This window comes from Mytilus galloprovincialis, chromosome 4 (genome assembly GCF_965363235.1).
Source record: "Mytilus galloprovincialis chromosome 4, xbMytGall1.hap1.1, whole genome shotgun sequence".
Lineage (NCBI taxonomy): Eukaryota > Metazoa > Mollusca > Bivalvia > Mytilida > Mytilidae > Mytilus > Mytilus galloprovincialis.
Window position 1 is genome coordinate 14,799,299 of NC_134841.1, and position 101,408 is coordinate 14,900,706.

General features: G+C 32.7%; 2 protein-coding genes and 1 long non-coding RNA gene across 5 annotated transcripts; 1 reads left to right on the forward strand and 2 right to left on the reverse strand.

Annotated features, from left to right (window-relative positions):
* Positions 1–10,716: 10,716 nt before the first annotated feature.
* On the reverse strand, positions 10,717–42,644 carry LOC143071428 (sacsin-like). The gene is made up of 9 exons (XM_076245693.1): positions 42,496–42,644; positions 37,468–37,599; positions 35,747–35,863; positions 35,004–35,151; positions 32,657–33,811; positions 30,147–30,560; positions 15,535–26,681; positions 14,091–14,374; positions 10,717–13,158 (listed from the first exon to the last, which is right to left on the reverse strand). Exons 2-8 carry the CDS (start codon positions 37,597–37,599, stop codon positions 14,099–14,101), a joined length of 13,389 nt encoding a protein of 4,462 aa, XP_076101808.1. The 5' UTR covers positions 42,496–42,644; the 3' UTR covers positions 10,717–13,158; positions 14,091–14,098.
* Positions 42,645–43,750: 1,106 nt separating this feature from the next.
* On the forward strand, positions 43,751–90,646 carry LOC143071436 (double-stranded RNA-specific adenosine deaminase-like). Of its 3 annotated transcripts, XR_012976903.1 has the most exons (18): positions 43,751–43,890; positions 47,205–47,286; positions 48,660–48,726; positions 50,411–50,508; positions 55,754–55,875; positions 56,308–56,452; positions 60,659–60,765; positions 61,154–61,298; positions 63,620–63,750; positions 66,975–67,113; positions 67,907–68,084; positions 68,574–68,667; positions 86,273–86,434; positions 87,120–87,211; positions 87,538–87,693; positions 88,201–88,447; positions 88,828–89,787; positions 90,505–90,646. XR_012976903.1 is itself a non-coding variant. In XM_076245702.1 (17 exons), the coding sequence occupies exons 2-17, from the start codon at positions 47,275–47,277 to the stop codon at positions 89,075–89,077; spliced, it is 2,145 nt and encodes a 714-aa protein (XP_076101817.1). In that variant the 5' UTR covers positions 43,751–43,890; positions 47,205–47,274; the 3' UTR covers positions 89,078–90,646. The 3 variants fall into 3 exon arrangements, 2 of the variants coding, with proteins under 2 accessions (XP_076101817.1, XP_076101818.1); XM_076245702.1 differs by having other exon boundaries at positions 88,828–90,646; XM_076245703.1 differs by lacking the exons at positions 87,120–87,211; positions 88,201–88,447; positions 88,828–89,787; positions 90,505–90,646 and having other exon boundaries at positions 87,538–87,622.
* LOC143071435 (uncharacterized) lies at positions 71,396–75,276 on the reverse strand. Its single transcript, XR_012976902.1, has 3 exons — positions 75,089–75,276; positions 73,033–73,243; positions 71,396–71,823 (listed from the first exon to the last, which is right to left on the reverse strand). It is a non-coding gene; the product is annotated as an uncharacterized LOC143071435 (long non-coding RNA).
* Positions 90,647–101,408: the final 10,762 nt, after the last annotated feature.

Here is a 101,408-nt window from a genome sequence, read left to right on the forward strand (position 1 = left end):
TGTATACAATAAAACAAACTTTATGTGTGCATTGTGGTTGAACTTATGCATTGGATCATTTATTCTTTCCATAATTACAAAGTTTTTTTATCAAATTAGACCAGTAATCTTGATTATAACCTATAAACAAAGACACACATTAAATACACATCCAGATATGTAGCAAAGCAATTGAAAAAGGTCAAAAACTTAAGCAGCGTGTCTAAGTGTTGTGTGTACTTCAATTTATAATAATTATACGGACGGAACTTTAACATGTTTAAAAACGCAACACTTTTTTTGTGAGTTTCAATTTGAAATGTGCAATACAAATGCCTCACTGTGACTTTAAGATGATAGATAGAAAAATCAATTAAGGCGTGCTCTTCCTTTGCTATGTGTGTTCTTTGCTGTGCTGTATACGGATTTTGTATCATGGATAGATATGCCACAAATTCTGTCTTTTCTTAAGTTCTTGAATATATAAAAATTAGACCGTTGGTTTTCCCGTTTGAATGGTTTTACACTAGTAATTTTGGGGCTCTTTATAGCTTGTTGTTCGGTGCGAGCCAAGGCTCCGTGTTGAAGGCCGTACATTGACCTATAATGGTTTACTTTTTTAAATTGTTATTTGGATGGAGCTCATTGGCACTCACATCACATCTTCCTATATATATAAATTCATTGAAGGAAGCGAATGACTGTTATATTTTTATATTTTATAATGGGTTCTCAACTGCAAATTTTAATTCTGATATGCCATAGCAGAATTATTTGACAAATTAAAATTTTTTAAGGCCAAATGAAAATGTTGTATTCTACAACATTTTTCAATATTTAGACAAAATGTTACTGCCATGTTCCATTAACAATAACAAGTTTGTTTCTCTATGCAAAACAATATTGCACATTTTCGGACAATTTTAACAGGATGAGTACAGAATTCAGGTTAACATGGCTATACCTTGTATGACCACCTCTGGCTTTTATGAGCGCCTGACACCTCCGTCGCATTGAATGAATAAGACGTCGAATAAAGTCTTGAGGGATGTTGTTCCCTAAAAATAGCTGTTCGGAGCTTGGCGAGCGTTTCCGGTGGATTTTCGGCTATTTCTGACACGAAAAAAAGAAGTTCATTTGATGATAAATCTGGAGACATTCCTGGCCATGGCAGCACACAAATATGGTTATTCTCCAAAAAGGTCATCAAAATATGTGCCACGTGACAACGGGTGTTTTCTGATGAATAACATGGTTAAAACGATGTCTTCGGAGAAACAACGGAGCCAGAATTTCGTCCCTATACCTTGTTACATATAGGTTACCAACGATGATTGTGAGCTCTGTGCGTTCCTGATAGGTTATTCAGCCATATACCATAATTCCGCCAAACCGATCTCTTCCTGTATGCACGCATCAGAAAATCGTTCATTGCGCCCCTGGCTCTGTCGTCGCTAAATTTCAAGTTGAATTTAGATTCATCGGTAAAATGAACCTGTCTCCATTCCATCGAATCCGTACCCGAGTCCATTGAAGTCGCGCCATTCTGTGACGCTGCGTAAGAATAGATGCATTAAACGGCTCTTAGACAAACTTGACGCAATTGGCCACGAACTGATTGAGCAAATATTCTGTTGATATGTCTTCCGTGGGTTTGTCGTGCAGTTTGTGACGCGTTTACAAATCTATTCAGGAGATGAATGATGTGGATGTGCCTGTCGACGTAACGTCGTTTCACTTAGCCTGCCAATACGGGAAGCGATCATTTGTCGTACCAGTATCTCAGTCCCACTAGACCACGATCGCACCACGCTCACCGCGATCTAAAATAAATTTAGATCGTGGTGAGGTCGCGGTATGAGCGGCATGAAAATGTAAATTTTCGTTGCTTTCACGATGCTACTACGTCCTCTCTACGCTTCTACAAAGATCCCGCTACGATTATACCACGTTCTCACTGCGCTTATTCTGCACCCTCACTACGCTTATCAAGATCTTTCTACGCTCTTTACGTTCTCACTACGACCATACCACGAGTTATCCGATTGCAACACGATCTTACTGCGATTATTACACGTTCTTACCACGATAATACTACGTTCATAGCGCGATCTAACTACGTTCTCAGCAATAACGTCAACATCGTGTTCCATATCAATACAGTTCAATTCCTTCTATTTCTGATTAAATCGTAGATTTCTCGGAAAAAAACAGTCATGCCACCAAAATCTACCAGAACACGTGGGCATGGTGGTAGGAGTTGATGTAGAGGCAGAGGGAGCAAAGTAACGAATCCTGAGTAAGCAGAGATGTCGGACCGACCAATCCAACCTAAATTACAACCTATTGCTGGTCCATGAAGCTCAATGACGATATTTTAGTGAACGATAGCAGAGATGACATAGATGTATCAATATATATAGGAAGATGTGGTATGAGTGCCAATGAGACAACTCTCCATCCAAGTAACAATTTATAAAAGTAAACCATTATAGGCCAAGGTACGGCCTTCAACACGGAGCCTTGGCTCACATCAATCAGCACGTTATAAAGGACCCAAAATATTACTAGTGTTAAACCATTTAAACGGGAAAACCAACGGTCTAATCTATATAAAAACGAGAAGCATGGTTGAGCCGTTAGAGCAAATGGATAATTACATTCAAACAAAAACAAAATCTAGGGAGCTTTTCTTATATATTTTATGTGAAAATGACAATGAGAATGATGGTCGTAGTGTGAACGTAGTTAGGTAGTAAGAAGAGCGTGATGAGGAAGGCAAGGGCGTGCTAGAATCGTACTATGGTCGTGAACAGCGTGGTAAAGTCGTAGTGGAAGCGTAGTTGGGTTGCGGTGAGAACGTGATGGTCGTAGTAAGGTCGTGATAACGTCGCTGTACGATTCTAGCACGTCCTTGCCGTCCTCATCACGCTCTTCTCACGACCTTACTACGTTCACACTACGACCATCATTATTATTGTCATTTTCACATAAAATATATAAAAAAAACTCCCTAGATTTTGTTTGTCTGAATGTATTTATCCATTTGCTCTAACGGCTCAACCATGCTTCTCGTTTTTATATAGATTAGACCGTTGGTTTTTCCCGTTTAAATGGTTTAACATTTAGTATTTTTTGGGGCCCTTTATAGCGTGCTGTTCGGTGTGAGCCAAGGCTTCGTATTGAAGGCCGTACCTTGGCCTATAATGGTTAACTTTTATTGATTTTTACGTTGATGGAGAGTTGTCTCATTGGCACTCATACCACATCTTTCTATATATATTGACACATATGTGTCATCTCTGCTATCGTTCACTAAAATATCGTCATTTGAGCTTTATGGACCAGCAATAGGTTGTAATTTAGGTTTGATTGGTCGTTCTGACATCTCTAGATGACAAGTATTATACTACTTATGTGTATAGTATCAGTTTAATTGAAGTCTCTGGAGCTGGTATGTCAGTTAACTGCTAGTAGTCTGTTGTTATTTATGTATTATTGTCATTTTGTTGTCATTTTGTTTATTTTCTTTAGTCATATCTTCTGACATCAGACTTGGACTTCTCTTTAACTGAATTTTAATGTGCGTATTGTTATGCGTTTACTTTTCTTCATTGGCTAGAGGTATAGGGGAGGGTTGTGATCTCACAAACATGTTTAACCCCACTATTTTTGCACATGTCCCAAGTCAGGAGCCTCTGGCCTTTGTTAGTCTTGTACTATTTTTAATTTTAGTTTCTTGTGTACTATTTGGAGTTTATTATGGCGTTCATACTTTGCTCCCTCTGCCTCTACATCAACCCCTACCACCACGCCCACGTGTTCTAGTAGATTTTGGTGGCATGCCTGTATTGTTTCCGAGACATTTCCGTTTTAATCAGAAATAGAAGGAATGGAACTATATTGATATGAAACACGATATTGACGGTATTGCTGAGAACGTAGTAAGATCGCGGTATGAACGTAGTATAATCGTGGTAAGAACGTGCTATAATCGCAGTAAGATCGTGTTGCAATCGGATAACTCGTGGTATGGTCGTGGTGAGAACGTGAAGAGCGTAGAAAGATCTTTATAAGCGTAGTGAGGTCGCAGAATAAGCGCGGTGAGAACGTGGTTTAATCGTAGCGGGATCGTTGTAGAAGCGTAATTAGGACGTAGTAGCATCGTGAAAGCAACGAAAATTAACATTTTCATGCCGCTCATACCGCGACTTCACCATGATCTAAATTTATTTTAGATCGCGGTGAGGGTGGTGCGATCGTGGTCTAGTGGGACTGGGGCTTAAGACGATACTTTAGTCTTGCAATAGTCATTCTAGAGACATTAAAATGATTTGCAACCTGCACTTGGGTCATTCCTGCTGCCAACATCCCAATAGCTCGTTCTCTCTCATTTTGACGTAGACGGGGCATTGATTTACGTGTATTTTTTTCAATATTTTAATGCGTACTTTTGTTAACAATCGAGTTCGATACAATTAATGACCAAAAGGACAACTCCATTCCATCTCTTTACAGGTATTTTTTGTTTGAAATCATAAAATGACCTCACGTCATTTCCAATATTTTTACAAATGAGTAAATTTGATAGATAAATCATTCAGGTTACTAGTTTAAATCTTGAAAATATTTGAAATTAATATATGTGATTTTTTTTCATCTTAAAAACCAATGTAACTTTTCTTTTTTTGCCAAGGATATATATACTATACTTGGCAAAGCCATTTTTCAGTATCATAATTTATGCTCGTGTTACTTATTCGTTGTTTTCTATGAATAGCAGATGCTGCATAACGGATTGGTTCTAAATGGTATTGGACACTCTCTTGATTATATTAATAACTTTTGTAGTTGAGAATAGATATAGGAAGATGCGGTATGAGTGCCAATAAGACAACTCTCCATCCAAGTAACAATTTATAAAAGTAAACAATTATAGGTCAAGGTACGGCCGTCAACACAGATCATTGGCTCACATCGAACAGCAAGCTATAAAGGGACCCCAAAATTACTAGTGTAAAACCATTCAAACGAGAAAACCAACGGTCTATTCTATTTTGTAGTTGTGAGATTGTTTTGTACACTTTTTATTTCTGTTTATACAATATTTCAAAAAAATGTCTGAGGAGTAGGTTCAGTAAGACCCCTTTTTGGCCCAAAAATTTAGCAGTTTTACAAAATTGTTAAAATGTAAACTTTGAGTTATTTATTGGAAAGAAAATGCTTCTGCTACATAAATATGGGCTGTTTTTTACAATACAATGCTCATATATCGGGTACTAGCATCATAAAGTCATGCTAAATTACTGAAATCTTCACAATTTTAGCAAGTTGCCAACCAATTAGTTTGGGATGCTGGCATTCTAAAATATGGTGATTCTGGCATCCCATCATATTGCGGTGCTGGCATTCAAATAGTGCTTTGGGATTACGGCATCCTTACCATTCAGAAACACCTTCATTTCAAATATATAATGTACTCTAGATTCTACTGACGAGAGGACAGGTAACACCAGGCCACCGAAAGCTGAATGTTTAGTTCTAGCAGCAGAGTCGTAAAGAGCGCTGGTCACGATACAGGCAGTGTTGGCTCGATAACCCAATAGCATGATTTCGAATCCCGGCGCGGGGAAACAAAAATTTGCTTCCGTAAATTTGCAGATTTAAAGTGGCACTCGTTGTCAAATTCATATTCACCGATTTGACTCAAATTTTCATGTTAGATTTATAACAATGTAAAACATTTATGCAAATTATACGAAAGTCTAAAAATAATAAACAATTTCAGGGCAAGGGCTCGATAATACATGTATGTAGCTTCATTTCGTATGTATTTTATTCTAGACCTATAAGGTATCGAGATGACCCCGAAAACAAACGCCGGTCACATAACACGATATCAAAATATGAAACATACATTATAGATATATGGACCTCGTACAATTGTTTTTTTCTGTGTCTGTTTGATCTAAATTTTAAGGTTTACAAAAAAAGTTAATTTTCAATGTTTATACTTCAATTTCTCTTGCAAAATGCACATGCGAATTGACGTGGTGTTGTTGTTCCGGGTTGACTTGGTCATTTGTCTCGTCTGTCTGTTCCGAACTTGTAAGTACTGAGAGGAATTTCTGACATAAAATGTCTAGCAACAACATGATGATGTTGACTTAGACATGTATTACCCAGATTGAAACTACACTTTTTTTGTCGCCTATTTTTGTTACGCTTGATTTGAAACTCATGCATGATTTTTTCCTGTTTTTTTCTTCTTCGTAAAAAAATTATATTAAAAAATTTTGCTATCTATGCAATGGAAATCTTAATAAGCAACAAGAATGATGCAGCCATGAACATCAGGGCCGTAACTAGGGTTCTAATTCATGGGAGGCAAGGGTTTGGGGCCGCCGCCGATTTTTTTCCCTCACTTAAATGGCTAAAAATAACCTGTTTTCCTTCGATTTCCTTACTTTAGGACTCATCAGTATTGCTTGAACCTAGAAGCAGTTTTTATGCAAAAACAAACTGAGTTTGCTGTTCGGGTGAGCCAAGGCTCCGTCTTGAAGGCCGTACTTTGAACTATAATTATAAACATTAAATATATTGTGACAGCTGATTTTTTTTCTCTCAAAATAATAAAATGGCTAACAAAAATTAACCGTTTTCCTTCGATTTCCTTACTTTAAGACTCATCAGTAATGCTTGAACCTGGAAGCAATTTGTTTTGCAAACAATTATTATCTGTATTTAAAGATAATTTTGTTAGAAATCAAACCAATAAGTAAAAAAAAAACATATTAAGCAAGATAATATAGAACGCAAGATTTTTTTTTATCGAGGACCTTGAATTTAAATATTGTTGAAAGCTGAACAGACATGAATAGAACTACAACGAATGGGAGTGTTTAACGACTAAGGCATTGACCATAATGTTCTCGTACGATCGGGAGACGTACTGTCTGATTAGACACGTTAAAAACTGATTCAGTTGGTAACGAAGTTCCGATATCATAAAAGATTCACAATACAAAGGGAACTTCCTCTGCTTAATTGAGCCCCTAAATAAATGTGATTAGTTAAGTTTTATTTAAAATTGTCGAAATGCGTTCTCGTACGACATAGGTAAAAAAAAACTAATGAATAATAACAGATGGATGGCCACTCGAAAAAAAAAACTACAACAAATACCGAAATGGTTCACTTTCGATCAAAAATCCGGGGAATGACAGATATATCACGTATCATGATAACACTGTTGAAACTGTAAACGTGTGTTGTTTATAATAAAAATTCAAGTTCTTAGTTTACATATTGTCAATATTTTATTTTATTACTTAAAAAAAAAAAAAAAAAATTGGTGTAGAAAATTTAGGGGAGGCAGTTGCCTCGCCTGCCTCATAGGTAGTTACGGCCCTGAACATATCTGGTGTTAAGCAGGTATTGAAGTGCTCTCGTTGGAAAGTTTAGTAGGCATAATTTAAATAGCAACAATATGAAAATGTTTATTGATTTAAAAAAAAAATCAACAAAATATGTGTTGCGTTTTTAAAGCCGGTCAGTACATTGGTATTGCATTGCATTCTATAATCTGCGTTTGTATTTAAAGGTCATGTTACTCCTATACGCAATTTAAGGTAACACATTTACAACATTGACGTAATACATTAATCATTTAACATTATCTCGTAATCAAATACTTCGAACAAAAAAGCAATTTATTATATAAGTTAGACCACAGGTACAATGTATGAATATGTAAAATGCACTAAGTGTACCTTGTATTCAGTTTATGTCACATGTTTATTTGTTTTACGAAGGAAAGTATCGATCGCATATAATGAATGCTTCACACAAAATTTAGAGTCATATGAAACGAGTGACTGGTAAAAAATAATGTTTATCCATTTTTGAACCAATGCATGTATATAATTATCATAAACTTAATCTCTTGTGCACGATTTTATCGTTTCAGCGTAAAAAAATATTTTTTTCTCGGACTGTTATGATGTGAAAATATAGAAGCTAATTCATTGTCGTGTTTTGAAGCCGTAGTTTACAGATTGTCAACTTATGTAAACAATTATCAACAAAGAAGCATGGGACTTGAGCACGTGTATAACATGTACAGTGAGCTAATATAAGGCCATTAGTTTTCTCGTTTGAATTGTTTTACATTGTCATATCCCCAGGTCATATCGGGGCCTTTTATAGCTGGCTATGCTATATGGGCTTTGCTCATTGTTGAAGGCCGTACGGTGACCTATAGTTGTTAATGTCTGTGTCATTTTGGTCTCTTGTGGACAGTTGTCTCATTGGCAATCATACCACATCTTCTTTTTTATAATAGTTTATTTTAATGATAGATACATGCGTATTGCGATCACCGGATTTTTACAATAAAGGTCACGATGAGTTCACTACATACGGAAAACATGTCGGCGAATTGTTTACTGAAGGCAAATAATTAAAAAAATGTAATTTCTTCTAAGTTTTATAATAAAAACTAGCCATTTAGTTATAAAAGACATATGCATATTTTTTTTTAATTTGAAGTTTCATATGACTTTAAAAAAGATATAAAAACAATATCAAAGATACCAGGCTTAATATTGTAAACCAAACAAAGATAATAGGGGTTGACTGACCCATCCACGTTCGCCTCCTTACACTTTCGCCCCTACACGTTCGCACCCAAAGTCCATTTTTGCACCCTACACGTTCGCGCCCAATTCTACCGAGTTGTAGGAAGTGTATTGCTATAAATATTTATCATTATTTCTTAATAGTGTGAGATTTTGACAAGGTTTTTTTTGTATCACGGTAAGTTTATTGCTAAAAAAAAATCATTGTTTTTAATTTAAGTGTGATTCTGACAATATTAAAAGTATTTTATTCATATGTTGGATAATTCTTAATCATGTTTTGGTTAGTGCATTGAAATAAATGATTTTTTCCCCATTGTTTTCAGTCAATTAAGTGCAAATCTGCATGACAACATTTTGAATAAATGATAAGCAAAGTAAGGGAGCTACCATTTGATTTTTATGGGGGGGCTAGGATGAAAAATTTTGTCCTGCTTTTTTTTTAGTTTTAATCTCTGTCCTGCCTTTTTATTTTTTACTCTTTTCGGTCCTGCCTTTTTTTTTTACTAGTTTATCCTGACTTTTTTTACACAAATTGACATCCTGTCTTTTTTTTTTACCAAGTTGCTCATCCTGCCTTTTTTTTACTCAAAACTCCTGTCCTGCCTATTTTTTTCAAATTTCATCCTAGCCCCCCATAAAAATCAAATGGTAGCTCCCTAAGTGTATTGCTATAAATATTTTTTTTTTTATGTGTTGGATAAATCTTAATCATGTTTAGTTATTAGTAAAGGTTTAGTGTATTACAAAAATGTACTCTCTATATATTTTTCTTCTTGGTTTCTAAATAAAGGGAGATTATGAAAACATTTTTATGTGTTTATAAAATCTTAATCATGTTTTGGTTAATGTATTGCTATAAATATTTCTTTGTCATTGTTTCAAAAGGAATTGGGATACTTACAGAGTTTTGTTATGTGTTGAAAATAGTTCACAAAGTTATCATCGCAACCAATACAAATTGGGCGCGAACGTGTAGGGTGCGAACAGACTTCGGGGTGAACATGTAGGGTGCGATAATATATTGGGCGCGAACGGACCTGATACCGTCTTACCACATAGCCGTACGTAGCTGCTATCAATATCTAGCACTACGTAACAGCTACGATATTGAACGCGACCCAGTTTGCATGCCCTTTAATTGGCAATGTAAGTGAGCTAAATATTAATCAACATAATGGTCATTTGAGGGCAATAAATCCAACGTCTTGTAAAATAACAGTTCCGGTCCTATTCAGTTGCGGATCTAGGATTTTGATTGTGATTGATTTGTTTTTACGCCACTTTCAACACTATTGTTCTATTTGTTGGCGGTCAGTTTTTATTGGTGGATAAATCTGGAGTAACCTGAGAGAAACCCCGACTTTTGGTGGAGGAATCTGGCGTAACCCGAGAGAAACCCCGACTTTTGGTGGAGGAATCTGGAGTAACCTGAGAGAAACCCCGACTTTTGGTAGGACAACTGACATTACTAGTCAAATTAGATTGGAGTCGAATGCACATGCCACGTGCGCGATTCGAATTCCCATCAGTGTTGTCAGGCTAGTGATACAGAAGTTCGACTACTTAAACCACTCGGAAAACGAGGCCTCCTCTAGGATTTTGAAATGGGAGAAGGAGCAGCTATGGCGACGTTCGGAGTACATTGACCATATATATGTACCACTACAGTATTACATTATTGACCAAAATAGAAAAAAAACACAGGCAAAATTGTCACTAATAAGCCCGAGGATTGGACAAGGGTGTATCAACACAACAAAAGACTGAAATGTATCTTGTTTGTCTGTTTGTCTTTTTCATTTTTAGCCATGGCGTTGTCAGTTTATTTTCGATTTATGAGTTTGAATGTCCCTCTGGTATCTTTCGTCCCTCTTTTTACAGACTAGATAATTATGCTTAATAGTTTTTCTTTTGAATATGAAAGAAATTGTTTTCAACTGTGCGTTTATATAACAACATTCGACAGGTCAATAAATTAGGCATCTCTAGTTTGAATCTATTATATAATATTCAATATTAAACAAGTAGTAATCCAAGCCTGCTAAAAATAAAGATTGTCATAATTTTGTCAGTTTTGGATAAAGTCAAAAATACCTTTTTATGAAAGATTTTTTAATACAAAAAAACATATTTCAACCGCAATCAACTACAAAATGTTACATAACATACAAGAATAACGTGCTTCAGGCTTTCTTATATTATAAATAAAAATACTATAGTTTAAATTTTCGATTGCAGAGCTTGACACATGATTGTAAATACACCTGTCTTATCTTTTAGCACATACGTTGACCTTAAAAAAACATTGGGTTACTCTTCTTTTGTGGTGCATCCAACATTAAATTATACAATACACTCTGTACATGTGTTTATTTATGATCTCAATCTGTGCACCCACTTGATAACCTAAACACATATTCAATGTGATTTCAGTAAGAAGTTATCATAACATAAACACATACGTAATGAGATTTAGGTAAGAAGTTATAATAACATAAACACATATGCAATGAGATTTAGGTGAGAAGTTATAATAACATAAACACATATGCAATGAGATTTAGGTAAGAAGTTATAACATAAACACATATGTAATGAGATTTAGGTAAGTAACAATAATAACCTAAACACATATGTCATGTGATGTCAACACATATTTAATGAGACTTAAGTCAGTAATTATAATAACCTAAACACATATATCATGTGATGTCAACACATATTTAATGAGACTTAAGTCAGTAATTATAATAACATAAACACATATGTCATGTGATGTCAACACATATTTAATGAGACTTAAATCAGTAATTATAATAACCTTAACACATATGTCATGTGATGTCAACACATATTTAATGAGACTTAAGTCAGTAATTATAATAACATAAACACCTGTCATGTGATGTCAACACATATTTAATGAGACTTAAGTCAGTAATTATAATAACCTAAACACATATGTCATGTGATGTCAACACATATTTATTGAGACTTAAGTCAGTAATTATAATAACCTAAACACATATGTCATGTGATCTCTGCACTAAGTAACTATAATAACCTAAACACATATTATCAGATTATTACATGGCATTTTTCATATCGCATGCATGTATTATCAGCCCTAGGTTCAATATCAGCCCAAGAGCCGCATGGCTCGAGGGTTGATATTGACCGAGGGCTGATAATACATGCGATATGAAAAATGACATGTTATGATCTTTTTATCATATGCTTCAACAATGGAGAAAAATAACAGATACATAATTTATATTGATCCTTTTACGTGGTTACCAAATAGAAGTTCAAAGAGTGAAAAGTTCACGGACGTCGGACCCCAAATTAAGTACATTCGATATGAAATCTTTCTATCATATGCCTCAACAGAGAAGAAAAACATTTGAATATGGACGAATCTACAAAAAAAAAATAATTCAACAATATACATAATGAACACTGGTTGGAAAAGTAAACTGTTTTTAAAGTAACTTTCTAAATTATGTTTGAAACTTTTAAAAAATGCATTTATTTAATAATTTGTTTGGTTTTTTTTTTTGCTTTTTTTGTGTGTATTATTTTACACAATATACATTCCAGTATCCAAATAATTGTTTTGTACACTACTTTGTAAGGTTTTTCACTGAAAACGTAGCATTGAGGTGTATTTTCCGGAATTTGCCGAGTATCACCGGAATGCCATGCGATAACGTTACGGAAAGGCATGTGATAACAGTCGAAGCATGTGATAAACTTTTCATATCAGCCCGCTAAGCACCAATTTGGAAAATATGAAATTTACGTTAATTTAATGCTATTATCATACAGTAAAAATCATGTGTTATTTAGTCTAGTAAGTATATGATAATTAATGTTATCTCAGTAAGTAATTATAATAACATAAACACATATCTAATGCAATCTCAAATACATAATATTTTACAATGTCTATACTAGTTTTGGAAAATTAAACCTTTGAAAATGAATTGTGATGTCATAGAACTTTTCTTACAAATCTTCAATTGCTGGTATAAAAAAACTTACTACCTCCATGCAATATGTTTAATGTACTTCTATTATTCATTATGATAATTAAATCAAGAAAACATTATTTATCTATCATACGTTTATGGAGTAATTCAAGATTAACATATGACAAAAACTTTACTATACAATTTTCTATATCAGATAAATCTAATGTCTTTTCAATGAACGATTTATTTCCTTAATTTCCTATTTATTTAGAAAGTAGATATCTATTATAACATATTCAACTGAAATATAATTTACACACTACAACTATTTATTAATACGATAACACTATGTTGTTAATCTTAAGACCAAATACATATAGTCAATCCATTTCTATCATAGCTACCATCTATAAGTGTACTTCTTCTCTTGTGCTAATTATTTAAACGAATCAAATAACCAAACATGAATAGAATGTCATAAGTTTAAAGTGTATCAGTATGTTTCTACAATGTCTAATAAATACATTTGTTTTCTGTTTTCATCTGTGAAAACCATTTAAAACCTGCAAAATAAACTGTAATAGTTAAGATAATTTAAATGTTAAACAAAATACAGCATTTATAAATATATCTTAAAGTTAAAATATAAAAAAAAAAGTTCCGAGTATTTACGGAAAGATAATCTGATGTTCAGTTATATTAACATACACCTTAAATAATATATCAGCACCTACAGCTGACATAGATTTTTTAGTGTCATTATAGAAGCCTGTTCATGTGCATGTTTTTTTCTAATAAGTCAGTTTTCAGTGAATTAACTCTTCTACTGTCTTGTAACTATAATGCATAAATTAAACATCAAAGCAAAATACCAATTAATGGTCTATACCTATTTACATACAAAGATACGCAAGTTTTAATACAAAGTTTTTAAGACTTTCAAAAACAAGGTCCACATTGCGATAAACAGCATAAGTTGCTATCTGAATTCCATATGAAAATAGGAAGTGTGTTTTTTTTACCGGTCAGTTCAACATTTACCATTAGTTTGATAGAGGGACATAATTCGTGCTCATACATTACATGAAAAAGAGGTGCGAAAGATACCAGAAGGGCATACAACCTGTATCTAATAATAAAAAGGATTTTGTTCCAGTTAACGTACCGTACAAATACGATTGTACTTCCTCAGCAATAATTGCACTACTGCTACTGATATCGCCCGAGGACTGTTTGGGTTCTACCACGTACATATGCATGAACAATAGTTACGATAGCAGTATATGCTTAGGATTAAATATGCAAACAGTCATGACATATGTAAAATGTACAAAACATATTACCAACAATTTTTTTTAATGAAGCAATTATGTATCTAAACTACCCCGGCATAAATGTTTAGAGTTGCAAATGTCTAACTTCCAGTAAGTCTCAGATCACCATAAACAGCTATACAGTGTACTAGTATTATTAAAAGATTTCAAAATCATTTTACCTTTAAAGTTATAATAAATCTGCAGCAAACTCAAGAATTTCCTTGGTAATATCTCGAGTGGATTCTGCAGTCTCCTTAGTATAAACGTCTGCAGGTATTTTCGGAATATTCATGCGCTCTGGGTACATTGTTCTATCACGTGGTCCAACCAATACCATAAATTGTTTCACCTTAGTCTGAAGTTCCATATTAAGGCCAAACAAAAGTTTATTCAAATCGTGTGTACTAGGAACGTTGTTGCAATCCTTCGTGTAGTGCATAGCTTTCAATACCTTTTCAACACACTATAAACAAAGATAGAATATAATAAGTAATAATGACCTTTATTGGCGTTATTTAGAAAAGGGCAAACTGTTACCGGAATTATTCTCTCCCACACATCTTTGTATTAAAATGTGACAAGTTTCAAATTCATATATGTATAAAAAAAAAAAAAGAAGATATGGTACGATTGTCAATGAGACAAAACTCTCCCCACAAGATGACCAAAATGACACAGAAATTAACAACTATAGGTCACCGTATGGCCTTCAACAATGAGCAAAGCCCATACCGCATAGTCAGCTATAAAAGGCCCCAAAATGACAATGTAAAACAATTCAAACGAGAAAACTAACGGTCTTATTCATATAAAAAAAAAAAATAAACGAAAAAAAAATATGTTACATATAAACAAACTGCAACCACCTGACTTGGAACAGGCACATACCTACATAATGTGGCGGGGTTAAACATGTTAGCTGGATCCCAACCCTCCCCCTAAACTAGGACAGTGGTATAACAGTACGACATAAGAACAAACTATAAAAATCTGTAGAAAAAGTTGTTACACAAGTGCTGTTTAATGATGATTATCAAAGAGAGATGAAAGATACCAGAGAATTGATGGAGTTTAAGATTTAAGGCTTTACCACTAGAGAAATCAGGTGAACTTTGAAACTAAAACAAAATGTAGATCTTACAACAATATACTCAGCCGCCATAATCGCCCAGCATTAATTTTGATACTTTATCATTTATAATTAGTATTATAGAAAAATGTTTCTTTTTTTTGCTTGCCGTTTTTGAAATATTTTATACAACATGTTTTACATCTAAAAAGTACGCATGTTTGCTTCGCTGATTTTGTATTGATATTGAAATTTTGGCTCACTATTTAATGAGAAATACAGTAGCTTTGTTTTGTAATTTGTTGCAGAGTTTGTTATTTAGTTACGGGAATTCGTCTGAGGGACGATATTTTATTTTGTTTTTCAATACTCATCAACTTTAAACTTGTTTGGCTTTCTAACTATTTTGATCTGAGCGTCACTAACGTCAATACCTTTACTAGAATTTTTAAAGACTACAGTAAATTAGAGGGGAATATAATACTGATAAACCATTAAGGATGAAACTTCACTCTTAAAATTTGAAACTTCTTTAGGAAACGTTTTGTAAATACCTGATAGCACATAATGCAAATCCAATTAAAGTGTTGTCCTGATAATGCGTGTGGGAAAAATTGGTCAGCAGCTGTATAATCCATTTTGGCTTGTCGCATCCACTGTCTAGCTTCAGCTACCGATGGAACCTTTTCATCTCTTGTTTGATGTCTTGTTCCTCTTGACCTATTCCCTTGACTGCTTCTGTAGTAACTATCTTCCCATGTATCATATTCCCATCGTCCAAAATCTGACCAAAACGTCGAGTGACTTCCTGCATACCTGCCAGAATTGTCATCTGAATAATGTCTAAAATTCGAATAGAATTTTGATCTGCTTCTGTCATTTGAATGATAACTCTTGAAATTTTCGTAGAAGTTAGATCTGGAGCTTGACGAATCTGAAGTTTTGTCACTGTCAATATCTTCTCCTCTTTCCAGTTGCAAAACAATCTTCCGTAAATATTTGAATACTTCTGTTGCTATTTTTTCGTTACCATGGTTTTTATCAGGATGCCATTTTTTGTACAATCTTTTGATCACCTTTCGTCTTTCATCTTCGGGTAGTGTCCAAGCTGCCTTAACTTGCTCTTTAATCTCCTTTAAAATATCGTCAAGAGGTCGCTCATCTTTTTCTGTACCGGAAATCCCTACAAACTCTTCAAGTTCTTTTGACTCACTGGGTTCTTGTCCGTTAAATTGGTTACCATCTGCGTTTTTACGATTAAACTTGAATAAGTCGTAAGCTTTCCTTTGTTCTATGTTGCCATTTCCAACATCAACCTCGTACATGCTAAGAGTGTTTCCTAGAATAGTAGTTGACGTATCACTTGCTATTTTTTTGACAATTATGGCGTAAATGTAAACTGCAGGAACAAATTTTCGATTGGTTACAGTTTCCTCGCTTATTAAGAGAGCTACATATTCTCCTATAGTGAAATTTGTAAAGCTACTGTCAAGAAAACAATGTCGATTTTGATTGACAACTGTACCAGCCGGAGGAAACAAATGTTCATGTGCATTACGAGCAAATTTGTATTCTAGTATACCAGCTTCGTCCAATGCTTTTGATATGCTACTTGGTTTGTCAATCCGTGTTAAGATCTTCATCAAAAGACCACCGGTGTCCTCGAAGCGATCGTCAGTGCATTTCTTTAAGGCTAGCCCTACTGAATCATAGTTGTCGACCAACCATTGTTGTAGACTCTTTTCTTTGAAAGCACAATACAGAACATGCTCATTATTTGTTTCATCACTCTTCATCTTGTAAAAACATGACTTTTCGCTATGTCCAACTGTTTTGCCATTGAACACTAATCTTAGTAAAATGGATTCTACCTGTACTATTCTTAAACATCTAATACCCTTAACTAGCTGTTCGACCTGATCCTGATTAATATTTATCTGATTTGCTCGAGGATGTTGCTTGCAGCAATGAACGTATATTCTAACAACACCTTCTGTAAACTGATGAGACGTAAAGAAATCTTTTAACCCATTTCCTCGCCCATCTTGTACTCTTACTAGATTGTCGGCAGTAAGTTCTTTAGATATCGTATCAGATAAAATGTTAGGTTGCATCTTTTCAGGTAACTTTTTAAGTCTTTCTGATATACTTCCTTGAATAAAAATGTCAAGTTGACTAAATTCCATAACATATGGCATTCCGATATCGGATCCAATTTTTTCTTCGAAGTCCTTGTTGTCAGAGAGAACAAGAGTTTTTGCATTTTGCAGTGTTTCTTGGCGAGTTAACAAGAACAGAGTATCCATCTTCTTCAACGTTTCTGTATCAGAATTGCTGACATCCAAAAGATGTTTCAGTAGCTGTTGAGAAGCCATTCGTACTATCTTTAGCTCGTTAATGTTTAGAGGTGCGTCTCCAACTTCCGAATGTAAATACTCGAGTACTCTTACGTAGTTACAGACGGACGTACTAGTTGACATACCAAGTAGCTGAAATAATTTGAAAAATTCTCCATATTCATCTGGAACTCGCATAAGAAATGGTCTGATTTCAGTCTCATTTTTTTGATCGAATGATTTTACAGTCCTATCACATGTGACAAACATCTTTGAATCTGGTATAAAAACCACTGGTGTTTTGCTGAGATTTGTCAAGCAATCAGAATGTTTTTTCATTTTACCTTTGAGCCATTCGTAAATTTTCTTCATCATGTCTTTGATGCAAACGACATTTGAATCCTCAATAAGATTTAAATCTGCCATTGCATGTAATGCATTACAAATGTTTTGTACGTGTTGTATTACACTATCAATTGGTGGCTCATTGTGAATACCTAGCTGGCTCTGTATTTCCTTTTGTTTTTTGTCTAGTTTTTGTCTGTCTCGACATAGGTCGGCTTCTTGTGGAAGAATGGAACACGTAGTCCATCCCAGATATGCTACGGGCTGAGGTACAGAATCACGGTAGCATATTAGCCACATATTTTTCTGTTTGTATATTTTGTTTTGCCAATCGTCAGCTTTATATGGAAGTAAAAATCTTATTGTGCTTATATCCCGTAACACACCTTCAGTTTCTACGTTTTTACGAGACATTATATGACCAACGAGCATCTTCGACTTATTCCGAACCTCTTCAGTGATTCCATTTTCAGCTAAACGTTCAACTATGTGTGCAAAATCTATGACCATTTTAGGGGTAACTTTGAATTGAATATCAGCAATCTTCAGGAATTCATTCCATTGTTTGTCTGAGAACGGTGCAACTGGGAACTGATCAGGGTTACACATTAATTTCATTACAGTATTAAAGGGGCACTTAAAATGCGACGCTTTGAATATCTTTCCGTCTGTAGCTGGTACAAATGCCGTTTCTTTCAAAATTGAAATTAGTTTGCATTGCTTTGTGTTGAAGATTTGCCCAACAGGAACAGTCAAAAGTTTGTCACGTATAAATACAAGATGATTTAAATGGTATTTCTGTGGCAAACATCCAAACTTTGGTAATAAAAAGTTAGAATACACATCTATAGCCTCGTATTTCTCTGTTGTGAATCCCAGCCTTATATAAAGACTTTTCAAATGTTGTGTGGACTTCAGTAATATTGTTTCAGTTTTTGAGGCCCAATCCTTCAATCCATCAGTCACAATGTCTTTAGATACATACTGATCCAGTATAAGCACATTGGAAGCTGTATTCAAGCTAACTTTCTGACCACTTATTGTGACATGAAGCGGCAATTCTTTTATTTTACTCAGCAAATCGTCTTCATTTGCGTCTTTTAGAATCTCGTCTAAGTTTTGAGAAATAAATTCTAGTATCACCAAACTATCCTTAGACCTTATGGTTTTATCTTTAAGGTCATTTCTGTATTCATGAAGGTAGCATACTAGACTTCGAGCATTTTCAGTCGATACTACTAGTTTGGAGAGTATGCTGTCCTGTTTTTTGATAACATTTTCATCAAGACATGGTAATGCAAGACGTTCAAGAGCAATTTCTATTGGTCCTTTGTAAGATTGTAAATCTAAAACATATCTAGCTCTGCCAATAGGAAATAGAACATTAGTTTTACTACCCTCCATTGAAGAACAATCTGATTGTCTACAAGGAACTAAACACCAGGACAGAAGTGGATTTAATAATTTTGCATATTCTTCTGGATTTGACGGACCAGTGATGTACAATTGAGCAGTTTCAGAATCAATATAAGTCCAGACATTTTCCAACCAGTTCTTATTTGGAGTGTTATCATTTTCAGAATTCCACGAAACTGCAAGGTTGTGTGTTTTGTATTTTCTCGCTGATATAGTATTTGGTAAAACTGAAGCAAATGCGAGTAAATCAAATTTTGCCAGACCATTCAAAGGTAGTGTAAAAAGATCATAAAGATCATCGTGGAGGAATCGGTGGCTTGATTCAGGAACAATACTGCTATAACGCGACCAAAATATAGGTCTTTCACACTTGAACGTTCTTATAAATCCATCACCAGTCACGCAGAGTGGTAAGTCCTCCATTTCATCGTTGAATGTGTCACTGTGTTGACAATACTTTATGCACTGTTCCACATTTACTATGTTCTGGAAAACAGTTTCATTAACCATTTTGTCTACTGCCTTCAGCTGACAAGAACCATTCTCTGTTGAGTTGTATGACTTCAGGAAGGAAATAACAAAAGTAGGTGATAATGCTTGAAATTTGATTTCGGCTTCCTTTAAACCACGTAATACGTGTTTCGGAAAACTGAGTAGTTTGATTCCCAACCTTTTGAATACCTGTACTAAATCACATTGATTAGTTGATGATTTTTCCTGAGATTTCAAGATTTTCAACCGATCTGATATTCCGCTGCTCATATTGCCAGCTGTTTTGAATGATTCCTGGTCTTCAAAATAATTATACACACAGGGGAATGCCGCTTTGTCGCATGCCAGCGGAACAAATTGCACAAAGGCCTCATCTTTGCCATCCGATGTCATAAAGGAAAACAGAGGAATTTCTTGCATATAGACCCAGCGGTAAAATCTGCAAACAAGCAAACGGAAATATTCATTCTTTGCTTCTTCGTAATTTGGCAGATAGCTATGGAATAATGTAAGCTTCATGTCTAACAACTTTTTTCTATACGATCTTTCTGTGTGGATATCCAGAATATCTCTCATTTTCCGCAAAGCTAATGCGTAAGACGGAGCTATTATGTCATTTATCAAATGCTTATTCCATGCTGAACGGTACCCGTCTTCCTCATCTGTCCACAAATTTCGTCTAGCCTCGTGTTCTAATGCGAAATGCCCGTTCACGTGAATTGGAAGACCTGTTTCCAGTGGTAGTGGCAAAAAGCAGAAAATTCGTCCACGAGTCATACTATTCTTCTTGGAATGTTCTTGTATTGGCACAGCTACGCCCCCTCGTGGAAGTAAACCAAGATTTCCGTTTTGGTACGCATTCTGTATACTCTGTGGACATGGTGTGTTCAGTAAAAATCCCAATCGTCTAAATATCAGCCATTTACTCTTCACCCCGGAACTATCATCTATGTCAGCAATGTAATTTATTTCGTCTTGCATAAGGCAATCAAACGTATGGTTTTTACGAAGTAATCTTGAATTTTGTTCAATCTTTTTATAAAATTGTAGGCGATCGTCTTCATCCAGTTTAGAAAGATTCATTTTGACTGAATACATCTCTACTATCTCGCCGTCAGAGATTTCAGAAAATTTAATTGTCTTAACGTTATTGACAAATAGGAGCATGGTCGACATTTCATTCTTAAAATTCTGTAAAATTTCATATGCAAACTCTTTGGTAATTTCATGCTTTGATATTTGAGAACTTTCAGTGAATTTCGATGATCTAAGTGGTAATCTAAAAATAGTACCCTGAGCTTTCCGTTTTCCTTTCTTTTTCTGAGTCATCAGTAAAGTATCATGATAACAATTAAAGACATTCGGATGGTCTTCTCTCAAAGTCGTTGTGTTGATAAATTTTCTTCCAGGATTTCTGCTTGTAGCTTTAGAAATATACTGACAATGTGGATCAAGCACACACAGTATTTCTCCTGTTTCAACTTCTTTTCCGCGTGTAAGAAAAGACGGTACATCAGTAAGATGGTAAACTGCATTGAATCCAACCCCATATTGTCCAGTCTTTGTTGGATCTTCTACTTTACTTCCTATTCCTAGATTTTGAATCCCCTTTAGATCCGCCTCTGAAAAATAACTATCGTTGTAAACAAGTATGGCTGGTCCTTGTAAGGGTTCCCACTTCTCATCAAACAAATCGTCAGTAGGATAACTATTATAATCAAGTACAATGTGAACTTCTGATGCTTTAGCATCGTCTGCATTTTGAAGCAATTCTTTCAGCACTCCGGCATCGCATGGATATCCTGTCAAAATTCTCTTGATTCTGGTTATTAATTCCTCATGTTGACCAAAGTCTTGTGAAAAAAGATCCTTTGAACATTCTTCTACTTTGAATTGACGCTTTGTACTGATTCCTAGAGCTAACGATATTTCATGTGATATACTGGCATGTGTAAAATGCATATTTGCAGTTGAACGGACATTACCATCAATACAAACTCTATGTATGGGATGCAGAACTCCTGTTGTATCAGGAATGTAAAGATCCTTTACTGTACTTGCTTCCAACTTTTCTATCTGCATTGCCTCCACTAGTACCTTAAGTAGCCGTACATACAATTTTACATGAGCGTCAGTCATTTCTGTCTCACCAAAACGACTCTTGTAGGACCTAAGTTCTGACAACACTCGTTCAGAGGAACATCTTTCCTCTATTTGCAGACATTCAATCAGTCCATGCATTGACTTTAGTTTTTGTGAATTCAATGTATAGAAATGAGGACTACAATCTTCTGTACTATGAACTACTGCTTGGCTTGGTTTAACAAACATATCATTCAAAAGTAATATACTTTCATCTTTGTAACGTTCTGCAATTTCTGGTAAGCGTTTGCTACTGTCATTCTGGTGTTTTAAGAACTGCTCATTAATGAACTTGTAAATTGCAAACACTGTACTGTTTAAGAGTTCCAAACTACCAGACATATTATCATCACAAGAAGCACTTTGACTTATCGCTAACAAATTTTCCATTGCAAGAATTGGTGATACGTTTCGTCGGACACCTAACTTGATAAAATTTTGGCGATCAATATCTGTAGAAAAACAATTCTCATCTAAAACTGGTTGAATTGAACACACGAGTTCCCTAATCGTTTGCATATACAGTAATTGTGGTTTTTCAAATCGCAGTTCAAACTTGTCGTTGTGATTTTCAGTGTTACATATGTACTTAACTCCTTTCAAATCTTGTTCCCTTGAAACTTTGTCACCTCCCCATGACAAAAGCCAGTCATTTGATTTGATCTTAATTGGTAGGAACTGTATTGACTGAAGTTTCCTAAATAAGTCTGACTTCTTTTGGATTGAAGGTAGTTCTCTATTCAAATATTGAACAAATTGTATGCATCGATCTAATCCACAATGTGAACATATGGCAGCAAGTGACTGTATTGAAACTGCTCTGTCAATAAGTAGTTCGTCAGAAAGTGTTGCTGTTGCCATACCCAACTTATTCAACGTCTTTAGTCGGCTATCCTTGCAGAACATATTCTCACCATCAATAACAAATCTCTCATCTTCATCTTTGAAAAGCCCTTTTAGCTCTCCTTTTCTGTCTATAAGTTCTGACGGACGTCTAAACAATCTGTTTGGGGCTGTAGGAATACATCTGTGTTCTTTTAACATATCACTCATTTTACCAGAGGCATTGTCTAGTGCATGCAATATGAGCATATCTTTTGTGTGTTCATTCCAAACATCATCCTTCAAATGTGGGAATACTAGGTTTGAAAAAAAATCTATTCTATGCATTACTCTTTTCGCCACCACTTGTGCACATTCTGCAGCCTTAAAACAATCCTGAATTTCCTTTGGTAATTTCATCATTTTAGTGTTGCCATCATCTAGTAGCTTTACACAGACACTAAAAGCTTCTTCTCCAAACTCAGTTTTCATAATTTCATTATCTAGAAATTTACATGGACCAATGTGAGTTATGGTGCTATTTCTTCGAAATACTTTCGTTGGTTTTCTTGTATCTGACACTCTCCGATAAAATGACGTCTGCAGGTCTCCAATGCTGGTATCTTGTCCATACTGCCCCGGCCATTGTTTGTAATATGGTTCATTTTGATCGATGTTATAGTGAGGCAGGTTTTCCAGAAGTAAAATGTACGCATTACATACAGCATCATTCATTAAAGCCTCATTCCAATCGTTGTCAAAAGAATCTTTGTCATCAACAGCTTTATAGACAATATTCCTACGATCTGAAGTAACGGCAAAAGACCCATTAATATGAACTGGATAGTTGGTTTCAACTGGAAGAGGAAGGAAACAAAAAATATGACCTTTTCTGTAGAACCCATCTGGTAGGTACTTTAGATTCAGCGTCTTAAATGTCCCGTTTTCCAATTTTTTAAGCGGACACGCTATACATGCCAATGGTATGACTCCCTTTTTAGATGATTTCAACGCCATATCTTTACTTTTGTCAGTGCCACTAGCCCATGTTGCAAACCACGGTGTTGTGGAAGAACTTGCCTCTATTTTGAAATCTGATAACTTGGCATGTGTTGTAATTGATATTTGAAATAATATACTTTTTTGGACTACTGGTATTTCCGTTGCATTTTCTTTCTTTTTATTTACAAGACATTCTGCCAAAGATTTTAGTATTGAAAATGTACTTTCTGAAGACACTTTGCTGATTGGTCTTTCAATTGACGGCTCTATATGCCTACGTACAGTGTACAAAAGGGTAGCCTTTGTTGGATCTTTTTCTGTCCTGGGTAGATGATAGAATTCAACTTTAGAAACGTTTTGTGTAAACAACAAAAGATTTCCTCCTGATTCCATCAATATTTTCATCAAGCTGATCATTTGCCTATGATCGTATGGTACGTCACTTATTTCACTGACACCTGATTGTTTTCTAGTTCTTAGAGGCAAGCGAAATAGAGTTCCATCAAATAAAATTTCATCTTGCTCCACATTTAAATTACAACCGAATACTCCATTGTATGGCTCAAACTGAGAATATTTTCTTTCTAAAATGTTTTTGTTCCGTCTGAAGTCAATTTTCAATCCTGGTTGCCTTTTACGCCTCAATGCATCTCCAAGATACTCATAGTGAGGATCAAATATTACCATTTGATTTCCTGTTACGAAACTTGGAACATCTGTTAAGTTGTAAACAGAGCAAAATCCGAGTCCAAATTTTCCGATCTTTGTGGTATCTGCTTCTTTTGTTGCACCATTGAGTTTTGTTATATTTTTCAAATCGTCAGTGGAAAACCTAGCATTATTATAAGCCCAAAGTGATGGTCCCTGGCAATCAAACATATTTCTGTCCAGTAATTTTCGACCATATTTTTCTCCATCACGTTCATCATACAAGAAACGCACCTCTGTTGCCCCAGCATCATCAGCGTTTTGGATTATTTCTTTTGGAACTGACAGACCATCTCTATAAGCATCAAGTAGAGTTTTGATTCTCCGAGTCAGAGGTTCACTTTGTCCCCATTCTTCCAATTGTTCTGTATCTTCAAGCAATGTGTCGGCTACAGACGGAACACCGAATTTTTCAATAGCTTCACGGGGTACCATATGGTGCACAAAATCTCTTTCATCTCCATATATGTCATCATCATCCTCACAATAACTACATTCTTTTACAGGTTTCAATATAACTTTGCGCTCATCGCGTTGTTGAATTGGAAGCAAAACAGATTCAATATCAGCTTCATTTGCATCTTTCAAGATATTTAAAATGCTAACAACAAGTTGAAGATCTGTCTTTGCCTTTTGTACTGTTTCTCTACCTCTTTTATATTTATCTCTGATCATTGTTTGTACCCGCATTAATAATCTTATATTTTGATCTTCTATACAATTCATTTTTCTAAAGAACTTTAATAAAACTTGATCGTGGAACTCAGTAGGCAATGGGAACATATACGGATGCAGGTAAATATCGTTCGGACCAGTCTGCAAATAAACTTTATCTGATGATTCAAATCCATTTCCTGTCCAAATCCATTTCTGAGAAGTTAATTGTTGAAACGCATTCTTTGGCTCAGACCGAGAAGATAGAAACTTGTAGATGTCGTTTATAACGGGGAGAAGTTCTGGTTTATTTCTGTCTTCGTAACTTTTTGTAATAACAAGTAACTGATCGATCACATCAGTACAATTCGGTTCTTTGTTCCAACCAAATCTGTCTACTAAATTGTCAGTAGTACTAGGGATCAAAATAGGTTTAACACTTCCTACCAATCTAGTATAGTTACTGTTAATCATATCACAAGGTCGATAAAACAAAGTTGATGACGTCTCAGATAACCACGGCAGTGATACTGGGAAATTATCTTTTCTTGGACTTGGTGCAATAAATTGAATGTTTGAAAGTTGTTGAGACAATTGTATGCCATCCACATTGCTATTGAGTAGCCCACTTGCTTTATGTAAAAGTTGTAACAATTTGCCCGATCGTTGTTTCTCGTCTGAACATTTTGAATTTTCTTGTATGTGTTTTGCACAAGAAAGGATGTCCTCTGCTGTAATACAATGCCATGATTTTAAACCAAGTTTTCGAAGCAGTTGCAGACTAATCGGTAAGTTCTTTGTATCTGGTAATCTTTTATCGTCTAGTATTACCAGGCTTATAATTTCATCCTCCGGATCAAACAGTTGTGATGCTTTTTTCTTCTGACCAACTTTGTTGTTTACAAATTCTAAGTGTTTGGCTATACCCAGCATCTCTTCCTTTTTATGAAAGAGTGACAGATTGTTTAGGACATATTCGACCATTGTGTTCCTGTCATTTGAATCATATTCTTTTTCCAGATTCTTCAGAATTTCAATGATAACATCTTCTTTGTCAATGATTTCAGCTTGCAATAGCTTTGCAAGATTTCTATATAAAAGATCAGAACAGTCTAGCGTTTCTCTGAAGTACCGTACTGGTAGATCATCGGATTCAGCAATCGTCTTTACTTGATTTATCGACACAAATCGACATGAATTCTTCTCTTTAAATAGATTCAGATCAGACAGAAGGCTGATCAAACTATCGCTCATTTTCGAATAGTTCGAAATATATATTACAAACTGCGATCTTTCAGTTTCTGTTACAGAGGAATTGAATTTGTTTACAAACTGTCCGGTATTTTCACATTTCTGGACATTTGCTAAGGTTTTGAAAACATTTTCTACGGTTGGTAGATATACAAAGTTACGAATGTTTTTATGATCCTCAATTTCATCAGGAATTTCATCAAGGATAACAATATCAAAATACCTCAAACAATTACACACGTCAGACGGGATATCACATGATCCATTTGACTTCAAAAGAAAGATGGTAGATATTTTGTATAACTCATGTGTTCTAGTGTCAGGAATCAAATGCATATGACTAAAATGACTCAAATCATATTGCTGAATGTAAGACCATACTTTCTTAATCCAGACCATTCCTACTGGGTCTGTCTGTCGCCACTGATAAGATCTGTTAGATGTCGCTCCTATGTACTTTGCTATGGATTCCTGAAGTAAGCTGGCTATATCGGTCGGAGAGCGATCCTGGAGACTAACTAATTGGTAAAGACCTGAAAAATTAAAAGAACATAATCAGTATAACAGACTCAAGACAAGCTTATGCTAGAATGGGTAAGGTCTAAATTAAAAACGATGATGTTTTAATACTTTTCCTTAAAGTACTTTATGTTGTGTGTACGCCAACTACATTTTGTTCAAGCTACAAGTTGTGTAAAATAGTCAAATTATGTCATGGGAATAGTATTTTTGTTTAAAAAGACAGAAAACTAAATGATAAAGTTAAAAACAAAAAATATGAGAAGATAGCCTTCCAAACGTGTTTACATGAAATAAAAAGAAAAAGTAGGGGTCTCCTTCTGGTTTTCTAGCTGCATATTTAAACAAAACAGGTACACTCACTGTTTATTCGTATAAAACAAAAAGTTCGGGGTAATCTCTCCTGATCTAATTAAGTTTATTTACTTTTTCATATTCATGATAATATTTTATTTTCCTGTTAAACACAATACACTAATCTTAGATAAAATCATATTTTTTTCCATCCAAAAAAAGTTAATTTTGCATCAAATGTGTTAATTTCATTAAAGATAATATCCAATTATTTTCAGCTATTATATACACATAAATATAGACCACAAATAATATTCCTTAATCTATTTCAATGTAGAAAATTTTTAATCTGTGTCATTACAGTTAAAATTAATATTTAACGTAAACGATAGCTTTTACAAAGACGATACTTCATTTGAAGAGTGTTGTAATCTAAATGAGTTTAGAAATAATTGATGCAAGCTATATTTTATTGTAGTTTTAACGTGGTGGATAACCATTATATTCGTGATTATTTTTGGCCGAGCGAAAGTCCTAATCAGAATCGAAATATTTGATGCAAGCAATACTTTATTTTAGTTTTAAAATGGGTAGGCAAAATATTTGATGCAAGCAATACTTTAAATATTTCGATTCTGATTAGGACAATTAAAGTAATTTCTATGTCCGATGTGTATAAATGCTGACCGTTTATGTAGACTCTTCAATTAACCTCCTTTTTTTGTATGTAAACAAGCAAACGACTGCCAATGTGATTTTTCAGAGCGGAGAGTTTTGAACAGCCAGCATAACCGGTTGTCGTATCATGTGAATTTCGAATTGCAACACCGTTTACAGTCATAATAAATGAATAAGTTACAACATGTGCCTCATATAGGAACTTGGAAGTGAAATAATCAAATATATTAAATGCATGCCAATTTGATATAATTCATTATTCTGCAGTAGTCAATATACGCATATGCATACACATTTTATTGGATTTAGAACATGGGTTTATCCACAAAGCGAATGAAACACGTCATATTAGAATTCATCTTTAATCTGTCATAAAGTCTAATGCAAAGACAATCCCATCAATGTATAACATTATTTGAATTGATTTATTAAGTTTTTTTCTGTTTATGGCAGTGACTGATAAACAATCATCAATTAGTGTATTAACAGCTTTACATTGTCTGTATCGCGCACCTGGCATGTTTGCATAAAACTAAGGTAGCAAAGCACAGTTAGAAGTGTATCTTCCCATTTTGGTCGAGAGGAAATTTTCACATATAATGATAAATATTGTGCAATAAAAAGTATCTTCTGATGATTGAAGAATAATATAACCTTCAAAATGTGTTTGGTTTTTGTATGTTTGATATATTATTTCGTGTTTGTCCGGCCGTATCCACATATCAATATCCGATATAGGTCCAAAAATTATTCTTATGTTTACAATCACTTTTTCACACAAACTTTGAAAACACTTTATGACAAAATGTGGCGAAAGGCATTTGAATTCTACTTCATCACTTGGTAAATACATGTACTATTAAATCGTTTTAGAAATGGCAGTACGCAAAGGCATTAAAGTTCTATTTAGGTCCATCTATTAAAAAATAGCATGAAATCGGCATGTTTTTTGCAATATCTCTTTAGAAGATTGGATACACCACATCGATATTATGTTTCCATAAAATAGGAGTAAATTGCTTTCTACAGTTACTATTTACTATACTCAGTAATTTTTCTGCATAAATCACAAAAATGGGTCGAAATGAGGTAGGTGGGCTGATGATTTCAGTCATGTTAAATTTGTGTAATTATTGATCTGCTGATAGTTTTAGTTAGATATAAATTAAACAATAGAGGAAACGCACCACTAAAAAATTTCTTTCTAAACTTTCTAAAGTTTAATTCTTTCTAAACTTTCCTTAAATATAGTCCAAAATGTGGGTTGAACTTGTCACTCAATGTCAAATTACTTTCTAATATTTAGGAGTTAAATGACGGTATCGGCCATGTAGCCTCCGTATAGAAATTGTACTGGAGACTAGTTCTTCTCTCTATCTTCTATATGTTTTAACATCAAAACAGAAAAATATGGATAAAAATCATCCTTTAAGAACAATAACTCTTATAACGAGTGATCGTTTAGTCTTAGTCATATTTAACAGTAGACATTTTTAAAGTATATGAACTGTCAATTTTTTTACGATCATAACGTGTAATAGACACAACAAAACTTGTATAAAGTAAATTCACAAAAATACTGAACTCCGTTAGTTTTAATATATTGCTTGGCATATTATATAGACACCAGGAATGAGTTCAATATCGTAGCTGCTATCAATATCTATGTAACAACTAGTCTATATTTTTTTCCGAATTTTGGATCCCCAATGCTCTTCAACTTGTACTTGTTTGGTTTTCTAAATTTTGATATGAGCGTCACTGATGAGTCTTATATATGTAGACGAAACGGTTACGCGCGTCTGGCGTACTAAATTATATTCCTGGTACCTTTGATAACTATAGCTACACGTTCAATAGTCAAATTCTACGTAGCACTACGTAGCTGCTACGATATTGAACGCAGCCCAGTTAATATTTACAACGGCATGTTGACTTCTACGGGTTTTTTTTTTCTTACTCATTAATGGATTAAGCATGTTTCAGTGTCTCGATAATATCATTTTGAAAGATAAACTGGCATACTTTTTCCGACTGAAAAGGAAGTGCTATTCGGTATAAAAACACTAGAGACTCTAAAGAGCATGTGATGTTCACCGACATCTTCGACAATGGTCACTTTTTTTTAAATCATCAGCTTACAATTTCGATCATATCGACTGATTTGTAGATCTGATCTTGCTGATCTTTTTTTTCCTTTTTAAAAGTTTTCTTTTTACTATTAAAGTTTTCAAGACGATAACCATCTTTTTTTAAATTACTATTAAAGGGCAATAACTCTAATAGCTAATCTACTGTAGATGCTGGCCACTATGGTTTATTTGTGGTTTTTGTCTAGCTGACCTTCGTGCTTTTAAAAGTTTCTATCGATCTATTACAGTTTTCAAAATAATAGGCAACAATGGGGAATGGCGACGACGACAAACGTCGGATGTCAAGTGGTGAGAAAAGCTCACTTGGCCTTTAGGTCAAGTGAGCTAAAAAGTAGAAAACAAAAAAACTCTTACCTTGCTTAGCCATTGTCCAAAATTTGTTGTAAATTTCTTCTTTCAGTCCAACTTTTACAAACTTCTCTTCTTGACCAGGAAACAGTAATACCTCTTCTTTACATACAAATACACTGTTCGTTTGATTCTTCTTAGTGAAGTCACAGAAAGTGTCGTTGTTCAAAGGTAACAGTTTTAATCCTTTTAATCTTGAATAATCGCCATCAGAAATCAAATAGTCTAAAAGGTTAATTTTCTCCTTGGTTGAAATGCTTTCGTATGAGGAATCTGATTTCATGCAGCTGCTTACGAATTCTCTTGACAATGTTTGTACTTTTTGAGTCCTCTCTGTCAGAACAGCAACAATATGACCAGGAGCATCAACTAAAGCTATGCTGTACTTCTGCATTAAATTGTATATTGTCTGTTTAACTTCTGAAATGTAAAATATAAACTTGGTCAATTGGATTTCTTTGACATTTACATGGATATTTTTCGATTTCTGCATTTAACATACTACATTCATTTTCGGTTTTAATGATCAGGGTATAAGCATGCTCGGCTGTGATGCATAAATTCGTGACTTCAATTACCTATCTATATAATCGCAATCGGCGTTTAGGAGTACTGGAGAACAAACAATATTATACACTGGTCGATCCAAAAACCGTGTTTGTATCGGATAAGTAACATATTTCCTGAGATTCAGTTTGTTACCGTGTAATAACACGTTAGAATGAATGGAATGTAGAGTTACTTGTTTCCCTTATTATGAACAAACAACAGGCTCCTTAGTTCTATTTCTGTCATGCTGGTTAGCAAGCAGGGTCTTCGGGCATTTCTTTTAAACAAAATACCCTCATGATGATTTTGGCCAAATTTGATTACATTTGCCTCATTTGTTTTTGAGGAGAAGACTTTTGTAAAAGATAACAAATATTTACGAAAAATGGTTAAACATTGACTTTTAAGGGCAATAACTCCTTATGCGGTCAATTGACTATTTTGTTCATGTTGACTTATTTGAAGATCTTACTTTGCTGCACATTATTGCTGTTTATAGTTTATCTCTTTCTATAATAATATTCAAGATAATAACCAAAACCGCAAAATTTCATTAACATTTCCAATTCAGGGGCAGCAACCCAACAACGGGTTGTCTGATTCGTCTGAAATTTTCAGAACAGATAGAGCGTACATGTAACCTGTTGAACATTTTCATCTACTGTCAAATTTGCACTTAATGCGTAAGTTTCAGAGATTTAACAAAACAAGAATGTGTCCATAGTACACGGATGCACCCCAATCGCATTATCATTTTCTATGTTCAGTGCACTGTGAAATTGGGGTCAGAACTCTAATTTGGCATTATAATTAGAAAGAGAATATTATAAGGATCATGTGTACTATGTTTCAAGTTGATTGGACTTCAACCTCATTAAAAACTACCTTGACCGAAAACTTTATCATGAAGCGGAACAGACAGACGGACAACGAACGAACGAATGAACGGACGGACGAACGAACAGACGCACAGACCAGAAAACATACTGTCAATTAATGGGCCATAAAAACTGCATTTTACCCCTATGGTATACTTTTAGCCATGTCGGCGATGTTGGTTGGCTGGCAGGGTCATCGGACAAATTTCTTAAACTGGATATCTTAATGATGATTGTGACTAAATTTGGTTAAAATTGTCTAAGTAGTTTCAGAGGAGAAGATTTTTGTAAGATTACAAAAGTTTACAATTTACTATAAAAGACAATAACTTCTTAAGGGGTCAATTGACCATTTTAGTCATGTCAACTTATTTGTAGATCTTACTTTGCTAAACATTATCGTTGTTTACAGTTTATATATATCTATAATAATATTCAAGGTAAAAACCAAAATCTGCAAAATTTCCTTAAAATTACAAATTCAGGAGCAGCAACCAACAAACGATTGTACGATTTGTCTGAAATTTTTAGGGCAGATAGATCTTCACATGATAAGCAATTTAACAACATGTCAGATTTGCTCTAAATGCTTTGGTTTCAGAGATATAAGCCAAAATCTGTTGTCAACCCCTATGTTAAATTTTTAGCCATGGCGGCCATCTTGGTTAATCGGACACATTTTTTTAAACTAGATACCCAAGAATGATTGCGGCCAAGTTTGGTTAAATTTGGCACAGTAGTTCCAGAGGAGAAGATTTTTGTAAAAGTTAACGGACCACGACGACGGACTACGGACGCCAAGTGATTAGAAAAGCTCACTTGTCTCTTTGGGCCAGGTGAGCTTAAAAAGTGTTACGGGGAGGATAAACTAATGCACAGATCAGAAAAGAAATGGTATCTACAATTCTATGCAATGCACATCAAAACAAAAAAGAAACATTCGTTCCCTTTTCGAAAATGCTTGGTTCGCCAATAGAAAAACATTATAAATAAGCATTAACAATATAAATGAAAATGTCGCAAATTAAAGATAAAAAATCGAACATTTTAAATACACGATATTTAGGATATCATTATGGAAAAACTTACCATCTGAAACCTCGCCCTCAAAAATTTGAAATACAGCTTCATCTGGACATATCCATTTCCCTCCACAGCTATTAGAGTATAAAAACGGTGTCTTCAGAAGTTCCTCGAAGAAAGGGTCAACTATAAGATCCCAGTGACTAGTAATATTTCTATGATCGGGTACTGATTTGTACATAAGTTGCAGTTGATCCGCGGCATTTCCATTTTTTTTGCAAGTTTGAATGAGGCCTTGAATAACTGCGTGATAAACATCTGCTAAGACTTCAACAACTAGACGTTTGTTCCATCTGATTGATTTATCTATGTGAGCTTTATTACGTGTCTGGTCAGCAGTGGGCCATTTTACGTGTCGTCTATTTTGACTCAAAGCAAAATATCCGTTCACGTGAACAGGATATCCGGTCAAACTTTCATCTTCCAGTGGCAATGGCATCAAACAGAAAACATGTCCTTTAAAATCCTGATCTTTGTCCATCGGAACAGCTATGCTGACATATGGACTGTATGACAATGATTCATCTTTTGAAAGATCAGCCAGTTCTTTCGACACATTTCCTCCTTTCAGGCAATGTAGGACAAACCAACTTTGTTCCGTCATATCGCCTAATTCAGCTTTGGTTCCTATCGTTACATTAAAAGTCGTCATCATTGTCTCATCTGCAATATTTAGACCTACCGATTTCATATGACTGTGAAATTCTAACCTTCTTTCGCGAACTTGATTGAGACAGTTATCTGTAATTCCAACAGTAAAGAAGGGTTCATCAGATGTATAAAATCCATCTTCATCTTTGAAGCATAGTTCTATCTTCTCAAGACATTTCAGGAATAATAGTTCCACGGATGCCTCTGCTTGAAAAGCATTGAAGAGATCTAAAATCTTCTCTTTATCATACACATTATCTGACAAGTTGGTTTTCTGCTCCCTAAGAGGAAAACGGAATAGTGTGCCATCAAAATCCCCAGAATCTAGTGTTCCTTGGGAGAATCCAAACAACCCATCTAAGGCATTTAAACAGTAAGAAACGTCCAAGAGCTTCATGTATTTACATGTATGTAGCTTGTTCAATTTCATATTGATGCAGACTCGGGTAGAATTTTTCTGATGAGGGTCAAGAACTAGCAATGTGTTGCCACTTATAATCATAGGATAATCTGTAAAATATAAATGAAAAAGTGGTATAAAATACAGACGACCTCCGTAAATCAGTTTAGGAATATACCGAGAGCGGATTAAGATTTATTTATTGAAAATGTTTTTTTTTTTTTTTAAAGTATCGATAATATAGTCAGCAGTTGCATAATCAATGATATTAACACATACAGACATAAAGAAGACACAAAACTTAAGAAACACAAAAAAATACTAGTACCAGGAAACAAACTGAGATTACCTTTACACATTTGACCAAATTTAATGAAAATGTAATCTTTCAGTCAGTTTAATTGAAGTCTGGAGCTGGCATGTCAGTTAACTGCTAGTAGTCTGTTGTTATTTATGTATTATTGTCATTTTGTTTATTTTCTTTGGTTACATCTTCTGACATCAGACTCGGACTTCTCTTGAACTGAATTTTAATGTGCGTATTGTTATGCGTTTACTTTTCTACATTGGCTAGAGGTATAGGGGGAGGGTTGAGATCTCACAAACATGTTTAACCCCGCCGCATTTTTGCGCCTGTCCCAAGTCAGGAGCCTCTGGCCTTTGTTAGTCTTGTATTATTTTAATTTTTAAATTAGTTTCTTGTGTACAATTTGGAAATTAGTATGGCGTTCATTATCACTGGACTAGTATATATTTGTTTAGGGGCCAGCTGAGGGACGCCTCCGGGTGCGGGAATTTCTCGCTAAATTGAAGACCTGTTGGTGACCCTCTGCTGTTGTTTTTTATTTGGTCGGGTTGTTGTCTCTTTGACACATTCCCCATTTCCATTCTCAATTTTATGTATGTAAATTTTCTACAAACACATTAAGGATTTATTTATAACATACTAAACCGTATCTCCAAATTATAAAATGTCTAAAATATACAATTTACAATGCATGGGCTCGATAATATGTATCAATGTTTCTTGTGTACTTCCGTCTAGACGCAATCAAATTAACCATTGAGGTTACCTCGAACACTGCCGACGGTTATATAACCCGAGATCAGCATAAATATAGATATATAAATATATATGTAGAGAGCGAACTAGTGCAATTGGATTTCTCAATTAATATTATAGGTTAAAAATATATATTAACCATCGCTTTTACCAGTATCAGAATAAGTTTTTGTGGATCGAATCAGTCAATCAAATGGTTTACCTTTGTTTAATTTTCAATGTTAACATTCTTTTCCTACCTGTTATATGGAAGACCGACTTAAATCCTAGTCCAAAACGTCCAATTTTTACAGGATCAAATTCTTTAACACTGCTGTTAATCATCTGTATTCCTTCCCAGTCCTCTTTTGTAAAGTTAGCATTGTTATATACACACAATGCTGGACCCTGAAAATAGTCACAAATATTTAAACCGCTTTCTTCTTATATAGAGAAACCACAAGAGGGACTAGGAAATAGAATTATGATAACTCTTTGACTTCTTCCGACCGTCAGTAAAATCCTTGCCAAATTAACGACGAAAAAGGTTGTTGAAAGGCTAGATTTCTATCCCTATCCAACTTACCCTCATATAATTCCCAGCCCTTCATCCTGGTCAATCCCTATCAAAGGTCATACCAATCTATTAGTAAGAGAATTCTTGATCTCACGTTGATAATGATATATAAACAAGAAGTTTTAATTAAGCCTGATGTTATATGTTCATATAAAACACATTCATCGTAGAATTAAAAAGTTTCTGCAGTTCGTTCCTGTCATAATAAACTATCAAAGTCGTAACAAACATACCAAATTAGCTGTATTTGACATTCTTTTCCATATTAACACTCTGACAGGACCCAATTTTTGTTAAGTTAAAGATATATATATATAATGCGATATTTAAAAATAAAGAGTCATAAAATATCATCAACCAATGTGTCATTCACATATGTAGGCAGATCATTATCCACATTAATTGTGGAGATGCTGTATAACAAACCTTGAAGTATTTCTTGAACCTTTTCCCTTTAGTTCCATCTTCAGTGTTTACAATTCTCTCATCAAACAGGATTTTCATCTGAGATGCCTCAGCATCTTCTGCATTCTGTATGATTTCCTAAAACATTTCAAAGAAGTTCGCTGTTCAGTTTCAAAATAAATAGATTTTCATAACACTAGTATATATTGACAAGGGATTAATTGAGGAATCAAAAAAGCAAAAAAAAAATATAGGGGTCATTGTGCTTGTTTTCGAGATATTAGCCATTGGAAATTTGGCGGAACATCTTCTTTCTTGATTTATAGCTTTATCATTGACCAGTTACAGTTCTCAAAATCTATTAAAAAATAAATAAGATTTTATAAGACTCATACAAATGGCTTATAGTTATACAAGTAAAAGATTCATAAAAAGAAAAATGGGGGTCCATGGGCACAATTTTTTAAGGCATTCAAATGAATAAAACCAGAGGATTTCGATCATGTTACAAAAAGTCCAACACATGACAAGCAAACATCCTTAAGTATTGATTTCAAGAAACTGTCAACAGTTTTCATTGGTCTATTATAGTTTACTTTTACAAATTGTGACTTTGATGGAGAGTTGTCTCATTGGCACTCATACCACATCTTTTTATAACTATTCATTCTTTTATTTCAAGTCAGCTTAGATACATCTGGCCTTCTCTTCTCTATTTTACGAATGCACATTTTTTTTTCTATCTTCAGTTCGTACATTTATATGCAATAAAGCAGATTTTGAGTTGACAGTTGTGACAGACGGATATAGATATTGTAAATGAACAGCTGCGCGGCATGAGCGCATAATACGTTCTTCGTCTTGTGTGCGAAGTATATGCAATTATCATAAATCGTTTCTGAAATACGGTGCACCATGTGAAAAAAAAAACTTTTTTTTACAAAAAACTCAATAACTCTAAAATAAACTCTAGAATCATCACTAAAAAATAAACAGATCTTTTAAATTATTTAGATTAATATAAATAAGAAGTGTGTAAAATTAAGCAATACTCATTAATGGATTTTAAGAAATGGTGCAAAATGTGAAAACGCTCCCTCTTTTTTACAAAAAAATCAATAACAGTTACTCCAAAATAAATTTTCAAATCATCACCAAAACGTATACAGATCTTTAGATTAATATAACTAAAAAGTGTGCAAAGTTTTAAGCAATAATCATAAATCGTTTATGAGATAGGGTGTGATATGTGAAAGCTATCCCCTTTTTTTACAAAAAAATCTCAATAACTCTAAAATAAAATTTTGAATCATCACCAAAAAGTATACAGATCTTTTGATTAATATAATTAAGAAGTGTGTCAAGTTTAAAGCAATAATCAGAAATCGTTTTTGACATACAGCACGACATGTGAAAAATACCCCCCTCCCCCAAACCCTGTTTTAGTTATAAAGTCCAGTAACACAAAAAGTTTTAAATCCTATTTTCACCAAAAAGTATACAGATCGTTTGACTATCATAAGAAACAACTATGTTAAATTTGTAAAAGCGGTTCTCAAGTTACGGTGCGACATGTGGACGCTGGACAGACAGACGAACAGACGGACGCCGGACATTGTATACCAAGTCAAAATTTTGACGGCGTATAAAAACAAGACAACATTTTAAACATTCTGGACTGGAAAAAAAACCAACTTAGCAGATCCAACATAAAAAGGAACAGTACCTAAAGTTTTACATACCTTAAGAATCTGACCATCGTCTGGATACTCATCTAATATTTTCTTTAGTTGATTGATCAGCGGTGGTTGTTTTATAGAATTGTACTGGGGACCATCTTCGGAAGAGTCTTCACTCTCTTCACTTGACGCCATCTGAAAATAAGACGTAATGTATAATAGCCATTACAAGGTAAGGTACTGGGCTAATACAAAATAAGACGTAATGTATAATAGCCATGACACGGTAAGGTACTGGGCTAATACAAAATAAGACGTAATGTATAATAGCCATGACACGGTAAGGTACTGGGCTAATACAAAATAAGACGTAATGTATAATAGCCATGACACGGTAAGGTATTGGGCTAATACAAATGCGTGTGACCATCCACAAGAAATCAGGGCCGTAAATTGCCTTCCCTATAAGGGGAACGTTCGCCGAGCGGAGCGAGGCGAAAATTTTGTGGACCTTTTTATGCAGAAAATGCAATGTACTTCCCCAGAATTCACCTCTTGTTAAATTTATGTAATATTTCAATAAATAAGCGCCTGGAATATATTGAAAATATTTATTATCCGAAGTTAGATAACGTGTGCGGTTAAAGTAAGATTTTTTTATCCTTTGTCCTACTTTATGACTCTTCAAAAGATATTATTACTAAGTTTTAGGGAACCAATTTGCGCACTTAAAATGAAATGCCACTGAAGTTGGATATTTTTTTATGGTTTATCAGGTTTTTTGGCTGTCCAAATGGAGCTATTTTACTTCATTTCAGAGACACAATTTTCAAACCTTAAAATGAAAATGCATACTTAACAAAACTTTAATTATCAAATTCAAATTATTATAGCGTCACACAGTTTGTTTACACTGAAAGTTTTATTCGGTTAGGCTTTGTCATTCAAATGCTGAAAGGATTTTTCTGTGCCTGGTCGAATCCCATCTCTTTAGCACTTATATGCATTCAATATTGCAACATTGTGACTTCTATGTAGATACGGTATGTGTTGCATAGAGAGACTACACAATCTGCTTTCCGTCATTGTTCTTTGTTTTAATCGCATGACATTGCGTTTGAATGCTTGCTCTATCGAATATTTTTACCCAACCTCCTTAATAGGCGTAAGAGTAACAACCAGTACTATTGAAATAAAGCATGATTTAAAAGTCATAAGAAACGAGTGACTGGTGAAAAATAATTTTCATCCAATTCTTGAACCAATGCATGTATATAACATAAACTTAGTCCTCTGTGCACGATTTTATATTTTTTTACTCAAATATATCGTATAATCGTCAATTTTTTTATATCTGTCTGTTATGATTTAACAAATATCATAATGGCTACTCATTAAATGCCGCGTTGTGAAGCCGAAGTTTACCGATTTATAGTAAATAATCAACAAAAAGCATGGGTATTTAGCACGTGTTTAACATATACAATCAGGTAATTGTTTATTTTAATGACAGACTCATGCGTATTTCTATCACCAGATTTTTACGAGGAGGGTCACGCTTTGGTCACTATGCATACGGAAAATATGTCGGCGAATTGCTTCCTGGCAGCAAGCAATTAAAAATAAGTAAACTTCTTCTAAATGTGGACAAATTAAAGAATTTTCCTCAGAAAAAAGTTTATATACATAAGTTGTATATTAATGAAAACTATCCATTTAGTTTTAAAAAACATATGCATATTTTTTTTTAATTTGAGGTTTCATATACTTTAACCATTTGTTTGGGTTTTTTTCAGTGTTTTTTTCTTCATTTTTTCTCTCTTTTTTTCGGTTTGCAATAGGAGGCAACTGCCTACATGCCCCTACGTAATTTACGGCCCTGCAACTTGCGGACATCCGATGTTCAGTACTTCAGTAATTGGATTACTTTTGTGATTGTTTGTCAAACAGTGAGGCTATTTGTTAAGATTCTATCTTATTACAAACTGATCAACCTCTGAGAAATATTATATACATGTTTAGGTCAATATTAAAGTAATGGCGTCAAATTCCGTCAATAGAAAATGCCGAAATTGTTTATTGTAGACACATACACGAAGTTCTGTTGTGCATCTTGATTTTTCTGCGATTAATAAATCTTACAGAAGTGAAGCAGTGGCGGATCCAGGAATTTATATAAGTGGGGGCCCACTGACTGCCTAAGAGGGGGCCCGCTCCAGTCACGCTTCAGTGATTCACTATATAAGCAACCAAATTTTTTCCCAAAAAGGGGGGCCCGGGCCCCCTGCCCCTACTAAATCCGATTCTGTGAAGAATGATCTATACTTTACTCATAATTACAACTTAAGCCTTTATCTATTAAAATTAGACACACATGATAGATTTATATTTCAAAACTAAGATGCTCGATCTTAAAATTGGTAATCTGGGAGATGGTTTAAAATACAGACAAAGAAAGAATGTTATGTTTGTAAAAACTGTTTGGGCTACGAACTTCCTTATTTATTTCTTCAAAGCAAAAGCGAAATTAAAATCAAAAATCTTCGAGCTAGATACATATATATATTTACCATATTGTGATCAAATAATCATTGGGAATAATAAAATGAAGTGGTTTTAATCTTGTGCATTATAATAATGATTGTAAAAAAAAATCTGCTTTTTTGTAATAATTCATTATTGATTTGTGATTATCTGATACAATAATACAACTATACACCTACTTTCAAGTTAATAAATGTTCAATTTCCAAAACACGTCCATGTTTTTTAAAGCTTGTAATAAAGCTTGTAATTATCTAAAGGGTCTACTCGATTATTTCAGTTGTTATCGTTTTGTTTGTTTACATGTCCGTCATCTGATTATTGTATATATTTATATGATTGCCGACTTTTTCGTCTACAAATCATAACGAATTTAGTTGTTGGGGAATAGAGTGTATGTCTGAGTACCGACAAAACTGTAATTTTAAAAGTTTTAAAGCCTGGCAGAACCTAGATAAATGAATGTTTCATCCAATTTATGTTCTGGTAAAATGAACAAACACCTGAATTTTCTTTGATACGGTCCACTCATTTACACTATTTAAATCACCTTTCAATTTCAACAACAACAAAAATAAAATAAAACGGATTGATTTGAATCATAGTTGGGGGGCAAGGGGTTTAGCTGTTATGCTGTTATGGTGCATTTTAATTCTTTGTTATCTGTTATTCTGAAAATATATTTGCTGTTAGCTGTTATTGTCTTATTCTTTGTTAGCTGTTATTGGGCTTTTAGTTTTTTTGTTATCTGTTATTGCGATAATGTGTTTGCTGTTAACTGTTATCGAAAATTGGAATGTTAGCATCAGTTTTTGACAGCCACGAACGAACATATGAAATTAGAACAATTCTTAATATGACAATAAGGAAAACATATGGCCAAGAATATCTGACAAGGATCTCAATTAAGGACTAGGTCCTTACATCCAGTTAACCTTTTATATTATATGTTACATAGACCCAGCTCTTTTCATAGCAGAACCAAATACATTGTACAATGAAAGATCCCACCATGTACTGGGTTCCGAAGCTGCACATAACTCATTACACACAAAGATTTATTTCGTCTTCAAGCCATCGTTCCACTACTAAATTATGTATTCTACTTATTAGTAGACTTGGTGCAATAAAAAACCTGATAAAAATTGTTCAAATAAGGCAATTGAAAACAGTGGAATAAGTTACTTTTGGAGTGTCAAAACTGGCTTGAGGTACTTGATAAATTGCATGCTTATAATTGGGGCTTTTGATTTTTCTACCCTATATACAACTTTGTCTCATAGTCTTATTCAGAAAAAATCACACACCTCATTAAATGGGCATTTAAAAAAGTCAGAATGCAAATATATATATTCAAACTCTTTTAGGTCATTTTTTTAGTAGCAACAAACACAAGAACTATGTCAATTGGACCTACTTTGATACCATAACTGTCCTTAACTTTTTTATTAGATATCTTTTTTGTCTCTTTGACATATTCCTCATTTTCATTCTCAATTTTATTACCATTATTATTCACTATTTAAATTACAAGCATGTGTGAGTTTCTATAACTGTACAAAAAAAAATGCTGAAAAAAGTATACTATAACAAATTAACAGCTACGCCATGAGCTCATGATAAGCCCGTCACCTTTTTGAAATATTCAATAACTTCTCAATGTCATATCAGATATTTATAAAAATCAGTCAATATATATCATGTATATAAACAATATACCAACGTTTCATGAGAACTGCTGAAAACATTTTTGAGTTATTGTCCGAAAACTGGAAAATACCATCTTTTTTAATGAATCAACCCATTAACTGAATAACATAAAATCGAAAAAAAAAAATAAAAATCGAAAGGTTGCTTACAACAACAGATATAAACAATTCAGCAAAGTTTCATGAGAACTGCTGAACACGTTTTTGTGTTAATGTCCGAAAACTAGAAAATCCCCCCTTTTTAATTAATAAAACCCTTAAACTCGGAAACGTAAAATCTAAAATTTATAAAAAATTGAAAGGGAGCTCATGTCAATAGATATAAACAATTCACCAAAATTCCATGCAAATTTGTGATAGGATTTTTGAGATATTATCAGAAAACTGAAAAAAAAACACCATTTTTATTGAATAAAACCCCATTACTCAGAAACTTAAAATCTAAAATTTATAAAAACCGATAGGGAGCTCACGTCAATATATTAAACAATTCCCCAAAGTTTTATGTAAATTGGTTAAAGAGTGTTTGAGTTAATGTCCGACATGTTGACGACAGACGGACAAGAATATACCAAATACATATCTAGATACATAATTCTAAAAACCATGTTCATAGAAAATGGAATTCATTACAAAGGATTATACCCGTAATAAGAAATACTGGATTTCTCAAGTCGACTCTACTTATTTTAATATTTCATTTACTGTTATCTGTTTTTGTCCATTTAAATTCCTTGTCATCTGTTATAAGCCAAATCAATTTGCTGTTTTTGCTGTTATTGGAACCCCCCTTGCCCCCCCTTCATAGTTATATATATGTATAAACAGATATTACTTACCGAGTTTTTTCAAGTAACGGTTGTTAATAAAGCAACTCGTCCAACTTTTCCATTATCTTAATAATTCTATAACCTCCTTTGTTGTTGTTGTTGTCTAGACACTTTTAGCATACACGTAGGCCTTCTGTTTACATTGCGGAAGTTTAATTAGTTTAGATTTTCAGAAAACTAAAAGTGAAACTAGAATATAGATAGTAGGTTATTTATTACCTGTTACTTGAAAAGACTAATGACCAAAAGAAATTAAACGAGGCGAACAGATCTATATATATAATAATTATAATATTGTCAAGCAAAAATCTATAAATGCATTAAATGTCGCACTCTACATATTTTGAAATACATAATTTGCATACATAATAGGTCTTTATCATATTCAATCAATAACATACACTTATTATCAGACCTGTTTGAAGGAGTTTATCATATTGTAAACACCGAGGGTCAGCATGATTTGTACACATGTGTAGGCCACGCCAATTCATTTCCGAGGCTTAGAACGGAGTACAATTAAACTAAGGAATTATGTGTGCCTTAAAAATTCTCTAATTTGAAAATCATACGCCTCGATTAAAGACAGACCCTCCCTCCCTTTCCCAAACACACACCCTACTCAGAAAGAAAAAGAGAAAACATAATTTATAGGTGAAACTAACAGCCATCTATTTATGAATATGGTCTTCTATTTCTAATGATCGAGCACCCCCAACTTTTATTAATGTGGCTGCATTACCCGCATTAGTCCTATGACTTTCATTTGTTTACGTTTTGAATATAGTCTGTACCTGTGGTTTATAATGTACTCGATGTAAATAGAAAGATGCAGAGATCTAGCTTCTTTGATATTAACAGTTTATATCATGATTGGTATAATTTAGAAATTCCGATGACGCTCCTTAAAAATTCTTTTCCAAATCTAAAAAATATATGTTAATATACTAATTAATTTCTATACGTTATAAATAGATCTTTTTTTCATATTATATGCTCTATCTTATAAGAGAGAATTAATCATTCATGAGTAAGTAAGAAAGTAAATAATTTATTGACATGGACCAAACATGGAACACAAATTGTAAAAAAACCAACTGCAGTACTATAGAAAAAATATGACGAATCTTCAAACGTTTAACGTTTATAATGTTTTGCTATTAAAATTATAGGCCTTCAAGTTAATCGGTAAAAGTTAAACATGTGTTTTGCTTTCAATTGAAAACATGTAAAGATATTTTACAGGTATTATATAACACACAAGTGCGTATACACGATCAAAGTTCATTAATTTTTATTAATGTTACTTTCGTTTTCATAAAAATGAAAGTTATATAATCATAGATTTGTTCACAAGCTTCTACATTATATATGGCGAATTACGTATTGAACATAGAGTATAAAGTAAGTTTCTTTTTTCATTTCTACATTTACTGTCTTCTTAAAGAAAAATATTTTTACAAGACCCAGACGACGAATTTGTTCCTTTCACTTTTATTTGTTTGTGGTAATTAGTGAAGTTAGATATAAGTTTTTTTCTATGCAATTGGTTATTTCAGGCTTTATGGTTACTTTCTAAAATTCAATGTCCGATGCACTACTTCCCTGATTCTAAGTTTTAGAGGAAAATTTGAGGTATTTTTATATTCTCATTTCTTCTGTATTGAATACATTGCTTTTTGCTCTGCTACCATTGGAGGGCATTGATTCTGTGATGAAATACAAAAGTTAAAGGAGTTGGGGTGCATATATCAAAGAGACAGAAATCAAACGACAAGGAAGTCAGTTTAGACCATACTCGCATTGTTACAGTATCAATCAATAGATACGCTATGAACTGAATGATATATATATGTATTTTGTACTGTATTTTATCGATAGGAAATAATATATCATATCATCGATAATCAATTATCTCCTATATTTATGACTAATGAGATTAAATCCCAAATATTTTCTTTTCATAAGAAATACTGTAACAGTTTAAATCTCCAAACTACGGAAGCGTATTAGGGACAAATTAAAAATAAAATTGGCAGTGAACTTTTTTTTCAAAGTCGAAATTTTGACATTTCAAATCTTGATATTTCGACTTTAAACTAAAAATTTCGACTTTTTCTAAACTCGAAATTTAGACTTCTTTTAAACTCAAAATTTCATTTTTTTAAACTCAGAATATTTATACGTTTGCGTTTATTACATTCTGCAGTCATTTATATCAGCAAGCGGAGAGCCATCATATACATCATATTAAACTTGATAAGCATATTTTAATAAACTAAACCATTTTCAAGAGGTTATTTTAGATAGAAAATCTTGTTTTTTTGCCGAAGATTAAATAAAATATGTTTTACGTTCAAATACATATTTTAAGTCTGGACTTCAGATATGTGTATGAAGACAACCCCGTTATTCCGACACACCTATATTACGACATACTTTTATTCAACAGTCTAATATGTTATGATATAACTTTATTTTTTACGATAATCATTATATCCGGAATATCATGGCATTTGTTTTCTTCCAAACAATCTGGCTTGACATAAAATTGAGAATGTAAATGTGGAATGTGTCAAAGAGAGAACAACCCGGCCATAGAACAGACAACAGCAGAAGGTCACCAACAGGTCTTCAATGCAGCGAGAAATTCCCGCACACGGAGGCATCCTTCAGCTGGCCCATAAACAAATATATATACTAGTTCAGTGATAATGAACGCCATACTAAACTCCAAATTGTACACAAGAAACTAAGATTGAAAATAAAACAAGACTAACAAAGGCCAGAGACTCCTGATTTGGGACAGACGCAAAAATGCGGCGGGGTTAAACATGTTTATGCGATCTCACCCCCCCCCCCCCCCATTATACCTCTAGCCAATGTAGAAAAGTAAACGCATAACAATACGCACATTAAAATTCAGTTCAAGAGAAGTCTGAGTCTGGTGTCAGAAGATGCAACCCTGCAAAGAAAATAAACAAAATGACAATACATAGATAACAACAGACTACTAGCAGTTAACTGACATGTCAGCTCCAGACTTCAATTAAACTGATTGAAAGATTATGTTTTCATCATATGCATATCAGGCACAATCCTTCCCGTTAGGGGTTTAGTATCATACCATCATCACATATATGAGAATAACATAACCCGTGTCATGCCAACAACTGGTTTTTAAATAAATGTGTTTAATTCCGATGCAAAGACCTTATAAGTGAATCAATATTAATGCCAAAATATGCAATCTCTAATGACCTGACAACAGTATCGTAACTATTTCCTAATAAATCTATGTAAAGATAATGATAGCTTTTGAGGTGAATACTGACATTTTTGTGCTTTATAAAGAATATTTCCATAAAAAATTGAATGTGAAATACCTAAACGTATAAGAATAATAAAATTGAGAATGGAAATGGGGAATGTGTCAAAGAGACAATAACCCGACCATAGAAAAAAACAACAGCAGTTAAGAAGTCTGCATGTTGAGCTTTATTTACGAATGATATCCTTATACCGATGATAAAATTTAGTAAATGTTTTGACTAGTTTTTGATATCGAAAACTCTGGTGTAATAATTTTTCAGTAATTGTACATAAATTCTCTCGTTAAAATCTAAAACATTGTTACATACACGGGCGAATCGTACAAGTTGAGATATTTAAACACCTTAAGATGGTGACAAGGGAACGTCACAATCTAAAAATGGATAATAAACGATAGGAAATGAAAGATCATCTCTTTTATCATATATTTTAGTATTCAACTTTCCGTTAATGATATAGATATCAAGATCGAGGAAAGGGCAGTGATCATTGTTAGTATTTAATACCTTTATTTAATGTAAGTTCAACAGGACAAATTTCTTTAGTATACATACTGAAGTCGTCATTATTGAGAGCCAAAATATCATCAAAATATCTATCTATTATTAAATTTGTGTATCAGATGTTGTTTCGATGGGTCTTTCCTGATTTTTGTCATAAATTGTAACTCATAGCAATACAAAAAAGGTCCGCAATAAGTGGTGCACAGTTAGTCCCCATTGGAATTCCGATAACCTGATGATATACGGAATTTGTAAGCAAAACCTGTTCTATTTCAGCTACCAGTTCGAATATATCAAGTTAACAAGTATTTGAGTATTGAACATTTGCATTTACATTTTGCCATGTATTGTTTTGGGGTTTTGAACATCATGTTTAAATTATTTATTCCCTTTTGCAATCATAATTATTGTTTTCAATATGCTAATTGAAGAAAAATAAACCATAGATAGCCTGAGCAATTTTCAAGACTTCGCCTCAGTTGACAATGTTTTCTCGGGGCAACAATCTGCTCTATCACCCTCTCAGCTATGTGTTGCAGGCTGTATAATGTTTTTATTCTCTATTCTATATGACTGTTTTCATTGGTTTATAGCCGGGAGAAATAAAGGAAATCATAAATCTGAGGCATCAAATTATTATATTTACGATCTATATCAGACGTTATCTATAAAATGAAATAAATAAAGTGAACTCTGAAATCATCGCATTGTTTTTTGCTACCTAAATTATATGCACCTAGCGCAATAAATTATGACTTGAAACTATAAACTTAAAAACAGTTTTTAGGTAATTTTTCTAGCCAGGCATAATATATTTTATAAATTACCATTTGATAGTCGTATATTTCAAATAATATTGTATCTAAAATTTGTTTATTTCAGCCTATATTAATGTACATGCAGTAAACGCATATTTTATAAAGATCCTTTCTATCCAACGTGAACGTTGAAAATGGCTTTTTCGGTAAGTATAAACTGTTGGAACAAATTAATCGAACACATTCGCTTAAGTTTTATTTTTGACTTGTTAACAACCCTACTTGTATTTGTAGTATTTGTATTTTTATCCATCTGATGAGTTTAGCGGAATTTCAACTGATTTTTATAGTTCGTTCTTATGTTATACTGTTACACCACTGTCCAACGGTTAGGGGGTTGGGATCCCGCTACTATGTTTAACCCCGCCACATTCTGTATGTATGTGCCTGTCCTAAGTCAGGAGCCTGTTATTCAGTGGTTGTCGTATGTTTATGTGTTATTTATTTGTTTTTCGTTCATTTTTTGTACATAAATTCGGCCGTTAGTTTTCTCGTTTGAATTGTTTTACATTATCATTTAGTTTTTGTTTATAGCTGACTATGCGGTATGGGCTTTGCTCCTTGTTGAAGGCGGTATGGTGACCTATAGTTGTTAATTTGTGTCATTTGGTCTCTAGTGGAGGATTGTCTCATTGGCAATTACCACATCTTCTTTTTTATATCTACAACACACATTGGATATTTTATTCGACTCTTCTGGCAAAATTTCGCATAACCGGCTTTTTCTTCTAAATTTTCTGCCAATAATAAAAAAAAAACGTTGGTGTGTTTTGAAGCTGGTACGGTTGCAAGTTTTAAAGAAAAATAAAGCTCTACTGCTACATGTATATGTCATTATCTCCCCTAGTTATATATCACAGTGTTGACAACAATGATAGGGTTAATCTTTATCATTTTGTCCAAACATTTACTAAATGACCTTATGTTTACTTTTTAAATTGTTATTTGTATGGAGAGTTGTCTCATTGGCACTCACACCACATCTTCCTATATCTATTATGAACTCAATAATGAAAAAAAAAAAATAATAAACAGGTAATACAAATTTTAACATGATAGTAAAATTACTGTTTAAAATTAGTCAATTATTTCATAATAATGATTCAATTAGTAATTTCTATTATCATTAAGTCTGATTATGTATACATAACTTATAGAGAGTGTTAAATTTCTATTAATGAATAAAAACAACCTTTCAGAAAAAAAACCTCGTTTACTGCTTCAGTAATCAACACTGATAAAGTATTCTAGAAAAGAAATAGTATATTCAATCGAAGAACTAAACTTCCGTTTTCAAGAAATCTAGTGTTGCCGACTTTCGTCAGGATTTCTGGAAATGTTAGTAAACCATTTTTTGATTTAGAACTTATCAAAGGGGATTTAGGTCGTGACTTTTCACAATTAACCAATGAAAATCCTGTGATATAAAGGTATGATGATAAGGTTTAAATATAATTAAAAAAAAATCTTACCTCATATTCGCTGAATTTTTTATATATATATTTGATATTTTTTTCAGTCACCTTTATACCAACGGCCACTTCTGAGCCGACAACACAGAGTTGCTATACTTTACCCAAAGCTTGGTGAGTTTCATCTAAATTAAATATGTTCCAATGGCAAAATACGACAGCATAATTCGTTTATTCATTGTCGTAAATATAGTTGCTTTTTGAAAATTGACGACTTCTTTTGGTATAGATTAAAGGCGAGTCGATATCATTTCAAGATGTACACGTCTGAGGAGCCAAAAATTTCTAGAATTAAAATTTTTTTCCTGATTTTTGGGTTTATAAGAGTGTAACAAAATAATTGGTGAAGAAAAAATCATATGGTGGTTCACTTCTTTTTTCGCTACGGTCCTTTGCAAATTCCCAATTTTGATGATTTTCCCATTTTTCATCGATTTTTACCTATTTTGGGGCTACTTTACATCAAATGGTTTTATCAGCAACGTCTCAGACCCGTCCGAAAATAACGCAGATCAATTTAAAAAAATATCTTTTTTATGGAAAATTGCATTTTAAGCACTCTCAAATGCACCATTCTTTCCAGATTTTATCAATTTTAAATCAAAGGTTTTATATTTGCAATATCTCAAACAAGATTGAAATTCAGTCCAAAAAAATTATTTAATTTGATAAGACCTATATGCACCTCGTAAATAATGAAAAATTGCATTGGCGGTAAGCGCTCTTCAGCCAACTGCATTTTTATATTTGTAAAATAATCCACAAAAGTACATATTTATGGATTGCCTCTAAAAAAAAAAAAAAAAAACAAATACATGCAACTTGGGAGGAAACTCTGTTCTGTCATGGTTTTTGTATCAGCGGGTTACTGTCTTAGTGACGTGTTCCCTACACAAATCTTTTTATTACAAATGTGTGATAATCATGTATTAAGTTCGTAATGGAGAGTGATAAGCTTATTTTGGATATCTCCTTGACCGTTGAACTATTAAAATGACCTTTCATTTCATTTGATTTGTCATATTGTGATCTATTGTCGATCCTCGACCTTTACACTTCAGACGACTTTTCATTATTACTTCGAGGACGCATGTAGGGTCTGTCGTATTTCATTTGCACCAATCTCAAAAAATATAACAACTTTCATTTGAGCCATTGAACAGAAACTTGTTGTAATTACATTTGTAAAAAAAATTATAAATAATTTAAATGTGGTAAACATGTTATCGTTTTTCAAAACTTGCAAATAGAAGTTAAATTACATCTACATGGATTAATATACTGGTAGAAATCATTGATCAAAACACCTTTGCATGGGCAAAGGTATTCTTGAACCCAACTCAAACGAATGATAAGTTATTTTGAACTTATTTCCTAATGTGCTCATCGGTATCAAAATTGGCGAAAATGTCGTACCAATTAGCGCAAACAGAATCTACGCCCTGTACAAGTCTTTTTCTGGTGTTAAATGAAAACGTTTTAATACCGTTTAATGAGAAAATGACTAAAGTTGACACTTTCGTTTGATGGTTATATAATTCAGCAGGGTGTGTTTTAATTCGACACTGCATAAGAAGGTTAATTCGTGTCTTTTGCATGGGATCCTCTTGAATTACAATCCCCAAACTTAACTATTAAGACCATCAATTGTCTCTATCATAAACAATTATATAAGTACAATGTATAAGTTTCCGTCTGACGTAAAAGTTTAGACTGGCCTTTAATATACTTTATGACATGTTTCTAGGTTGTGAATACATAATGTAATTTTTAGAAAATCTATTTTATAAAAATTCAGGACAGAAGAGAAAATCAAATACATTAGTAACATCTGAGTTCAAGGAAAACAAAAGAGTCAGGTTTAATGCAAGTCAGCAGTTTTGCATTAACAATCACGTAGGTGGTATATTATAGTAAATTTAATATTTTCTTTCTACCAGGTGACAATTATTTGTTTCGCTTCTCTTCTCTTCCCCTTTTTATCGTCGCGATGACCATGGCGGCATTCCGATGTATTGCTGTTACTTAGATTTTCATTACATAACTTTCGTGTTGGGTTTGTAAAATAACATTCCTTATCGTTTGTTGTAAATAAATCTCTTCAATGATTACTGATAAAAAAAAATGTTTTTGTGTAGATTATTACTAAATAATATGAAAATGTTTTGTCGTTAGATATATATATATATATATATATATATATACAAGTAAAAAATCATTGACAATATATGTGCACACGTACCGAAAAATTGTGTTAACGCATGCGGAAGAATATCTCAAGAACATTTTGCTGCAATTCCCCATGCAGAGTCCCTGGTCCGTAAGGACCGAAAACTCTGCATGGAATATTGGTTTAGCGGGAAAATATGAAAGGCTACTCAAATCCAATCTGTTAGAAAAATCGATTTTTTTACAGAAGAGTGTCCACCATGCACTTTCACTGCACTATTATTAGAATAGAAGAATAGAATGATATACACATGGATGAACATTATGTATACATGTAACTGTTATATTAATATAATATAGAACAAACCAGCGTATATATTATACTGATTTGTATCGATCACTACAATATAATAGTTATTACGATGAGGTTGAATTTCCTGTCATTTATTCATCATCCACGCACTAACTTGTCCCAGAAAAAATATATATATCTCTGTACATTAACCTTAGTTTAAGGTATAGAAATGTGCTTTTTTCTGAGACAATTGCTATTGACTATCCACAAGAATTTGCGGCCATCCGATGTTCAGTACTTCAATACTTTGATTAACATTTAGATATATAACATATAATTAACTGTGATGTCACTTCAGATGTAAGAAGGCAGTTATAAAACAAACATGACATTTCTCAATACCTTCTCATTCATACAATGATCATCATTTGAAATAAATATTTTTCATTTTGAGTAAAAGTAGTTTAACTTCCTTTTAGTGAGATTTTGTACATTACTATTGTAAAGTTAGAAAATAATTTATTTAACAAGGAAAAAATAATTCATTTTATGGGAAACATCGTTTGTCCTCTTTTAACGACAAATATTACCGGACGACAAGCTAAGTAAGTGTTGAGTTTCTTTATGTTTATATTCCAATTATTTTTTAATCGACCGCGAGGACAGTTTACGAACGGCTATGACTGAAAGGGCACCGAGAATTTAAAATTTGGAAGGTAAAAAACATTTCAAGCGGACTGGGATGAAAAGACTGGAAGCCTTTATTAAGCAGGTCACTTAAAACAATGTATGGTTATAATCATAATAATGTGTACATCGTTGAAAGATATATACCTAGTAGATGTACTTTAGTCTAGCTTACCGTGATTTGGAACTAATTAAGGGGACTATTGGTACATTTGTAATTTTACAAGTCGTTCTTATTAAAATTACTATGTTTTTATAATTTTAATTACTGGTCAGTAACATTCTTTGGTAAACTTAATAGCTTGACAAGTTGCTAATATAATAAAAAAAAGAAGATGCTGAATGATTGCCAATGAGACAACTCTCCACAAGAGACCAAAATGACACAGAAATTGACAGTCACCGTACTCCCTTCAACAATGAACAAAGCCCATATCGCAAAGTCAGCTATAAAAGGCCCCGAAATGACAATGAAAATACAAACGAGAAAACTAACGGCCTTATTTATGTACAAAAAAATGAACGAAAAACAAATATCACGTTAACACAAAAACAAAGTTTACGACAACCACTGAATTACAGGCTCCTGACTTGAGGCACATACATACAGAATGTGGCGGGGTTAAACATGTTAGCCGGATCCCAACCCTCCCCCTATCCTGGGACATTGGTGTAACAGTACAACATATGAACGGATCCCAACCCTCCCCCTATCCTGGGACATTGGTGTAACAGTACAACATATGAACGGATCCAACCACTCCCCCTATCCTGGGACATTGGTGTAACAGTACAACATATGAACGAACTATATGTTAGTTTACTTAGTAAGGTACATAGAATGGTAAGAAATGCCAAGGACAGGAAATGTACTTTTTGACAAAAAAAATTCTACTAGATAAAACTAATTCTTGGATTGATGATAAATATTTATTATAAAGAATATATAATTTGTGGTGCAGACTTATCAGTTGTTGGAAAATCTGAAAACTCCACGGATATTTCAACCAGTGGCGGTTCCATAACGTTTCATAACGGTGCCCAGCTGACTGACCTAAAGGTGGGGGCCGCTCCAGTCATGCTTCAGTGATTACCATTGATATAATCAACCAATTTTTTCCTACGAAAGGGGGCCCGGGCCTAACATCCCCCTTTCCCCCTGGATCCGCCTATGTCAACTCCCAGATGGTAATTTAAGCTAAAAGATATTTCAACAATCTAAACGTATTTTTAAACGTAAAAGAAAATTGTTTTTGTTCTGGTGACATAAATAGTTTATAGCTAAATGGGGAACGTACTAAATGGTTTTCTATAGGGACACCTGAAGCCTCACATCTGTGTTTACTTAAGGGTCAGTCTGTTTTCGTTAATATTTATGATTTCACTACTTTTAAAACAAAATTGAAAACGAAATAATCGTTTATCTGACCAGACAGTATACTTCCGGTTCAAAAATAAACTCAAAGTCTTTAAAAAAACATTTTTCAAATCAAATGTTTTACCATAACGTATATTTGTCATTCGCGTCGGCGAATGACTATATAAAGATAGACAAGACTTTACTTTGAAAATATAATCTTTAAAACGTTTAAAGTGACGAATTTCTGTTTAGACGCTTGATTTTGTCTCCTGTCAGGGACGTTGAAGTGTTGGTGATAAAAACAAAAATGTTAATATGATGACAAATTGGCACAAGATAAGGAAGTGGAAACAAACTTTTGTATAAACAAGTATAATTGATAAATATAAATTATATTTTATGTGAAAAAGTATCTCATTAGTTACATTTTATTTCGAAGTTGCATGTGTTGACATTGATGTAAATATACACTTTATGTTGAGTTATGATCTATTAATAAAAGAAAAGACGGTGAAGTGTTGATGATAAAGAATACTTTATACAAAAACGGTAATATGATGACAATTTGGCATACGATATGGAAATGTAAAAAAACTTTTATATAAACAAGTTATAATTGATAAATATAAATTATATTTTATGTGAAATACTGAATCATTAGTTACGTTTTATTTCGAAGTAGCATGTGTTGACAATGATGTAAATATACACTTTACGTTGTCTCATGACCTACTAATGAAAGAAAATATGGGTATTCTGTTTCTGAGCTTCTAAAAACAAATTTGTTTTAAAATGTAAAAAATGCGTTGAATTTACGACATATTTTTATGAATAAGAATCTTTTTATCTAATCAACCTGTTTTCGCTATGAAAAGATTGTTTTTGCCAAGATTGTTCTTTCACTTTCGTGCAATTTATTTTGATTTTGAGATGGTCCCTATAAAGCTTTAATCATACCTGGGGTTTACATTTGCACAATCACGGTTGTTTTCGCCTTTTAATATTGCATTGTGGGATCGCGCACAGCTATCAATTTACCTGTTTACCGACATTAGCGTTTTAAATCGAGTGGTGTCCTTGACATCAGGTTACATGTCAAACCAACTGAAACGTATCAGTACCTCCCAATTACAAGTGCACATCCTAAACATACTTTTAGAAGTATTATTACAGGTGAAACAATTCGTCACATAAGAAACAATAGCAACGAAACTGATCTCAACAAACATCTTCTGACTTTGAAGAATAAACTTATAGATAGAGGCTATGATAAGTTGGAAACGGCAAAAAACATTAAAGATGTGAAATACAAGATTAAACGATGCAGTACTCTGTCAGATAATTTTAGACAAAGGGAAATTCCACTTACACTAGTAACTAAATATAACCCTACAGTTATAAATCTTAACAGAGCTATTAAGAAACATTGGCAAATTTTGCAAAGAGATGAATATTGTAAAACAATATTCAAACAGATGCCTATCATTGCGTATAAACGCAGTAAAAATTTAAAAGAGCACCTAGCAAAAACTAGACTTTTAAATAGGGAGACTTTTGAGAACGGACCCTTGCTAAAATAAAACTTAGCTAAAAAAATCCCGAAACATCGTTAATTAATTATATATCGATATTTCTAGTAAAAAAAAGGCAATTAGTCATTACGACTCTATAAAAACGGTGTCAAGTCTTGAGGTTTAAAAATGTATGTTGGTGATGGGAATCTTTGCATTTGTGGAAAGTTTACCCAAATGTTTGTTAATTTGATTTAAAGGTCATAGGTCAAGGTGATATGAAGGTATCAATGGTGTTTGACACACCATCTCAATTTAATACACCTACCAAATATGATAAGTCAATGTCAAAGGATAGATTTATACTCTGGACAAAGTTGTATGAGAAGAAGAAAAACTACTAAAACAGTATGACTCCCTTCATCTGAAGGGAAGACATTATAACAATGCAAAACATTGAGAAATGACAAAAAATAATAGAACAAAAATTACAAAACAATGCAATAACCATTGAAGGTCCAACATTTACTCTCAGAAAAACAAATATAACATTGGGTGGGCTGGAAGGGTAAACATGTGAAGATGACAACTTAAAAACTTTTTTAAAAAACATTTCCAAAACACATATTTTTAAAATAATTATCATTCGTTTATTCACAAAATGCCAATCGAATGACCTCAGCTTTTTTAAAAAGCTAATCTTGTTTATATATGTTAGCAACTGAACAATGATGACATTTGATAACCAAAATGCAATATTTTCCCGTGAATAATCATCAACCACAAAATATATTATGTAACCGACGTGTAAGATCCCTTTAATCAACAGTTATATCCAAAATAAGTTGTAATAATAAATATAGTAATATACTGAACAACGAGGAAAATTATAGTAATATACTGAACAACGAGGAAAATGAGAACCGAAGTCTAAAATCAAAATAAACAAGGAAATTCAAATATATATGTTTTAATATTTGTATTACTCCTCGGGGCACTTTAAAAATCACGTATTGTGTAAATGAATATTTATTTTTGAGGTAAGATGTAAATAGTGATGTATTGAAGATGTAAGTTTTACTGTTTATTTATATAAGATAATATGAATTTGATTGACAGAATATAACATCAAGGGACGACGTCATGAATGCCAAATGTACTCTTAATGAATGGAAACAACGAAAAGGGAAAGTAATAGAGTATACTATCGCACAGGAAAGTGGCCCGGATCATGAAAAGTGGTGAGTAACATTTGTATATGACAATTCATATTCATTATTTAATATATTTTCTTTACAATTCGAAATACTCGATATATATTGAAGTAATGTTTTTAATTTAGCTACGTTGCATCTAAATAAGGTTGAAAGTATTGATTGTGTTTAAGTTTTTTTTTCGTCATACCTTCTTCAATTTGATTGCTACCATCGCAGGGGCGGATCCGGGGTGTTCGGGGGATTGGAACTCCCATTTTTTTTATTTTTTTTATAGACGATCAATGCATTTAAATTTGGACATATGATTGGAACTTCTCCCCTTTATCCTAGGTTTGGAACCTCCTTTTCAAGAATTCTGGATCGACCCCTGCATTTAGACTTTATCGTTTTCTCTTGTTTCTTCAGAATAGTTTTCTAAATAATTGTTGCTTTAATCATTCCGGATCTAATTTTCAGTTTTAAGGTAAATGTATGTATTGATGGTGCACTGTGTGGGACTGGTATTGGGTCCAGAAAGAAGGAAGCACAGCAACGAGCAGCTATTTCTGCGGTTCAACAACTCGGGATTAATACAGATTTTATTGCTTTTACCAGAAACGGAGTAATTATTCTATGTTTCATTATATTGTATTTATAGTTGTTGTTTTTTTTTATTACGAATGTTTTCTAGGTATGTGTTTATGAGGCAAGTTTCAATTTGCGTAAATCTTTGCTGTCTCATTAAAGCATATAACAATTACATAATTGTGTTCATAATAAAAGGGATCATGTATGTCAAAGAAATGAATTAATTGTCAAATGTCTCAGTTTGAACAAGAGTACATAAATCAAATAATTAGTATGGTAGCCTTTTAGAGTTTTACAGAATGTATAGTTGTGTATACTTCACTTCACCTATTCCGTTTACATGTATTTTGTGTAGAAAGCTGAGGAATTCAAAAACATAAGTAGCCGTTTGTATCATTTTACAATGTTAGAACATCCCTGATCCATCCTGTCCATCTATTTAAAATACATTAGATTAAAAAAAACCGGTTGTGGCGTACAATCGCCCATCTGCTGGTTTCATTGTTGCATAAAATATTTGATCATTCTAATAAATCATATCATTTGTCAGAAAAAACAGAGTTTTGACCAGTGTGAGCTATTGAAATCTCTTTGTATCCGTCTTATGTCGTCCCTATTCGTCCGTTAACTTTATACACATTGTTCGCCCATGAAACTACTAGGCCAGTGGAACCAAACTTGTACTGAATCAGCAGTCTGGTATATTATCAAAAGAATATTGAATGAGTGCGCTCGAAACAAATATGGCCAAAAATAAAATATAAGGATAAATGCATTTCTGTATTGTCAAGTTTCTTGGAAACCGCTACAGAAAATCTCCACGTGGTCGAAATGTTCAGGATATCAAGATCTACCTGCCGTTTTAATATGACAAAAAATGATAAAGTCATTGCCTTTAAATATCATTTAAAATCTATAAAATATTCTGTTTGAAAGAGAAATTATACTAAACATTAACATCTGCAATACAAGATATACAAGTAGGTCAATAGAGCCGATTCTGTTAGCTTATTCTTATAGAAGAAATTACCCTTGAATGACGAACTTGGTCCGTGTAACACTTATCAATTCAAAGTTTTAAAAAGTTTACAAATTTTAGATTTTTGGAATTTTGATCAAAGTTTTAAAATATCAAAATTTCAAATTGGGTAAAAGTTTTGAAATTTTGAAATTTTCACCAAATAATTAATTTATTAAAATTCTAAAAATCGTTTTTAAATTTGATAGTTTAGAAATTTGATCAAACTTTAAAAATGCAAAACCTAACGTGCAATTTTGATTATTTCACTTTTTGAAATTTTGATTTTTGAATTTTTGATTAAGATATCAAAAATAGAAAAGGGGCGAAAAGAGGGATACCTGTAAACACGGCTCTGACTATAACCATTCTTAGTAAGGAATAAATAGCACGAAATACATATCAAATCATTTTTAATTACAAAATAACTGAATAATTAAAAGAAGAGGGTGGTAAAGGGTTATTTTCGTGCAATGTGTTTTGCCATTTTTATTTCACGTGCTGCCGTGAAAAACGTTCGTTATTCACCGTGTTTCGTGAAATCAGTTAAAAGATTAACGTGCAAGACGTCTTACTTGTTCGTTCATCGTGAAATGACATTGTTATTTCGCGTTCTTCCGTGCAGATACCCCCCTTTTACGCCCACCAAGGAAGAAGTCTTTTTTTTTATAAAACATATTAGACATCATATGGGATAACAGTATCCTGAAATTTTAAGGTTGTGGATCTGTTTAAAAAAAAAATTAAACCGATTTAAACCAGCATCAAATAAGTTGATATAAGTTTAGCGTTTCAGATAAATAATATAGAGCTGTTTGGTGTCTCCAGTGCCCAACATTTAGAAGTAACAGTGAAAACTGACCAACTAGCAGTAGGCCAAATAGTATTATTCGCCTTTTTGACGTTCCTGGTGAAGTTAGATCCGGACAAATCGCTTCGGTCGCATGCAACTAAAAACGTTTTGGTTTCTTTTTTATCGATTGCATGACGATAATATATTGCCTCTTATGATTGATTTCAGTTCCAAGTAATGATACGGAAGGAATACTTAATTAATGGTGTCGCAATGAACGTTGTGCTAGACGTGCCCACAGTTGGCCCCTAGACAAAAAGTGTACTGGTTTAGTGATGGTTCATTGATGGTTCATTGATGGTTCAGTGATAATGGACGTCATAGTAAACTCCGAATTATACACAAGAAACTGAAATTTAAAAAACATACAAGACTAACAAACGCCAGAGGCTCCTGACTTGGGACACGCGCAAAAAGGCGGCGGGGTTAAATATATTTTTTTTTAGATCACAACACTCCCCGTATAACTCTAGCCAATGTAGAATAAACAAATACACAGCAATACGCACATTACGCCAAGTCCTATGTCAGAATAGGAAACAAAAGAAACTAATCATTAAAGATTGCATATTTTGGCGTTAATATTGAGTCACTGATAAGGTCTTTGCATCGGAACTAAACACATTTATTCTAAAAACAGTTGTTGGCATGACACGGGTTATGTTCTTCTCATATATGTTATGATGGTATGATACTAAACCCCTAACAGGAAGGATTGTGCCTGATGTTCATATGATGAAATCATAATCTTTCAGTCAGTTTAATTGAAGTCTGGAGCTGGCATGTCAGTTAACTGTTAGTAGTCTGTTGTTATTTATGTATTATTGTCATTTTGTTTATTTTCTTTGGTTACATCTTCTGACATCAGACTCGGACTTCTCTTGAACTGAATTTTAATGTGCGTATTGTTATGCGTTTACTTTTCTACATTGGTTAGAGGTATAGGGGGAGGGTTGAGATCTCACAAACATGTTTAACCCCGCCGCATTTTTGCGCCTGTCCCAAGTCAGGAGCCTCTGGCCTTTGTTAGTCTTGTATTATTATAATTTTAGTTTCTTGTGTACAATTTGGAAATTAGTATGGCGTTCATTATCACTGGACTAGTATATATTTGTTTAGGGGCCAGCTGAGGGACGCCTCCGGGTGCGGGAATTTCTCGCTACATTGAAGACCTGTTGGTGACCCTCTGCTGTTGTTTTTTATTTGGTCGGGTTGTTGTCTCTGTGACACATTTCTCATTTCCATTCTCAATTTTAATCAAAATGACAATGATAATAAATTAACAAAGGACTACTATATATTAAGCTAGCAGTTACTGACATATGCCAGCTCCAGACCTCAATTAAACTAATTGAAAGATTATGTCTTCATCATATGAATAACAAGCACAATCCCTCCCTGTTGTATTTATTGCTAATTTTTTCCTGAACATTCACTAAATATTTGTCACTGGCAAGCAAAAATCTATAATTTAAAATAGGTTGTTTACATACAAATTACAAAGAAATTCAACTCCCTCGGGCGAAGTAGCCCTTCAAGATGGATTTTGATATGTTTAACTTCACTTTGGCCAAACACCTCTTCAATTGTTTCGATTCTTATATATACTTGACTTTCAAATATTCAGTTCCGTAGGTGAATGCTTTACTTAAAATTCAGCGTTTTACATTGTACTTGTTTTTCGAGTTCAACATTGGTGTATCGCCAAAAATGGTAAAAAAAAACATCATGCAGCTGACAGCGTGGCACTCACTCTCTTTTCGCGTCCCATTCTGACTGGACGTACCTGTTTCTTTTACTTTGCTCAAAATTGATTGTCGTACTATAACTTAAAAATGCACAAATAACAAATACGGAACAATGATATACCTTAATGCAAAAAAAATCCCTTTTCCTTTTATTTGCTATTTATAAACAGTGGTTGATTTAGGGCCCCTAACGGATCTACGTTTATCATATGGATAAATGCATATACTTTTTACAAGAATTATAGTCCAAACGTTGTATAAGGAAGCAACAATGTAGCTTCAAAAGTGGAGATGTGGTTGTTTTGTCGAAGTGAAAATAAAATCGCTAAGCGCTAACAATTTTATTTCGTTTTTCATCGCTATTAATCAAACTATTTGGTTTAAAACTTAACACTATAAGGCATGGGGAAGTTCTGGATTCTGGTCCTCTGCTTGAAGAGAATATTTTTTTCTCCATCAAATACTTAGGGGATCAGAATATTTTTATGTACCATTATTGAAGTCGACTTGGTGACTAGTTTGATATTGATAATATCCATGATCTACATTTAGAATTAACGAACCAGGTGCATTCTCTAATTTTATAACATTTGATAATTCTATCATTACTTACCTATTTAGATTGAAGCTGATCCGAAATCACAGTTAAATGAGAAATTACAGGAGCGCCATATCAGGAATAGCAAATACATTGAAATATCAAGGACAGGTCCTGCTCATGAACCAACGTTAGTATATTGATTTTGCTAAAATAGTATTCTTTTCGCCATTTTCATTTGAACATGATTTTTCTGTATTTTACATAAATAGTGATACTTTACAAGTATTTTATCGTACCATTTACTTTCTAGTTTTCAAAATTACAAATTACACCTTAGGCATAATTATTAGTATCTAATTGATCATATTGTCCGCAGCTTATATATAATACGTTCGATGCTTTAAATAAATTTGGATGACCAAACTGTAATACAGCAGCTTGATGATAATTTAACTACAAAAAACACGGTTCGTTTGTTTAGTTCTGCTTCAATGAAATTATTTTGTTTATAATAGTTTTTGTCGCTTATGGCTATTGAAATTAATTCAAACTTCTTTTTTACAATGTACCTGCAGATTTACAGTACAGCTCTTTATAACCGATACACCGTGCGCAATAGGAACGGGCAATAGCATACAGAATGCAGAACGATCCGCGGCACGACAAATATTGGAACAAATTGATGAAGGAAGACTTAGTTTTTCTGATATTTCAGATCAGGTTTGTTATGTACAAGTAAATGACAAGCTATGAAAAGATAAAGAAAACAATCGTTAAATCTACTGAACTTTTAGTTGTAGCCTTTAACGAGTTGTTCTTTTTTATTTGTATATAATTGTTTCAAGCTTTCGTAGTGCCTGTTTAATTCATTCACAACGGCTTTATAGTGTTTCACTTATTATATACAATCGTTTGTAGTTGTCCCTTGCTCCTTTTGTGGTGTTTTTTGTGTTTTTGTGTTGCTGACTTTTGTTTTGCTGACTACTTCTTGTATTCATAAAACAAAAGAAAGAAATTGGCATGTTTTTCTAGTTATGAGTAGTGATATCAACATTGTTCATGTGTTACAATTTAACTACTGGATTCCGTTGTTATATTGTCCTATTTTGAAAGCATGAAAAATTGTTTATTCCTAATATCATGAATCGAATAAAAAAGAGATGAACGATACCTTAGGAACATACAACCCCATAAGTCGAAAATAAACACCATGGCTAAAAACGAAAAGATCAACAGACAAACTTGTGGAGAGTTTTCTCATTGGCAATCAAACCACATCTTCTTTTTAGCTCACCACCTGGCCCGAAGGGCCAAGTGAGCTTTTCTCATCACTTGGCGTCCGGTGTCCGTCGTCGTGATCTATTACAAAAATCTTCTCCTCTGAAACTACTGGGCCAAATTAAACCAAACTTGGCCACAATCATCATTGGGATATCTTGTTTAAAAAATGTGTCCGGTGACCCGGCCAACAAACCAAGATGGCTGCCATGGCTAAAAATAGAACATAGGGGTAAAATGCAGTTTTTGGCTTATATCTCAAAAACCAAAGCATTTAGAGCAAATCTGACATGTGGTAAAATTGTTTATAAGGTCAAGATCTATCTGCCTTGAAATTTTCAGATGAATCGGACAACCCGTTGTTAGGTTGCTGCCCCTGAACTGGTAATTTTAAGGATTTTTTTTTTTTGTTTTTGGTTATTATCTTGAATATTATTATAGATAGAGATAAACTGTAAACAGCAATAATGTTCAGAAAAGTAAGATTTACAAATAAGTCAACATGACCAAAATGGTCAGTTGACCCCTTAAGGAGTTATTGCCCTTTATAGTCAATTTTAAACCATTTTTCGTAAATCTTAGTAATCTTTACAAAAATCTTTTCCTCTGAAACTACTGGGCCAAATTAAACCAAACTTGGCCACAATCATCATTGGGGTATATAATTTTAAAAATGTGTCCGGTGACCCGGCCAACCAACCAAGATGGCCACCATGGCTAAAAATAGAACATAAGGGAAAAATGCAGTTTTTGGCTTATATCTCAAAAACCAAAGCATTTAGAGCAAATCTGACAATGGGTAAAATTGTTTATCAGGTCCATCTGCCCTGAAATTTTGAGATGAATCGGACAACCCGTTGTTAGGTTGCTGCCCATGAATTGGTAATTTTAAGGAAATTTTGCCGTTTTTGGTTATTATCTTGAATATTATTATAGATAGAGATAAACTGTAAACAGCAATAATGTACAGCAAAGTAAGACCTAAAAATAAGTCAACATGACCAGAATGGTTCATTGACCCCCGAAGGAGTTATTGCCCTTTATAGTAAATTTTTAACAATTTTCATAAAATTTGTAATTTTTACTAACATTTTCCACTGTAACTACTGGGCCAAGTTCATTATAGATAGAGATAATTTTAAGCAGCAAGAATGTTCAGTAAAGTAAGATCTACAAACACATCACCATCACCAAAACACAATTTTGCCATGAATCGATCATCTGTGTCCTTTGTTTAATATTCACATAGACCAAGGTGAGCGACACAGGCTCTTTAGAGCCTCTAGTTTATAAACAACAGCACACAAACAATTCGTTGGTCGAAGATAAAACGGAAACGGCATGGCATGCTCCGGAAGAGTCTGCCACTATTTATTCACCAATGACACACACATGTAGTATTTAAAAGCATATCAAAATAATTTAAGAGAAATATCCGGTAAATATGCATTTTACAGTAGCTTGATGGTTAACGTCTCTGTCTAACTTCACCAATTCATAAAATGCACAGGGTGCTTATGGATTCGTTAACCTTTAAACATGATATGAAATGAAAGTTTGAAAGAAAATACAGGTTAACAGGACAAATAACAACATTTAAACATACTATAGTATACAAACAACACGCAAACTAAAGCTTTTATATCTAAGACATGACCGATGAATGTTTTTAAAGTCCTTTTTGTCTTTATGATTGCACATGTTAAAAGCGAGAATAGCAGGAAAAATAAAGTAAGCAAAGACATTTTCACATTCTTTTTTAGGATAGCAACGATGAGAACTGTCATGCCATTCCAAAAGATGCAAAGTGTATACTCAATGATTGGGTCCAGTCGAGACGGAAATCTATCTCTTATGAACAGGCTGACAAATATGGCCCGGACCATGATTTAAGGTATCATAACGCAATTCCATTCATTTTCGCTCCTTTAAATATTAATATTAACACGGTTAGACCCGCTGCATTTGTTTGCATCTGTTGTAAGTTAGGAACCTGAATGTCAGTGGTTGTCGTTTGTTGAAGTGTTTCTCATTTCTTGTTTTTATACGCCCGTCGTCTTTTAGACGGGACGTATTATGGTATACCGTTGTCCGTCCGTCCGTCCGTCCGTCGTCCACACTTCAGACAAAAACACTTTCACCAATTTCCATGAAACTTTGGTGAATTGTTTATATCTATTGACGTAAGCTCCCTTTCGTTTTTTTTAATTTCAGATTTTAAGTTTTGGATTTATGGAGTCTTTATTCATAAAAAAGGGGGGATTTTCAACACTTCGGACAATAACTCTAAAAGGCTTTCACCAATGTCCATGAAACTTTGGTGAATTGTTTATATTTATTGATGTAAGCTCCCTTTAAATTTTTATAAATTTCAGATTTTAAGTTTTGGATTTATGGGGCTTTATTCATAAAAAAAGGGGGATTTTCAACACTTCGGACAATAACTCAAAAAGGCTTTCACCAATGTCCATGAAACTTTGGTGAATTGTTTATATCTATTGATGTAAGCTCCCTTTCAATTTTTATAAATTTGAGATTTTAAGTTTTGGATTTATGGGGCTTTATTCATAAAAAAAATAGGGGTATTTTCAACACTTCGGACAATAACTCAAAAAGGCTTTCACCAATGTTCATGAAACTTTGGTGAATTGTTTATATCTATTGATGTAAGCTCCCTTTCAATTTTTATAAATTTGAGATTTTACATTTCCCTGTTATGAATTTTTATGCTTAAAAAGGGGGGGATTTTCCAATTTTGGGACAATAACTAACACTTTCACAAAATTTTATGCAACTTTGATAATTTGTTTATATCTATTGACATAAGGAGCTCTCTTTCCATTTTCATAAATTTTAGATTTTACGTTTTCTTAAGTAATGAATTTTTATACTTAAAAAAGGGGGATTTTATGAAACTTTGGTGAATATATTAATGTAACATCCCTTTTGATTTGTATATATATTTCTAGTTGATCATATAAATTCATTTAAAGCATAAAAGACAAGTAAAAGAGCAACGGGCGTATCATGTGCTAAAGCGCAGCCCTTTATTATATATACTAGAAGACACCCGCAAAATTGCGGGCATTCAGAGCGTAGTTTAAAGTATGTAAAGTGTTGTTGGAAGAATTTTGGTAAAATATTGAATGACTGGAGAATTTCAGCAAAAGTATCATAAGTCATAGGTTACTGGGGACAGGAAAATGTTGTTTTTTTTTATCCCTCCTCCTTTATTTCCCAAATTCCCAGTTTTTGGTTTTCTATCAATTTCAATATGAACATAATACATGTAGTATGTAATGAACATTTAAGTAAGGAGCCTGTAATTCAGTGGTTGTCGTTTGTTTATGTGTTACATATTTGTTTTTCGTTCATTTTTTGTACATAAATAAGGCCGCTAGTTTTCTGGTTTGAATTGTTTTACATTGTCAGTTCGGGGCCTTTTAAAGCTGAGTATGCGGTATGGGCTTTGCTCGTTGTTGAAGGTCGTACGGTGACCTATAGTTGTTAATTTCTGTGTCATTTTGGTCTCTTGTGGAGAGTTGTCTCAACATGGCAATCATACCACATCTTCTTTTTTTTGTAATCAATGAATTGTGTAAAAGATTTAATGACTGGAGAATTTCAGAAAAGGTATCAAAATTCACATGAATAATTTTAGCGCTTATCTGTATCTTAATAACATTCATTACTTTATAAATAGAGTGTATTTACTTTCAATTCTAAGTTTACTAATCGATCCATGGTGGTCATTGAGATAGTATACAGACCCTCTTTATTTAATAAACTCTGTGACCGCCGTGGATAGTAAACTTGAAAATGATAGCAGATAGAATTCTAAAAATACACTTTAATCTTAGTTTATGTATGTTCAAAGTATACAGAAAAACGCAAACCGGAAGTCTAATCAGACTTAAAATTTCGTCCAATGACGGGACAATATCCAGATGCCTTTTTTCTCGTTTTTCTCCCAAAATAGCTCAATCTGAATAATCATATGAATGGATGACAAATGCGACAATGCACTGTACCTATAGGACACAGACTCGTGTTGATTAATTTTAGATTATGGAAAGAAGAGAAGCGACACACAAAATGAGGTCTTCTCGTTTAATAGTATAGAATATATATTATACCGTTGGTTTTCCTATTTGCATGGTTTTACACTTGTCATTTTTAAGGACCTTTATAGCTTGCTGTTTGGTGTGAGCCAAGGCTCCGTGTTGAAAGCCGAAGTTTGACCTATAATGGCTTACTTTCGGACTGAGAGTTGACATTTTAAAAACCTATGACAATATAGAACATCATACAGGCAGATTTGATATTTAACCCTGATCAAAATCTGTCATTACAATTAAATGGCAGTCGAAAACGCAGACAAAAAAATAATGAGCACGAAATAAAAGTAATTATTTTTAAAAAAGGCAATCAGGTACTGTATAATTTCCTACATTTGGATTTCGTTTAATGCAAACATACTGACATTACTAGTAAGTTTTTAACATCTTATTTATTGGATCTGCTTTACCATCTATAGCATACGTAAAGATAGACATTGATATTAGAAACGCGGAAAGTGTGTAGTAAAGTTGGTACCGTTAGTACTATTATAATACAGAATAAACCTTAGAAAAAGTAAAATCATAAAAACCCAAACCGAGTATGTAACTGATATTAAAAGTCTGTCAACAGAATGAGACCGACTGCGTTGCAGTGCTTCAATACTGGTAGTAGTAGTAACACCTTCTTGTATGTATACAGTCAGGGCGGATCCAGCCATTTTTAAAAGAGGGTGTCTAACCCAGGATAAAGGGGGATCCGACTATATGTCCCTATTCAAATATTTAAATGCATTATTCGTCCAAACAAAATGAGGGGGGTTCAACCCTGGACCCCCCTCCCCCGCCACTGTCATCAAACGAATAAAAAAAAAAATACAATTCCAGAGTAATACTACATACTATTTCTTATGTCTAATCCACCAAAGAAACTATGTTTGATCTCTGACAGTACTGGTAAGTTGAGAGACTGTGAGAATGGTACTTAAAATAATGACCTGAAGGGAATCTTTGAAAAAATGTTTGTACACATTAATTTACTGATAACAAATATTTTCAGATTTGAAGTTGACCTGTACATTGGTGGTGAAATGGTATCATCAGGATTTGGGACTAGTCTACAAAGGGCAGAACTGGACGCTGCAAACAAAGCTGTACAACAGATATCAGAAGAATGTGGGGATTGTTATCCTAGAATGGTTAGTAAAATTTACCATCTACTTGATGGTTTGATCTTAAAATCATTGATGGCCGGATTCAAGAGAGCGTCACTATTTTTGCATACTTTCCTGCCTGGGGGATAATCAACTACTAAACCCACCGTCAATTTTGTATTTATCAGTCGTTAATTCAAATAAAGTTATAACCAGGTCTCGCTATATAACACATTTATTCATACACTATAAATAAGGGGCTAGTTGCTCAATCAACATCATTGTGTCATGGTGGATAGTTTTCTTTTTAGCAATCACATCAAATTTCCTTGTCATATTTTATTTAACATAACAAACTACTAGTATTTGCTAGGGTATAACGTAGACTTGTCATAGTCTACTACCTTTGTGTTTCCTCTATGCCTGGTATAACAGTCTAACACGAAACTAAAAGAAAACTACCGAATTTAATAATTGTACATGTCATTACTCCACGACTAAAATGCAATATCAAATATTTTTTGAAGTGTCTTAAACATGTTCAAACATATCGACGCGGAATAATATATTTTTTCTTGCACTTAAATATAAGTGCTGGCACCTCTATCTTAATTTCATTCGGCGATATCATAAAATTGCACAAAAGACATATATACGGTGACATGTGAGTGTCTATTTTACCATATTCATATAAAACATCATATCTTCATAAGTGTTATGAGCTAGACAACAATACTACTATTAAAGGTAAAATTTTAACGAGTTATAAAAACTCATTATTCTTCTTTGACATAATCCTTTTTCACATTTTTATTTTATGTAACTTTTTTTTTTGTAGAATTTCCCCAGATATGTACGCTTGCCACCTTATGATGAACTAGCGATGATCACTCGTAAAACATTTGAATCAGTAACACACAACGTCATCGTTAGTATCGATAAAGAGTCGGTAGTAGCATCGGTTATTATGGAGAATTGTCTGACTGGTCAGAAAACTGTCCTTAGTCTTGGGTCTGGTAAGACTATACATTCTAGAATAAAACAAGAAATTAAAAAAATTCTGAGGCCGCAAATGGCCCACGATTTTTATTGATCGTTTTTCTATGTAAAGTTGTATGAAGAATTGAAATGATACAGTACACACCATCATGAAAACTAATCACACATATTTTTTATCATATCTCTCCCAGTTTGAGTATTAAAAAAAGTACATTGAATTTCATCATATACAATGTACAAGGATTTACTATACAAATCCTTGCAATAGAGATATTATCAAAACGTATTCTAGGTATAAAAACTCAGAACTGATAAATAGACTTACTAGCGCAACAATTTAAGAGAGGCGAAAGATACTCAAATGCCAGCACATTCAAACTTTTAGTCGAAAATAAACCGAACACGACATGGCTAAAAAGAGTATAAGACTGTTCTTATTTCCGAAGAGTTTTTAAGTATTACATATTATTTTTTTTATATATTTCTATTTTATACTATTTTTATAGGTAATGTTTTTGTGGATGAGGAATCTTTGGGATATAACGGAGAAACTGTTATTGACTCTCATGCTGAAATTATTGCTAAAAGAGGATTTCAAAGGTATTTTCCATACAGATTTTTTAAAAGTTGCAAATAATTTTTTTCTCATTCAGGTATAAATTATTCATCATTAAAAAAGTTATCCAAATGTGTTGAATATCACATATAGGAGAATTAAACCCTCTATAACGATTTATTTGTAATGGAATTTTAGACAAAGAACATTTTTGTTAATACCTCCATTATTGATAATGCAACATAAAAAAAAATGAAAATCAATGCAATATAAAAAATCTTTCAAAGAACCTTAAACATGTAAAACATACTCCAAATTATTGTATCAACATTTGTTCTTTCACTCAAATACCGGCTTCTGCACTTTTAAATTTATTTAATTCTGTGATGTTTTATTTTCTAAAAGAAAAGATGTAGAGTGAGAGGATTTATCTTTAGATAAAATACAAATTGATCATTGTCAAATGTACAAGTCTTATAGTCAGTTGTAGTATTTTTTAGAGAAATGTACGTATATGGCTTAATTATTAACACTGGACACTTTAAATTTGCAAAACACTCATTTGCAAATCCGCCGCCGCCTCAAATAAGAGCTACAATGTCATGAATATAACCAAAATGTGCGGAATAACATGGGATTCAATAATTTCATTGGTTTTCTACTGTTACTATTATATTTATTTTTCTATTTGATTTATAAAAACATGGGATTTTCAATATCCCATGGGACAGGGCAAAATCCCATGGGATTTACCATTATCCCATGGGATTTTGGTTAAATCCCATGGGATTTTTTTTGGTCCCATGGGATAATTGTAGTCCCATGGGATATTTGTTGTCCCATGGGACAAAAAAATCCCATGGGATTATTATTATCCCATGGGATTTTTAATATCCCATGGGACAAAATAAAATCCTATGGGATTCAAATTATAAATATATAGATATAAATATACAGTAATGTGTATGTTACAATGTATTCTATTTGGTAGTAAATTGTTATAAGATGAATCTTTTTAATTGAATATCTTTTTTCTTTGGAAATGTTAATTCAACATATTGTTCTATAACTGTTCAAAACTAAACTTTTAAACAACAAAGTAGATAATGTAAATATCAATATATGTTTATTTATGAATTATAGAATACTTTCTTGAAACACTATTATTTACCATTTGAAATCAATGAAAAACTCTAATATAAGGCTGAACATACTAGTACTGTAAATTCAGAAATTATTGCGTGCATTTATTATTGGATTTTTGTCATTTAAGACTAAGGCCACACCAATTTAATTTCTTGTTCTACGGATTTTTGGACTTCAAAATTTGGGGCGAGCGAGCGATTTGAAAATTTAAATAAAAAAATATTTAATTTGCAAATTTTTGAGGCGAAGCTTGAAAAGTAGAGGCGAGCGATTATAATTTTTTTTTGTAAACATAAAATAGTAGGTTTTGACAATATTAAAGCTTGATTTATCACTTGTACTTTGACATTTCTTTAATTTCTGAAGTAATTTTTCCCTGTTCACCAAGAAATAATTAAATCTGGTCTATGTATGACATGTATGTGTGACTGACAATGAGACAACTCTCCATCCAAGTCATAATCAGTTTGGGGAGAACCCCTTAATGTTATAAATATCCCTTTTACATGTTTTATGAGGGATCAATATTAGTTATAATATATTTGTTTGTACAAAAGGGCTCATATTTTCTCAAAGAACTATATATCTATCTGGTATTAAATGGTCAAAACATGTCCAAGAATTTTGTAATATTCCTGGACTTTAACCATGTTAACACATTTACTTTAACAGTTTAATATTATTCAAAATAAGTGGACCACTCTTTTAGAAAAAGTTGTTTAAAATATGATGTAACTCTCCTCTTTTTGGGTACAAAATTCTAAGTTTTCAAAGGTTTTGTATAGAAGAACTATACAAATCCTTGGTATTTCTATTTTCTTTTCTACATCAGTAAAATGACCCCTTGTCCATGTTGTCTGAGGGAGGGTTGTTCTCAACCTGATATAAATAACAAACACAGGTCAAAGTACGGCCTTTTACACAGGGCTTTGATACAGACCAAACAGCAGGCTATAAAGTCTTAGGACCCAAAATTATTAGCGTACACAATTCGAACAGGAAAACCAACGATCTAATTTATATATCATGTACATCCAAACGGGAAAAATTATACCAATGAACAACATTACCAAACGATAACTGCTGAACGACAGGCCCCTCAATCAATCAGGACAGGTGCATAAACATGCAGAGGCTATGGATAGTTTTGTTTCGCCGGCATACAATATAATTGCAGTTGAAGGCAAATCCTTCAGAAGTTCTTTGTACTTTATTCTAACAACATGTTTTGATAGGGAATATAAGTAAGGGGGAAAGTAACCAATTTTTTGTTCTTTACTCCGGTATTTCCGCTGATATAGATTTATATCGGAGATACAAATCCTTGATCGGAGCACTCCCGCTTTGGATAAGTAGGTTTCATGCTGAAACAAATATTCTCACAGATATTTACAAAGTGTGCTGGGGTGCTTTTATGTTTAAAATCGTTATATACAGGTTAGACTGTGATTTTAAAAACAAATGTTGATATCTTTTTATAATGTTTACAAAAAAAACGGTGCGGGAAATGGACATGATTACATTTCCGGATGCGGGAAGCGGGAATATAAAAAAAATAAAAAAAATCTGTTTTGAAAAAAATAGGTGCGGGCGGGTCCGTCGAACAAGGAATCAAATTGGTGTGGCCTAATATGAGATTTTAATTTTTTACGATTTTGAGATCAGTTTAATTCATATAAAATATTTCTAAATGGGAGTTTAAATTATTGCGTTTACATCTGTGTTGCAATTTTTGCAAATATAAACCCTCACAACAATTCTTGAATTTACAGTAGCTATTTAAGTAAATCTATTTTTTTCACAATATCCCTCCACACAAAACATTAATAGTTTCTTATCATCCAGCATTGTGTGATCTTATAGTCCACTTTTTGGTCATTCAGCGCACAGAACATTGACATTATTGTGGTTTCAATATCTTTGGTATTTAAAAGAACTTCAAATCATTGACTGAGTGATGAAAATAATAGCTGATCCAACTTTTGTCTTTGAATTTATTCTGGTCTTGTTTCTATGTTTTCTCCATTTATTCTAGATGATGAATTTCAATCCTTCTGAAAAAGAACCAATAAAATCTGAAGTATTATATAAAAATTTTTGCATACATGTAGCAATAATATGATTTTTAATAAAAATAGCTATGCGGTATGGATTTTACTGATTGTTAAAGGTTGTCCAATGTCATCAGTTTCTAACCTCTTACATCCTTTGGTCTCTGATGGAGAGTTGTCAAATTAGCAATATACCACATCTTCCTATTCTAATACTACCGGTATATAATAATCAATTAATTTATTCTTCTTTATAACGTTTGGGTATTTTCCCAAGTTATTTATATCATATATAAAGATCAATGTTAAAACTTTAGGCAATTATAATAACATATTCCATTATTCACTAGAATTTCAATATATTATACAAAATGCAGACAACAGAAACAATATATCTTTAAGCTTTTGAAGTTCTGACAGAGTTCAATTTGTATTTTATTTCAATGTAAAAATACCTTGAAATCTTCGGACATATTGGAAATTATCATGATTATAACATTGATACAAAAAAATATATTGTTTCATACTTATTTTTTGTGTTGTTGGCTTGCTGTCTCATTTTACAGTTATACATACATCAATAATCTTCTTCTTTATTAAAAGTAAATATGGGATATTTTTATTTTTATAATCTGAAAACATTATATTTCTATCGAATAACTTATTACCAAGTTCACAAACACCAACGTGTTTGTCAGATACTTATTTTAAGACATGTATAAATGTTTCAGACCATATAAGTATTTGGACCGTACGTTTATGGTCCGAAACATATAAGTATACTCTTACAGTCCGACCATATGCATACAATCAGACCATTTGAGTATACCCGGTACTTGTACTGTCCAATACCAGAGCTCAACCAAACATGTATTTTTATTTTCTACTGCAATTAAACTTTTTGTATTAATCTATTAAAGATTTCAGTTATGTTGATCTGTAATGTATATTTGTTTCTAATAAACTTGACCAACTTCTTAAAATTGGGCAGACTGTACGCGTAGTCTAAATACTCATATGTTCTGGAACATAAACGTGATTAACAAGCATTCGACAGGATGTCATGCTAAAATCCCTTAATATTAGTACTAAATTTTGAGTATATATATGTAAATCCACAGGCTACTTACTGAAATTAAAGAGGATACAATTTAGAGGAAGGACTGGACAGATGAATGCACCAACACTATTAAAACAGAGCATAAAACTTACCAAAAACAAGATGTTTTACATTTATCCTTCAGAAGCAGGAAAATTGAAAGTTTTTTTTTCTTTCTCTGCTGTCCATGGTATAAACTTTAAATTCATTCATGCAAAATATGAAAATCTGCAAAAGTAGGACCTTGAACCTCAGCTTATCCACATTTTGACTTTTGAGCTGCATATTTTTTTTTCTTTTCATCTTGCTGACAATCTACATGATCTAAACATAAAAAAAAATGATAAAAACATAATTCTAGATTAACTTTGTGTTTTTATTTTTGTTGATACAAACAATTTTTCCCAGCTTAAAAGGAAAACATCATCACAAAAAAGGAGGTCATACTAACCTCCTAAATATTTAAACAAACCAAAATAATTACTTGATTAAGATCTTGTCATAAATTAATAGCATTGATACTCTTATTTTTGAAGACCATATATATATATATATATATATATATATGTCTTTTGCATAATTATATTCCTTTGTACAACAGTATGCATATTAAGATTGATTACGAGGACTTAAATGTTAAATTAGCATGATTAATTTTACAGTTTCTCAGCTCCATGTGTACAATATGAGAGTATCTTGCAATACTGTATATTCTGATATTCAGAACATATTGTGAGGTTTTTATTAATGCAAATGAGAGCTGTATATCATTCTCATTTCTGAGACATAGTTATGAGCTGAAGACCAGTGCCAAAATTTCCTCACTGCATTGAAGACCCATAGGTGACCTTCGGTCGTTGTCTGCTCTTTGGTTGTCACTTGTGTTGTTGTCTCTTTGACAAATTCCCAGTTTCTACTTCCCATTTTATAACATGTATGCAGATTTTTCGTAAATTACAATAATCAATCACGCAATTTTGTCCATTATTTATTTGTTATTGAAAATAAGCAAAAATAAATGCACACAAAATTTAACATTGTTAACAAAAATGGTTAATAAAGGCTTTTTTTAAAATTCAAAACAGTTGCCTACACCATTAATTTCCTTGTTTGATTTATTTCATATTTTTAAAGCCTTAATAGCTAGCTAGATGGTATGCCTGGATGGATCCAGCCATTTTATAAAGGGGGTTCCCTGTTCCCAACCCAAGATTTAGGAGGGGTGGTTCCAACTATATGTTCCCATTCAAATGCATTGAGTGTCCAAAAAAAAGGAGGGGTTCCAAGTTGAACTACCAACCCCTAGAATCCTCCCCCTGTGATCCGGAATTTTTTTCACTTAACCACTGGGGATCTTAACCATTTAAAAGTTTTTCAAACATGTGAGGGTGGGGGTGATCCCCATGGACTCTCCTATATTTCATTTGATGTGTTTTATTGTTCCATACAAGAATATATATGGTTTAGGGGTGGGGATCTTGACCGTTTACAAGATAATAGCACATTCTCAAATTGAACGGGACGGGGTGACCCCCAGGGACTTCCTTTTAATTTTAATTGATTTGTTTTATAGTCCCATTCAAGAATATATATTGTTTAGGGGTGGGGATCTAAACCGTTTACAAGATAATAGCACATTCTCAAATTGAATGGGGTGAGGTGACCCCCCAGGGACTTCCCTTTAATTTTAATTGATTCATTTTATTGTCCCATTCAAGAATATATATGGTTTAGGGGTGGGGATCTCAACCGTTTACAAGATAATAGCATATTCTCAAATTGAAGGGGGTGGACTCACCCTCCCTTCTTTCTTCCCCCCAAAATACCTGATCACCCCCCCCCCCACCACCACCCTTTCCTCATTTCAATCACCCTGATATTGTGATCTGATAGTTTTATCACTTACAATAGGAATTGGTTTAATTCCCCAATTAATTCTAGTCGGTCAAATATATGAATAAATTGATTTAAATTTCATTTTTGATAAAAAAGGACAACAGTTTTCTATGGTTAATAGAACTTGATAGTTACTAATTTGGGAAGCTTTCAAATTCATAGCATGCCGGTGTCTGTGTTCAAAGTGCTGGGTTTTTTATCACCCTCGTTGTTTGCGGACTAACGATTTAGGCCTGTGGTGGATAATAGTGTGCGTGCATTAATTTTCTATACCTTCTTAATTAATATTTTCAAATACTGACGGCAAGTGTTGTAATGTATCAGTGTCTTTTTGAGACCAACGTGCTATTTACATGTGCGATCGAAAATGCAGGGGAAGGAAACTTGTCAATTGTGTTTATTTTTAATCCAAAATAAAATAAGCCGCCGTAAAATTAATCTTGGGTTAATTCCTCAAATTGATGCAAGAGGCTTCTTTTTTTTAAGCTATATTTTTAATGACTTACACTTTTTACCATTATTCTCTTTCTTTCACTATTCTTTATTCCTTTTTTTCTTTGCCCGTTATTCTCTATACCCTCTTATGATCTCTTATGTGGACTTTCGGTGGTTTATTTTTTTAATTAGTTCTGTGATAAGTCAATATTTCATGCAGGTTCATGAAATAATGGTTTTATGCATATCAGCCAAGATTGTGCGTGGAATTTTAATAAACAATTCAACACCACATGTTATGTGAATTTGATTAAAATCGATGAACATGAATTTGACAGCTAGTGACCCTTTTACAGGTAAAATTCAATTAACAAATTCTGACCTACTGGCAATCAACACCAAATTACCTACTTGCTGTATATTGATAAATGTGATTGTAGGTCAATACCTCAACATCGTGAATACGCCATGTGAGGTGTTGGTTATGTGTGCTACGGGGTCACTGGTGGCGCCTTCAAAACAGAAAAAAAAATCCCAGTAAAAAAGTGTGGAATTTTGTTGTTGAAAATTTAAGTTGTAAATTCCTGAAAAATGTACTTAATTCCGTTCAACTGTAAGTTCGATACGAAAATAGGATAAAAAGCATCCGAAAAATTTGTGATCAGTAATTGAAGAGCAATGGGTAAAAAAAAAAACTGAAGAAGAAAAGTAAAAAGTAAAAGAAAGTCGTTGAATTAATTATTTTACAATTGTTTAAATATATGAGAGAATGTTTTAGGCAAATTGTCTTTATTTACAAATAAATGTATTTAAGTTCAGGAAATGATTTATTCTTCTGGCGGCTTCAAATATTTTTTTATCAATAACTTATACACAAGGAGACATTTTTTACCTTTGACAGCATGAACCGCAGTTAATTAGCAAACACAAATTAAGACACAAAATTCGTTTACAAATAAATTTTATAGAAGGAAAAAAAGGGGGGTAATACGCTCACATACTTCTAAAAAGATTTGCATATGAAAGCTGTCTAAAGATAATTTTAAATTATTTCAGGAGTTTTGAAAAAAGAATATATATATAGAGTTTAATTTTCGACGTCTATACTGTTACAAAAAAAGGTGATTCTTTTTAAAGATTTGGTACTTCAGTTTCGACTCAAAATTTCTTTTTAAATTGTTAGATGGCAAACTATTTAGGATAAGATTGTATCTGTTCTTTAAGTATTTATGGTGATATTGGCGACGAGTTTCATTATATTATAGCAAGGGCTTGTACAAGTTTTTTTATTAAAGAATTTCAGCAATATAAATAGACGAAAGTAGGCAAACAATTATTAAGATCTCCAAGCGGGCCAAATTGTACATCGAAAAAGATCTATATTTCTAAACGTTTTTAAATGATATAACTTGAATAGAAAATTTCCCAACTATGTGAAGATTCTTTATATTTCTAAACGTCTTCGAATATTACATACCAAAGAAAAATTTATTTAGCATATTCATATAATTTATATTTTTTTCCAAGTAAACTTTTTTTTGCAAAGTTTACTTCTATGTGTTTATAACCATCAACAGAGACACATTATTAAAGATCAATTGACAAAATTCAAATGATGATTGGTATTGAAAATGATCATCGGTCATCCGTGACGTATTCTAAAATCCTAAATAACGGCGCATGTCGATAGATAGATAGTTTATTAATTATCGTCTCGCCATTTAAATTTCACCAAGGGGTTGAAGCAATGAAGGACTTTATAAAATCAAGGATGTGTATAGTTACTATACAAATCCTTGATAAAACCAGAGACATATAATACAATTATATTATATGTCTTTGATAAAACTATGTACATGTACTTATTAATATTTCTATAACAAATTATAAAAACGTTTAGTGTAAAAATCATCGATTTATAAATGTCTCTTATTGCCTAAAATATATTTGCAGGTTTTGGCATTTTTGTAAATAACATTAATGTTTTGGCATCCCAATGCAAAACACAGGTGACAGCCGATTCAAACTTAAATAACTTCTTTAAAGTTGGTTTTATTTTATCAGAGACATATAATACATGTATTATATGTCTCAATACATGTATTTATGTCTCAAATTTTATCAAAACAAAAATTACAAGATTATGAAATAAGTTATGAATCGAATGAATACCCTCAACACTAAAATACATGTCCTAAGAGACTTTTTATGTCTTGCGTGCACCGAGGAGATCCTTAACGGTTTTTAGACGTACCATTATTATTTATGCATATATTTGAAGCATTTTGTACTTTATAGGTATTTATATGTGTGTATCAGACAAAATGACTTCCCAATTAGCAATAATAATAATCTTTATTCTCATAAACCATAAGGTACAACGGTACAGAGATATACATACATATAGCAATGAAAACAAACTTATTTATAGAGGCGGATTTAGGTTTTTTTCCAGCCCCACCCCCACACACTAATCTTGGAAAATGGGAGATTATATAGGGAATCACTGAAGCATGACTGGCAGGGACTCCCTCTTAGGCAGTCAATGGGTCCCCACTTATGAAAATTTCTGGATCTACCACTGCTTAGTTCTAGTTATCTAAGGTCCTAGTGTGAAATATAACCAATAGGAATTAGTCTTTTTAAACAGTTTTACATAGGCCTACATGTATACGTTTTGTCAAGGGTTGGTTCATTACCGACCGTGCAAGGGCTGTATAGCCAGTCAAGGTCGTTAAAAACTTCCATTTGTTGGTTCATGCAATATTGAAATTATGATTACTCAATGCGCAGTTACTAGTTACTGAAGTTGATATTAGCTACTTTTCTTCTTTATTTCATATAATTGATTTTTTGATTTTTTTTCTTCGAAAAATTTGTGGTGTTGAAATAGGGAATAGACATAGATACCTAAGCACATTTAACAAAAGAAATTTTGTGTAATGTCATCAATTTGTATTACACGTAGACAGGATGTTCTCTAGAAACTTTACGTTATACACACCGGAGAGTACACGCACTGTCGTAATGGAAAATTGCTGTATGTTATAATTACCTGTAATCAGCTTTGCAACAAATCAGTTGACTGACCATGTCATTACAGTTCAAACAGATTTCCCTCAAATCAAAATGGAAGATATATATATATATATTCGTTTTTATATCTTTAAAATTTAAAACTTTAAAAAGTACACTTTGACAAAATTATGAAATATAACGAATTGAACAATTTAAAATAGTATTTTAACAAAGTTCAAGATATATAATTTTACAACGATCCTAAAAATATCCAAACAAACGATAAATCTAACGATATGAACCTACGCAGTTTTATATTATAAGACTGACACACACCAGTTTGCTAACTCAGTGTGCTGGGCTAGGGTGCTGGGTGAGGTGTTGGAACCTGATATACATGAATCATTAAGTTACAGTTCTGTTAAGATTTGACTGCCTTTTTACAGGGATTTTCTATTCTTACAGTTAGTGTATACTGTTCCTGGCTTAAAATGATTCTCTGCTCAGCAACTGGTGCGTAATTAGCATTTTTTTCACGTGATTTTATTCAAATATCTTGTAGCAGTAAAAAACACAATTTTTCAAATAGCTTTATTCAGCTTTGAATAATTATAGCGAAAAACAGCGAACATGGGAAAATGAAATGTTTTTAGTAGCCTCATTATTAAATCTCCCGGTGAGTGTCAAATAAAGAGGTTCTCCGACTCCGTAATACTTGGAAAATCTTATCTGATTCAGGATCAATTCATCGGTTACACTCCCCTATCACCTGAGTGATTCTTTGTTTTTAGCTGACATTCTGAAAAAAGGTGTGTAAGTGTTGACTCGCAATTTGCATGATTAATAACAGATATCGACTCGTTACCCGGACAACTGCAAAAAACAATTATTCAGTTTACTGATTTAGATGGAAGGTAAACGGACAGAAAGTCGCAGGACAAAAAGTCACAGGACATGAAGTCACAAATTTGATAGGACAAAAAGTCACAAACAAATTGTTGACAATTGGTTTGAATATATATGAAAAAGATCTTGAAATATTTTCTTTTTATTACATATATTCATTTTCAATTTAAGGAAATTGCTCATAGAGCTTGATAAACACGATAAATGAAAATGTATTAGATTTTAATCTTGCAAAGGATATATTTATGGGGCCATATTTATTGGCAAATTGAAGCCATTTAAGTACCAAGCAAATTTGAAATTTTATTTTCATAACAATTATTTGATTATTATTGATATTTATTGAATAAATTTTAATTACTAAGTTGCTTCTTAAATAAAACTTCAAGAAAAATACAAAAAAAAGTGTTTTCTTGTTCAAAGAAAAATAATCTCTAAACTGAATTGTGACTTTTTGTCTGTGACTTGTTGACCGTGACTTTTTGTCCTGTGACTTTCTGTCCTACATTCAGATTGAATAGGGGTTTGGTTGACCCTGTCTCCCTCTATCTGAGACTACTATCTCAGTGATGAACTTAATGTTTTATGTATTGTGCTTGTCATATATATATATGTTGGATAAAAGCTCTAGAGCTTATGTTGTATTGTATGTATAACCAACTTTAAATAAATCTTTTTTGTTAGCCCATAACAACTAACAAGTAAGATTTAGGTTTCTTCTTTTTGTAATACAAACAATTATTACACCTTGAAAGGATTTTTTTTTACTATGACGGCGTCCAAGAAAAAAGTTGAAATAGCTAGACACTAACTTTATATTGGACCCTAGTAGCTTTATATGTGCTTGTGGTTGCAAATGTAAATGCATGGATGCCTGCTACACTGTAGAATACATAACAAGGAAGCTTTGCTTTGCTCTTCATGGAGTACGAACTCGTCTTCATAATTAAAAACCTTCCGCCAAGCAAACGTAAGGGTCTTTGACAGTAACCAACACTTATCTCACGAGGCGTACCTAGTATGTCTTTTTAGGTATATATATATATAAACATTTATTCGTCATTGTGCAAAGTGCTCCTTTGAAGGAGGGATTTTCTAAACCAGAACAGAACAGAATAGCCATGCAAGACTTTATTATCATTTGGACTAATATTATGGCACATTTTGTCTTACCACAGGGATTTGTGTCAATTTATCTGGTTTTCTATCCTCTGACCTCATTTTCATGGTTCAGTGGTTATTGTTAAGTTTTTGTGTTTTGGTCGGGTTTTCTAATATTGTATGCAACATGTCAAGTATATTTGTTGTATGAAAATTTTTATTGTATGCAACATGTCAAGTATATTTGTTGTATGAAAATTTTTAGGGATGTACATGTTAGACTGGCATGTTTTATTCAATCTTGACCTCATTTTTATGGTTCATTGCTTAATGTTACCTTTTTGTTTTTTTTGGCCAGTTTCTCTATTTTATTATTTTCAAATTAGCAAAAGGTCAACTAGGTGCATATGTCTGACTGAGAAGTTTCATCTTACTTTATTTTCATAGTACATATAGGACAATAAAAAAAAAGAAGATGGGGTATGATTGGACAACTCCCCATGAGAGACCAAATGAAACAGAAAATAACAACTCAAGGTCATCCTACAGCCTTAACAATGAACAAATATAAAAAAGAAGATGTGGTATGATTGCCAATGAGACAACTGTCCACAAGAGACCAAAATGACTCAGACATTAACAACTAAATGTCGCCGTACGGCCTTCAACAATGAGCAAAGCCCATACCGCATAGTCAGCTATAAAAGGCCCCGATAAGACAATGTAACACAACTCAAACGAGAAAACTAACGGCCTTATTTATATAAATAAATGAACGAAAAACAAATATGTAACACATAAACAAACAACAACCACTGAATTACAGGCTCCTGACTTGGGACAGGCACATACATAAATAATGTGGCGGGGTTAAACATGTTAGCGGGATCCCAACCCTCCCCCTAACCTGCGACAGTGGTATAACAGTGCAACATAAGAATAAACTATAAAAATCAGTTGAAAAAGGCTTAACTCATCAGATGGACAAAAATACAAGTGGACGTGGCCGGGTACTTGTACATCCCTACACAAAAAGACACAATGAACAGATCTGAGATTACTCCCAGTTATACTGCATAGTCAGCTATAAAAGGTCCAGAAATGACAACGAAAACAATTCAAACCAGAAAACTAACAACCTAATTTATGTACAAAAAATGGAAAAACAGTTAAATGTTACACATAAACAAAGGACAATCACTTCATTATAGGCTCCTGACTTGGAACAGGCACATATATTATGAATGTGACAGGGTATAAGGAACTATGAAAATGTTTAGCTTTTGTGGTTTGGTTTATTTTCCAGATACTGTAAGCAATAAGGTCACTTTATTTAGTGAACGGAATGATTGTAAGATGCACATGTCTGTCTGTCATATTTTATATGACCGTGACCTCATTTTCATTGGACAATGAAACACTGCATTGTTTATCATAATTATGCTTAAAGTTACAGGTAGATTATATTTGTAGGATATGTAACAATTGTAAGGTGTGCATGTCTCTATGGCAGATTCATAAAACCATGACCGCATTTTATGGTTCTTTGGTCAATGCTAAGTTTTCTTGGTTTTGTCAGATATTATAAGCATAGGTCTACTTGTTGTACGAAATGAATGCAAGGTGTCATATAAAAAAAGAAGATATATCTGTTTGCCAAGGTTAATTTTACTAAGACCTCATTTTCATAAAACAATGATAATATTAAACAGCAAGAATGAGAATCAAGTCAAAGTTATTTACAAATGAGGCAAAATTTTCAGTTGCCTACTTTTTATGTATTAGTAGTTATTTTTGTCATTAAATGATATTGTTTACCCTTTTATGTGTAGGGCAAGAATATTAAAGATATAAAAAGGAAACTATAAACAGAAGAAATTATCAACAAAAATAGATTTACAAAGGTCAACAAAGCCTAAATGGTAAGTCCACTGTTGAAAAAAGTTTAAGCCCTTGAGTAATGATTAAATATTTATTAAAATAAGATGTGGTACGATAAATGAGAAAACTATCCATCAGAGTTCAATTAAGTGGATGTAAGCATTGTAATTACTTATTAGAGGCCAATGATGACCTGTTAGTAATGAAAAAACTCATACCCTATACATGATATAGTAATCTATAAAAGACAACGCTAACAAAATTTGAAACAAAGCATCAATTCAAACTTCAAATATACCAGACTAATTTATAAAAAAAACAAAATATTATGAAAAACAAAAATGACGGATATGAACCAACATCAACCACTGAACTATGTACAAGCTCCTGATATTGGACAGGCATAATATGGCTGGGTTGATATAAAAATAAGAAGCAGTCTGATTTCAAATAAGACTTTTCTCCAATAGAGATAAAATGACATTTAACAATGTTTAACATGTTTAAGGAGGCTCGAGGGTATAAAAATTTCAGAAAAATATTAAATATTTTTTTTTCATAACTAATTTTATTTATAACTTTATTAGTTTTTACCTTTTCATATGGTACAGAAATCATTCTAAAAAATCAATTCGTTATGGCCCCAGACAACTTTTAAAATGTATATATCATTGAAAAAGCTCCAAATTATCTCCCTTTGGTGCAGAAATGCCATTTTTTGGCATGAAAATTGTAATATCTTTTTTAGCTCATCAGTGACCTATATTTTTTATTATCATTTTCAACTAACTTTACTTAAACTAAACTATTGTAAAATTTAAGCGATTTCTGTAATTAAGTTCTTTTTTCATTTCAAAATTACCTCTATTTCTCCTATTAGTTAAACAGAAAAAAAAGTATCTTTACAAAAATGTATATATATGCTTCTTTCAAAGGCGGATTGTGAGTGTGATTGAATGGTGTCCCCATTTTTAGCTCACCTGGCCCAAAGGGCCAAGTGAGCTTTTCTCATCACTTTGCGTCCAGCGTCCGTCGTCGTCCGTCTTTGTCGTCCGTCCTCGTTAACTTTTACAAAAATCTTCTCCTCTGAAACTACTGGGCCAAATTGAACCAAACTTGACCACAATCATCATTGGGGTATCTAGTTTAAAAAATGTGTGGTGTGACCCGGTCAACCAACCAAGATGGCCGCCTCTGCTAAAAATAGAACATAGGGGTAAAATGCAGTTTTTGGCTTATAACTCAAAAACCAAAGCATTTAGAACAAATCTGACATGGGGTAAAAATGTTTATCAGGTCAAGATCTATCTGCCCTGAAATTTTCAGATGAATCGGTCAATCGGTTGTTGGGTTGCTGCCCCTGAATTGGTAATTTTGAGGAAATTTTGCTGTTTTTGGTTATTATCTTGAATATTATTATAGATTGAGATAAACTGTAAACAGCAATAATGTTCAGCAAAGTAAGATCTATAAATAAGTCAACATGACAAAAATGGTCAATTGACCTGTTTAGGAGTTATTGCCCTTTATACTCAATTTTTAACCATTTTTCGTAAATTAAAGTTATCTTTTACAAACATTTTCTCCTCTGAAACTACTCGGCCAAATTAATCCAAACTTAGCCACAATCATCTTTGGGGTATCTTGTTTAAAAAACGTGTGGCGTGACCTGGTCAACCAACCAAGATGGCCGCCATGGCTAAAAATAGAACATAGGGGTAAAATGCAGTTTTTGGCTTATAACTCAAAAACCAAAGCATTTAGAGCAAATCTGACATGGGGTAGAATTGTTAAACAGGTGAAGATCTATCTGCCCTGAAATTTTCAGATGAATCGGATAACCCGTAGTTGGGTTGCTGCCCCTGAATTAGTAATTTTAAGGAAATTTTACAGTTTTTGGTTATTATCTTGAATATTATTATAGATAGAGATAAACAGTAAACAGCAATAATGTTCAGCAAAGTAAGATTTACAAATAAGTCAACATGACCTAAATGGTCAATTGACCCCTTAAGGAGTTATTGCCCTTTATAGTCAATTTTTAACAATTTTCATTAATTTGGTAAATTTATGTAAATTTTTACCAAATATAATTCTCTGTTACTAATGGGCAAAGTTCATTATAGATATAATTGTAAGAAGCAAAATTGTTCAGTAAAGTAAGAACTTCAAACACATCACCATCACCAAAATACAATTTTGTCATGAATCCATTTGTGTCCTTTGTTTAATATGCACATAGACCAAGGTGAGCGACACAGGCTCTTTAGAGCCTCTAGTTTTAATTTAATTTTTCTATTTTTCTATAAAGTATAAGATAAAGTTCATTTATAGAAAAATATAGCGTAACCCTATATTACATGTTTTAAGAAAAAAAATTGATTGAAACCTGTGAGCCCCCTTAATTTAACAAAAATAGTTCACTGTACAGCCTTTGACAATGAGCAAACGCTATACCGGACAGTGGTTTTAATAACAGCACAACATTTGAACAAATTGTAAAAATTTGTTGCAATGGGCTTAACTCAAAAGACTGCAACAAGGAACCAAACAATAACCAGTAATATGTAAATCATAGACACAAAGCACTGAAATAAGAGTACTAACAATAGATATTTAAATGAAAGTTTATTAAAATGTTCATAAACATGATAAAATATTCATTTTATTGCTGTATTTCTCTTCACTGATAATTTTTGAGTTTTGTGTATTTGTAGGTCAGACATCTCGGTTTTCATGGTCATCATTCAACAGATCAATACTGAACAGAAAACTTGGAAGATGATATTTTTCTCAACAGTGCGACTTTTTTTATTAATTTGAAATGGAATGTTTTTTTCTACATTTAATAGAAAAAGGAAATTTCAACATAATGACTATAAACAAAAAGGAGTCATATCATCACGATCATAGATGCTCAAGAACTTGATCATGTAAATGCAACAATGTAATTATCAATTGAAAGAAGGAACGAATGAAAAAAATATTAGTATGTTGTTGTCCAAATAAACCTGCTTTGTCTTCTCATTTGAATCGCTCCATCCAATAAAGATGTACCGAGGAGGATCTTTGAAGAACAGATTGAAAAATGTTTTGTCTAAGAATTGCAGGAATATTCTAGTGGATGAAATAATTTATTGACTTGACTCTTATATAGTGGACTGAATAATTGTACATAGCAAGCAGCGAAAAAGAAAACTAAAACTTTAACACAAAAAGTGTTTAAATTATAAATTTGCAAATATAAGCATAATATTATGTACACCACAAAGGTATATAATTCAATTTGTTTGCATATTCAATCATGTATTGCAATGAAACTATAACAAAGAAAACCTTACTTCATGAAAAGAGTAAACTATTCAGTCAGAATATGAAATATTTTTTTCAGTTCTATTTTTCATTATAAAATAAACAAGCCAAAGATTTCAAAACAATATTTTTTCATTTATTTAAACATGTCATCATTTTGTTTAAGTGAAAGAACTTTACTCTTTGACCTTAAATTTTATTATACATTCCAAAATCAGAATTATAATCTTTATTGTCATATTAACAAATAAAAAACATGTTTGTGACAAAATGATTTTTTTTTTAATAAAATATAAAAAAAACTTGTATACATTTAAAACTTTTTACTACCAAACAGCATTCATTGCAACATACACATACTGTATATTTATATCTATATATTTATAATTTGAATCCCATAGGATTTTATTTTGTCCCATGGGATTTTAAAAATCCCATGGGATAATAATAATCCCATGGGATTTTTTTTGTCCCATGGGACAACAAATATCCCATGGGACTACAATTATCCCATGGGACCAAAAAAAATCCCATGGGATTTAACCAAAATCCCATGGGATAATGGTAAATCCCATGGGATTTTGCCCTGTCCCATGGGATATTGAAAATCCCATGTTTTTATAAATCAAATAGCAAAATAAATATAATAGTAACAGTAGAAAACTAATGAAATTATTGAATCCCATGTATTTCCGCACATTTTGGTTATATACATGACACTGTAGCTCTTATTTGAGGCGGCGGCGGATTTGCAAATGAGTGTTTTGCAAATTTAAAGTGTCCAGTGTTTATTTTATTATATAGGGTATTATATCAAGAAGTATGCCGTTTAAAAAAAGAAGGAACAGATACACTTGGAATGCTGAAAGTTCTTCCCAATGATAGGATAGCTTTACAAAATGGTATAAAACTCCATCTATATATATCAAAGGCTCCATGTGGAGACGGCAGTGTCTTTACATTAAGGTACGATCTATTATTAAACGATATGATGTGTTATTTTGTTACCATAACCAATACAGAAAGAAGAACATTAAAACGTTCGTCACTTTAATTTTGATCATTTTGTAAAAAGAAATTACTATGAAATAACATGATACTTTTACTGCTAAAGATATATGCACATTATGTTTAAACATATTTATTTATAGTGGATTGGGAACAAGTTTGGTTTGGCATGCCACAAAACCAGGTTCAACCCACCATTTTTTCCTTTAAAAATGCCCTGTACCAAGTCAGGAATATGGTCATTGTTATATTATAGTTCGTTTCTGTGTGTATTACATTATAACGTTGTGTCGTTTGTTTTCTCTTATTTTTGAGTGTAAATTCACATTGCGATAAGACGTGTCACGGTACTTGTCTATCCCAAATTCATGTATTTGGTTTTGATGTTATATATATATGTTATATTTGGTATTCTCGTGGGATTTTGTCTATATGTGTTACATTTTAGTGTTATGTCGTTGTTCTCCTCTTATATTTAATGCGTGTCCCTCGGTTTTAGTTTGTTATCCCGATTTTGTTTTTTGTCCATGGATTTATGAGTTTTGAACAGCGGTATACTACTGTTGCCTTTATTTGCAACTTATTCATACATGCATCTAGTATTAATGTATAAGAATCATTTCTAATTTATTTTACAAATCAGTCAGCCTGGTTCCCGTACTGATACTGGAAATATTCATCGTCCAACTCAATCAGACAAGAAACAAGGACTGTTGCGAGCTAAAATCGCCAGAGGTACTTCATTCACATTTAAAACACAGAATAAGCGTATTAATCAAACCTAGTTTGAAATTGACTGAAACATTTGCAACTGGACAACACTCACAACACTCACTCAATAACTCATATTTGAAATAAAGTTGGTACAAAACTGAAATATGGCAATTTCGTATCTATATTTTATAATAATATATAAGTCTGCTGTTTAGGGTGATTAACATATAATAAGAAATTTGACACGGCATACCAACTATCGATTACATCGGTCAGTACAAATCTTTCTTCTATAAAAATTCAAACCACTTGTTCCAAGTAATTAAAAAGACTAAAATTTACTACAGGTGAAGGTGCCATACCTGTAAGTGAGTTACCAGATGATAGACTACATAAGATGTCATGTAGCGACAAGATCTGTAAATGGAATGTACTAGGACTCCAAGGTGCTCTCTTATCCAGTGTAATGGACAGTCCACTTTTTCTTTCCTCTGTAGTTGTCGGTAAGTTAACAGAAGTTTTCTGTATAAAATCGGTGGACCTTATTTGTCACATCGAATATCTTTTTTTGTAAGCCAAACATCGTATGCCGATTCATGGAAGTTATTATTTTACTCTTCTGCGCTCGTATTCGTAAGTGAAAAATAAATAGTTATACATGTAAATGCATATTCAATTACAGAATTAGAAAATATTCCAGTATTGTCGTTTTGTGTTTAAGAACAGGATAAAATAAAGTTTTGTTTCTAAATTTTCTAAATTGATGAAAAGTCAAAACAAATAAGTAGAAGAAAAATGTAAGGCATATATAAGAAAGCTGACAACTCAATGACAAAAAGAGCTAAGAGATTTCCAGAGGTCAGCATACAATCTTCGACAACAGATAAAAGAGTGAATTCATCAAATCAAACAGAGACCTTAGATGTCTGATCCACCTTATATCCCTCAACTTTCCAAGGCATCTAGATAAAAATATAGAAACATATGGATTGTTTTATCTTTTAAATTAGGTGATGTCTACAATTTCAATCATTTGTCCAGAGCCTTGTGCTGTCGAGTAAAGAAACAGTCTCCGTGTATATCTAGTGAAACGAGCGCCGTAATAGTTAATCACCCAGACATTGCTGTATCTACTAAATGTGATTTACCCGAGATAGGAAAATCAAAGCCAGTTAGTGTAAACTGGAACATTATCGATGACACAACAGAAGTTACGAATGGGAGAACTGGAAAAGTTAGCCCTGATTTATATTTAACGTAAGTCTTTTACAACAATCTTAAACCAACGACATTTTGATGATTGTTCTCTAACAATTAACTCTGTTCGTAAAAAAAACTTTTGTAATGCTGATTCTCTTTTCTGTACAAATAGTTGGATCTAACAATATTTAGTTTAAGTAGTCAGATCAATGCCTTATTCATAATTTGGTCATTTTTTATATAGAAGAAGATAGGTATTCCATTTACATGTAATGAAATCCGACCTCGAGTAAATTATTTTCAAACATTTTCAAATGACTGTTTATACCACACTACCTTGTACAATACACTTATACACAAATTACACTAGTTGACTTTCCTTTTCTCAATGTCAGATAAAGATAAAGCCAATACTTTTATCGTTATAAATATTTTAGGTCACCGTCACCAGATTCATGCATTTATTCAAGACTGTGCAAGAAAGAATTATTTTGTCTGTATAAAACAATTACACAACCCCATAACGGACTTCGTTATCAACGTCTGGACAGACATATAGATTACCATACGGCAAAACTATCAGCTAAACAATATCAAAGAAGAAAAACTGATTTGTATAGTACCTTTAGAGAGAAAGGTTATGGTATGTGGGCAGGAAGAAAAGATGTTGATCAGTTTCGTGCTTAAAATGTAATCTGAACCACTTTTACTATGACTTAAATGTCGAGCTGACATGTTTTTCATTGGCTGTGTTACATTTTAATTGATTTTGATTAATGCTTTAAGTCCAGTTTTTTTGTCTCGAGGAGTACAGTACAAGAACAATATAATTTATAAGTGTAAAAGTGTTTGAAAAGTGCTGGTCTGTCAAATGTGTTCGGAATATCGTTACTTTATAAAATAGCATATTTATTTGGTTAACCAGTTCACTGCATTGCATACGTGTATCTCATTTCATTCCATTATACTTATTAAACGCTAATATCAATCATAACCAGAAAACATTTCCAAGATACGTTTAACACAAATGCTGTTTTGTTTTACAATGAGCTAGAAGTCATGATATTTATGTAATTTTTTGGGCTAAAACAACTTTTACTTTTTTCATTTTTTAAACGTTTTGTTTGCTAGTCGACAAAATGAAAACAAACTCATTTTACAAATTCGGATCCCCGTTTATACAACCTAGATGTTTCTCAAGATGAATGAACGTAAGTAACCTTTGTAATATAATTTCATATTTTCCAGTATTGATCGTCTAAATATTCAATGTTGGTGACTATTTTGGTCTAAATTATCCACATAAAAAATAAATAAAAAGTACTGCAAACACATTCGTGTGTCTTTTTTGAAATACATCTTGAAATTGAGAGTAATTTAACCACATTATAAATACTGTTTTCATGCAATTATTCTTACATTATAACGCTTATTTCTATACATACAAAGACTACTAGTAGTAATTATATCTCTTGTTATCTGTGATTGACATATTTGTCCCAACACAGTGCAAAGTATCACGTCTTTCATTGTTTATTTATTACGATGCTGCTCCAAAGTACGGTGCATGACAGTATGGTTTGTATTTAGAAAGTTTATTACTAGTAGCTTGTTTTCAGTAACTGTATTCAATCTATGATATTATATTGTTTATGTTGTTGTGATTGTAGTTGTATCTTTTGGATTTAGTATTACATAGTTACAAATGTTTCAATGCTTATCTGTTCAGTTTTGTAATATAGGATAATCTGTGCACATTTAATCACTTTAGATATTTTAATATCTCATTAATCAACCAGGTTTGGTTCTTCACATGAACACGTGGCTGTCCAAGACGAAAGTCTCGTCAGTGGATGTCTTCTGTTAATGTATCAATCTTTGGTTATGGCCGGTGTTTGGTATTGATTGCAGGTTTTTGATATGTCATCACATTGTTCTGGATGCGTATCGATAAAGAAACTGACATAATTTGTATAGGCTTTTCATTTTGTCTAATGTAAAAGAGTTGAGTTGTCTGTTAAGTGTCATTGTAACGCTATGTTGTTGTCTTTCTATTTATCACTTTATTTTCTTGCTTTAATTATTTATTTATTGAACTTTATTACAACATGTAGTTTTGTAAGTTCCATGTTTCTCAAATGAATGATACGATAAGTCTAATATTGTTTGCAATTCTTATTGTATCAGGTAGATACATCATATAATGTTTGTATTAAGATATGCCGATTTGAGATAATAAACATTGCAATATTTAAACATTTGGATTTTACTTTTCATTAGGAAGCAACCATTTAACTTTAAGGAGGGAGTATGGGTTTCCTTTTAGTCGAAACTTTTTTTTTTCAAGAATATTTTTTTCATCAAATTGGGATCAGAATATTTTCATAAATCACACCCTTTAGAGTTAAATGGTCATTCCATTTGTTAGGTCAAGGTTCTTTTCTCGAAAATGTGACAAAGGAACGTTGACATTCTTCTCTGCTGTTTAACAGACCATCTTCTAAAACAAATACCCTCCAACAATCCAAAATAATATTTTGAAAAAATAAATGTTTATACAAAAACATCTGCTTCTATCAATTCAGAAACCATTAGGAGTAAGTTTCTGACATGCAATTGTTTAGGCGTTATGTAATAGCAAATACAATCTACAAACCACACACGCTTGACCATGTTTAAAGAGGTGATTGTTTGGGGACTTTTGTTATTAGCAGTTTAGATTCGAAACTAAAAAAAACCTGATACACGACAGAAAACAGCACGTGTATGCTTACAACACACAAAGGCATTTTATTTTTTTACAAATTTTAATTGCATAATTGCTTTCTCATACGAACAGAATTGCCTATGTCAGTTTTGTGGCAATCACAAGTTAATGTCTACTGTATGTTTTCGTTCTGAAGCCGTGATATGCGTTTTGTGAACTTGTCGCATAAATTCAAACAATTATCAAGCTTATGGTACTCTCGTTTAGTAGCTACTTTCTGTAATGGTATAACACTAAATTGTTTTCTTAAAGTGTCCTGTATCAAGTCAAAACAATTGCAGTTGTTATCTTAAAGGTCGTTTCTGTGATTGTTGCATTGACGTTTGTTTTTGTTCACTTCAGTGTTTCTGTTGTTTCGTTATGTTCCTCTAATGGTTGATGTGTTTCCCTCGGTTTTAGTTTGCAGCCCGGATTTGAATTTGTCCCGATCGTTTTATGACTTCCGAACAGCAGTATACTACTGTTGCCTTTTTTTTTTTTAACTTTCTCCATCAGGCGACGTTTTGGGTGTTTTTTTGTAAAGACCAACAGTATCACAAGTGAACAGTATTTCTTTCGTTTACATGTTTTAAAAATGGATTAAAAATGTTAATAATACGTCTTTTTGTGTCACTATATAATTCATATATCCTTTGATTCCTACTCTAAACTGATAACTTCTTCGATAAGAAATACAAAACAAAACCTTTGATACGAAATCCGTTCAAGTTTTCTTTGATAAATTTCGTTATATCTGCTACTTGCAATTAGAAAACACTGGATATGCTACCAATCAAAACCCTTAGAATATAACATTGCTGTCTGCCATGAACTAGTAGCTAATGATGATTAGCAACATGTCCTAGTAGAGATAATAGTTTAATTTTTGAACCCTTAACCTCAACCCAACTCTGAAAATTTACTTTCAGGTTTGGTATAGTATGGTTATGTTTAATTAATCAAATGTGATGAAATGAAACAAATCGAACACCATGCGACTAATGCATGCATATCATAATCCAATAAATTCAAATACATTCAATTATTCAAATTTATTGCAGTAAATGATGAATAAAAAAATCTATTTCGTGAGAGAAACACTAATAAGTAGAAACTCATTTTGAATATTGTAATTAATTATCAAATTGCTATAAAACAATGAAAACGATCTTCAAACAGTTAACATAATATGGATATTTACCTAAGTATTGTACTTTAACTTATAACTCTGGTAATAAAATCGTAAAAAAGTCGTTAAAACATTGTCAAGAAAAGCAAATGAAAATGGTCATACTTTTGACAATGTTATTCAAAATAAATGGTTTTATTTGTTACACACACATGCACTCAATATATTTTAAATACAAAAATGTAATAACAAACAAAGAAGAAAAAGAAAACACTTTCTTTTATGATGAAGGAACTTAGTACAAATCATAAGTTTCTGTTGAAAACGAAAATTAAAATTCACAATAATTATTATGCTCGATGGATGTTGCTGCATTGTTAACACTGTGCGGGACAAATTTGCCATTCCGGTATCGGCAAATCTGACTTTGTCGGTTTACAAGATATCAAAAAAAAATTTTGCCCAGTGATAGATTATTGAAAAATTTAAAAAATGCCATATGTCCCAACTTGTCACTGTTGTCACTCTTGTCACTGCAGCTGATTAAAAGTACATTTCCCATGGGAAATTTGATAATTCCCATGGGAATATTAGAATTTCCCATGGGAACATTGAAAGTTCCCATGGGAAAAATTACTTTTCCCATGGGAAGTTTAGAGTTCCCATAGGAACTTTAAAGTTCCCATGGGAACATAAGTAAATTGTTTGTTCCCATGGGAAGTTCTAAATTTCCCAAGGGAATTTTTCTTCCCAAGGGAACTCCTTTTCTTCCCATGGGAAAATACTTTTCCCATGGGAACAATATTTTTTCCCATGGGAACAATATTTTTTCCCATGGGAACAATAATTTTTTCCATGGGAACAATCATTTTTCCCTTGGGAACAATATGTTTTCCCATGGGAACAATAATTGTTCACATGGGAAGTGATATAACTAAAAAGAAAACATAAAAAAATCCTCGCATTGCATGAGTGAAGCAATTTCACAAAACGGACTAAGTTATTATGGGTACAAATATTTCTTTGAATCTTAATTGTAGAAATGTATAATTGTGTGTTCTACGATTTTTGTCTTGGCATGCTTAATTGAAAGTAAATCACTATGTGTCAAAACTTTAACTACTATAAATTCAGAAATTATTGCTGTTTTTATTATTGTGAAAATAGTGACAGGGTTATAATCACAATAATATACACTTGCATATTGAAATTTTTTATGAACTAAACAGGATTATTCTAAATTTTGCACACAAAAAAAATGATGAAATTGAGAAAAATCGCACTTACAATTGCTAGCAATAATTTCTGAATTTTCAGTATATAGTTTTGCATAAATAGCTTTCACACCATTGCACACAGTGTCTTATGTTTATCCATTTGAATGTTTTTGTGTTTTTTTCATGCAGACATTTAAATGTTGATAGGTCTTGCTCATTGTTGACGGCTGTTCAGTCACTGGCTGAAAATATCTCTGGTTTTTAGTTGTCTCATTGGCAATCACATACCATATCCTTACTTAATTTCAACACTTCTTATAAATTTAAGTTATGTACATTTGAGAATATCATTTTCAAAAAGACAAAACATTACAATTGGTATAACAAATAAGGCACTTGTGTTTTAATATTTCATCTTTCACTGAGATAACACCTTCAAGTAAAATGTGTGAAACAAAAACAGAAAGTTAAACAAACAGCAATAAAATAACTTAAGCAAGTGTCAATAAACCTGCACAAATAACATGAATAATATATCTAAGGTCATAAGCAAGTGACAATAAACATACAGCAATAATATATCTAAGGTCATAAGCATAAACATGCAGCAATATTATACATTGTATATCTAAGGTCATAAGCAAAAGACAATCAACATACAGCAATAGTATATCTAAGGTCATAAGCATAAACATGCAGCAATAATATATCTAAGGTCATAAGCATAAACATGCAGCAATATTATACATTGTATATCTAAGGTCATAAGCAAAAGACAATCAACATACAGCAATAGTATATCTAAGGTCATAAGCATAAACATGCAGCAATAATATATCTAAGGTCATAAGCAAGTGACAATCAACATACAGCAATAATGTATCTAAGGTCAAAAGTATAAACATGCAGCAATAATATATCTAATTTCATAAGCATAAATATACAGCAATAATATCTAAGGTCATAAGCATAAACATACAGCATTGATAATAAATCTACGGTCATAAGCAAGAGAAAATAAACAGGTCTTGTATAAGAATATTAACAGTATCCAGGACAAGTTTGCAATTCCGCTGAGTGCAAAAGTTGTCACCTTAATCATTGTTAATTTTTGGAGTTTAAGTCAAAATGAAGTTGATAACTTGATTGGTATTGGTTCTCTGATATTTGTCCTAAAAATGTTTGGCTCTAGCACCACTGTTGAAAAAGTTATGCCCCTTTTTTCAACAATTTTCTCAGAGGAAAAAGAGTTTTCCTCAAGGGAAAAAGATTTCCCTTAGGGAATTTGCTGCATAATTATTTCCTTTGAGGAAATTCTTTTTCTTTTGAGGAAATTTGCCGCTTCAAATTTTCCTTTGAGGAAATTTCCTCTAAGGAAATCATTGTTCTTCAAATTTCCTCTAAGGAAATTTCTGAACATTAAATTTCCCTTAAGGAAATGTTTTTCCTCTATAAAAATTTCATAACAGTACAAACATTGACAAACAGTATATATATATTTTCTCCTAGACTGAATTATTGATCATGTTGATACAAAAGATTATATAAAATAAACACTTTTCATGTCAAATTAACTTGTCTTCTGTTTCAGCTGCTGTGTATAATTATTCTACCCCCTACATAACAGTTCAGTGCATAAATAATTCCATCCACAAGACATCTTCCTTCAATTGGTTGAATAAATTTTGGCAACTTGTTCTTCAAACATCTTCTCTGTATATTTGATATGATGGAGAGCCATGTACATAATATTATGTACATGAATGGATAACGCATGTGTTTATTTCGACAACAAACATGACAAAGATACTATTTTTTTTCTAAATTTCTCCATAATCCATCGGTGAATATGTAGGTTGTTACATTTTACACCATTGTGTTCTTGTGCATCTTTGATAGTACTCCATTTTGTTTATAGCAATTTTGTAGAATTTTTTCTATTTCTTTTTCCAGAAAAACACACAATTGAGTTCATTTCACATTAATTAATCCAATTAGCACATTATGTAGAAAAGTATTAACAAATAAGTTTCCTCTTCAGTATAGACTTGCAGGACCTGACGATGATCATAAAAACCAAGATATCTGACCTATAAATACACAAAATAAAAAAAAAGTTATAAACATGATAAATGGAGAAAAAAAACAGCAATATAAATAAGCTTATTTTATCATGTTTTAATTAAAGTCATAAGAAACCTCAAATTAAAAAAAAAATATGTATAATAATTTTTTTTTATAACTAAATGGATAGTTTTCATTATGCAACTTAAGTACATATACTTTTTTCTGAGGAAAATTCTTTAATTTGTCCACATTTAGAAGAAGTTTACTTATTTTTAATTGCTTGCTTCCAGGAAGCAATTCACCGATACATATTTTCCATATACATAGTGACCCGAGCGTAACCCTCCTCGTAAAAATCCGGTGACCACAATGTGCAAGGATCTGTCATTGAAATAAACAAATAGCTGATTATACATGTTAAACACGTGCTCAATACCCATGCTTTTTGTGATTTGTTTACTATAAGGTGACAATCGGTAAAACTCAGCTTCAAAACACGGCATTTAATGAGCAGCATTATTTGTTAAATCATAACAAACAGAGAGAAAAAAAATTGACGATTTATATGATATACTTGTGAAAATAATGATAAAATCGTGCACAGAGGACTAAGTTTATGATGTATACATGCATTGGTTCAAAAGTTGGACAAACTTTATTTTTCATCACTCACTCGTTTCATATGACTTTAACATTTGAGAAACTTTCATTTGATATTCTTACTTGTCATGCTTTATATGAGTTCTCTTATTTCAGTGCTTTGTGTCCAAGATTTAATATTCGTTGTTTAGTGCCTTGCAGTGATATTTAAAGTTTAGCCACTTGCAAAAGTTGTTATAGAATGTTCATATGTTGTGTTATTTGAACCACTGTCCTATATTATGGTCAGGTAAGAGGTTGAGTGCTCACAGACATGATATTTTTTTATTAATTGTTATTGTTTTTGAACATGTTTGAACTAAATTGGATTGTTTAAATCTTTTCATGTTGGGATCTTTATTGGCTGACCTATAAAGGAAGTGTTGTCTCATTATTGAAGGCCAGCCCATCATTGGCCTTTAATTTCTTGCATCCACTTCTTTGAACTCTGGTGGATAAGTCACTCATTTACCATACCACATCTTCTTATTTTTATAAGAGTCATCATTCAAAGGCATTTACTTTTATCATGTTTATTACTGTAATTTAGAAATTATCCAGAGGTTTTTAGTAATGCGATTAATGTGACTGGGTGAGTATCGCAAAAATAAGAAATCATATTTTGATAACAGAAACATATATATATCATGTATATATAATTGATGCAGATTTTTTTTATAATCACAATAAGTTGTCCATTCCCTGAAAAATCACAATAATAAATGCAAGCAATAATTTCTGAATTTACAGTATATAGAAGTGGTCTTACCATTTAGGCCTTGTTGTATTCTGTTTATCTTGTTATGTCGCTCATTTCTATTGAAACTGTTTATATTTTTCATTATTTTTCTATATTTCTTGTCCTATAAAACATAAAAAGGGTAAAAACTTTTATTAAACATCAGTATTTTCTTTATATACAATAATATTTAATAAGAATGGAATATTTGTGCTATTTCATTTCACAAACTTTTTGTCAGTCATGACTTTCAAAGACTTTCACCCTGGTCAATAGTTTAAAAAACAAACATTCCCATACTTTTTCTTGGTGTTCGTACTAATTTTTCATTGGACAACAAAAACATGATTCAACTATTCTTCTATGATTTGTTTTGCTTGACTACGTTAAACTCTGAAATATTGTTTACAGTATAATCTGTATGTGTCTCACTCGTCAAAATTTCAAATTAATATATAAATAACCAATACGAATGCTATGCATGGCTCAGCTTGATACAAACGTACACTTTAAACCCTGAACAGTTGGAGCAAGTATGGACACAACATTCAATTCAAACTTTTCTACATTGGTTAGAGGTATAGGGGGAGGTTGAGATCTCACAAACATGTTTAACCCCACCGCATTTTGCGCCTGTCCCAAGTCAGGAGCCTCTAGCCTTTGTTAGTATTGTTTTATTTTAATTTTAGTTTCTTGTGTACACTTTGGAAATTAGTATGGCGTTCATTATCACTGAACTAGTATATATTTGTTTAGGGGCCAGCTGAAGGACGCTTCCCGGTGCAGGAATTTCTCGCTACATTGAAGACCTGTTGGTGACCTTCTGCTGTTGTTTTTTCATTTGGTCGGGTTGTTGTCTCTTAGACAAATTCCCCATTTCCATTCTCAATTTTATGGATACAACTCTGAATTGTAAATTTGGATTGTGATTCAATAGTTGATGCAGCATAGGTTTCTGACATTGAATGAATGTGGTCCAAGTACTTAAAAATTTTAAATTGACAATTAACCTCTAAAATGGTCCAATATTTAAAATCTTAATACATGGTTAGATGCAGCATATCAACATGATCAAAGAACCCAAATAATTCATTATTTGATGAAATCAAATAAAGTTCATTTTTGGACCTTTAGATCTCAATGTGGACCAATTTGGTAACGGGCCAAAATATCAAAAATCTAAATGAATGGTTAGATTCAGCATATATCAAAGAACCCCATATATTCATTTTTTTTTAAATCAAACAAAGTAAAATATTCGACCCCAATTTGGACCAACTTGAAATTTGGGCCCATACTAAAAATCTAAGTAAATATTCAGATTCAGCATATTAACATGATTAAAGAACACCAAGAATTTAAATATTATTAAAATCAAAATAAGTTTAATTTTGGACCCTTTGAACCTTAAGATAGACCAATTTAAACAGCGTTAAAACACTAGGAATCTAAATACACAGTTAGATTTGGAATATAGAGTAGATATATACTTGACTATAAATTTAAATCAAACTTGGGGTGACTGGGGACACAGATTTAAGGGAATAGATGACAGTTTACCTACAATGATCTAGCTTCATGGCAATGGCATATATTACAGACTACATCATATACATGGTCATTCTTAATTGTATTTTAACTTTGGGAGTTCATTTTTTTAATGTTTAAAGCTAACAATTTCAACTACATACATTTATCAAGATTTGATTCTACCTTTATATATAATTGTGTATGTCACATGTATGTACATGATGTATTTTAATGTAAAGCATCTGAAAACTCATTAGCCGTTTCATATTTATTTCAGTTCTTCAAAAGGCAAATTTATATGAGCCTATGCCTGAAAACAGAGATTTCTTATTAAGGAGAAAGCCCCGCCCCCCTTTTTGGTGTGAAATATTTTGTTGATTATATAGGGAATCACTGAAGCATGACTGGAGCAAGCATCCCCCTCTGCCCCCCCCCCCCCCCCCCCAAAAAAAAAAATTTAAAAAAATGGAAATTTCTGGATCTGCCCATGTCAACTTTTCACTCAGGTCATTAGTGAAGAGTTGTCACACAAAATAAATGATATCAAATGTTCATATGTATATGTTTTAGCTCGTGTAGGTGTAAGGAGGCAACCATTTGATTTGTAGGGCGAAAAGGGTGAATAATCTTGCCTTGTAAAACTTATGCTATAAATAAAAATTAATACATTTCCATTTAAAAATCCGTCAGCCCAATCTCATCTAGTGAAATAGATTATTATCTGTTTTCGAAATTATATGGAAGTACTTAGTAGTCCAGACGCATTGCAAGGCATTTTTTCTAAGGAGACGTGTAGACTCATTTAATTGGGGGAATGGAACCAATAAATTGATAGGATCCGATATGATCTTCCCAGTACGGAGCACCTATTTTTTTTTAGGTAATTATTATTAGTGTCGGTGATCTCACAAGTAAATCAGAGAAAATATTGCATGCAAATTAATAAGCAGAGAAGAGACAATTATCAACTTGTGTATTATTCATTTTCTCGCAGTTATTTACGGTAAATTAACTATATGTATATACATGATATATGAATGTCCCAAAACAGGTGTTCGGTTCTTAGTAAAAGTTTTTAAACTGCTATATTTTGGGGCCGAAAAGGGGTCTTACTGAACCTACTCCTTATAAATCTTAAGTAGGCATGCGTGGGTTCCATTTCATGAGACCTACACGGATTTTTTATAAAATAAATTTAAAAATTATAAATACAGTTTTCAATTCTTTCCCGGCATAGATAAAAAAAAAAAAAAAATATGAAAATAAATAATCTTTTGAGAAATAATACGATATGGTTTAATTATTTCACTTCATTATAATGATAAATCCTTTAGATCTGAAATGTTTAATTAAAACGAATTTATCATTTTGATCTACCGATAAACTTTAAATTGAAGTGACATGGTCAGCTAAGTAACCTGATTAGTTGCATGGCTGATTACCATCTTACAGGTGACCCACGTGTAATACTTAGCATATATTCCAACATTTGACATTAAACAAATTTTCTTTCTAGCATCGGAGGCAATTTCATGTTCAACCACACAGAAAATTTCACAAAAAAAATATGATAAAATCATAAGAAAAAGAATAAGAAATACTAACAAATAAATTTGGCATTAATAAAACGGGGATTCGTGTATTCAAGAGCTTATTTTCAGTGGACAACAACAAATGGAAGTTTTTAACGACCTTGACTGGCTAATATATATATATAGCACTTGCACGGTCGTTCCAGTGGACATATTTCATACCAGATTACTTATTCTTTTTATATATATGACAATTATTGTTCAATCTGATACACGTACCTATAATGTACAGTATTTTGAACAGCTTCAAATATATGGGGTCCGTAGTAATACCGCAAAGGACCTCCTTAGTGCACTTAGAACAAAATTGTGCACTAAGGACCTGATGGAATGATACAACTGTTACAAAGGACATGGCATACAAAAATAGACTTTGTAAAAATTCATAATTTTAAATTTTACAATTATACCTTTTTTAATTAGAAAGTTATCTAATGTGTATTCGACACGTGCCTCAAAAAAGTGATTGTCACCTTTTAAAATAGTGTAATAGGTAGAAATTCACATTCGCTCAACCTTGACCCGTTCATAATCTGCTAGTATACTGTTTAAACATGTATGTATGGTATTTCAAATTGTTCTCTATTTTTTCCCCATTTGTTTGTTTCTGCCGTATTTATTCTGTCTGTTATAATTTTTACTTCTAAAGTAATAAAGTATTTTCAACTCTTTTCAGTTTGGGAATTTTTAATCCTTTTAATTTTAAAAAGACAAATAATTGTGAACACTTCACGGAAAAGTGAGGATTTATATTTGGTTGCTACAACGTCCAGTTGCCAATACTTCATTCATTTTTCTGATGTCAGAGACCATGCCCCACAGCAAGGTTTTATAAGGTTGGAACATAGGCAAATGCAAATAGATTCTATTGACTATATCTTTGCTGCTTTGGTCTCTGCATGTATAATGATTCATTATGTTTTATGGGATACTTAACTTCTGTTCTACAAATTTTATATTAAAATATATTCTGATTTTTCATTTTTAATGAGATTTTAGTTTCTGTTAATAAGAGGCAGTAAAAAAAACATGTTTTAATCATAATTATGGTGAACCCAGCCCCCCCCCCCCCCTGTCAACGTGACACCCAACCACACCGCTTGAAAATCTTAAAATATTTTTTAATGTTATCTTTACTATATATTGAATAGGGTGACACGTTGTCGCTACATAATAACCAGATAAAATGGATCTTGTTTATACAAAAAATATTTCAAGATTGTGGTTTCTCAAACATATGGGAGTCACAAAATTTTGTTAATAAAGAATGGTTAAAAACTGTCATAAAGCAGAGATTGCTAGATCAATATATTCAGAACTGGAATTCCCTCATTCAAAATTCGTCAAAAGATATAAACT

What these genes read in the sequence shown, in the direction of transcription:
- LOC143071428 (XM_076245693.1), bottom strand. Translation starts at nt 37,599, where the DNA reads ATGGCGTCAAGTGAAGAGAGTGAAGACTCTTCCGAAGATGGTCCCCAG. An exon ending in GTCGGTCTTCCATATAACAG is followed by an intron (nt 33,812 to 35,003) that starts GTAGGAAAAGAA and finishes TATATTTTACAG; the next exon opens with ATTATCCTATGATTATAAGT. An exon ending in TGAGGGCGAGGTTTCAGATG is followed by an intron (nt 30,561 to 32,656) that starts GTAAGTTTTTCC and finishes TTTACATTTCAG; the next exon opens with AAGTTAAACAGACAATATAC.
- LOC143071436 (XM_076245702.1), top strand. An exon ending in TTGCTTTTACCAGAAACGGA is followed by an intron (nt 56,453 to 60,658) that starts GTAATTATTCTA and finishes TTACCTATTTAG; the next exon opens with ATTGAAGCTGATCCGAAATC. An exon ending in GCGAGCTAAAATCGCCAGAG is followed by an intron (nt 87,212 to 87,537) that starts GTACTTCATTCA and finishes AATTTACTACAG; the next exon opens with GTGAAGGTGCCATACCTGTA.